General features: G+C 39.6%; 1 protein-coding gene across 1 annotated transcript; it reads left to right on the plus strand.

Annotated features, from left to right (window-relative positions):
- The first annotated feature begins 21,850 nt into the window (after positions 1-21,850).
- grik3 (glutamate ionotropic receptor kainate type subunit 3) lies at positions 21,851-114,068 on the plus strand. The gene is made up of 16 exons (XM_022764229.1): positions 21,851-22,085; positions 72,162-72,335; positions 72,532-72,789; positions 72,918-73,099; positions 76,224-76,277; positions 79,896-80,066; positions 81,865-82,008; positions 85,854-85,961; positions 88,199-88,312; positions 92,194-92,397; positions 98,387-98,610; positions 102,793-102,911; positions 109,143-109,360; positions 112,324-112,549; positions 112,819-113,069; positions 113,816-114,068. The coding sequence occupies exons 1-16, from the start codon at positions 21,971-21,973 to the stop codon at positions 114,008-114,010; spliced, it is 2,757 nt and encodes a 918-aa protein (XP_022619950.1). The 5' UTR covers positions 21,851-21,970; the 3' UTR covers positions 114,011-114,068.
- Positions 114,069-144,179: the final 30,111 nt, after the last annotated feature.

Genomic DNA, 144,179 nt, shown 5'->3' on the forward strand with positions numbered 1-144,179 from the left:
GAATGATCCAGACCTTTGTCCCATAGCTGGAATATATCTCATTGCCCCTTTCAATTGATTGAATTAAATCACAAGAGTAAATCTGTCAGCTTAATAGTGGAAAAATTGGCTTTACAAGGAGGTAAGGAGGAGTCTTTTTAAAAGGAGCTCAGGAACAGACAGCACCACGGGCTGCAGTTGACACAGAATAAACCCTCATGACTTGCTCTATGTGCCATATTTGCAGTTTGACTTCTGAGCACTTTTTTAACTCTGCCTCTGAGCACCCATGAAAAATAGAGTATATAAACCCCTAATTAACCAAAGCTCGGGAGGTCCACTGAACGCATTTTCGCATTTGCAAATTATGTCTCAATATATGAGGGAAAGATGGGCCAAATCCCTTACGCTATCACCAGTATTTTCCAAAATTTCAATAGCTTCTCAGGGGATTTTAATGAACAATACCACAGCTGAACATAGGGTAGTTGGGCAGTGCATGCTCTCCAGTCACTCGGTCAAGATACTCTCAAGGGATGCTTTTCTCTCATTAATATTCAGGGAAACCCACACTGTCACCCACACTGACTAAAAGTATTTAAAACTTTAGATACTAAATTTTGTTTTCATATCTCCCACAAATGACAGTAAATACACCTTGACAATGACTCACAGTGTGTTTTGCTTGTGACTATTTTAATAGGCTGTAGGGCAACTGTTTATTTCCATGAAATAGTGGCAGCTCTGGAATAAAGAGATAACATGTTTGCAAAGAATAACAACAGAATGCACACCAATACAACTGAGATGACACTACCAAATGAGCAGTTACCATAATGCTGTATAGTCTTCTGGGACAAATGAGTCACTCATGCCTGATTTATCAGTCTGTTCATCAAAATACCTCATGTTCCATTTGGCAGTGCAACACTGAAAGCAGCTCTTATTTTGACTATATTGGATGTGAAGTCTACGGGGCCGCCATTGTAAATAAGAATCTGTTCTTAATGGATTGCCTAGTTAAATAAAGGTTAAAGAAAACAAAGGGCTTTTGGGAACTCAGTTCTAAGTTATGTTTAAGCAGAAGCCAAAGGGATTGCTGGGGTATCTACATTAGTTGATCAACAGAAAAAAAACAATCTTAAAAAAGTTTAAGTAATCATTTAAAGTAATTTAACAAGCACAAATGTTAAATAGTCGTCAGTTTCAGCTTTTCAAATAGGAGGACTGGCTACTTTACTCTGTTTCATATGATTATAAATTGAGATTTTTGAGGTATTTGACCATTGCTAGGACAAAAAAGGCTGCTTGAAGTTTTCACCTTGGGATCAATTAGTAGAAAAAAGTCCATCTAATCATCATTAGTTGAAGCCCTAATGTACATACATCTGAAAATGCCATTTCTTTGAGAAATTTGAGATCGGACCTGGAGGTCCTCTCCTCACAGTACAGCTTCTGTGAAAAGCTCAAATTGAAAATGTTCTGTTTGAAGAGATTAGGGGAGGAACAATGGCTCGCGGATGGATATCTCAGTCAGCATATTCCTGCTGGAGGGAGTTCAAATAAGGCCCCGTAACAGGATGAGACTTCTGTCAGCTGTGTGGTCACATTGATGAGAACGGTGTCCCCCAACAACACTCCGTCAAGGGCTTGACAGGCTCTCAAGGTGATTACTGGCTGATTAGCATTACAGTAATCACAAGATGATTCCCTGATACAGAAGTGACTGTTGCGCCACAGTTCATGTCCTTTGGCAGAAGCATTCTTCCCGGCCAGTGAGGGAGATGAGGCTGAGCAGAGTAGAAAAAACCTCTGACCATGTTCAGCACAGGCAGAAACATGAATTCAACTTACATCGAAGCACCGCCATGATGCATTTTGCAGCATGTTTGACAATCTGACATCAGAGCTGAATTACTGATCCTGGCTAATTTACTGTTGCTATCTTTATAAGCAAGGTGCAGATCCTTGAGAGTAATAGTCACCATTGATGTTTCACCTAAGAAGTGTTGCAAACAGGAATTTAGAGCCTACGGCCATGTTGGACGTGCATTGAGCTAAATGCTACTGCCAGCATGCTAACATCCTGATGCTAACGTGCTGATATTTCACATATGACCATATTCACCATCTTAATTTAGCCTGTTAACATGTTAATATCAGCTAAGTAACACTAAAAACAAAGCACACCTGTGACTGTACTTGACTGATCCAAACTACTGGACGAATTTAAATTTTGACCTGATGATGGGACAAGATGAAAAGTTACTGACTTGAATGTCTACAAAAAAATTTCATGACAATTTATTCAGTAGTTGCCAACACATTTCACTAAATGGCAGATGTAAGGTCAGACAAACAGCAAAGCAATTAAGACTTTGGTGCAAAAAAATAACCTCCAGTAGTTGCCACCATCCCTAGAACTACGCAGCTAGTATGGCAAAAACAATTTATTTATGTCTCACCTTAACTTACTCTAACAAACAGGCGACAGCAAACTAAATTTCACAGTACACACAACATCGCAATATATGTAAATCCTGTTGCTGTTCGTTCTATAGAAATGGCAAAATCCCAGTGAGCAGTACTATGAAGACTGCCAGTTTTCCACGCCATAAACGGGGGAATCAAGGGATGATGGTGCAGCGGTAGAATCTTACAGGGGCATTTGCTTTGATTTTTTCCAGAAATCAGATTTAGGAGAAGAGAGGCAGCGGGGTGGATGAGTGGATGCTGGTTGTAATGCACCACTGTATGTGTGCAGCAATCCACAACAGGGAGGGATTGGATCAGGAGGAGAAATTAGAGGAGCTCCTCGCGAAGCTTTTCCACTGCAAAGCCTGGGGTTTGACGGAGCCGTGCAATTTTTATACTTGTCAGAATGTGTACCAGATGCATGACATGTAAATTGAACTGGCAACAAAACAGTGCCAGTGGGCAACGAAGGCAACTGAGGGCTGAAGTTCCCCAAAAATATCTAAAAGTATTCCCAGGGATCAGATTTTGAATGAGCGTACTATTGTGGCTGCTGGAGGAGCTCTATTACTTGCCGCAAAAAACAGTTGGGGAGTTGGAATTCCTGCCTCACTTGTCTAACATTGCCAGTGGCAGTTGAAAAAATCAATGAGTCCAAAATAAGACTGCTGCTCCTCTGAATCCTCTATGATTACTCCCACGTCACCAATAACTACTGCAAACACTGTCCTTAGCCACACTGCTTCAGATAATGTGATATACAGTCCTAAATGACCCATAACTGAACATACACTTGTTTTAGAGACAGGGAGGACTCCACTCTGGCAAAACATTGTTATCTACAATGCATCAGATATCAATTTCTCCTTCATCTCTTTGATAACATGCTGGAACACAAATAGAATAGAAGTACTGTAAATCTAGCCATTGATATCTGCAGAGTGTTCTCTGGCTGACATTTGGCTTTTTAAATCAGCTACCTGGAGCAGAGCAACTATTTGGCTGCAACCTGAGCTGTTTCGGTCACACCACATTGTGCAGGATCGAGGCAGGCGTGGTTTTTCTCATGCATATGCTAGCTGGCATAACCTCCAAGTGGAAAGCTGGGAGGAGAGAGATGGCCTCAGTCCAAACACTGTGGAAGAAAAAATCCACAGCTCCTTCTCATGATCAACACATCAGCTACCTAAGCTTATAAATCCTATTCTCAGATGCAGTCTAATTTATCATATTGTGATAGGTCTTGGAATTTACCTTTTTCTTATCCTCCACTCTCTCTCAACCTGCCTTCACTAACATTTATTTTGTACAGTATCCCTGAATGATTTTCTGCATAGCCACAGAAGACAGCTGAACTCTTATTCAATCCATGTGGTTGAAAACAGTGATAGCAAAAATAGTAAAAGTAATAAAGTGAGAATTTTGCAGGTCACAAAAAGGTGAGATACTCCTATTACTCAAAAACCTGCTTGTCATTTGTAATGGATTTTTTCCTTTATGACCGCTGAGCATGAAGGCAGCATCTAGAAAGAGGCTCTTGCTCTCTGAATCTCAGGTCTACCAAGAAAATCTGATGTTTACATTTATGTTGTAGATAGCTGAGAAAAAAAAAAAATCAAACTCCAATGTAGTTGTACTGAAAATGTCTTAGTGTGACATCACATGGTTCACAGTTTACCAGTTATCCACAACCAAACCACAAAATTGGTCCAGTAATAGAAGGTATATCACTGATAGCAGTGTTTTGAGCAGTGTTACACCAAATGGATTTTAAATGGATTTCCCTATTTTTAAGAAAAACAGACTTGATGAATAGAAAAAGACTGTTCTTGTTTGTTTGACAAATCCTCTCAGAAATCAGCTTTTCTCGTTCTTGTGAAATCTGAATGCTCACCACTACATTTGATTTCAGGAGTTCCTTATGCATTCATGCAGCCCCTTTTTCCAATTTTCAGGATAGGGAGCGCATTAGCGTGATTAGCAGGTGGCCCCAAATGTTGATTAATGTGATTTGATACAGGGAGATAATTCTGCCTGATGCCTAATATTTAGCTGATCCAAAAGACAATGGACATTAATTATCATCGTTACTAATGCTTCTGGCATGAAATGTTCTCATTACCTATTCCCATCTAATTTAACACCAGAAGAGGCAGAGCGAGAAAGAGAGAGAAACAGACTGATATAGCAAGCCAGAGAGAGATAAATGATGAGAAAGATCATAAAGGGTGTAAGAAAATGCTAGATATATAGATAAATACATACATAGATAAAACAGATGTTGCATCAAGCTTTCTGATCTTACATGACAGATATCCGATTTACATTGAGTATAGGGGTGTATTTACAAATCAAATTTCTCTTCAATAATCTTCCATTTCACGCAGAAGAACCAAAGGCTGCCTTCTCATTCCTAGCTGAAAATCACGGATTTTACTGGCTGCATCACAACTGCCGCAAGCTGGATTTATAAGCCGCAGCAAGCAAGTGTAAGCTAATGCTAAAGCTCAAACTATGTACATTGGTTAAAATCTCCCTCTGATTTTTCAATGTTTGCAGTTGATTTTTTCAAATGAGAAACCCGAGTCTTAAATATGCACTTGATGGCTACATACAATAGCCTACCTGATTTAATCCTAGAGTCAAGTGTCCCAGACACAAAACAGCATCCTTACCAGCTGATGATCCACACTGCTATCTAGGGGCAGCATTGTTTAGTGGGTTAAAAAAACAAACTCTTCTATGATTAATATTTTGTTTAACATGGTTTTCCAACATAAAAAAAAAACAAAAAAACTATGGAAACAGGCTGGAAGCAGGTCTACCACAACTTCCTAACTGAGACATTATGGATCAGACTTTGCACCCCGCCCTAAACTGCTGATTGCATTAGCTTGACCGGTGAAAGTGCAGAGATTATCAGGATGGTTAGCGTTAGTGGAAGCACTGGAGGGATTCGGCCAGATGTTTGAGCCTCAGTCAAACCCAGACTCAGATGAGGAGTATGTTGTGGACCAAAATTAGCGACTTGCAGATGCATCAGAATGGTTAGCACAATTAGCATCTTTTATTAATTTACTGTATATTGTTTGTTAGCTTGTTAACTTGTTAGTGGCAGTGGCTGACACAGCGTGCTTGTGCTAACGCAAACTCTCGCTCTCTGTACTGACAAGTTTTTGGGTTTCTTACGCCCTCCCACCCCGTCCTCGCAAGTTGACAGGGTTGGTTCCTTAGATTTGTGACACATGAATCAGTGGCTGTCTGAATCCATTTTTCTTTAGGCTGTCATAGGCACAGTGCAGTTCCAAGGTGGAAATACGCAGCCATTGTGTTGACTGCTTACTTTGCGCATGATATGTCTTGTATCATATAAAAACACCATATGGACATCTTAAAAAAAATGATTTTACAAGAGAAAAAAGATTTAAGGATGAGGAGTAACAGATGAGTTTGGCAAAAGTAACATTCCCACAAGTTTGGCTGAATTTACCTGGAGTGTAAATCCAACCACATAAAAAGCAGGACAGAACCTGGAAACTCTAATACAGTGGCTTGTCTCCAATGCAGTGGATGTTCCAGTCCTGAACAGGTATTTTTCAAATTTAACTGTAACGCCACACACTGTAATAGTTATCAAAGTTAAGGCCATGCCTCTTGCCTTTGGAAATAAAGCTACATTTTTGCACGCTAGTTGGCAGGGCATGCTAACATTTGCAGCTTGAGCGCAGTTTAATCCATTTGTTGCACTTCTACTCTTGTATCTTTATTTGGAAAACGATGAAAAAAGATGTCAATTAACACAACTCGTGCATTTTGCTGGTGCAGAGGGGAGAGCTGAACCTGAGCAACATTTTTCCATTATGATGTGTGTAAATACTGAAACTGAAATAGTTCAAATAACATTCCTCACATTCTTTTCACAGGCCTATTTCTCAGGTAGTCTCATACAGTCTACATTGAGATTCATCAAACTACTAAGAAGAACTTTCTAACACTTGTACCATTTTTTGTCTTTGGAGGTTTCAACTGATTGAGGAAATTTTTCTCAGCCTGTATTACAAGACCTTTTGTTCTGTTGAAGTGAGTTAACTGGTCCTAAGGCAGAGCTTAGAAACTGCCTTTCCTTGAGATGATAGAAGACCTGTGTAATGTCTCCCTATCCAGCATTCAATGGGAAAACAATAAACAGGCCTAGGGGGGAGACGGAGAGATTGATAGGCATGCAGCTCTGATCACTCAACCAACAGAAGCTCACTTTACCGGTCTGTGCTTTATGCACATTTGTGTTTATGAAATTGCGATCGATTGTTTCAATTACATGCGCAGTTGGACCATAGCGCTGTCACAATTGATGTGCTATTCTGAGTCAACCTTTGTAAAAATCATTCAAGTTATAAGTGGTGTAAAAAACTTCTTTTTCAGACAATTACTTTTTCATCATATCCCACTGTAGTTTGAAGCACTGCAGTAATGCAGCCTCTGCATTTGACTATGGTGGCAAATACCAAGCTGTACTAGACAACAAAGCTCTAGTCTTCGAATCGAACCTCATCTATGGACGCAAGCTTTGGGTAGTGACCATGAGGAAAAGATCATGGGTATAAGAAACTGAAATTAGGTTTCTCTGTGGGTGGCTAGGCTCTTTCCCCATGACAGAGTACAGAGTTCAGTGATCTGAAAACATCTTGGAGTCAAACCGCCATGTAGCTAAGGCACCTGGTAAAAAATCTTTGTGGTTGACCCCCTCTTGTAAGGGCTTGAGCAGAATCGGAACTTGCTGGGGAGACTATGTTTTCATACAAAGCAGTTGTTACTTTCTAGTGCCTGAACAAACAAACATTGAACCCTGAAGTTGAACTGAATGAAGTCTGTTAGTGATGTGTTTGAACCGAAAAATCATCCCTAAGAGTAATGGTCATAATGGATGAATCAGCAACATACACTTTATGTCCAATTGCAATATTCCTCATCAGTGTGTCGTTTATGTAGTTGTGGTTGTATAACCATAATCTTTTCCTGACTTCAATCAAGCGTTTTAGTTGTCCATCTTTATTTATACCATAGCTGCCATGTGAGGATATTATATGATGTCATCTTAAATATATTTGCATTAAATGTTGGCACTGAATGTTCTGGTAATAGGGTTGGTGAAAGAAATTACTTAAATCAGTAAAATGTAGTTTTGTAGTTGTAGTTTTTGCATCTATTTGGTACCCACCACCCTGCACCTATCACCTCTTAAAAACAGAGGAAAGTTACTGAGGAAAGGCCATTTTGGCTTCACTGCTCTGTTATTACCACAGGCCTGGCTGGGATAAGCGCCAAAAATAGATGGCTATGGATGATTTTGATCAAGTGTACAATGCATGATAAGTTTAAATTCCCCATGATGAGTGCTTTCTTAAATGCCCTTTTATTGCTCTATGCAGAGTGGTTGATGCAATTTGGGTAAACCACTGCCCTCCCAGCCAAATTAAAGACAAATCACACAGCTTGAAGACTCAAATGTTTAGTGTTGTCTCTTCCCACAGCAATAAAATAAGTTTTTGTGTGATTGCGCTCTTAAATGTAATCATTGCGTCCTGCAAAATGGCCACACAACTTCATACGTCACTGGTGACAGGAAGGCAAAGAGAAATGTATTTACACATAATAAGAGAATATATTTTCTCGTGCAGCTCCGTCAGGTAATCTGCTGTTAATTACTACCACTGCACCTGTGTTTGATTACTGTTTACTGCAGACGATTTCTGGACTCATTGACGTGTCAGCACAGCCCGTCAAATAGGCACATGATAATAGGGTGGCAATTAAATGGTCCTCTCAGGGTTGTAACTAGAATGCAAAGTGAATATGTGTCTAAATTATATGATGCAGTGCTTCTGGAATTTAATATTTATGACCTGCTAGCAGTAGAGCTAGAAAAGGCAATCGCAGCTTGTTGGTCACCATGTCTCTGTCTGTCATGGCAAGGTTTAGGCTTAGGTTTGGCTTGTTTGAAATGAAATTTGCAGTGAATATTCATGGTCCAGAAGATGAATCTTGGTGACCTTGTCATTTTTCTTCTTGTGCAACATCTGACCAAAAATAAATAAAGAGTAAATTACCCCAAAATATCAAGAGTAAACAAGTGGTTCATCCTCAAAACAACTCATCAACTTTGTCATAATCAAAATGTCAGATTGCCTTGACTCTTGCTAAACATGTTGCTGGCAGAATCTTTTTGATTTTGCAAATATACTAATGAAAAATGTTTCAGTTCGTAGTTGTACCAAGATTCTCATGACTCTTTTTGTTACTGCAAAAATGTGACTTAGTTGTTAGTCAAGGTTTACATGTGTCCGATTGAAAAAATTCCACACAATAATCCGCTTCCGTTGTAAAGTTGGAATAAACACAAAAAAACTTTTATTCCACATGTGTCAGAAGCAGATCAAATCCACTAAATTTTCTTTGCTAAAATAAAAAAAAACAAAACAATCCATAGCTAATAGATTCCACCGTTCCACAGCTTAACTGGAGTAAATGTGCTGGGCGCACTCTCTTAAACTTACAGTACCTAATTACCAAAGAAAATTAAAGAATTAATCTATTCTACACATCAAATATAAGCTAAACCCGAATTCAACGTTTACGTCTTCTTGGAATATTATAAGAAAAGTATTGAAGAAACATCACACACTTTTATCATTTTTAGTCTTGTTTCGTGTGACTTACAAAAATCATGTTTTTTCCATTGACTCTCAAGCTGGTGTTGATGATGATTCTTATTTTGTCGTTCGTGTCTTTTGTATGTTCCTGTAGTTGTTTTTAACGTTCATTATTCATTATTTAAGAGCTGCTGAAACCTTTGAAACTGTACCTATAATTGAGCGCATGAGTAAATAAAAAAAAAAAAAAACTCGTTGCCAACTCGCTTGTCCTTTCCCACAGCATACAACTCCCCTCCCTCACCCCAGGTCTTTCAATTTACTGAGGTAGCACTAAGGTGTTGATTGAAATTTCATTGACTGTACACAAATCCCTGGCCTCTAATCCACATAATTCCAGCATATTGTATTGTTATTAACCACTCACTGGCTGGTAAATACAAATCCTTTCACCTTTCCCTTTGCAGTCCATGGATAATTGCTGTATCTTCTCCTCAGAAGCGTTCCCATGGGGAGAACCAAGCAGCACACAAGAAACAGGCGCAGTTGTGCTTGACACCGTAATATGGAGCTACAGCATACTGGAGTTTACTTGGCAGTGGAAGGAAGGGCCCTGCCATCGCTGACAGAGCAGACACAGTGGCTAATTAGACCTTTGCAACCTCCCAGTGGTGAAACACTTAAATGTTTGGTCTTTGAGTTGAAGCCCCAATCTTTAAGGCTACTCCCTAGTGGAGCCAGAGCTTGGTGGTTTATTTAACAAAATGGAGGCTGCTTACTTGAATCTGAGGCGCTTCCACCCTGACAGTCGGATTGTCAAAACACAAGATGGCACAGAAATTGAAAGACTGTAAAATGTATGTTTGAAAGAGTGACAAATCTGAATCAACACACTAACAACAGACTGATATACTCTTCTCAGGTGTCAATAGCAATAAGCCAGTCGCTTTCTTACTGTCATTTCAAAGGATATTGCATACTGTTACCAGGAACAGAGAGGCAAAAGAAATAAGCAGCACTGCGCTTCATTATACTACGCGTGTGCAACAACTTAAATGAAATTTACGTACTTGTCAGGTCACTCCCTCTTATTGACTATGCAAGTAAAGGAGGAGCACTCAGTTGCACTATTTCCCACAGGGCCTTCAAGGGATGTCACCATGAACAATATAGGTTAATTAATTCTCATGAGACTTCAGATTTCTGTGACAACTGAGCACAGTTTAAAAAAAGAAAGAAAAAAAGCTGAGATACTGACTGAGGAGCAGTTCTGCAGCAGTGGGAGCAGTAGTGGAAGATCCACTTTATGCCTCAGTCCTTACGCTAAACTTTGTAGAGATCCTAGAATTATTAGAGAAAAATCTCAGCAGATTTTTTTTGTTTTCTACTCCTGATAATATAACTCTCCACAGTCTGTCTAATGTAAAGTGTATTTTCTTTATTTATCAAATATCCTGGAGGAATTTCAATCAGGCTTTAGAATAAACCACAGCGCTGAAACTGCTCTGACTAAAATAATCAGCTACCTCAGACTAAACTGTGATGAAACTAAGGACCCAGCCCTTAATGATGTAGGACAAAGCTACATTGCTAACACCATTGTTGACCATCTCTCTTCAAGATCTGCTACTGCTGCTGGTTTATTGGAGGTTCCCAGCAATAACGACTGAGCATCAAAGCTATGGAACATATCAGGAATGCCAGCTCACTACATATTTTTAAAAGAAGGCTAAAAATCCATCTCTTGTTTTCAGCCTTTAGCTTTGACTTTACTGATACAGGCCTGAAAATTCTTTTTTGCACTTTGCTTCACGTGCACTATTGCACTCCTTATAAAATAAGGCTATGTATTTTACTTAATTTTATGCATTCTATGTATTATAGTTTTTAACTTCATTTTTATTTTATTATTATTGTTTATTTTGTTTTATATTATTTTACTTTATTTCATTTTACTGTTTTTCCACAGGTTTTATTTTCCATTTTATGCTACATAATTATGACATTCTATTCCTGTTTTCATGTTCATCTTAATCTATTTTCACATGAATCACTCAACACATGTAATTTCTTCATTGTAAAGCACTTTGAGCTGCATTTCTTGTATGACAATATACATACTATACAAATTAAGTTTATTGTTATTATTATTCACTATGATCAAAGAAACTCAAGTCAGAACTTCCATGTGAAATCTGCTGATTTAACTCTCATAAAGTCTTTCCTCTGTACAGAGCATATTACCTTCAATGCAAGTCAGAACTTCCCCTGGCACCCTTGGCACCCCCCAGGTCTTTCTTCCGTACACAGCTTATTTTGCTTATTTATCAGAATGATCCAAGTAAGAACGTCCACTGGAAATTTACTTTTAACTCTCAGTCAGAACCTCCTTTGAAATGAATCGAACTGCTTTAACTGTCATAACATGTTTCTTCTTATCAGAGTCAAAAACATCTGTACATCTGTACTTTTTTTATTTTTGTGCTTCATCAGAGCGTTTAATTGTGACTGGAAAAACAACAAACTGGTTCATTAGCACCACCAGTAGGTCACCAGTGTGTTTGGATGGATATTAATTGTCTCCTGCTCTCAGTATCAGCAAGTTAAGATTCATTCCTCTCTCCACACACTCAGACAAAGATAGAGGAAAGATTCTCCTGTCAGTTATCTTGTGAACCCTCAACTCCTAATGGGGGTCCTGAACCACAGGTTAGGAACCGCTGACTTAGACTGAAGGCAAGCAGACCTACAGGACATGAAACATTAATGAATGCACAATGATTAGTGAATTAATAACTGCATTATCATCATCCCATCATACGTACAGCTATGAGTTCACCTCCAAACTAATATATAAAACAGCGACATTTTCCACATCCACTTCAGCAGATTTACCATAACTCTACAACAAATTCAGAATTGTGTTCCAGCCATCCATTAAACAGAATCAGCATCAAACTATAACCACGCTGTTGTGTGAAAAATGATTTGAAGAGAGCGTTTTTGATGTTTTCCGCTTCATGTGGATAACATCACACGCGGTGATCCACCGGATAGCGCCTGAGCGAGACTGACTCCTGTAACTCAATATATGCAAATGTCAACCAGGCAAGGTTCACTTGTAGTGATTATCCACATACAAGATCTTTGATTAAGCCAGCACGGTGCAGTGTACATTGATTGAAAGAGCACATTTCCAAACGACCCCTGTCTCTCATTACAGTTTCTTTTCCTTAACCCAGTCAACGATTACTTCAGCGAGTGTGGTGGTCATTTTTCCACTGTGCTTTATGTACGCAGTCATAATTAGTCAAGCATTAAATGGGTATTTTACATGTAAACAAGAGCATGCCTTGTAATCATCATCATTTAAATAAATATCTAATAATATGTCTAGATGGTTTTACACACACACACACACACACACACACACACACACACACACACACACACACACACACACACACACACACACACACACATCAAAACCTCAAACTCACTACACCTTCATGGTTTCATCATTATGTTATCTCATCAGATGTATCCCAAAGGTCTCTTTAATCCGCTCTGGAAAATTGGTCTCATGTCACTCAAGATATTAAGAAACTCTGTAGGGAAGAAACTGTACGAATAGGAGAGTTGTTGGTGTAACACTGCACATTGTTGAGCTAGTTCTTTACATGATCCACGCTGGTACGTAACTGTCAAACTACCTAAATAATTGAGCTCCTTTTATCTCCATTTTTAATTGAGCAGACTCTGGTGTCTACATGTTTTATGATGCAAGTTGCATAAAAAAAAACTGATTCAAATGAGGATAAATGCAGACGAGACTGTTTCAAAAATGTTGCTTTCTGCTTGTTTATGTGCAGTAGTAAAAAAATAAAAGTTAAATAAAGATAAAGATTGAAATTTTAAAAGTTGTAGATCTCGATGTGTTGGACAAAACTGGTTGTGAAGCAACCGTGCCTCAACATGTTCCTTGACTCAAGTGTGACAAGAGGGACTTGCCCAACATGAAACTGTGAGTGACATGCTGCTGGTTGGTACGTGCTTCACTTCACACTCATCTGCTCCTACGATGATGGACAGCACACACACACACACACATCCATCTCCACCGGGAGAGATGTTTCAGGCATAGGCCATCCAAGACATAAATGATCCATGGTGCCCGAGGAATATGTTACAGTGGGCTCGTTCATTCGTGTTGTCAGCGCTCTATCTCTGCTTCTCTTTCTTCAAAAAAAAAGGAAAAAAAAAGGAAAAAAAAAAGAGAAAAGGTCTCAGCTCCCCTGCTGCCTTTCAGCTTCTGTAAGCACTCCACTGATTTGCTACACATTATTTTTAAATTCCTTATCATACATAACACAAAGGATAATCCCTGACTCACATCAACAAAATACCATGGTGTGCGTTTATCTCCTAAGGTTAATAAACATGTTTTCATGATTTAGGCAAGCTAGTCCTCGCATAACACTGGAGTGAATGTAATAGTTGGGGACTCCAGTGGAGACATTAATGCAGGAGAGCATGTGCACTTTGTAACATAATTAAAAGTCGTCCAGGGGTAGGGACCGCTGCAGGGTGCAATTACTCATAACTGCCAATGTGATAACATGAAAGTCTGCGGATCACTGTATTGTGCACAAATGCAAACACGCTTCAAATTAGTGACACATTTTCTTTCACAGGTTGTCTGAGTGTGTGTACGCTTGTGTCAGTGCGGGACTTCTTTACACACACATACACACATACACACACACACACACACACAAAAACCCACAGGTTTGCACGGAGTCTTCAAGCTGTCTTCAAGTCTTGTTTACTCAAAAAGAACAATAAAGTTGATATCAAATGCGGGAAAAACCTCCAGGTCCCTCTCGCCTCACAGAGACACACAGATGTTACACGTTGATCCTTGTCTCAAATTATTCGTCAAGCTCATGTCCGTCTAACATGGAAGCTGAATCAATGAATTAGCCACGTGAGGATAATCATATGCAAAAACCACTGATTCTCAGAGCTCGCTTGCCCTGTAAACACCTGCGCTTTCATGATACCCATTTTATGTTGCTGCACATTTTTTAATGGGCCATTGATTTGGCAGACACAAATGAAAACAAGGTGGAAATGCATTCTAAACCATTTATAATGTAGTTTTGAAGCCACTAAGCTTGTCTGGGTTGGATGCTGCATATAATTAATTTCTCATTGTTTGTGTTAGACAGGGTCGTTGAGGTTAATTGAGTCTTACTTCAAAATTCTGGCTGGGAGCCACATGAGCAGTCTTTACTGTATATTCATTTTAATTATTATAAAAGGAGTAGGCAGCCAGCCTTGCCAAGTCTAATGATGGCCAAACGCTGTGTAAACAACAACAAAGGCTGGCCCTGTTCAACTGCCTGCGCAATATTAGCCGACATAGTGTCTAATCGTACTGTGGCTGTCACCACTGCTCCCTTTCCGTCACTGATAGATAGGCTACTCGAGTGAACTGAGAGGAGAGTGAAGATAACCTCCGCAACAAAGCCTCGTGGGTATTGGCTGCTGGAGTATTTGCAAAGCATGTCATGATACTGGCCTCTCACTCTGCCTCACTTTGTAGCACTGAACGCACACTCTGGAGACAGTAAACACACTTTAAGGGGGCTTCACTGTTGGCCTTTTTTCATAGTTCAAAACTAAAAACCCATAATTAGCCATTTTACATAGATTCTTATTAGAGCCAACTTCCGTACCTGATGCTTTCTGTTGAGCTCAGACACAGAGAAAAGCCCACCTCTCAGGAAGAAAACCTGTGATGATGGTTAGGCTGAAGGGATCAGCATCACTGTACACACAGTTTTATTGAGGATAATACACAATAACACCGTGAAGGTTTGATTACATTTTTATCTGGACGTGCGTTACAGTAATACCGCCCTCTTGTTCAGTATGGTCCTACATTATAGGAAAGATATCTGTAGAGCTGAAATGATCAGTCAATTAATTGATTAGTTAATTGACATAAAATGTAATTTTTTTTTATAATTAATTACGAATATTGATGAAAAAACTTCCGTGGGTTGAACTGTGAAGACAATCATATCTTTGGATTTTGGACCGTTGGTAAGACAAACCGAGACGTGTGAAGATGTCGTTTCATACAAATCCACTGATTGATTAATGGAGAAAATATTCAACAAATGGACACATAATGAAAATATTTGCTAGTTCCAGTCTAAAATATGTCCATTTTGTTTTCAAATTATCTGCCTCCGCTATATCACAAAATGTTGATTGTGTTTCCCTTCTATTTTATAATCAAGGACATTCCTGAGCATATGGGTTTGTGGTTCAGTGGCTGTGTTTCTATTTTGTATATTCACCTGAGGTTTCAGCTTCTCTTGTCTTTGGTATGATGCAAACACTTGAAGAATGGTTCGCTGACAAAGGCATATAAACAATCCCAATATTCTGTTCCCAATTCTGTCTGTCTGTCTGGTGTGATAATGTTCAGTTTGTGTTGACGCTGTCATAGAGGCGTTAATGAAATCATATAAGTTGGCTGGTTCGAGGTCATAGTTAGCAGTAGTGTTGTACTGGATTACATTATATTCAGAGGTGTTTCTAATATTCTGCCCTCCTCATGTATGTAAACAGTAAACTCAGTAACAACCATATAACTGAATTTACACATTTCCGACTACGCCATCAAAATCTGATCATTATTAGCTGTGTGAAGGTTGAATCTATGGAAGAGCTGTTGTATTGAATTGGAATAGATTGTAGGCATTAAAGATGGATCTCTCTGTACTATTGAAAATATAATCTGAGAATGTTTAATTTCCGGCCTTGTATTGGATGTATATGGATTGAAATAAAGTTTTGTCATACTCGTACTCTATGTTTTTTTGGCACTTTTGTCAGTTTGACAGCAGAGATAGACATTGTGTACAGCAACAGTTGAACATGACAGTAGTTAATTGAAGCCCAGATAGCTCAGACAAAAAAACAAAACAAAAACAAAACAAAAATGATACATATATATATATATATATATATATATACACAATCATTCTCAGAAACCTATTCAATGCTTATCCAAAACATACCTAATGCTTGACATTACTCAAATACTATGACCTCAGCATGGGACAACAACAACATCCTAATCCTGACTGCATTCTGATGACAGCCTGAGTGTAGGTCAGGACGTGATGCATACGGTGCACACACAGTGTCAAGTATAATCACAGAGAGTTTTTGTGAGAAAATGAATCACTCCTTGATTGCACTCTATAGGTTCTCCAACAGAAGTGTTCAAGTGTGATTTTAATTCCCCAGTTTGCCTCCTTGACCTCAAAGGTGTCCTTGAACATCAAGCACTAGTCACTTGAGAAATTAATGACTTTGGATTTTGTTATAGTGGGTTTTTTTTTTTGCCTGATATAAGCATCTTTGTAACCATGGCCTTAATCATGGTATTTATAGAAGCATTTATTTACTCGAACTCCAAATATAGATGTGTTGATTTAAAGGTCGTGAAACTGTGGTCTCTGGGATTTATTTTTTACACGGGCTTTCAAACTGTTTCACAATTTCAAAGATGGCATTTGGTAGTTATTGGAAGACAGATGATGGGGGTGATAAGGATGATAACACTAATAATTCAATTGATAAATCAGGTTGGTCAGGAATCTATTATTACTCTGTGCCTTTCTCATCTATAACCAGTGGCTGAACCCCGCTAGCAGTCATTTCCCATCTCACAGACTGTCCGGATGACTGATCAGGGTTGTGATTGTCTCCCCTCTCCGCAACACACCACCGCCACATACGTCAGCAGCAGCACATACATCTTGAGCAGTCTCTAACTCCGAGCCAGAGCGGTCTAGAGCCCCAGTAAACGTCGCAATCAGCGCCAGAATTGGGCCAATTCCTCATAACCTTGTCTGCACATGGCACCTTGCCTTGAATCATAAGAGCGAGCGGCTGAAGCAAGTGTTCAATCTGTCAGCAAAGCAGCTACGTTGCCCCAGCACAGCCGAAGAGGGTAAATCGACATTTAATTATCTATGTCTGCCCACAAAAGCTGCATGGGCATTGTAGACCTCATGTAATGGAGTTGCCACAAACCCTGCTCATGGCAGCAATATGTACAAGCAGCAGTTACGAGACACTGCAGCTGGTCTCTTAAGGCTATTCTGTGCTGCGGCTGACAGCGACAGGTACTGTGAACAAAGCTTTTTGAAATGTTTTAATTCTGTGAAGACACAGGGCCGTCGTAAAAAAGAAAGAAATACGTAATTGACATCTCAGGTGCACTTTATTCCGCTCACAATGAAAACCCAGATATGAAATATTTATTCCCAAACATCAAGCTTCTATGCCTTCAAACCTATTTTTGATTTGTCACTATCTTTTCTTCTAGGAGATCAATACAACTCCCTCAGTTTGAACAGTTGACTCTGTGGCCTTTTGATGAAACAATCATCTTTTCTTTTAACAAAGCTAAAGCTGCACCAAAAAAAAAAAAAAAAAAAAAGAATCCCATCACAAAGACCCAAGAAAAGGCATCTAATTTATAACCACATTAGACCTAGAGATGAGTTCCTATTGACTCATTGTTGAGGGGAGATGTTCGATCTTCAGCATTATATTCAGTCTGGTGACAAACTTCTTTGTGTTTTTCTTGAGGAGAAAAGCAGAATCAATGGTGAAAATGTTTCACATGATTCATTTTTGAGGCTCAATCGAAGTGCAGCAATTTGTCCAAATAATTATGAACAATCTTGGGTTGTGCATCTCCTCCAGCCAATCATAGGTGTATAGGCAAGCAGTGAAAGGCGCTGTGTGGAAATTGATTGTCCTCTGCCTCCTCTCTCACAATCTTCAAAGAAAAAAAAAAAACAATAAAAAAAACAAAATGTACTGATCAATCCAGTCAACTAAGTACACCTCTCCTCAATGTCTCAAGCTTTACAATGGAGACTTGATGTTTCTGGAGCCATTAGTTATGACCAACTTGCCAGACGAGGCATTGATCGCTGGCCAGTTGTAAAGGCGACAGCAATCATTTCACAGAGAGAGAAAAAAACAAAACAAAACAAAAAAACTAGGGCTGACTGTGCTGTTGTGTATGGATGTGTGACCTGCTTAAAAAGTGGCAATGTAAATGACTTTTTAATTTACTCAAAGCCGAGACTGGACTGAGTTATTTCACCAGCGATTTTATGTTGTTGTAACAGTCCCCAGTGTCCTTCAGTGCTGCAGATGTTATAAGCCTATAAGGACATCGCTTTTACACTCCTGTATTTCGTTTTTGCTTCATGGGGCCTTGCACAGCCACTTCAAATATCATATAAAGAAAAAAAAAAAAAAGTACAAACCTTTGCAAAAAAAATACTACCATTTTGGATCTCAATGGGAAGTCTACTCAAACATACAGAAGGAAATGTGCGCAGCCTGTATTATTCAGGTTAAGGAGACTGAGCACTGCAATTGTTTTCTAATCTGAGAACTAATGAATATTCTGCTGCTGCTGCTGAAAGACATCAGTTGACATCAGCCGGAGCATCAGTGTGCATGCAGGCTGTGTTTTTGTTTTAAATAAAAACTTGTCTCTTCATTTCAAACAGTGGTGGAAAGCAACACAAGTGCATTTTCTCTTTAGGTATTGTACTGCTTGAGAATTGTCATTTGATGACACTTTTTACTTCTGTTCCACTACAGTTCAGACCTGACAGCTGGAGTTAATACTTTTCATATTAAGATTTTACATGAAAACAGAAAAACCTAAAGAATTACAATGGATCCTTACATTATATATTGAAATCATGTGTTCCTAATCTTTGTGGCTTGTGATTCTGTACATGGGGAGATATTTCAGAAGTCTGAGTTAAGAGACCTCTCTCCTTTAAACTTCTCAGATGGTTTCATTTAAATAACTGTTTGATACCAAAGAAGTCACATTTTTCACAAAAAAAGAAAATATTATAAATATAAAGTCAAATTTGTGTCACAGAACATTGTTTTCTCTTCTTAACCCTCCCATTAATCAGCTCATGACTCTTGTGACCCTTTGGCAGGGCCTGACACATAGGTTGTGAACCACTGGACTAAACTTTATATGAACTTGCTCCACCTCAACCAGCTGCAAGAGTAAAGTACTGCTTACACATTATTGCATCAGTAATAACAAATCAAATAACATATTATACAATCAAATAACAATTTTCTGCACAGTTACTTTTACTGTTGATACTTTAGGTACATTTCGCTGATTATACTTCTCTATCTTTATGTTAGTAGTATTCTGAGTGACTTTACTTGTGTTGGAGTATTTTTAAATTGTTGTATTTGTACATTTACCTGAGTAAAGCTCTGAATACTTATCCAACCACTGATTTCAAGCCTTGTGTACTACACAGGGCACACCAGCACTGCTCTGGTCTGTTCTAATAATCCTCCTGGCTCCGCTCCCTTTGTGCCAACTCTGACAAAGCACATTTCTACTATTTCTTATAATGGCAGGAGACATTATAACATAATGTCTTGTCTTCTTGTCTTCATATCTCCTTACAATGACAGGGAGTGGCAGGGGGACAACACTGACAAAACAACTCAAATCCAGTTTGCTTCAACCGCTATTCGAAAATTAATTGAGATAGTTCATCTTATGCTTCAGATTTCCTCTGTGTGTGACAGCGGGGAGCCCTCCTGCTCCGGGGCCCGACTCCCTCCGGTTATCAGCCCAGGTGATTGAGAGCACAGACCACCATCTCTCTATAGAGGGCACCCACAGACCCGGAATGTCTTGTTTGCTAGAGCTGTGTACATTTTGTATTTGAAAGAGCAGCAAGTCAATGAATCTCGATAATGCGAGAGCCGGGCCACATAACTCACGTTGATAGTCCTTACATTGTGCCAACAGGCGATAAATCTGCTCTGGGAGACATGAATATGCAGTGGCAGTCAGTCTGGCTTGTTCTTGCTTGCATGCCCCCTGATGCACAGTTTACTCCTCTCCCCCATTTCCAAACAGAAAAATAAAACCAATGAGCCGCAGCACTATCTCATCAGCAGCGTTTCTATTAAGCACAAAAAAATGTAGCAGTGCATTTTTCAGAATATGCTTAATAACTGCATATCATTAATGTAAAAAGAAAATGCAATTTGTAGTATGAGGTTATTAGAATTTAAGATCTATAATATGTACTTTTTTAATTCTGATGTCGAAAGTGTTTATGTTTTTCCAGGAAGTACATATCTCTCTATCTTTCTATCTGTGTATCTATCTCTCTCTCTATCTGTCTGTCTGTCTGCATGTTGAAATGCTTCTAGATTTGAAACAGGATTAATTAACCTGAAAGTATTTTTTAAAGAGAGTTACAAATTAATCCTAGAGGCTACAGCTTTCATCTTTCCAAACTTCATTTTAACCTTTTGATGCTGCTAGAAGTTTCAGTTTCAAGCAAAGTGCATAATACACTGAAATCCATACAAAGCATACAGGCAATGCCATATACACCTTCAGCTCTGCCTCCTCCATTGCAGTGGTGAGAGAGACATGAGCAGCACTCCTGTGCCTGTGTGACTGTGTATGTAACCTGCAGCTTGTATTTGACGGCTTTGTAAGGGATGAAAAATGGAGAGCCAGATAGGCACCGAGCAGTTACGGGGGTTTAATGTACTCATTGACACTGACAGCATGTCTCAAATAACAGCGATAAGAAGCCTGCTTTGTCAATGAACCAATCCTCAGCTGACACTTATTTCCCTCATGCAAAGAATCCATCCCATTCACAGTGCTGTATAGGCAGCCGGGGATTTCCTTTTTTTTTTCCTTATGCTTTAATCAAAGGGGGAAAAATATTATTTCCACCCCTGTGCAGTAAATAAGAAAAAAAAATCTGCATCTCCACCATTCCAAAAAAAAAAACAAAAAAAAAAAACACATATGAATCATAAATGTGAAGAAATGTATGGATAACGTGATGCAAGTGGATACGACAACTGGGAAAGTAGAGACCCGGGTCATCACTCGGAACCCTCTCACCTCCGTAAAATACTTCTTGGACATAGTTGACAACTATGCGTAACGACGCGTGCCTCTAGTGGCACCGTGGAAGGAGGGTCGTCAGACACACGCAGATGCAAGGCGCTCTGCACTACCTTCCCGTCCAGCACAAACTAGAGGATTTTTTTTAAATGAACGCTGTGTAACAAAGAGTCTTTTTGAACACGTTTGGACGTTCCTCAATAACCAGCCTCGTGCCATCGCCGTGCGCAACTGGAGAGAGAGAGCGCCTTTTGCACCTGCACAAAGTCTCTCTGTGTTACACGAACTGTTCTCATCACTGGAACGAGGGACTGGAGTGATTAAACTGCAACAAGCATTTTTTGAATGTCTGCAGAGCGGTCAAATTCCTCGGCACTCGTCGTGTAACGCTTTTCTGTGTTTCGGGGCGACAGAATCATTCGAGGCGACCCAAAGTTCCGCAGGCGCAGTTCTCCTCTTCCACAGCGGTGCGGGAGTCTGGCTCGGCTGTTGCCGTGGTACTTGCCAATAGACAGATAGCATCGGCGGTAGGAGGGGATACAGAGACTCCTGCAGGCTAATTGTAGCAGCCTGCGTTCGCAGGTGTATCGCTGATCCATCTGTGAGGGACTGGAGGGCTTCATCCAGACCGAGCCGCTCTCAGACTTGTGAGTACCAGAAAAAAAAAAAAAAAACCCTGGGAGAATGTTGCACCAAGTACAATGACCGCAAATTTGTCGCAGACACCAAAATCCATATATGCTCCGTCGAATTCAGTTTTGATGAGCAATTCTGAGCCGTCTTTGGAATTTTAAAAAGTGGATCCCGCGACTTTACAACCATGCGAAACACTTGGCTGTCTCCCCGGAGTGCGATTTGGGAATACTGGACATCGCTGATTGCATGTCTCTTTTGGATTCACTACTCTTACGGGATGCCTCATGTTATTCGAATAGGTAAGTTCTTCGCATTTGAAATTATAGACACAAACACACACACGTATATATATATATATATATATATATATATATGATACACGCGCACACACACACACACACACGTTTGTATGGTAACCTTCAAATTTGCTCCCTATTCAGCTGATCTCAGTGCGGCTCTTCGGCGGCAGCGGTTAGTTTTTGGAGTAAATGAGCAGTCTCTTTCATTTACCATTCCCCTCTTTTCTTGTAGTGTGTGAATTTTCATTTGACTTAGACTGGATGAGGGGGGGGGGGGAGGAGGGGGGGCAACCAAGAAAGCAACAGGAGAGCAGTGCGTTATAGCAGACGATTGCCTCAAAAACTGAGGATGCCTTCACCACTCAGAGACCACGCAACTGAAATATTGTGGGTTAGTGTGACCTCTATGCACTCTGCTTTGTCTGTTCCATTTTCTGCAGCCAGCATGTTGAGTCACCAGCTAAATTCAGGCTCGCTGCCATGCCTTCTGGAAGTAAGTTTTTAAGGACAGTCTGGTAAATGAAAAGCTACAGTTTCCAGTAAAGAAATACGCCACCAGAAAGTTTCAAACTATTTATTCAGGGGAGATCTGAACGGTTTAAATCTTACCTCATTTAATCTCATCTCATCACTGCAAAGAACACAGTCTAATTCTGAGTTCAGTCCTGTGCCCGTGCCCCCTGATCGCATAGCCTACTGTGGGACACAAAGAAACAGCAGCCAGGCTCGTGCTGGCGTTTGTCTTTCTCCAATCACACACTGAGGAAAACAATGTGAGAATTGTCATTCAGAGGCTGGCGACGCGATGAAAGATTTTTTTTTTTTTTTTTTGCATTGAAAAGAGACAGGAACAGAATAAAGATCAATACAGTTTTTTGTCACAAGGCAAATCGTTTTTGACATTTGGCTGAGTGCCATGCAGGACAATTACTCAAAATGGCATTGGCCCACATTAACATGCCACTTCAACAGCCGGAGTACAGGCAGGGAGTGAGAGCGTCTTAATGGCAGGGAGGGGAGTGTAGGGGGTGAGAGGGTCGGGGGTGGGGTGGGGGGGGTGAGGGGGCTTTTTGTCTTCTAGGTATAAATGATGGGTGAAAGTGGATGAATGTTACAAAATTGCATATTCCATATTTTTGTGCTGAGGTGAATGGCGTCTCATAAACCAGTTGTCTCTGGGGTGACACATCAGCAACATCCCACTCGTGATTTTGCAATTCATAAATCCTGTGGAGCTCAGTGGGTGGTCAATGAAAAGCTACTTTTATTCAAATGAAAGCTATTAGACTTTAACAGGAGTAGGAGACCATCTACATGTTACAGCTGTATAACCTTGAATGAGGCATTTTTCTAAGTTTTACATAAATGATGAAAGAAAAAACCTCCAACTGAAACACACAGCATAAAGTCTGAGACCATAGAGTAATATTTACTGCTGAGCATCATATGCAGCTGTCAGGCAGGCCCAGCATGTCCCTGTGATTGACTGCTGCACTCTGAGGAGCCATGACTTCTCTGACATTGCTGTGTATGGACTTTGGTGATGTCTTAGAAAAACTGCATAAATCCTTAAAGCTCCCTTTCTACTGATCTGAACTGAAATCGTTCGGTCAAAGGAACATTTTTTTTCCTTTTTTTTTTTTTTTGAAACTGTGGCAGCAGCTCAGATGAAGACCTGAAATAGACTTGACAGGCTTTGTTTTTAAAAATGTCAAAGTGCTGAGACAAATTTACCTTGAAATGTGCTACAGTAGCACTATTGCTTTTTATAGAATCTATCATTGCCTGTGGTTCAGCCGCAGGTTGTTTTTGTGTGTGTGTGTGTGTGTGTGTTCCTGAGATTGTATTTTGACAGGCTGAGTAGAGAGACATGCAAGAGACGGCTGCTGAATTTGCCTCGATGCCAAAAGAAAAACAAAATTCAAAAGGCTGGTGTCTTCATATGATCTTTTTGAAGCCAGGTGTTTATGTGTAACGGCCATTTTATTTTGTCCACATAAAAACTAGGGTTATGTGAAAAAAAAAAAAACATAAAATGTAAAATACTATTCTGTATAACTGCATTTACAAAATTTCAATTTCATCTGTTTTAATAGTGGATAAGCCTTAAGGTGTGCACGTGTGTGTGAGTGGTATTGTTATTGCAGACATACTGTAGTTAATATTCACAGTCTGATTTGTTTAGGGATGAGCGCTTTTGTGAATGTGTAGTTGACCCCACCCCCCCCCTTTTTTTTTTTTTTTTTTTTTTTTTTTTGGTACTTAGTGTGCAAGTGTGTGTCTGTGCTCTGTGTCACAGCCACCCTGCTAAAACCAACAGAGGGCTCTCTTATAGTCTGTGCACGGCGGCCAGCACTGGTTACCAACATAAACAAACCAGTGAAAATCGTTGAGGTGGGTGGTGGCATTTGAGCGCGGCGCTCTCTGTCTTCGCTGTGTCTGCTCTTGGTTAGGTGGCCTGTGCGCCATCTGGGTAATGGTGGGCATCCAAGGTAGAGTTGTTGCCATTGATTTTAGTGCTTTTACAGCGCATCGCTCTAAGTTGAGGCCAGATGGTCGCTCCGTCTCATTCTGCAGCTTCTATTTGTTGGAGGGAATAAAAGATTACTCCTGTATTTGTCCTCTCTCACACTGAGCTTCTCTTTGCTCTTGACTCTCCCTCTGCTTGCCTTTCCTTTTTTTTTTTTTTTTTTTTTTTTTTTTTTTTTGTCTTCCTCACATGTTTTCAGCCTCTAATCCTATCTAGGAACCATTTCAGTTCATAATGCAATTTTGTTGCAATAAAGACAAATGTGCTCAAGGATGTGGATGTGATTGTTCTCTCTGAAGATAGCGTGTGTCTGCACATAATCTGTATGTTTGCCAACATGGAAATAAGATGCATTTTAAGGCAGTACGCTGAGGATTTCAGTTGCTTTTTGGGCTTGGTTCTGTATCTCCAGTGAGCATTGCTCTGTCAGTGCGGTTCATTAATTTTCCTACCTTCTCCATCAGATAGGAATTGCCTAATTTGACAAAATGAAAATATATTCATAGTGTACATTTGTATAATATATCTGTTGTTAAAGCACACAGTAATGACTTATTATTATACGTTGTCTCTTTCATCTGTGGATTGATGAAACTAATTCATCATTTGTTGTCTCTGTTTTCTCTCAGCGAGGTTATTCACTGCCTGACAGGGATTTATTGAATAATCAATTACTTTATCTACCTAATACTTAAAGCACTTAATCAGTGCCAGTTAATCAATCTCCCTCATGATTTCATGTTGATTTCATTTCCTTAGCTCCTCACTCTGTCCCTACAACACCTGGCCACATGCATTTTTCATTTAGCTTCCCTAAAATGCTTTGGGCAGCCACGACTCCAGACTTAATTATTGTGTGTGAAACAGCCCGAACACTTAAATGTAAGCTGACAAATGTGCAGCACTTGAAGCTGTATGCACTGTGACCACTCAGAAGCTTCAGTAGAATAAATCGGGTTTGTGGTCACCACTTTTGGTTGAAGTCTCCAAACACAGCCACTTCAGAGGCTTGTCTTCATCCCCGCACGAGCAGCACAGAGAGAGAGAGAGAGAGAGAGAGAGAGAGAGAGGGAGAGAGGAAGGACCGAGAAGTTTTCATGTGATTAACTCCTCTAGCGAGCTATAGAGAGTGCACTCTTCGCTCGCATGCTCCCGGAGATCCTCCTCGCCGGGGTTTGTGCAAATGTCTCATCTGAAATGACTCAGACATATTTCAGGGGAGACCGCGGAAAGCTGTAATGGTACTCTGGAATTCTAGTTTTAACAAAGTCAAACCCAAAGGGGCGCTTGTATTGAGGATTACACACAGGAGGACAGTATGGTTGGCAAAGAGGGGGAAGACGAGGACATTAAGAGAAGAGGGTTTGGTGATGAAAAACAATAAGGAGATGTTGCATCAAAATTTCTATCAAATTAAGATGGCCATCAGTTGCTGAGTGGAAATGAATATTTCATTTTCATCTAAATTTAATCTCTCCCTAGGCAGGGGAGAGGAAGTAGGGAGAAGCCTGCTGGTGGAGGCTTGGTCCCGAGGAGTTGTCGTGGTGAATATGAACAAAGGCTGGTAGAGGTCACAGAAGAATCGGATACAGGGAGAAGCTTCTTTGATGTGTAATTCCATTATCTGTTCGCGAAAGCAGAGATTGAAGGGAGAGGAATACAGTGGTTGTTTTACCAGCGCTAACACACTCCTCTTCATCCACTTGTATAAACATGGGCGGATAAACGCGCTGCAAAAAAGAAATAGCCGAGGCCTATGGTCTGCCTCTCCCACTCTCGGGCATCTCCACACACACACACACACACACACACACGGACACACACTATATAAACCCATGCACTTCATCCACAACATTTTCCAAAACATATGTCTGGTCTCAGTGGGCCTCTTGTACACAATCCAATTCCATTCTCTCTGTCAGCACACTCACAGCTCGTCATTAGCTTCAATCTCGCTGATGAAAAACGGCAGATGTTCGTTTTGTTGAGCAGAGGGCCCGTCTCTGAACGTGCCGTCTTCTGTACTCATCTGTGATCCTCTTTAGACATATTAGAAAGGAACATTCTACCTCCACAAACAAATATGGGCTCCAGACGTGCCATAGTCTGTATTTTCTGAAACGCAGCGCCTCGTTTTTAGTCAGTAACGCCAGCCAACTTGTGTTAAATGTACTCTGTGAGTCCAAGTCAACGTGTATTAAATAAACAGCGTGTTTATGTCTCAGAATAGGTGTAATAAATGCGTAATGCGCTGAAATGGGCTCGTAATGTGTCTGATCACTAACACTAACAAGACTTAACTGCATCAGGGAAGTGCAGGTACTTAGCTCCTTGTTCAGTCACACATAATAATGATCATCCAATAATCCAAGCCACTAGGGGCTAATAGAGCGGATCTACCAACCAGTAAGATAATCCTGTGACACAGCAGGGCCCTATCTAGCCCCAGTTAGCTTAGCCTAGCCGCTGCTCACACACCAGATGGTGTTTTCATATCGTACAACAAAGTGGGTGCTCTGCAGTGAAAGGTCTGCTGCAAGCATATGCCTCCGATGCCTATTGAAATAAATAAATTAATAAGGTGCTTAGTTTCTCATGGCTATAAATTTAATCTTTTTCATTCAAAAAGCGAGGCAATCATTTTGCTTTTATATGAATGTAGGATGTTATTCAGAGATATTTCACAATTATTTGAGGGTGAAAGAAGAGCTTTAAAGGGTCACTTCACTAGAATCACTAAGAAAAAAAACCCCTTAGTGCTATTAAGACATGCAGATCAGTTTGAGATATTAAGATTTCTATTCTCACCCAAATAAAAAGGAGGTGAATGACATTTTGTTTGTGGTGCTCACTCAAAATAATCCTCAAATAATACACTTTAAGTATTTTTTTTTGTGGTAGAAATTAGTTCAGATGAAAACTGGGACCAGAACATTGTTTCTGGAAAGTCACATTACTATTGCATTTTTTTCTAAAATGTCACTTTTTAATGCTGTGAGCACCAAGAACAACAGTCATTTCACCTCTATTGTATTTGAGTGGAAACAGAAATCTCAGATATACTTTATTTGTATGGCGATTCAAAAAGAAGAAACAAAAGAAAAAAGAAGAAACCATGAGACCCTGAACATGAGACTAAAAGAAGCATCTTAAAAATAAATTCCAAAAAGTCACAGGATATCTCTGAACCCTGAGCAGATTACACCACAAATATCTGCAAGGCTCGATACCAGTAGACTTAAGTCATTTGGGTGAACCAACCTGCTAAACATCTTCACACAACTCAATGTAGAAACGTCCATCAGAAACAACAGCCTGATTGATCTGGCCCACAATCTGCCCGGAGTCCCCCCTGCAGGCCCCTCAGGGACTCTATGTCATTATAGCAGGACGTGTGCTTTTTTTTTTTTGGATTTGACAGTGTTTTGAAATTCATGGCATGTCAGTGTTGGCTATTTCCCTACGAATGTTTCTGTACCAATGCAATGAATCAAATTTCATGCTCTAGCCATTTGTCTTTATTATGTGCCCTTGTCCTTTTCATTTGACTCTCCCATCTCAGCCCTCCTCGGGGCTCTGCTGGAAAAGTCGAATAACATCAAAACAGTTTGAGAAGAAAGCTTGATCACGGGGCATTTCACTCTCAGGGTCAAGCTAGCAATATAACACAGTTAATTAGAACCATCTTGTTGGAGGTAATTTAGTGATTATTTTTTTTACGTTTCAGCATGGGGAGCAATTTGTCTTCACTTTTCCTGTGTATGTTGGCAAACCGCACACACGCACCATAGGCGAATAAAGTAATGCAGCAAAAGAGACAGAGGGAGAAGGGGAGGGGAGGGGGGCAGTTACATAGATGAAGCAAGGGGACTCTTATTTAGCTTGTTAATTAGCTTGAACCTTTTGATCCCAATTTTAAAACCCGCCACGTTGCAATGCTGCCGCCTTTTGTGTGTTGTCCCAAGCCTGATAAAACTAAGCTTTATTCCTGTGCCTTTCAAACACCATGGTATTCACCGGAGCAGTATTAGCTTTGCTTTCCCCTCCCCGCGTTACTGTCGTCCTTATCTATTCCCAGACGCTCTGTGTAAACGTGGTCACCTCTGACACCTCGGTTACATACAGTTACGCACATGCATTACAATAACAAGACCTTTTTATTCTCACTGCTTTAAAGCAATCAGGACAGTGGAGATATCAGCTGCAATGCACAGGTTTAAATCCTATTTAACTTGGGCTAAGGACAATGAATAGAGGGTGACACGGTTTCATTCTGCCCTTTTAATCAAGCTCCCTTTGTTATAGGTGCATGGCAAATGTCAGGTCTTGGTTGTGTGATTCCCCTCAAATTGCCGTTCCATGACTGTAGGGAGATGTGTGTGCCCGAGTGTGTGTTTAGGAGTGCAGAGAGAAAGAGAGGAAGTGCGAGTGTGTGCATGACAAGGGGATGTATAAGGAGAGCTGGCATAGAATCCCTGGAGCGTAGGGGTAGAGCAGGAGTTACTAATCAACTGTGAGAGAGTAGGCTAGAGAAGACTCACCCTCTATTTTCCCCCCAGAGAGAAAGAGAAGGAACAGATAAGACAAACCTCTTCAGGCCAAAACCACTACAAATGAATGGTTATCACCAAAAATATCAGGGGGAGGGGGGAAACAGAGATCCTCTCCTCCACAGTCTGCCTGCCTCACACATCCCCTTTGCTTTTCATCCCTGCGAGGACTACTGCCTAAGACTCAGGGGTTACCTCTCTAGCCTCTGTGCTCATTCCTTCACTGATGGATAGCCAGGAGGTTGGAAGCCAATGTCAATTTAGTTAACACAGCCAATACCCAGAAGATTCCACTCAGCACTCGCACTGTGTGCAGGCGAGACAATCTGGGACGGTCTCCCCTGTCTCAGTGAATGTTTTACCGGCTGCCGATCTACTGCCCAGGTTGCCCCCGGAGAGCAGTGTGGTTAACCGCAAAATGTTCCCCCGTGACTCATCTGAAGACAGCTTGTCTGCATGCAACCGGCTTCAGATATGGAACAAGACAGACATTATCGTTGACAGGGAAGGGAAGAGGAGGAGAGATTGTGGGTGGTTTGAGGCTGGCAGCACATTTTCGTAAAGCTGTTAGTGATGCTTGTATGAATTACGGCCTTTAATGTAAAGCCAGAAAAGGTAGTAACTAACTGTCCTGCAGGTTTTCCACAATCTCAGAAGGGGTTTGAGGAGCAGACATGGCTGTCATAGTAACCGAAGCTCATGTAGTCGGCAAACTAGGATGTGATTGGTGGAGATTATAGCATGTGATTAGCCTATCATCTAAGCAGCAGGGTTTTGTTTTTTCACAAATCAATTCCCTGTCACGGAGTTAATGAAAAAATTTGGCTTCTGATTGTTTTGTTCCTAAATTGTGTTTTCAAGTCTCAAGTGTTTCTGTTTCTTCACTTCCAGCCTCAAGTGGTTTTTTTCCTTCTTGTAGTGATCAGTCCTGTGGGTTGCTGTTATTTTTTAGATTGCCACTGCCCGCCTTCAGTTTAAACTTAGTTAAATTGGTTTGACAAAGTCATTATTTTCTTACAATTTGGGAAATTATAATAGCTCACAAGTCTGTAATGTGAGCAGTAATGTCTTTAACCATAAATTAGACCATTTCTGTGTAAAGTGGGTTTATATACTGTGACTAAACACTTTGGGTTTGTGTGATTCCTTAGAAAGGTTTTAGTTTTTATTCCTACATTATTAAGAAATATCCACAGGTGAAAACTTCAGATGGAAAAAAAAAAAAAGAGGAAAAAAATATGCAGCTTCCTCTTTTCTTAACACATCAGCCTCAGAGTCATGTTCATTTGTCCAGAGAAAAAAAAAAGAGAATTAATTTTGTGAAAGCTTGCTAATTTCGGAATGAATGCTCCTTATTGCTTTTCCCCAAGAGTGAACATAATAACATGAAATTCGCCTGCGCTAAAATAGTCTGCAATCAGCAAGTATTATCTGGTTTGATGAAAAGGATCAATTGAAGAGCCATGCACGTCCTTGCCACCTGCCATTCTAGTCAAAAATGCCATAAAAGATTAACATTAGATATCATCATGGGTCTTTAAAAACACATCCATTCCCAATGATTCTGACAGGTAGAATATTTAACATCTGCATTAGTAAACTGTGGTAGGTTGTGGGTATTTGCAAAATATCTGCAAAATAGATGGAATTTTAGGCCACAAGTGGCCTCTATGTCAAAAAGGCGTCAGTGATGGAAAACAAGGAGAAAACGAGCTCTTTGCAGTAATTACAAGTCTGGAGTTATCTATTATGAAAAGTTAGGTATTCAATCTTCTAAATGGCCTGAAGGGTCTATTGGAAATGTCACAAATTGCCAGCAACAGAGGTAAATAAAGACATGCATAACTGTCACAAGGCTGTTACATTTCTTGATTACATTTATACAGCATGCTAACTCCAATCTAATTCAACACCTAAAATGCTGTTCTCTCTCTTCCTCAAGACTTGCCTCAGGGCATTTACACCAAGGAGCTTTTGTTAACGTGACTGGTACCTGCAGAAATTTATAACCATCAGAACATTGACCGCATTTAAAATAATTGACATCAGACTGGCATTGCAGAATTAATGCTCACTTAATGTCCTGCTCAGCCTCCCTCTGCTCTGTTCACGTATGGATCGCCTGTCTGCCAGAGGGGTAATTACTTCAAATGTGGTTAGGACCATACTGTATATGGAGAACACTGGCCACAATACACAAACGAGCAATCTCGTAATGAAGCAATTTACCATTGGGCTGAAATGATCAATCAATTAATCGATCAGTCAGTCAACAGAATGTTTTTCTTTTTCTTTTCTTTTTTTTTTTTTGGAGACATCAAGTGAAAATACTAAACTGTTAATTGTTGTCCTGAATTGAATATCTCTTTGGGTACTGGTAACTATCCATATTACAACTACCATTTTAACATTTTATGCATGAAATAATTTTTCAAATGGAAAAACGTCTAAAGCTGAAATAATTAGCTGATTTATCAGTTAGCTGATAGATAGAAAAATGAATTTGAAACAATTGAGATGGTCATTTTTTACTATTTTGACATTTTACTGTACAGATCAAACATAATTGCCAAATTAATCAGTGATGTTTCAGCCCAAAAGAAATCAACTTGTTAATCAATGATAAAGCTAATTGCTTACTTTGCATCCCTCATTTAAAATAAATGTAGAGAATCAGTTTGATACAGTAGCCAACACAAAGACTTGAAATGTCTCGATAGAGAGTATTATGTCGTAAGACTTCAACATTCTCCGTCGTCAGATGTGCATATGTCCCTCGCACCCAGCATGGTAGAAAATCAGAGATGTAACCACACAAGGAGGACAGATGACTTTAAAAAGGGAGGATTTTTTTTTCTTTTCCTTCTCTATCAGGGTCTTTAGCAGGCCAGGGGACAATCAGCAGGACTTGTGAGCTGGATTTCCAGTCTGTAATGATGGTTGGCTCCAACCCAGGCAGATCACAGACCTCACGTTCTTTGTCAATATTCTGCCTAAGCATCAGAGGACAGTTTGAGATGACAGAATCGGCCTGGAGTGTGTGTGTGGTGTGTGTGGTGTATGTGTGTGTGTGGGCTTTTCTGAGTGGAGCCTATTAGTGCAGGGAGCCTCTCCAGCCACTGTCAAACTTAAAACAGGGGACAGGAGGAGATATTACCTCCAATTACGTGCTGTGGTGCATGTGCGTCAAGTCTGAGCACGATCAAGCTGCTGGCCTGTCAAACTTATTTTCGTTTATTAATTCATTTTTGTCTCACATTATAAGCATCATGGTGATAGGAAAGGAGCCCCCTTTTACCCCTTTACTTGTCTCCTTCTATTCCCCATTTTCCTTTCCTTGAGAATAGAAATGACAATTTATTTGAAGTCGTGTTCTTTCAAGAGGGTAAAAGATAAGCGTTTGTTTAGGTTTCATTTGCTTCCTATTCCAGGATGTGACCCTGCTATTATACACTCATTGTGTTAATCCCTCACCAGGGTAAAATGAGAACTCCTCTCACCTTCCTTGACCTGTACCCCTTCTGTCTCCTCAACGCACCGCATTACAAGACTTACATTTCAATTTGCAAGCCCAATCACCAGGACCTCATGAGCCGCTGGTTTGGAAGCAATTGAGCCTCATTCCGTCTGTTCCCCTCGTGTTTTCAATCCATTCATGATGATTTAAAGATATTAAATATCTTGAACAAACCACTTGCAGAGGCAAAAGTTTTTTTTTCTTTCTTTCTCTACCATCTCTCTTTTTTAACACTTCATTTGATTGCTTCCACTAAGCACCTTTCCCTCAATCCGGTGCTTCCCTGGTCACCCGTGCACCTTGATTTCAGACTCAAAGGTAGGGGGGTGGTGGGAATAACAGCACATGGAAATGGGCAAGTGATTGCCTTCCTCCCCGCGTGGTGATGGAGGGCTTGAGTGATCGTGCCCCTCAAGCCCTTCCTTGGTGGTTGATTAGCTGTGGAGCCCTGGAGCTCCGCAGTGACACACTGGCTCATCAGCCCCCGCTCAGCCTGCCAGGGACCCCCTTGATTGCACATTGCTTCATAATTGTCCCCCCATTCTGCTTTAGTGTCCAGTGTGCTGCCATCTCATCTTCGTGTCAGAGAAAGTGCAATGTTACGCTTGACTTTTGCAGTTGCTTTTCAAAAAAATGCACACTTGAAATGTTTCCACATGAAAGGGATGTATCGAAAAAATTTCATCCATCCAGGAGCTTCCAGTTATTTACAGGTGACAACATGATAATACGTTCTGAGACATTCAATGCACGGCATCTACAGTAACTATCCTGAAAATGTGCCATCTCTCTGAGACCCCAAATGATCTCTCAGCAACAATCTGCAATGAATGGAAAACGAAAAAGGTTGATCATAGGTGCTAGTCAAAGGAACGCCGTGCTATAATAATGCATATTGAATTGTACGGATGCAAGGTTGAAGTGAAATGACAGCTGCAGAAACACAGGACTGCGTTTATGTCAAAGAGTGCTTCTTCTGTCTCCATCTCTGTCTGCCAGCACCAGCAGCTGCAAATGGGCACGGTGTAATGTCTTTTTTAGTAAGGCAATTGGAAAAGAATTGCCATTGTGGCATTTATAATCATGGGGTTGGTATCCATGATTGAAAGTTAAAGCAGTCAGAACGGAGCACTCTGAGGGCTCTGGCTCGGGTTATTGATTCATATAGCTTTATGTGGGTGACCTGCCCAAGGTGTGGAACTCATCAAATCATGGAGTGTATTAATTATTTTAATGTCCTGGCATCAGCCTCCAGTGACACTTGAATTTCTTAAAAGTTGAGACTTGTGCCCATGACTGTCAGACACTGGCTGACATTAGTTGGAAGCTAGTCAAGGTTTATTTGTCAGACACACACACATTTCAGGCTATGCTAAAAAGACTAGTGTGAGTAATCAGAATATGAAAAGATGAAATATAAAAGGCAGTGTAGACATGATGGAATAATCAGTCGAGCTCAACCGTCTACTCGGCTTTGCTGACATTCAGCAAGAGGCGGATGCACCACAGTGACGAGTCGCCCGCCTTTTTCGAGGTAGGCCTTCGCATCAGTGTTAGTGATCCGGCCTATTACTACTGTGCCACCAACAAACGATTTTCTGTTCCTTACACACACACACACACACACACACACACACACACACACACACACACACACACACACACACACACACACACACACACACACACAGAGTCATTCTTGTGCAGGGAAAACAGAAAGAGGCTATAAACAACCTCGGCGGGCAGCTGTGCTAAGGATGAGGGTGTTGGAGGTGTGGCAGTTAGGAAGTCCAGGTTTTTTGTTACTTGTTACTGTTGCTTATCAGCCTTTTTCATATGTTATACCGTGTTTTTAGTGTCTTCTGATGCAAGAGCCAGGACTACTCATCTGTGTCTTGGCTCATTACATGTATAAGATGCAAGGTACTGCTTATGCTTTCCATCCATCCGTCTTTGGGCCTGTGATGAGATGCCCAGCAGGTAAAGTCCATACATAACTGTAAGGCTTTTCCACTCACAACATAGCTGAGATGACCTTCAGACTCTCAGCCCAGCAGCTGCTTTCTGCTCAGCCAAGGCACATGAAACAATGTCTCTCTGCCGTTTTGGCTCCTAGGAGCGCGCACACACACACACACACACACACACACACACACACAAAAAGCACCTACGGAGTAAGACTTCAAATGTAAAAGACGACCTCTGTGTTTTGTAGAATGACTTGCCAGCTGTCTGTGATGTGTGCAATTGCATTTAACTGCATGCCAGCTTTTATCTTATTTTCTACCAAAGAAGTGGTGACTGCAGCCACAGGCTTATTCATGTCCAGACTTTTTACTCACCAAATAGTCTTTTTCCTGTTGTCAAGCTTTGGATAAAATCACTCACCAGTGTTTGTTGGTGCATTTTCCTTCTTTTAGTTTTTACTCTTATTTCCCTCATGCCAAGGGAAATAAGAGCAAGAACCAAAAAGAAAGAAATAGCCAGTGTCTTACTTCTTCCTTTCCTGCTCCTCTGGCTTTGTGTAATCGTCTCTCTACATTGCTACATTGGCTTTACTCAACCATTACAGTTAGTGATTTCACCTGCTCAATGTTTACAAGAGTTTGTGCATAAAACACAACTTCTTCCTTGCTTTTGTTTCGATAAAGATTATAGTGTCACAGCTCGTGATGAAAAAGGACTCAAGTGTCAACTCTTGCACAAGCATATTCAGCACAAGCATTTAGGTAAGAAGTAGAGGGCTCTAGCAGATGAGAGGCTTGTCATAATATTAGACATCTGTTCCGTTAAGAAATTAGTCAAGGTGTTCACAGTGTGTCAAAGGGGAGGCCTCTGGGAAAATACTGGGTTTGCCAAGGGTCCCTAAAGTGTCCCTGAGTGCTGTAACCAGGGTAGAAATGACATGTTGGTTTATACCACCTCTCCTTCGGTGTCTGTGTTTATCTGTCTGAGTATCTGAGTGTGCAGCAGAAAAATAATGAAGTTACAGCAAGTTGCATTTTCACACAAACTGACTGTGGAACGTGAATATTTTTCTATTTCCTGTGTATTAGTCAAATGATTCAGGTCACGGCGATGATGCGCAGGGATCAATTTAACAGCTTTTTGTTTGATTTTTTTCATACCTGCCTCTTTGTGAGAGACATCTAAACATTGTGTGTGACATTTAATTGGCAGGGGAAGCATCAGAGCACACCTTTGTGAGCTCTGGGCTCCTGATGATTCTGATCAAAATCTTCTGACAAATGAAACTTTTTTTTTTTTTTTTTTTTTTCACTCTTGCTGCACAAACTCAGTATCGCTTATATGGCATCTGTTTTTGATTATTAGCAAGTCAGAATGACTCAGCTCACACAGAGACAGGAAGTCTCGCTTTTTATCATGTGCTGCGATGGAAGAGCTGCGTTCTTATCACATAGTCAGCATCCCCTCTGATTTGTGTTGGTGAGCAAATCTAAGTTTGGGTATTGAGAATTGGTTTCCATTTTATTTATTTATTTTTTTTTTAACGAGATTAATTAACAAACGTGCTTTTAGAGTATGAGTATGGCAGTAGATGGTGCTGGTGACATGGTGACTACTTGCAGGCCCTGCAGTAGCTACTGTTGTTGGTTGTGGCTCGTGTCAATCATGGCAAAGGACATGAAGAGGACAGATCTATTGAGAGTGGCTTGTCATTCATCAGAGAGGAGTATTATGAAATCTGATGCTGTCAATCCTAATATGATAGCTTCCACTGTTTTAGACTGTTGGGTTCTCTCCATCCCCTCAAAGGTCAGCAATGTCAAGATGATTTGCAGTTTATCAGTGGATTCTATTTAAAAGAATCCATAATAATAATCAATATTCTGGTTATAAATGCTGGTGTAACTGACCTTAAGATCTTTTGTTTCTCTTGGTAACATTGCAGAGGTTTTATGTTTATGTAAGCGCCTGTTGCCTGCACCTCAACAAATCATCTCACTGTGGGTGCCGCTGCTAATACCATTCCTCCTATGCAGAGGTATTTTATATGCGATGAAGAGCAAGCAGTCACTAACACTGACAAGAAGTATTGTGTTTGCATTAACATACGCTTAACTGCATCAGACCTCATTACAGCTCTGTGCAGAGCAGATGCAAAAACACTGAGACTGCCTCCTCCAAACTGTTGCCTGATTGCTTACGGTATCAGGAGGCATTTGGTTGAGATATGACATGGGGATCTCAAAATATCACAGAGTTATTTGTGTCAAATGGTCTTTGTCAAAAATAAATGGGGTTTTCTGCTTTCAGCATGTTTTTGGTGTCTTTTACGGCTCAAATACAATTCCAGAGCAATCAGGAATCAATATAAACCGGAACTGATAAACATGAGTAATAGGTGTCATTTGGTAACATGTCGGATGTTTGATGTTTTTGCCTAAATTGAGTCATAATTTCTAAAATCTAAATGATTGTCAGCCATTGCGCTTGAAACATGAATGCATGTACCTTGAAATACACAGTATTTTCACTGTGACAAAAAAAAATATATACATATATATATATATATATATGGGAGGATTTGCACCTACTGATGGAATAGGCCAAAACATGACTCCTGAGTCCATTGTCCACCCTTAGAGTATTCCTCCTGTATGGGCTGAATAATATGTAATGCCTTGCAAAGCTGCACACCTTCCCGGTTAATGTGTCATTGCTGGAGCCAGTTACACTCACCTCAGTTCAAAGTAAGGCATGTCATTTTGTTGACAAGCTGGGTAGCTGGGTGCCTGTGAGCATGCTTGTGCCTGGGAAGACATGTTATTCTGTATTTTCTCTCAGAGAAATCAGCATTGTGGCAGAGAGTCTGACAGGGCTGTGTGCTCAGATCTCTTAACTGGAACATCCAGATGTGGCTGAAAATCAAAGGCCAAGTAATGATAGAAAACAAACATGCTTATGCTCACTGATATCACAGAAGTAGGGCAGTGTAGGAGAGGCTGAAATGACTTCCTAGATCCTTAGCAATACAATGCCATTAGAGTCTTAGTTTCTGAGATGTATTCTGTAGTCCAACCAAAAGGTAGCCTGTACCGTTTTCTTGTCAAATAAAAAAAACAAAACAATGTTATATTTATGTTTACTGCAAAGCAAAATTTGCAACCAGCATCATCTGCATCCATGTTTACATCGGCTACCAGTTTTGCATTTGGTCTTTACTGTTAATATTCGAAATTCTATCTAAAGGAAGAGACAACGAATAGGCCCCCATTTCATTTCATAGACATTCATTTATGATCACGTTTGGTGTAGAGCTGCGATGATTAGTCACTTAATCAATCAGTCAACTGACAGAAATAATAAATAATTTAATTGGCAACTATTTGAATAAGTTCAGTCATTTTTTTGGGCAAAAGTGCCAAAAATGTACCAATCCCAGCCACTTGAATGTGAGGATTCTCTTTATCATATGTGACAGTGAACTCAATCTTTGGCTTTTGGGCTCTTAGACAAAATGGGACATTTGACGTCACATTTATTTTCACACTTTTCTGACATTTCATTGACAAAACGATTACAAGAGAAATCGAGAAAATATTGGGCAGGTTAATCGATAATGAAAATAATCATTATTTTCGGAATTCAAATGATTGTAGATTCCCAGCTGAGGTAATATTTTCTAAAAATGATAGTTAACATTGATATACCAGCCTCAAGTTATAGGGTTTTTTTTTCTTACATGTTTGTCTTCTTCATGTTTTATGGCTTAAATGCACTTCATGTTTGAATCCTTGCCCCCTGAGGCCGGCAGGAACGTGTATTGTATCACTGGCACCACTAGAGGTCAAACACATAGGAGTCGATCGGCTGTCTCAGCGACTTTGTACTTAAACTTGTTTTTGAGCACAGGTGCGTTTTTAAGAATGTTTGCCATGTTATTTCAAACATAAAGAGAGTGAGATGTTTGTCACAAAATCTCTGTAGAAAGCATGTCTTGGTTCAGCGCCTTGCTCAAGGACACCTTTAGAGTGGTTTATGCGCGTAAGATAAAAACTCCATCAGGCTACATCAGTGACCTCCTGGTTGTAAACCCCCATGGCTGACCTCATCTCTGGGCGCTAAGCCACGTGAATGTTGAACAGCAAAGCAGTGCCCGACGGTGATTGTGTGCATTATGGCCTTAAAGCTTGGAAAAGGTCAGTATCGATGCACGTATTGTCTTAACTAGTGTTTCCCAGACCGAACATTTTAATTTCACAAACTCTCTGGAGCAACAAGGAAGGTGGGAATCAGTAGGAGTTGCTGTTGGCATGTGGACATTGTGGTTTAACCTGTCCAGTAGCTTGACATACTGCACACTGAATGTGTGTGCTCACTTCAGGTCAGGAAAACCATTTGTTGCCATTTGTTCTGTGCGCTGAATTCGGTTCAGGAGCGTCAGCGCAGTGGATACTGTGTCGTGATGCAACCTTTTTTTTTCCTGAAGCCGAGTCCTACTTTCTGACCCCTGCAGCCTCCCCCTCAGTTCAAACCCCTCCTGGTGTTTTGTCATTCCGCTCTCATCCAGCAGAGTGTAAACATTATCACTTGAATATATTTATTATCAAAGTGTAATTACGCTCGCAGTTTCATCCTGAATGTCTCCAGCTGACATACAATTGTTAGAAATGACCTTCAATTAAATTTCTGCCAGAGTCATGTCAATGTATGTCTGAGTGTAATCAGTGGAAAGTTTGTTCAAATATAAGAAGCGGAGTGATTCTGCTCTTCACTCTACTTTCTCCTTAATTAACAAAGGGGTAGGCATTACATCCCCTCTCACATCACCTCATGGTTGTCATGCTCTTTGACAGTGTTTAATTGAAAAAGGGTGTCTGTAAATTTCTTACTAAGTTCATGATCAGCACTGATCATAGAGTGTGTTGATGTGAAGTGAAACGTGTCCAAAAAATGACACTTTAAACACACTTTACACACAGTATCAGCATGACCATTACCCATCTCTCTCTCTCTGTCTCTTTCGCTCTCTCTCTGCTCCATTCATCTTTCTCTCTCGCCTTCTTATGAACACACACACACACACACACACACACACACACACGCTCAGATAAGACATTTGTGTTTTCCAGGCTATATTCTATCAGATCAGGAGAGGACGAATATGAGACAAGTCATCCATTATAAGAACTTGATTGGTTCTGTAGTGGCAAATATCACAGCCTCATTTAATACCATCACCAGACACACACACACATATACACACACACACACGGAAACACAAACACATACACCTCAGCGCTGCCCCGCCCAGCCTCTTTCATAATTTTCTTGTCAAGCATAGCAGACAGCGTAATGTAAGAGGGCAAGCACAGAGTAAACAGTGGACAGATTTTAGATGTATCACTGTAATGGGGTAATTACCCGTCAGAGGGAGACTGCACAGGACTGCTTACCAACACTCTGGCTCAACAGAATCAAAAGGAATCTTCAAATAAGTTTTTAAATTTTAATTACCAGCGTCTTCTGTCTGCTTAGTTTTTTTAAAGCAGAAGTCAGTCCAATTTTTTTTCACCCATGATGCTGTTTCCTCATCTAGCCCCAAAGCACTGAATAAGCATGGTTTGTAATGCACAGATAGGTACGTGAATATTTGAAGGCTTCAGATGATAGCGGAGCTGAGAGGATTAGTCGATTTATCAGTTTGTTGAATGAAAGAGAGTTAAATCGGAAACAATTTTGATACTGCATTATAATTATTATTATTATAATTTTTCACTTTTTAAGCAAAAAATTTTACCATTTCATTTGCTGCTTTCTGTGTTTACCCTTTTAAACTGAATATCTTTGGATTTGAAGTTTTAGGGCACCTGAAGACGCCACCTGGAGCTTTTCCACTATCCTCTGACAGTTCAGAGATCAATAATAATTACTAGATAATAATCAATAATTAAAAAAAAAAAAAACCTTGTAGTGATCACTTCTGTAAGCGGATGATTGTTATAACCATTTTCGTTCTTTTTTCTTTATTTCTCATGCGGATTACCAGCTAATTGACATTTGTATATTTATTACATGAATATAAAGTAATGCCACGGACGGCTTCACTATTTACTCATTTGAAGATAAAATAATATAAACATGGATGTGGGCCTCTTCTGCTCCAAGCCTAGTCTGAATGGTCATTACAATCCTCTCACGTAACACGCCTGCTGCTGTGAGAGAGCGGCAACGATAATTACGCACTGTAAAAGTCCCAAAACGCGAGCAGAGCAGGAACAGGAGGGCAGAATAACTCACTGAGCCATGGTGGTGAAGATGTCACATGGTGCGCAGCACAGACGCATACACAGACGCATACAGACACACACGCACACGCACACACACACACACACACACACACACACACACAGTGAACTTGTGTTGGGAGAGCAGGCAGGGACGGTCATTGCACACTGTGGCAGTCCAAAAACTTCACACAAGCTAGTTAGAAGACTCAGCATATGACTGGCTCCAGTAATAGGCTACAGCAAATTCTTTTTCCATATGTCCACATAAATGCTAAGAGCCAAAATGAACACTGTAAGTGGGCTGCTTCATTAGTATAAGCAAATTAATTAAACATCCATATCACCCATGTAAGCGATTTCCACTGTAATTGTTTGTTGCAACCCTGGCTGACGATATAAAGATAAGAAATAAATGATCAATGGTTGATCAAACAGCTGCTCTTTCTCTTCTTTTCTCCTGCAGCTTGACATTTTATTTCAAAACTTTGATATTGTCACTGGAGATAGTGTTTGTTTTAGCCGAGGTGGCCCCATCTCCATTATAAAACACTGCGGGAAACCGTGCAGTTGTGTCTTTCTCACGCCACTTTGATGCGACTTTGGTCCGTGTTGCAGAACTTACTTATCTTTCTTTTGCTTGATCACTTGAATTGCTGTGTGCTAACAGCGTGTTATGGCTGCTTTTGGGAATTATTTATTACGTCTATTGATAGATGATATCTATCAATAGATAATATAAAGAGGATATAAATCTGTCAGATGAATGAGCAGGAGCTGCTTTATGAAATTACTGTATGGTTTTTGCATCAGTGTGCTTTCTTTCTTAAATACTTAGATTTTTGGTATTTAATTCACTGGATCAGACAAAGGTGTCTGTTTATTTCTCAATGGAGGAATGATTGATTTTCAAGAAAGTGTATTATATCACTATATATTTTGTTAATGATAGTACATTTTGATTATGACCGTCATTGCTGTATACAGTAGCACTGTTCGGCAGAGCCACAGGCCCACTGAGGCCAAGAAGCAGGTAGTAAAACAGTTGTCAGGATTTTGGTCAAAACTGATCAGTATGATGGAAAAGTCAGGTCTGAGATGAAAATGATGAGGTTAATACCCATGTGGTAGATTTTTATAACACTTTGTCTTTTCATTGGAAAGCATGCACTGAGAAGCTCAGAATCACTCTGGTGTTCACACTTTGTGGCGGCTGCTGTACTGAAAAAAAAAAAAAGAAAATAAAAAAGAATTATTAGATTTAATAGTATGTAGGGGAGAAAAAAGCAATGAATAAATAAGAGGTTATACAGTGGTGCAATTCAAATCAGCCTTGGATTCAATTTGTCGATGGAATGGTAATAGGAAGGCCAGAGAGAGGAGGCAGAAAATGGTATGTGATTTCCTCCACTCGCTTGCATCACACCATGCTAATTTGTGTTTCATGCTCTGGAAGTGCAAGCCAAAACTGCAATTTTTCTCCCCCTCAGCCCTGGTACACGATTAGAATTTATTTGTTTTGTAAGTACTTTAATTATTTATTTATTGATTTGGTTATTTTGGTAGCATTAACCTCAAACGCTGATTTTGGTAAATATTGCGAGAGCTGAACAGCTGTTTAGTAGTCTTTCACGGGAACTACTTTCAGCCCCGAGTGGCGGGTCGCGTTTCATTTTCATGATGTCTGCATAGCCTTGTGCCTCTCTTCAAAGACCACGAAAAAAGTGGTGTGAATAAGAAAAGCACAGTGTAAATGGCCCTCCTAATGACTCTCAGCAGGACTACTCCTTGTATCTTTTATGAGGCAGGAAGAAAGGCGCGCATCATTATACAGTGCCCATCTGAAATCCACCAGCAGCATGATGCTCAACAAAAAGAATCCCCTCCTGGCAAATCGGGCGTAATGGGACACATTAGCGTATCGTTAGCCTGTTAGCGTGCCTCGAGGTCAGACACTGGCTGCCAAATTCCTGCTGCTGTAGGAAAAGAGGAGCTGGCTCTAGATTTCTGTTCATTCATTTGTGAACAGAGAAAACACTAGCGCAGACATCTCTCTACCAGTTTTTGAATATTTCGTCAGGATTTACTAAGGATAATGATTAATTATTACTTTCGCATCTATTATATCAAAAACAGACAATTCACTAAGTCACTGATATTCAGAAACGTCCCTCAAAGTAAGTTCTGATTCCTCAGAGTAGCAGCTAAAATGAAGACAATGGCAAATGTTAATTAAGTCTCCTGTATGCATTAGGAGCAAATGTATTACTAGGGCTCTCATTTAAAATACACTGAACACCATATTAGTATTCAATATGAAGAAAATCAGTTTAAGGCTTTGGCAATAATGTTAGGTCATGAAAAAATGTGCTGGAGCAAAATCTCTGATTTAATGAATTTTTTTTTTTTTTCCGCTGCATCTGTTCCTTGCCCCTACTGGGGACATGTCACAGGTGTCCTTTTTTTTCTTTTTCTTTTTTTAAATGTCACTTGTCAGCAAAAGTTTATTGCTGCGCATGAGAGGTCCATTGCATCAATCAAAGCAAATTTTATTTTAAAATTCACGCAGAGAGTTGGTAATGGAGAGTTCAGTATACATCCTGGGGAAATTTGCCTTCAAGTGTTTAAATATATTATCATAGTATAAGATACACGAGTGTGAAGTGTGGAAATTAAATTGTAAGACTGTCATAAATTTGTGAAGCAGCACAAAGGACTTGCGTCACTGATGCAGATTGCAGGACAGCTGGGCAGAGACTCACAGGGAGATGGATGGAAACCACAGCAACAGATGATGTACATGACGGCGGAGAAAGAGAAAGATAGATGGCTGTGGTCAGGGAGTGGTTAAAAAGGAGAGAGAGAGAGAAAAAAAGTGATGAGGGCTGTGACCGAATCAGTCACTCATCTGTCACTCATCTGTCACTCACTCTGCAGCACCCCGTTGATGGGACCGAACCCCAAAAATATCATTTAATTTGACTCACCTTCAAATTGATACGCTCCATCAGAGGCATCGTACACTGCATTATGGGAAAGTGATCTTTGAATAGTATAAACAAATGACCTGCTAGGTCCTGCAGCTATCTGCTATCATGCAGTATAAAGTGGGAGATGCTTCAATTTCCAAGGAATGATAAGTGACGTTTCAATGCATCACTGTCCAATATAGTCAGCGGTGAAAGGTGGGAAAGAGGGGAATTGTAAGGCTAACTAGGGCAGGGGCTAGTCAGCAAATAAAGTCATCTGTGAGAGATGACTATCAATTAAAGGCACTTAAGGTGCTAATGATCAGCAAAGGGTTCCTAATGAGGATATGTGAAGGTGGGATCACATCTCTGGAAGTCAAGTGCAGTGTTAAGATTCCAGCAGTACGTTAAAAGCCATGAATGCACACAGGCCCACTCATCACACTATCAAGGTCATTAGATGCTGCAATTGACTTAGCTAGCACTGTTTCAGGGAGAAACAAAGTTGCCTCGCTTTAAAGCGGCGATGGAAAACCGTGTGCCGTGGTACAGCAGGTGATTACACTAATTAGTTCCTTCTGTCAGCTAGGAGGCATGCTAATCAGTGATATCACCCTGTGTGGTGTTAGGTTGAAATGGAAAGCAGAAAACACTTGGCCATTCCCTGTCACACGGTTGCTTATCCCTGCATTATATGGAGAATTGGAGATAGTCCCAGCCTCTGCTCAATTAGCTGCTTCAGGATCTACTAATAAAAGGTTCAAATATACCCATCTACAAAACAAGAATAGATACTACAAGAAAAGTAAATGTATTCGTCTAGAACATCTGTATTAAAGACTGTGTAAGACAAAGACTGTGCTGAAGTTACCAATTTTATATCATGATTTGACTATATATATATATATATTTTTTATAGGGGATGTAGATTTCTGCTGTGCAACATATTTTTTGTTTGAAAAAAGCCTTCAAAACTACATATTCCATCTTAACGTGACAGCGGTCACTCACAGGGCAGAGCTGAGAATGGTTTGCTTCCTTTAGCTCATTGTTTTCAGCAGCAGCAGGCAGCCATTTTCTTAACCATGTTGACAAAACTAAAGCAACTAGCTGCTGAAAAGAGCAGAATATCGAGCTAGCTAAAGAGCCAGAAAAATAACCAGAAGCATGACTACAAATGCTGTAGTCTATGTCTGCTGATATGATTGTTTCCTAACACGTTGGCCATAAAAGTCCCATGTCATCTTAAAAAACTGAGGACTTCTAGTGTTATCAAAAAGACACTGTGGTAGACAGCAATGCATGCCACTATCTACCCAGTTCAATACTTACTAATTTTATTAATAGTGTATCTGGGGTTGGATTAACCCTAAAAAATACCTTTTTATGAAATACCTTCTTTTCTTTTTTTTTTACAATAATAATGACATATAATGAAACATACATGAACGCATTTATTTCAATGAGAAACCTGCCTTTGATATGATATGATAGATGATATGTTCAAGTTGTAAGCACATCAGTAAAGGAGCAGTGTAGGCACGGCGTGGATTAAGCCTGCTCTATCTTGGCTTTAGGAAGAGAACATTGTCTGGGCAGGAAAGAGCATGATAGCACTGACACTGCACACTCGCTCACCACCTCCAGGTATTTGATTATCTCCGTAGCAACCTGCTCACTGATGACCCCCATTACCTACCAGCCTCACAGGTCAGGCACGTATTGCGTCAAATAAAATGTACTTCCTGACAATCTCACACACAAGGCTGCAGAAAACATGGAGAGGCTGGGAGAGGGTCCTTGAAAACAATGAAACCATCTGTGCATCAGTGGGTTCATTCAAACATAAGCTATGCTGTCACATATGGTATTATCCCTCCCAGATGTCTGTGTGGAGCAAAGTGGTAATACTGAAATATTTATTTGTGCTTAGGGGTATTAGAAGCTATTGACACCTGAAATGCAAAAAACCTAATTTGACTTTGCACTCCACTCTCGGTTTATCTACCACCAAAGTCAGTAATGAAAAGTTCTTACTCCTTTATTTTGTCAGTTATGCAAAGGGATATTACCACGAGTTCTAGCTTTAAAGGATGTGGGTTTATGAATACAAAAGGTGTGATCCTCTGAGGACCTGATTGCTACGCTAAGCCTGCATAACCTCCCCAAATAATATGGTCCATCTTTACAGACACCAGTACCGAACCAAAACACAGTGGTGCATTCAGGTGTCCCTGCTCAAGTCATTATTGGAAGTTTATCTTTAACACATAGTGGACAGCTGGCAAATAGCGTGCATGTTAATGGTAAATATATCAATATGATTTCTTTTTTTTTTTTCCTATGATGCCTGACTAATGCCTTGCAGTGGCTTTTCAATGGTCTAGTTCAGGTTGTGGATCTACCAGTGACTCAAGACATCTGGAGGTGAAAAACATTGTAATTATAACGTGGTCGTGATATTTTCTGACTTTGTGACTGACTCATAATGAATTATCAAATACTGACAACCACAAAAGATATACAGTACTGGTTATGCCCTCCAAATTTAGACAAAATATAGCTGCAATTTTGGAAAATCCAGTCTCTGACTTGGACCATATCTTATGGTTTATAACAATACTGAATAGTGCCAGACCTATAACGGATTTATTCAGCATCTTTTTGTTTTTGTTTTTTTGTTAACAATATCATACATTTGATTTTTAAAGACTTGTGACCAGGATATGTACATATGTCAGTGCCGTCTGGCTGACAAACTATGGTGGTGTCACTGTTTCTAATTTACATAGATTAACATATCTGTGGTATATCTGTATTCTGATTTCATGTTATTTATTGATCAACATACAGTATGTGCTCATAAGATATATCTGTAATAAGTTGATACTGGCCGATTTATCTGCCCGGCTGTGTTATTGGTTGGAGTCTAGTGCAGATGATTGTCTCTTCTTCTAAGGAATTTTTAACAGAGTACAAACAAGACATTTTCTCATCTCTCAAGGTTGACACTACAAGCTGTTTCCACTTGAGTGTGTTACACAATTGGCCAGAACAGAAATGCTCAGGATGAACACTTTTGTCTAAATACAGAGGAGGAGAAGTACTCATTGAAACAACACGGGACTCATGAGGTGGAACTCAGTGAAATCTGGGTCACACTGGATATTTGGGGATCTGGAGCAACAACATGCCGCCCTGTGAAGGTGGTGTCTGTGATCGAAATGTCCGTGTGAGAAAGAAAAAAAAAAAAAAAGCTCCTTTTCATTACTTTTTCATCTGATGTTTCCACAGGTGTGAGTGAGGCTTTGCCATGTGCGGGACAACTAGGGCACAATGGCAGATCAAATGTCAGCAGAACTACTGCATGTAGCTCCCTCTGTTGGTCTTAAGGGTATCGGTTGTAAATTCATAAGAAACCTTGACTACATACTGGCATCATTTCAGGCAGTTCATTTTCAAGACCAGTACTTGTGTTAATGAGACCAAGCCACCCCCACCCCCCCTGAGCAAAATAGAAAGTGTGATTTTGTGGATGCCAAAAACTGCAATTTCTCAACTATGAATATCATTTTAATAGCGGTATTTTTCACCCTGTTTCCCTTGGCAAAGCAGAAGCGTGACTGAGTATGTCTGTGTCATTTGGCCATGTGGGTGTTTTGGAATAGAGTGCAAGCTTTCACATATCTTTCAGGTTATTTTTTCATTCACTCAACTGTGTTAAGGAAATGGTGAAAACATATGCCGTACATCATTTATTATGTTTTCCTCATAATGAAAATATTTTGAAAATGGCCCTGCACGCTTCACAAAGGATGACGTTTCTCCTGAACTGTAAAATTAAGTTTTTCTCACCTGCCATTCACATAAATGGTAAATAAATAAGACTTTGCTGTACAGTTCAGTTCATTTTGCATCATTGCTACTTCCCCACTCATCATTCTTTTCACAAAAGATTAAACAGCACTGTACATCATGCTATTCCATGCTTGATGATACGGTCACACCCACTTAAACTTGGGTAATGTCTTAAATGCACTGATTGATGACGCAACAAATGCTGTACTATATCTATTCTCTGAAGTCTGATGATTATCAATGACAATACTCTTAAAGTTGAACAGGAACTTCCTCTTATTAAGACCATTTATTCATTTTTCAAAGGAGGATAAAACATTTTTTTGGACATATTTATGGAAACGGCCGCTAAGCTTGGAGCTTCGCGGTGTACATTTCCCATGACAACACTCAACCTGCACAGTGCACAGGCGTTTTTTTCTCAGCAAAATACCCATTGTGCTGTTAAGTTTGGCAAGTGGGAGCTAGCAAGCCAATAGACGTAACTGTTCGCTAATTAAATTTGTATTTCACACCTGCTGAGTCATCGGCAGCTCCAGCACACTCACTGCTGTTTGTCTCACATTATTGAAAGCAGGGGATTTATTTAGCGTGAGCTGCGTCTCTTTTTATCGGGCCCAGTGTCGGTATCGCAACAAGTGATCCTGCAACCTCAGCACATAATCTTGTGATTCTTATAGTGACAAAGAGTAAAGTACAGGCTCATAGAATAATGTACAGAGTGCTGAAATCACAAACGGGACTGAGGAACAGCTGGTCAACTTCCTCTTTGATAAAATTACCACTACCAATAGTACTTAAACTTAGCTGCCGTCTTTATAACTCCAAGTTTGACCAAATGAAAACACATCAGATATATGTATAAACTGATTTCTAAGCAGAAAATAATTTTCATTTTAGCTCAGCTCTAGCAATACTCGGTTCTTTTCTATATGTAGACCGGTATAGTCGACAGTATAGTGGCCTACAGAGACTTCAAATGGCCAACGGGGCTCCTGAGGTACCACGCAGTGTTCAACAAACTAAGCTGGCGTCATGGCCCCTAGATCGAGCTCTCAAGAGAAGTCCCTAGCACCCTCCCACACCTGCCAGGGACAGGCCTTCCTGCGGTTGCCTCTCCTCTTCCTCCTCCCACTGGCAGCAGGGCAGGCAGTAATTAATTTCCACATTTTAACTGGGAGGCAAAATGCTAGCGTCCTGGGACTGAGGCGCGTGCCACCAGCCTACATTCTGGATTCAAGGGATTAGGATAATTAGCCCCCGGAAGAGTGGGCAGACAGATGGAGAGAAGAGATGATAGCACCTCATGGCCGGGGAGGCTGATCCCTCCTGTTCTTTCCTTTAGCTTATGGAAGAAAAGAAGCTGTAAACAATAGTTTTCTAGCTGAGAAACAGTTTAAAAAAAAAAAAAAAAAAAAAGACCACAAACAGATTGCTGAATACTTTTGCCTCAGGATAATCCATCTGATACTTTTTTTTTTTTTTTTTAAACTGCACATTGTTTTGGAAACATTTCAAACTGGATTCCTCTGCTGTGGAAAACTTACCACGTTCACTTGTTGCAGGAATACAGGGCAGAGTGTGTATGATGTTTGTGACAGTGTGCGTGTGTGTCTGTTTATAGGCACAAAAGTAAGCAAGCCCTGTTATTTCTCAAAATGGGCGCCTGCTAATGTGTGTTGATGGTTGGGCAGGGCGTTTTGACAGCAGCTCTGCTCTGTGCTCTGCTCAGCCTCCAGGATCCCTCAGTCACTTAATGAAAAAGAGAGTGGACTTGTTGCAAGTCACTGATGCAGAAAACAGATTAACTCAGCTGGGCTGTACTTGCCCAATATCATGTACAACAAAAGCATCACCTCAAGTGGTGGGCATGAGGGGAGAAAGTACAAGAGGGATCGAGGACGAGGAGAGAATTTGATGCTACGAATGTATACTATATATATATATATATATATATATACACACACACAGTATAGTGTAGGATACATTGAGGCTGGGTGATACAGTTGAAATGAAATGAAAATCACAATACTGAAGCATTTGTCATATAACTGTATATGACAATATGGAATATGCATTTAAAATGTCACATGAAATAATCAAATGGCAATTAACTGTGTTCCAATGTCATGAATTACATTAGAACAGGAATAGCACTCAGTGAGGTGCATACCTCCACCAAAGCACATGTCTGTCTAGCTCTTATAATAGAAAAATAAAAGGAAAAAGGAAGTAGTCTGATTTGTTCTATCAAGATTCATACATTATTTCCTGAGAAATGTATGAATAAAAATGTCGGAAAATGCCCTATCTCACAATGGTGAGGAAAGTGATAAAAAACATTTCTGGCTCCGCACCAAATTTAATGTGTTTTTCCCCTGACCCATGTCCCCATCCTTCCACCAAGTTTGGTGCAAATTGGTTCAGTACTTGTTGTGTAATGCAGCTGACAAATAAACAAACAAACACACAGACATGGGTGAAAACATAACCTCATTGGCAGAGCTAACAAACACTTCACTGTGTGTAAAAGAAGAAGCAAACACATTTTTGCTGGTTATGAATCAATTTTGCTCAGAATCATTCATTTGAACAATACTGTTTAGTAAAAACAATATATGTGTTCATATGTTTACAATAGTACAATACTAACAACGTATGTGATCAACAGAGGCTTAGGTTTGAAAAGGGTCAGGGTCAATGTGGGGATTTGCACTATTTCTCTTTGCTATGTTTTTGTAAATTTAATTTTCTATTGGTTTTGGACTCTTTGTCGTATACAGCACTCAACTTGGGAATCTTGTGATGGGTATTTTATAGATAATAATAATTATAATAATAAAAGATTAATAAAATTTTTTAAAAAACAATGGAAACAATTGTTAGTTGCCATATACCACAGCACCCACAGTATGTTTGTAATGCCAGTCCTTGGATGGCTGTTTATACAAATACATGCAGCTCAGGAAAATAAGACAATAAAATACAATTAAAAATCCAATCAAAGTCAATCTAATCCAGCTCAACCATGACTATGCATCTGATTTGTATTTAAAATTTGTTTCAGCCTGAGTCTAAATTGATCCCATGATCCTTTTTGACTTGCGCGTGGTGTAAGCAGGTCTGCGTATTAACTCCCCGACAACAAAGACATTTGTCCAAATGAGTTTTTTTTTTTACTTAAGGGCACCTTACAATTCCTTAAGATGAACCTTGAGCTACTGGGCCACAAACCACAAGATGTTCCATTATGTCACTGCATCACCCTATGAGCCTGGCTTCCATCAGTAAATGCATTTATTGATGGAAGTTTAAACCTGCATTAACTGATTTTTCATCCACTTGGAGACGCAACACAAAACTGACGCATTCGCCATATGAAGTTGTAAATTTGTTTGCACACATTTGATATGGAGCAAAATTAGCATTCATTAGGACTCATGTTTCTGGCCTTGTTATGGATGTAATATCTCTATGTTCATTAAAACTTTCTCTGTGTGGGGTTTGGTGTTGGCTAGATACTGTGCGGTGTATTTGCCAGAGCTGTAAACAGCTTCTGTGGTTGAAAATGGAGTTGATTCGAGCAATGAGACTGAACTAACACAGAGGAGTTGTGGGCTTTAAAACCAAAACAATGAGCTGAAAGATGATACAATTCTTATTAATATTGATCAGTGCAGCTTTAATATTAATATTATTTAACCAATTAATCAAACTTACAGTATAAAATATTACAGTACTACAGAATTATCGCCCTTTCCCCTTCATGTACATGGTATAAGAATACCATGTACAGCCTTTGGCTTCAAATTCCCCTTTAGCAGACTGTAGCAGCATCACTGGCAATACTAATGTTACATGCCTTCCAACATGTATATGCCTTAATGATTTCCAGCAGTGGCTGACAGCTTCGGCCATATCTCACGTGTTTCTGTGCCTTTCCCTCCCTCTCCTCACGAGAAGCATGGGGGAAATATAAGTGACAGTTAGCTCCGGAGACTCCAGCGCAGTGGTGCACTATGTCTGAGGCTGGCATCTGACAGACCGCAATAGGGGGGGGGCCTGCAATTGTGAATAGGCCTGTCTAGAGTGGGGGGAGTGGGGGCGGCAGTGAAGGAGGGGAGCCAGCGGTACAGTGGAGGCTTTTGACAGGTAGACAGCAGGTGTGAGTAAAGAGGATATACTTGTTCCTGTGCACAGTGGGCTGTATCACACTGAGTGTTTTTCATATCATCTGATATTTTTTTTTTTTTTTTTTTTTCTAGTCAGTGGGCTCTTTGTAAAACTGTGGCATTCAGATGTGTGGATTGTGGTCGGTCCTCACTCAATTCTGTTTCATTTAAGGTAATAAATCCATCAGTTCTCCCTTTTCCGGTGGTGCACTTTGTAGATTTAAAGTTGCACTTTTAAAATGTCAGAGTACGGGTTTGTTGTTCAACAGTAATTGTAATGACCTGGTGTAATAACTCTCTCAAGCAGTGAATGAAAAACTGCCTTTTGGGTCACTTCATAGAAGCGCTACTGCCTCCATTCTTTAGACTTGCATAATTAGAGTTCACTCTGGAGTTAACAGGCGCACAGGAATTAATTCCTGTGCAACTTTACTCTTAATCAAGATGACCTTCAGTTTGAACTACTACTTCAGTGTAAAATAGCACTTTAATTTTAGACCTGAGAACGTGATATTGTTTATTTTGAGATACACATACGTTGGTAATGTGTTCATTCGTCTCCAGTGAGGTTATGTCTCAAAATAAATTGCTCTTTGATTCGTACAATAATACTGACAACGCAATGAATATCCGTACTCTGAAAGTGTGAAGTAAATGCTAACCTGGGCATTTTCCTGTCTTCATTTATTTTTTTATTTTTATTTTTTGCATGAACGATCTCAAAGGCTCATAAGATCTGCTGTTAGTGTCAGATTTCATACAATAAATTCACAGCAGATATTAAGGCTAAATGTGGGTCTCCGGGAGAGAGAGGTGGTTGCTGAGCAAACTTGATTGCTTTGTATCTCTTAAAGTTTGAAGGTAAAAGTGTTCTCACTGTGTACACTAGATTAAAGTCAAACAACCTCATAGAAAAACATGGTAACATTAGATTCTATCGGGACATATGGCATAAACGTGATAATTTAATACCCTGTGTAACATACCAATTGTAAATCTCTGAAGCACATGCATCATTTCCATATGCTCCAGTCTAAACTTAGCTATTTTCATCTTCTGGGAACTGCATACAGGCTGGTTCTTTGTCTTCACAACAGCACCTGACAGAAACAAGATAAAGCCTGTAGATTTTGCACAGTAGACCATAGCTTGAAATAAAAGTAATTATGTCCAAATTACCTGGTAAGCAATCATTTAATTCTCCTTGTCACATTGAATAAGGATTAATTTGCAGGCAAATATTACACAATGAATTATTGAATAACTCATCTCCCAAGCCAAATTAATCTTGAGGATTGATGATGTGGATGTAACCTGTGATCGGAGCAACATATTTCATGAGTCATTGGTGGAGCGCTTCGCATTCGCAAGGGCATTACCAAGTGATGACTTGATTTCGACTGACTGTCCCCATTTGAATCCAGGTTATATAAACAAATGGGGGACGTCGGTAGACCGAATTATGATTGCACAGTCACTCAGCGTCTTAATTAAGGCTGTTAAGGGATTATGACAGTGACTGAAACATTACGCATCACATGTAATGACTCATGAAGCATTCCTTCCCGATACCTCCAGACACGCAAAATGATTTAGCGCAGTGTCCTTTAAGAGTCGACAGTGAGGCTCCCTTGACGCTTGGGATCTGGTCTCAGTGATGCACAACAGCTATGCAGCTGTACAACTTGATTTTCTACAGTCTGCCCTAAGAAAACTGTAACAGGATATTATGGACAAGGTAGAGCAGTTCATATTTAAGTTTCTTCAAACATCTCAGCGCTGCAGGCCTTCTCTGCTTTGAATGACAAAAAACGTCCTTGACTCCATCCACTCACTCGTGTTACAGAATCTCTGCTTTCACGTTCCGAGTGCAGCTGTTGGAGTGAGTGTTACTAAACTAGCACTGCGTGAAAGTCCTTAAGGAAGCGAGTGTATCACGGTTGTTTCTCTGTGTGTTACTCTCCCTCTCTCGCCACACCGCCGGCTCGCTTAAGGCTGGGCGTTATGCTTGCTTTGGTCTCTTGATCCCACAAGCACCCTTGAGATTGGCCAGGCGGATTTAGTAGTTATATGGCTTTTCTTATACTGTGTTAGATTGGCAGAAGGAAACAATGGCAGTTTTCAGTCCCTCTCTGTTTGACGCCACGAGGCAGGGTTGCAGGAAGTTTCAAGGGTGTCCGCGATAGATACCCAACAATACAGCAGCATTCACCGACCTCCCACAGTGCAACCCTTTCTGCTAGACGTTCTGTTTATATATTACTACTGTGGCAGAAATCTTTTGAGGAGAAATGTAATTGTGCCCGGATTATGTTCCCTCACAAGGTTATTTTAGTATAAAAAGTGATAAACCTATTTCAGCTGCACAAAGCCAAGATTGACACCATAGACCAGGGTTTGAACTCGAGTCCCGCAGGTGGTTATACTGTAGGTTCAGGCAACAAAAGAACTTTGAATAAAGGTACCCTGAGCGAGCGTCCGACCACAAAGGCAGTGAAGAAGAAGATGGCAAGCTAGTAAACATGGACGTAAACAGTGTACAATTTAAAACATGACAAAAATCAGTATTGTGAACCTTATTATGGAGAAGGAAATGCTTCATTTACACAATGTGTTACCACAGAGTAGTTGATGTACCTTTTTAATTTCTACAAATGTATGATGTATTGTAAAAGTGGATCTTTTTGTTGAAAAAACAAATGATATATGTTGCCAGTGGTGTTTTCAGTATCAACATTTTATGACTAACATTAATCAGGAAGAAAATTCATTTAGGCTACATTATGTTTCTTACAAAATGTATTTACTGTTGCATATCAGTGTATTATTAACTCATAGGAGACAGGGATGAACAATAGAGGTGTACTGTGGAGTTTCCTATGGAATCTGGTCTCTGTGTTCTCCAGTTTGTATGCACATGCATGTGTCTCGTACATTTGTGTGTGTTCTGTAACCTCATCGTGCTACTTGGGAGCATTGGTATTTCTTATTCTATCTAATCTGTCTAATCATTAAAAATGTCTTGGTTTAGCTCTCATTCGTATTCATCAAAATGCATTTTGTATGAACTGGACAAGCTGCAGCCTCCGCAGTTGAATAATGGAACAAAAACACACTTGGTTTGATATGTTACAGCAGCTATAGAAAAGTAGAATGTGAGATGGGAAATACGGTATTAAAAGCATGACCTCGATTTGACACCAAGCCACCAGCGTTGTGGTGGCCAGACAGAAATCGCAGCGTGTGCAGTTATTTTTGAAACCTTTTATTAGTAAAAGCCTCATAAGGAAAGCTGTTAGCCAGGTGGTTTCAGCGGGTAATGAACTTGTCAGCTCTGAGGTTTCGGAGTTTGTTGGCTTTGTCGTTATTTGTTATTATTCAATTCAGCACCTTGGTTGCTCTTCTCCCCCGAATGATTTCTCAAGTCTCTGCTCGGCTGCTGGTTTTGCACCAGGAACACATTTTAGCTTCTCCCATCGGACCCAAGGTATCGAATTGCCTCTCATTCAAAATAAATAATCTGCTCCCATAATGCTCCTACTGTGTATTCCCACAAATGCTAAGCAGCCAAAATGCTGTTGTAGCAACGGGATTTTCTGTTCTTTTTCAACAGCCCATCAATAGCATTAGGCCTGCCAGATAAAAGCACTGAGACTTGACTGCACAAGAAGGTGAGGTTAGTATGAGGTATGGATTTGCCTCGGTCCTTTTTCACTTCATTTGAGATTTCTTGCCTTTTTCATTTGGCAGAGGAAAATGCCATCGGCTCAGGCGGCATACATTACTCAGCAGTGGGTGGGTTGAAGTTTTTATAATACCTTGTGTGGCCTTTGTGATACTTTGAAGCCAATTCTATGGGCAAAAAAAGAGTAGAGCTGCTGATTATATAATAACTGCCTGATCATTTAATAGCACTGCACTTTCGCTACACAGTGTCACACCAAGTGTGTAACACAACAACTTATGTAACACATTTGTGACATTAACCAGCCAATATTGGTTAATTGTTGCTGGTAATAATATATATCTAAGAATCAATTACATTAAAATGTTAAATTGTATTTACAAATATCAACAGAATGCATTTAGGCTGAATAGAATAGAATTAGAGCTGAATAGAAGTTAATTAACTTCAGGACAAATGCAAAATACCCAGCTTTTCCACTGTATTTTATGATACTGTCAACTGAATATCTTTGGTCCTGGACTGTTGGTCAGACAAAACAAGGCATTTTATAGACCACACAATCAATAAGAAAAATAACTGGCAATAACCGATGTAATTAAAACTGAATAGCAACAAAACCTCCAATGAATAGAGTGAAAATCTGTAGTTCACACACGGAAAACAGGAGCAACATTGTCATTAGCAGTGACGGACAACCCTTAGTGAGCATTTAAATAAGGTCGACAACTTAATAATCGCAGGCTTTATTGCAAAATAACAATCATAATATGGAGGCAGGTTTATTAAAAGTTGCCATACTTGTTTTCCAAAATGTATGAGAGGATGTTTACAGCTGACATGGTGCCTCTTATTTAATACTCACCTATAACTGATTGCTTAACCTGACCTTGCTCAGTTGGAGTGACAGCAATTTAAATTTTTCAACGAATATGCAAATGCTCCATGAACAATAACAATATCATAATTCATTTCATGGTAACCATATTCTCACAGTGAATATATTCCACATACAGCCTGTGCTACGGTTTCCAGTTTGAAAGTTGTCTGAAGTCTGAGCGGAAATCATTATCCTACTTCAGACAAGTGAGTATTTCCACTGTGTTTTTCAGCTGAATGATCAGACATGATGCACAGCCTGTTCTATAGGCAATCCACAAGGTGCACGCATGTTATGTGTTCTTTCAACAACAAAGTGTCGGCTGATTGTCAGTACTCCACACAGATCTGCTTTAGCGGGATGCCATGTCCATGTCAGGGATCAAAGCAAACAGTGAAGACAATTTATGCTGTGCAGCGTGTGTGACCATCGCTCAGAGGGCGAGGGTGGAGGAAGTGATGTGAGAAAACAAGTTGTTGCAGTGGTCGGGGGATGTTGGCAGGAAGACGGTGCTGTTGTTAGGATGTTTCTCCGGCTCCTTCAAGTCATGTTCAAATCAGAATTGTTCACATCATGTATTGTCGGTGTGATTTGCAAAGGTTTGTTTGATGAGGATGGACCCGAATAGAAAAAATGGGTACACTTTACAGATTGTCCAACACAAAGAAAGATTTGATAAGACAGCGTGACTTTGAAATTTGCTCTTGTGGAGATCCTCTAATAATGTCACATACAAGGATGATGTGTGTCACAAAAAAACCTTGCAAGTAAGGCTCTTGAATTACTGTTTAGGGAAAATGAATTTTCCTCAATAATAGGCAACTTCATTGACCTTTAGGACAAAAATTTGATAAGTGATGCCATATTAAAATGATATGAATTATGTACTGCAAGAGGGTGTATGAAGTGGAGATAAATCCATGGGATGCTAGAAGACTATAAACAATATAGAGCAGAATCTCAGTTTCAAGGACAAATAATAATCTGATATTTTTGGTGAATTTAATAGAGAAAACAAATAAAAAATCTTAAGCATTTTCTACAGTATTGCCTCAGGACTTTATCAGCGTGTGTGTGTAATGAAACACATACTTAATGGGTTTGTTTAAAATGGCCTAATGGTGTTCTTGGTCTGTGTCCAAAGATACTCAGAAAGGCAATGCAGGAATAATTTCGACATTTAACTTTGGGCCGTATATTTTTGTCAAGGGCACTGATCTCATTAGAATTATTCCCTTATGCCACTGACTGACGTTCCTTTTTGTGCTTTGGCTTTGTGACTCACACGTGTTTCTTTGATTTCGATTTCACCGCAACCGGTGGTGCGAGGGAACTTGGCACTATGAACAAAGATCAGTGATGAGACTCGTTGCACCTGTCAGAGTTGACCAGATCAGGTAATGAGGAAAGTCCCCCAGGATGTTAACGAAGCCATTAAGCGCTCATGTGTGAAACTGCTAGAAAGCCGGCGTGTTAAATCGTAGCAGCCAAATTAAAATTCACTGCACATGGCACTGAAATGTAAATATCCTGCCTTTGCAAGGATGAGCTGGCCTCCTTCTCCGTGCTCTAATCGGCTTTGAAAAGACGGTGCAAAGTGCTTAGGAATAATGCTTGTGCTATGTGATAAAACAGGCAGCTTTTATTATAAACCTACAATAGTCAAGCCATGTTTGAAAAAGAACTAAAATATAAGCTCTGCGCATTCTGTTCTCCACACTGAGAATAAATCGCTCTCATTCAGGGCACAATGTGCATGCAACAGTTTTCTCACACAATGTCTCTTGTCATATCATTTTTGTTTTGTTTTACTGACGTGTCTGGGAGGTGTAGATTGATACGTTTATTCAACAAGAAGGTTTTGAAATGGAGATCATAAAAAGAAAAATCTGTCTGATTCAAATATAGACCTATTTTGCCTTTACTGTTCCATGAAACCACATGACCAGCCATGGAGTGTTTACAAAAGAGGTTTCATGTAGGCTGTCAGTCAAATCAAATGCAGACAAACATGTTGATTTACATAGTCATGAGGGAATGTGCTTTGAAGTATTAAGTCAGTTTTTTTTCATTATTTTCAGTATTGGCTTTTAATATCGTGAATTTTACATAAATATGTTAAAATGAGAAAAGTCTACCTGTAGTAACTTCAATTTAGATTCTATAAATGTCCATTTTCGTTTCGAAGGTATCAGTTAATGTCCCTCAGTCGACTAGTCCTTCACATTCATTGCTCTGTGCTCTCTGCTAATCCTCACGAGTACGTGGCCCTCTATACACACACACACACCTCGTGAGGAATAATCTCCCTCCTCATACCGTCGGCAAAGTTGGAGAACGTGGATAGAAATGAGCGCCCGGGGCTTCAATTCAGATGTGTGGAGATTGGTCTTGTTCCAGAGGATGTGAACGTTCTCGCAGACACCGTGAAGTTAATTTCCAATTGAGCGCTGCCTGTCCCAGAAACTAGCCAGAGGTGTCCCGAATGGTCTGACCTGCACCTCCCCCTCATTTGTCTACATTAACTTTGCATGTGTGGTCCGTCCAATAATAAGTGGGGCAGATTTATATTTAGCCTCATACTGCAATGACTTTGAAAAACAGGGAAACTCTTGTCTTCAGACCTCTTTCAACCTCTCAGCTCGAGGGCCTTACTCCTCTCTATAACGTGTATTTGAGCTTTTAAGTTTGATATTAATCAAGTTTATTACAAATGTCTTTGTCATTAATCGGGTTACAATCAAGCTGCATGTTTTCTTTTTTTCTGTCATGAAATTAAAAATGCAATAAAGCCTGTTTGAGATATTTACTGCCTTTAACAAAAGTAATGCAAGAGATCATAAAAAAGATACTTATGCCTCTGGCAAAAGACACTCATTTCTATGAGTGGGAGACAGTAATAGCACTGTCAAAGAGTTTTATACGTAGCTGGACTCAAACTCTTGTTCTAATTATGTTTAGCATTAAAGCAACTAAGTGCTTGTCAAAACTGCACAGTAATAAGGTGGCCTAAATTAAACAATGCCTCTCCATTTTAATATGGACTTCGAAGCAGCTTGAAGCAATAAACACAGGCCTTGATATTAATTGCACCTTTCGTTGCACAATCGATGTCAATTACACTGCGTGATTTTGTGACCCAGAGTATTTGTCCAGCCTTCCGTTTTTAGAGACCATACATCCAACTGTGGCGCTTTTAACCCTCAGGTTGAGTCAATTGGTCGGCAGCAGGTTTCTGATAGTGAAATTAAAAGGTTCCTCTAAAGTACTACTGATGAAAACGAAGCCCTCAAGCTCCCCGAAGTGACTGGACACAAAGAATATCACCATAAAACTCTACGGTGAAGCCTTGAGGTGGAAGGCTATTAACACTCAGCTTCACTGACACTCATCACTTTATATTGATTCGCAATAAAATGAAAGTTGACAGACATAAAAGTAAAAGTTGTGCTTCACATATTTTATTTGTGTATTTATTTATTTTGTCCCAATATGAATAAGCACTGACTTTCACCACCGGCTTTTCTTGTATCACCGGACTGGAACAGCCTACTAAGAAAAAAGAAGACATTGAACTTGCTGAAGGCTTTATAAGCATTGTGGCAATAAAAAGTAAGAATGTTTTGGTTGGGACAGAGTGTTACAAACACCCCTGCATTGAGAGATGAAAAAAAGGGGTGAGGAGGGGATGGGGGTTGTGGTTCCGCAAGTACTAGTGAAGGCGACGAGATACGACCCATCGTTACTTTGAGGGATTATCTCATACCGAAACACAGAACACGGCTTGCGCTTTGCTATGTGTCGTCACACTGTGCTGTGGAAAAAGAGGACAACTGTTCGCTGGGCAACAGTTCGCGCCAACACAGTGGTTTCACTGAAACAAAAGGAAGGTGCTGTGTTTTCCCACACAGTGCTGTTGTGTGTATGAACACGGCCTTACTCTGCCGCAGTAGCAGCAGCTGAGACGCTCAGAGAAGCCATTCTGTTTTGCTTGCCTGGCAGACAGAGGCCACTTGCCTGAACACTTGCGTAGATCTCTGCTTTAAAGTGCTCAGACTGGGGGAAACCAGGACAGAGCTGTGTGTTTATGGGTGACAACCTGTATTTTCATACACATCTTAAACAAACCATACTCAGCTGTCCTTGGCTGCACACTGTCTACGTGACTGCACTTTGTTAAGACTTGAATGTATGCAGGTTAGGGACTGAAAGCATCATATAACACTTTTCTTTAGGACTATAGTGGGAAGCCTCCAGTCATTTGTTTGTATTGAAACCGAGTTACCTGCAGAAATAGCTTACTTATGCTTGTTTCCTACTGCAATTAGTGTTATCAAATATAATCTGTCGCTTTTATTTCATGCTGTTATATCGTTTGATCACTGTTGTTGTGCACGACTGGCATTTTTACTTTCATAGCTGATGGGAAAACACACAATGTGACATCAGTTCAGTTGTAAAAAGAAGTGCAGGGGTACTTGAAAGTTTCACATTCAGTGTTGAATTGTTATTAAAAAAGTGAAGTGTGGGGCGTCGCGTAGCGCAGTGGGTTACGCAGGCGCCCAATATATAGAGGCCACAGCCCTCGCTGCAGCTGGCCCCCGGTTCGACTCCCGCCCCGGACGGCCCTTTCCTGCGTGTCATTCCCCCTCTCTCTGCCTCCCCATTTCCTGTCTCTCTACTGTCCTGTCCATTAAAGGCACAAAAAAGCCCCCCCAAAAAAAAAAAAAAAAAAAAAAAGTGAAGTGTGACAAGCTGTTCAAGTCTTTTTCACACTTGCATGAATACACCTGACATTATCGGTACGTCAAAGACAGCGGGAGAGGGTATACATGGCCAACGGCTATGAGGCTTCACAGCTGGTGTGTGTGAGACAGTATCAAAATCATGTTGCAGTGAGGTTAAAGACATCATTTTAATCAGTTAATTAGCGTAATAAGATTTTAATTTAAGAAAGTAATTGAGTACATATATATATATTTATGCTGTAAAAAGGCCAAGAAATATATAATAACCAGACTATGGGTAGCATTGTGCTTCCCTTTGACAAAACAAAACAGACACAGCAGAGTGTGTACTGTATTTTTAAACCAGAGAAAAGGGGGCAGCCATAGCCGGCTGGTGAGTAAGCTTGTTTGGGGTCATGGTCAGATTGCTTATTGACAAATGTTGCCAAGGATACAATATTTAACTGTATCCTGTAGTTATTTTTTATTTAAGTCCGCTTCCTAAACGAAATACACACAGGTGCACCTTCCTAAGCTGTTGTCTACGCACAGTGCGGCGCTTTTTTTTCCTGCTGCTGGCCACCTTCGTGTCCCACTGTGACAAAGCGCCAAGGCTGCAGGTCTGCATATTTTCTGCCACCATACGTGGACAAAGGAAGGTGGCAGCGGGCGAGGAGATAGATGGGGTAGGGATGGTGATGGACACAGGTAGCTTGGCACAGCTCAGAGCCCCCACTCGCCTGGCGTTAGTTACCATTGTCTCGCTCCCCCGTTTTTCCTGGCACAGCCTCTGATTGAACTGGCGGTGAGGTGAGGATTTGGCATGGGGTGGGTTTTACCTCCGCGATAACAATAGGCCACAGACAGGGGAGGTGGCTGCTTGTATCGTGCATTGTGGAACGGGATTGTCTAATGCAGGTTCACTGTGCATTGTGCGGTGTTTCTGGAGGAGGGATTTGTGGCTTGTAAAAGGGCATCTGAGTCCCACTGCTCCGTTTGGCTAATCAATTCGGTGTCCTCACTGGGCTGTCCAACAATTGTCCTCATACAGAATGAGGCCGTTTCTCTTGACTAAAGGATCTAATTGACACAGCCAAGTTTTTATAGCATACAGGGAGAAAGATACACCCATTACTTCTAATTTAGGAAACAAAAAAGGGTATTTTCATTGAAAACACACCCCGACACCTCTAATCATGACCAGGGTGCCCTGTACGGTGCAGAGCACAGGCTCCCGCCCTGACAGATTATCCGGTGTGAATGTTTGGGAATGATAATGAGATCAAAACACCTCACTAAGCTGGGAAGAGAGGGTGGAGACTGGAGAGGGAGTGGGAGAAAGGGAAAGCGAGCAAGAGCGAGCAGGGGGGAAGAGGGTGAGCGATAGCTGCGATAAATTGCAGACGCAGAACCACTTGAGCATAAAATTAGATTTTACAAATGTGTTGTTACCTGACAGTCCTCTGACAGAGGAGATATCACAACATTATAGGGCTGCATGAGTGCTACTAATCGTATCAAATAAATAAGAATGCCTCTCAGCTGTGATGGAGCGCGATGGAGATTCAATGTGGACAGTGGGTTGGGAGAAATAACATAATTAAAACAGCCTTTCTCATTATGCACTCAAACATTAGAAGCCCAAATTCAATTTATATGATAATATATTATGCTGTATGAAAGCTGTGCACATTACGACACATTTGTCTAAAGACTGTGACACTTAAAACATTGTCACTGACTGCTGATGTCACATTTTGATGAAAAGCTTTTTGAATTGAAGAATAATTGTTTTGGGTGATATTTCCATCCTTGATGTGCATTTCATTTGTTATTCACTGTCACACAACTGGACACTCCGGCTGCTATCAATTACCAATATGAGATTGTTTAACAATAACAATCATTTAGCTTTGGATTCTTTCATAGAGAGAAACTAGAGACGTGTGGATCACACCAGTCAACATGTTGACGTTCAGACCCATGAGTAGTTATTACATTATTACTCAGTGCTCATGGGTTGAACCACACCCATCTCCGTATTCTGCCTTCATTTAGATCTCAACTACACACCTGTAAAGTTTTGTTACTGTATCTTGAATGAGTGTGACACTACGGTGGTGACAATATCTGTCCACAGACGTAAACACCTGCCAAGTGCTCACAAACACCTCTGTGGTAGTTCCCGCTACAGCAGAGGTCTCCAGGACCACATTTTGCCATGATGACACACACTCACACACACACACACACACACACACACACACACACACACACACACACGAGGTGAAAACAATACCAGCTCTCTTATCACGGCTGGTAAGCAGTTAGATGATAGAAATCAGTTCTAGAAATAAAAAGAAAACACACATTTACTAACATACTTACATAAGAAGAAAGAATACAATAACAAACAGTCATTGTACAGGATGGACTGCTGAGAAAGTGAGCATATAAGGAGACAGTTTTTACTATGTTACTGGTGGTTACAATAGTAAGGTAAATACATCATTAAGACATGAATGAAGACTAAATGAATCAGTCTGAATGACGAATGGAGGCTCTAAGTCAGTTTAGCAGAGACTGTGTGTGAGACAAGTCACTGAGGCAAGCTTTATCTATAGTATTCTGCAAGAAGGAAATGGCGTGCGTGTGTGTGTGTGAACCTGCTGCAAATGTGCACTCTGAGTAAATATATAGAGCGTTATATTCCCCACAGCGATAAATCTACGTGGGAAATATTTCACCTGATGTTTATTGCTTGATATTTCAAATAGATAATGATGGTGATATCTGTTACAGTGCAGTGGCCTAAACACTAGTAATGCCATTAATAATCTGTTGTTAGACAGCTTTATTTCTATTGTGTAACAGTTGGCTGCATTTGCATTTGTAAGTTTAGTTTTTCACAGATGAGTCATGTCAACTTTCTCAAATCTATACCAGATGCCACTTTTGCACACTGGGGGAGGACTAAAGCCCACTTGATACAATTGCATATATTTGCCATATATTAAGCTAAAACAGACTGTTGAGTCATTCAACTGGCAGTTATAGTAAAGTGGTTGTAATAATATTTGTATGTTTTTGCCATTATCAAGCTGTGCTGTCAACTTTTAACAAGCAAAGCTTAAGTTGAGACAACTGTTAAACGTGTTTGTACTCAAATCTTCATAATACAGTGAGCGGGACACAACAGGATCTGATGTAGAATAAATCACATAGGTGATGTAATTTTAAGTGTGTGGCTCTGAAAAAAGAAGTTAAGAGTGCTCGTAGACGCTGAAACTGCTGTTGGTGATCAATTCCATGTCAAGGTTATGAATAAGAACCTTAAACCATAAGCCATCTCCTTACTGCCATCATGGTTCAAGTTGTTAGTATGATGGGTTATTTATCAGTGCTAATTTGATAGGCTAATATTCCTATTTTGGTTTGATCAGACAATTTAACTAAATTAAATGAGACTTTTTTCAAATAATTAATCACTATGTTATTATCAGGTTACACATTTATTAAATCCAAATGCAAAAATAGATAAGAATAAATAGTCAGTTTAGGTTGTTTAACAGCTTGATGAATAATGGCAATTGATGTTTAGATACATTATTATTTAATTTAGTATCCAAAACATGGACCAGTATTGTTGGAATTGGTACCATGTTCCCACTACATAGTGACACTTGAATGTGTCAGTATTAAAGCTTAATTTCTATGCTAGAAAACAAATTCCTATGTAATAAAACATGTCATGTAAACATGTTACCCTTATTATGTTTAAACATAATTGTGTTTAAAAGAGATTAAATGGGCATTAATGTAAGTTTAGTATAATGTAACTATATTGAAGAATGAAGAGTGCGCATTAGCTGCATTAAACTTAACCTCGAGGCCTTATTCTTCTAGTTATGTTAATTTACATGTATTATCAGTGTAGACAGAAACTTACAACAGCAGATGCCACCCATACTGTAACATGGCCCATTTAATCCTTTAAGCTATACCATTCTGTAGCTTATGTGCTGTATGTAATGTAATCATCCACATTACCAAAACACAATAAGTATGCTTTGTAAAATAATTTTGTCCAGCCTCATCACTTTACAAGAATACACTGTGTGGTGCTAATGTCTGTTTAATCATATGTCTGTGAACATAATTATAGCCCTGGTAAGAATAATGCTGAAAACATTATAAGTAGTTATAAGTGAGATCTTTTAGGCATTTAAATTTGCCAAAAAAACAACATATTGTATGTTTATCTGTTAGTATGATATGTTTTCATTGTTTTATCTGGCATTATTAAAATTCATTTATCAGACAGTCAATAATCACGTGTGGCATTTTTCAGGTAACGTGCAGAGACATTAGCATGTCAGCACATAGCTGTCATTTATCACAGATTTACTTTAAACACATTACAATATATTACACTACATAACCTGAGTAGTAGCAACATGATTCTATATTGGTTTGAGTTTTATTTGTTTATCGTATATGTTATAAGAGTCTTATTTCTCAATGCCTCCTTCATGTTTATTTGCCTACTATATCCAGATTTAGATTACCAGAGTAATTAATTATTCCTGATATGTGTTTACAGAGGGATTGGAGCATTAGGAGAAATACATGGGAATATCACGAACAGGTTGACTGATCCACTGCAGGGTTAACACATAGAGAAACACATTCGCACTAACACCTACAGGCAATTTAGAGTCTTAGATTCACCTGACCTGCATGTGTTCGGACTGCGGGGAGGAAACCAGAGCAGTGGGGTGAAACCCAAGTGTACATGGGGAGAGGGACCACGGCTAAAGATCAAACCTAGAACCTTCTTGCTGTGAGGTGACTTTGCTACCTAATGAGCCAACATGCGGCCAGACACCATTAATTAACCAGCACCCTTAATTTCCTGCCATGATGCTTATCATTGATTAAATGTAGCAGATTCCTAGTCTGCTTTACGTGATAGAAAATGCACCATTGGCTAACTTAACCGCTGGTCTCAGTACTGTAAAACTGCTGCAGTCCCGAAGTGTTGTGTTGTTACCCATAATTATGAAGGAACATATTCTTCCCGAAATTGGCTGCATTTCCGAATGTTCATGGTGGTTTGCGTGTGTGCTTTGTGCTGGTCATTGTTTGCTGCCATCATTGTGAAACTGAGTGCTGTTGCACGTCCAGGGAGACAGGAAGCTTTTCACAGGGAGATTGGGAATCCCACCAGTGAAAAGAAAGTACAAAAGAGCAACACTCAGAAATGCAGTGGGCGAGCACACATGTATCCGAGAGCATAATGAGCTAGTTTCATTGTTTAGGATTCGGTACTGGTTTGGCTGGCAGCAAGGAGTTTGATTTAACAAGCTCAAGGTATAATACAATGGAGGGCAATAAAAATAAAATAGTTACGTACCTATCTGTCTATACATAGGGATTATTGTTGTACTTATAAACAAGTTGTTAATTTGAACTAAAACGGGCCCCAATTGAATCAGTGAATCAGTGATCTTGCTAAAACCCCACAAAATATTTGGGTTCCCCAGGTTTGGAAGGACAAGTGAGGTAATGTAATCATGTTCAGTGTTGTTGTGAAGCTGTTTGGAAGTGCATGTAAGGTCAGATTTCTTGCTTGGCAGAAAATAACAAAAAAGGTCAGTGATCTTGCCTCTCCTCCACACAAATTCCATGTTGCACAAGGGCTAGGGTATCATAGTTTGTACCTCAGTAGTAAAAAAAAAAAAAAAAAAAAAAAAAAAAAAAAAATCAAAAATGACCTTGCTTTGCTTTTAAATCATTGGCACTGCATTTATTTTGAACACATATAGTTGGAAATAATAAAAAGAGAAAGAAAACAAAACAGAGAGTCAGGTGTTTGAACTAGGAAGTGATATTTCCTCAGCTGAAAGTCTAAATTCTCCGATTCCTTGAAAGAATGGATGCTAATCTTTGAGTTTGGCTTTTGCGTGATTACTGTTAGGATAGGGATAAACACATTCTCATAAACGTCCATGTTTACATTGCATTACTTCTCCTCCTTCTCTTGGATGTAAGCCCAAACAACTGGATGACAATCATAGACGGAAGAAACAACATATCAGATTGGTCCTTGAATGACTCCTTCTTACCATACAACAGCTTTTAGGTCAGGTTTGTCACTTCCTGTATTCAGTTCAGATGATGAAATAATCCAGACAATGAAAGAAAAATGCAATGTGTTTCTTAACTCGTCATAAAGTAGAAGAACAGAAACATCAAATTTATCAGAACCTGAACAATGTATATCTTCAACATAAAGTGGTAAAAGTCATTGAACTAAAAGACAAAAATAGCAAAAACAACCCCTGGCATCATTCTATTTTAATGTTGCTTTGTTTTGGCAGATTGTCATCCTGTCACTCAGATCACAGACTTTGAAGTCTCGAGTCTGTAAATGCAGTAGATGTTAAAAATATGTATTTTCTGCGGTATCCAGATGATTCCACTCCAACCAACTAAGCTGGCTCGCAGGCAGTCTGCCACTACATAACAGCAGAGAGTGGGTTTATGCTCGTGCGTTTGCCCACGTTGTTTGCGGGGACAGAACATGTGGGGCTTTCATGCTACGACATGAATTCTTTTTTTTTTTTTTTTTGCAAGGGCATGTTCAGCTGAAATGTGAAACTTGACTTGGCACAGCATGTATCTGTTCGTTCCTCTAGGCCCTGCAGACCCCTCCGCACCCACAGCTTCTGTTTAAGAATTAAATTCCGCTTGATTTTCATTCACACCACAGATTACCGGTGGCTTTCATTTGCATGCAGGCCAAATATTTTATTGATGTATAATTAAATAGCTGAAATAATAACATTTTGTGCACTTGTAATCAGCACTATGGTCACATTTGTTAGTTGAACTGTTTTTAAATCTTTCTGGAGGTTTGCTTTTGTTCCAACATCGGTGATATATGCTGTACACTGTATTCTATGAGCTATTATCTGGTGGTGGCCAGGTTGCTTTGTTCAGCTAGACTTGCAAATCTTGGAAGCCTAACACAGATGTTATAAAAAAAAAAAAAAAACATTATAACAGTGCTGGGCATGTTTTGTCAGTTACACAACTCTGCCTCAAGCTTGTTGTTTTAGTTAACATTACTGGAGGGGTAAAACCAGTAGAGATTTATAATTTGGATGAAGTGACACTGACTAACAAGTGGAGTAACTAAGGGTAGTCGGACAGTTTTATTTGCAGTAAAGTGCAGAATTCTGCACAATAACAGATTTTTACTCTATACAGTATCAGTGCTAGTCGTCACTCCTCTTTCTGTTACCATGTCTCTAAGCTTGGAGGGTCTAGTTTAATGTATTCTTTGCAGTTTAAGAGAAGTCCTCTCTTCACATACATCCGTCTGTGGTCCTCAAAGGACAAATTATGGAAACAGCTGCAATTAGTGGCTGATTTTTATATTGTGTTAGGACCTCGGAGACTAATTAAAGGCCTCTGTGTATTTGTCTCCATAGACATGCTAATCTGAAGCCTTTTGACAGAGATTCACAAGATCAAGTCTGAAATTCATGCATCTCAATCTGCACGCGCACCCACTGCAATAGCGGACATTGAGTGGAGTTGTTTAAATGGGAACATGTTCCATAATATTCTGTTGTCTAGATCATTAGAGTAAATTCTTCACAATGTTACAAATAACTGTTTATCCCTTATATGATGGAGTTGTGGGAGCTCTTGTACATTAAGCCTTGTTTTGGTGCTAATGACAGAATTCTAAAAAGGGCAAAGGAAATTATCTGCAGGATTTTCCTTCCAAGGAGCAGGTTTCCCCATGTTTATTAAATTTGTTAAAGTGCTTCTGAGCAATGCACATTTTATCCTCTTAACAGTCAAATTACTATATACTCCAGCAATTACTTAATGTACTCTAATGAGATTTCCCCATGAAATGGAAGGATTCATTTATTTTAATGTGACGCATTCCACCGGGCGGTTTATGCATCACGTCCCCTCGCAATCCGGGAAGGCTTTGAGTCATAAATAGTAAGATGAGCTTTGCTTCCAGACTTGCCACTCTGCCCACAGCAACAGAGGTATATGATTCTGCGATCCACACACTGGGGGGCTGCTTAGGGACGTCAGTGGGTCGCAGGTGCTATTTCCAAACTCAGCTCACTACAACCAGGTATTCTCGAGGATTAGTGAAATAATACCAGGCTGGCAGACTGTTTGTGGGCTAGGCAATGGGAGTGCAGACTCCAATGCACAAATAACACACCAAAACACTAAAATGAAATAAAATAAAACAAATTGCTTTGTGTTCTTTAATCCCATGAGGCCACATTGAATTAAAGCCTTTGTAATTGATTTTTTCTGTACCTTTTAACAGTGTTAGAGGTAAATTTCGAGAAAGAAGTACTTTAATCCTCCCAATGAAGGTAACAAATATCAATATTCCAGGGAAATGTACTTAAAGCTCATATCCTACAACAAAATAAAGCAACTAACCATTTAACCATTAGTCAATTAATCAATTAGTCGATCAACAAAAAATCATCAACAGTTCTGATCAATGAATTGTCAACTATCAGACAATAAATGCCAAATATCGTCAATATCGTCCAGCTTTTCTGCTGCTTTTTTTCCCTCTTAGTTATGTCATTGTAAATTGGATATCTTAAGGTTTTGGACTCTTGGTGGGACTAAGCGGATGACATCACCTTGGACAATGCAAAACTGATCAATAGATATATAGATGATGAAAACAACTGTTCGCTGCAGTCTGAAGAGCAGGTGATTTATGAAAACGTGTTCAGTGTAAAGACAGGGATGGCTGGAACTTGACCAATAAATGTACTTAATCAAACCAACCAGGCAAATAGTTTTAATACAGAAAAATTTGAAAATACATTATAGAATATATAAATAATGGCTTTAAATGATAAGTCACTTTCAAACGCTCTGAAAAACAAACCAATAATAACCGTAAAGTGGAGTCTGTTTAGAGATTGGATAGAGATTTGAAATGTTTATGAATGTCTAAAGGAGAGATCTGACTCAAAATCAATTTTAACATGCATTTACAAGCAGCAAAAGTCACTTTACACTTACTTCTACTATGGTGATTTAGTGTGTCAGAGATGTGTGATCTCGGCGCAGAAAAAGCAGGTTTTAAAAGGATGTCTCTGCAGCTCAAATGATGGCCATAAAAGTTACACTTCAGTACAGACATTTGTAACTTTTGATGACAGTGAACAGAGTTTTTTTGGAAGTGACAGAAGATGGCAGAGACGTTTTGCTTTGTTATTGAAATGGATAAAATGATGAGAGTGGAGGTGGAGGAGCCATAAGTTGATGTTCCCACAGGCGTCTTTTTAAGAGGCTGTCTAAACTGTCTTCTTAAAGGCTGCAGCCGAGCCACAGAGGAACTTTGTAGTCTTACACTTGACAGTGCTTGTAATGTTTGTTACTTTACCAATTACACACAAATTGCGAAACTATTTTAATGTGAGATGCTGAGGACATGACAGTGAAATATTTCCGAAAGAAAATGCTTTGACTTTCAGATATTATGTTAGAATGAAACAAAAATATATATTTTTATTTTGTTTGTTAATTGTTTGACTGCTTGAACCTAGCACTCTGCAATCTACATAATTAACACAAATCACATTTTAAATAGTTCAGTGTGAGTTTCTTTTTTTTCACATTTAATCACATTTAATGAGCCTCTCCATCAATTCAGTATCACACTATGAATTTGGTGAGAGGGATTCCAGGAGTTAGAAAGAAAAAAAAATCTAATTCAAAGCAACAAAGGCCGAGATATCTTGACTTTTTTTCCCCCTAGTATGGAATAAGCTCCAAAAATATGGATCCTACATTTAGCGTAATGCAACAAATAGCATATTCTTATTTGTTTTGCATCCTGAATGATAAATACCTACATCTTTCAAACTCTATGCCTTCTATTTCTAAGTCAGGCTTTCTCTTAGAAAATTTTTAGAGTCGAAGGCCAGGCTGAGATAACCCTGATGACATCACTATGACATCATCAGGGTTGTCTTCTCAGGCTTTTGAAAGCCCCCCTTCAGAGCTCCAGCTTATATAGCTGTTCAGATTTAGCAGTTCTCTTCATGAAAAATTAACTGCTCTATATGTATAAAATCAGTCATTTACATGACCTAAACTCAGATAAACTAGTTTTTGACTGTTAAAACTTTATCATATTTGTCCTGTGGGTCATCACATCATGAAAAAAAAAATATTCTTCTTGCAAACTACTGAAAAATAAGTGTGTTTTCGTACACTGCAGGATGTAGTGCAGGACTGATGGCTGATACATGCCGCCATCTCAAGTAGATTCTCTACTTTGATGTGAACATAGACATGTTTTCAGCAGTAGTCTACTCCATCTAAGAAACAAAAATCCTTTCCTTTGAATTTCATGTAAAAGCAAAGTGCCCAGGTCCAGATATCTGCTTCACCAATGTGGTATTCTGTTGATATAAAAGCACATCTTAATGGAGAGACAAGAGCATAACCTGTTAAGCTGGCCTGATGGAACAGACAGACACACAGGTGCTGTTCCTTTCACTGTCAGTTATTGTTGCGCGCGCACGCAGACATACACATGCAGACACACACACACACACACACACACACACACACACACACACACTTAAATCCATTATAGCTTTAGACTTCAAAGCTGATAGTTTGTTTTTCCACATTCCCTGAAAATGGAGAGGGTTGCTCCATGTTTGCTGAGCAAATTTAATACCTTGTACATAATGTGCATTGCTCCCCCTCACATCTAGCGCAAATGCCTCTCAATATTTCTCTCCATTTAGTCCCACCTGGAATTGTGTCTGTGTTTCTCCATTTGCTTGTGATTATGTTTGAGACCGACTGTCATGGGCTTTACGTGTCCTTCTCTTTTCTTTTCCAGGTGGGATTTTTGAGCAAACAGATGGACCTGTTTCACTCGTAAGCGCGGAGGAGCTTGCCTTTAAATTTGCTGTCAATAACATTAACAGAAACAGGACTTTGTTGCCAAACACAACATTAACATATGACATACAGAGGATCAATATCTACGACAGCTTTGAAGCATCGAGAAAAGGTGAGTGACTTGTTTGGTGTTCATTCAAGGATTGTGATCACATTGTGGAGGAAGACAAGAATCTGGTCGGTCAAAAAAACATCTGCACGATTGCTTTGGCTCGCAAACGAAGCCCTATATTTAAGTTCTTGTGAATTCTTATTTAATATAATGTGACAGAACATAACTTGCTTTCTTCTCAATCGTTCCTCTCTAGCTTGTGACCAGCTGTCTTTAGGTGTGGTTGCAATATTTGGGCCCTCACACAGCTCCTCATCGAACGCTGTGCAGTCCATCTGCAATGCACTGGAAGTGCCGCACATCCAGGTGCGGTGGAAACATCACCCGATGGACAACAGGGACACCTTTTACGCAAATTTATACCCGGATTACTCATCGCTAAGCTATGCTATCCTGGACCTGGTGCAGTTTCTCAAATGGAAGACAGCCACTGTTGTATATGACGACAGCACAGGTGAGGAGACTACAATGCTAAAACAATCCACACGTGCAAAGTTTCACTAAAAACAAACTGTCTACCTCATTGTCACTGCATTTTCCTGTGTGGTCAATCAATTCATTTGTGCCGTCTCTTTTCTTCAGGCCTCATAAGGCTACAGGAGCTGATAATGGCCCCGTCTAGGTACAACATCAGACTAAAGATCCGCCAACTTCCTCTTGACACGCAGGACACGAGACCCCTTCTCAAAGAAATGAAGAGGAGTCGGGAGTTCCGCATCATCTTCGACTGCAGTCACCACATGGCTGCACAGATTCTCAAACAGGTCAGCGCGAAGGCCTTCACGGTTTCATCGACCCTCTTATTGTCAGAACTTGGTGTCGCGGGACAAATGAAAGCACGTGGGGTCCTCTTCCACACAGCTGTCTCTCTGGCACCAGTTGATTCTTATTCTGTTGTGAATGAAAACGTAGAGGCTTTCACTTACAAAGATGTTGGCAGTGGCTAAGTGGGAGGAGGGCAACAGCAGAAGGTGCGCCAGTAGTGATTAAGTAGCAGTGAAATTGTGTTGTCAGGGAGTGTGGAGGACGTCCACTTGTGCCACCTGCCTGTTTCAGAGTGTTTTAAACATGTAGATATCAAACCCAAAATTGGCCGGTGTAAATTTTGCAATTTTGAGTGAATAATAACCATAAGCAAAGAGGCAAGTAATGATATGACAGTGAGCTGTGATCACTAGTGATATCCAGCTGCTCATTTTCACATCTGTTGCAACGGACCACCAAACTACATTAATGTATATATTAATAATATAATACCTAACTCTTACAATTAATCATAGGCCTTCACCAATTGCTTTCCTCTATCGTGTTCTCCCTATTTGCTTAATCGGTTTTTACTTCTATACAAAGACTTTTTACGGATGAATTGTTGCCCAATTTGATTTAATTAATATCCATCCCACAAACAGGAATAAGATCCAACATGTTTCATTATCAGCACTGTTTTGATATAAACAAACATCAGTCAACAAATAGCTGTCAGCATGACGCTGAGACGAGTGGAGACTGTGTAGGTGATCTGATGCTCTATAGATGTCAGTAACAGGCTGACATCCCCTCCATTTAGTTGCTGTCAGCTTCAATTAACATGTTTACCAAACGCATCATCTCCTCCCAAGTTATTTAAATAACTCACTCCTCCCAAGTTATTGAGATCTAAGTTGACATTTATTCGCTCATGGCCAGTCTGCACATGTCGCTCCAAGAAATCAGTGTCCACTTGAGAGAAGAGGCGAGAAAAGGTTTTGAGGCAAACATGCTCCAGACAGTTCTCTTCCATGAACAAACTGTCAGGCCACTGTGGTACAAACCAAAGCTCTTCTATTTAAATTTGCTCATGAGAAAGCTCATGTTGCTCAATACTGTAGTGTAATGAGATAATAAAAGGTAGTAACTGAAAGGCTGTGTTGTTGTGGCACACATTGTGCTTATATAAATCTGTGTGCAGATTTAATTTACAAACTGCAGCTTTAAATAAGACAGGACAATATTATCTGTTTATCATCGTCATTTGATAAAGATTAGGCCTAACAATTATTTTATTTGTCTTTATTTATTTTGTGTGTGGTGCTGCACCTGTACCAACCGGTAGCAGAGACAAATCATTGTATCGTGGTCGGTTTTTATGAGTTTGTGTCTTATACCAATCTGTAGCCACTGCATTAAACAAAACATTATTTAACAGCTGTATCAGCTGTATACACCTAACCCATACTAAACCATACTACTGTATGGATGTGATATGATTGCTGTCATTGTTGTATAGCATGGCTCAGGTTAAACCGTAAACATGGGCAAATACCTGAATGCCATAGGACCTTTATTGTCTAATTTGACTGTCAATCATTAAAAAAGAAAAATAAATCAAATTAAAATGAAATTAAAGCCTTAAATACTATTCATGTTGACTTTTTTACTGGTGGAACTTTCCAGAGTCAAGTATTGCCAAATTGGTGGTGTTTTGTAAATGGCTAACACAATTTTCCAGAAAACAATTCTCCTTCACTGCTTTAAATCTCACTGTGATACTATACTAGCGTCGGTATCGGACCAACTCTAATTCAGAAAACCAGCAAATATTTACATTTGAGAAACTGGAACCAGAGAATTTGGGGCATTTTACTTAAAAAAAATTTGGAACAAATATCACCTGCGGTTTGATACGCACCAGCGACAACACTGATCGGCTACTGAGCTACAGTATGTTGCAGATTGCTCAACGACAGCTTTACAAAACGGTTGCACATACCCAAGATAATAAGAGGCAACCAGATGCACTGATTTCACATGCAATGTCTTTGGACTGGTGCAGGTGCATGCATATGAGGGAGAATCTGCCAACTGTATTTTAAAAGGGTTCAAACATCACATCTGAAGTACTGTATTAGGCTCATGGGATATTTCATTTGTCATGCCATGATGCTCAACGATATGTGTAGGGCCCTGTCTTTGTTCTGACAAGCTCACCTGCACTGAACGTACCTCTGTCAGGTTATATTCCCTCTCCGACTGGATGGGAGACTACAGAAAGCATGTCCATGGTTTCTTTACAAAAAAATAATACTCCTTTTGCTCATGATATGTTTTCAGTCTTAATTTTAAAATGTGACCCTGCTGCTGGTGAGAACAGGGACATAGCGAGATTAACTAAAATAAGAGTTTGATGAAGAATAGAAGCGTTGATAGAATTGCATTGCATCACTCTGTAAATTCATCCTGCAGCAGTGGAAGAATCATTTTAATTAATGAAATCTCCTGCCGACAATACAAACATGACATAAAGTTTCAATGTCATGTATTTGGCTTCTTGTCTATTCGGAAGATGGAGAAGTGAATTTGCTTCCACATAAGGATTGCATCTTATTTACATAACCTTGGCTTTTTGTTTTTTGTGGTTTTTTTTCCCCACAACAGATGGGACAATTAAATGGGAAGCACAGCCACCATGGGAATGTGGTGCCTTTGAATGTAGATTGAGTGAAACAAGTGGCAGTGATGGAGTGTTCGGATATGAGACAAAGATTACCGAGCTCTTTTGATTGAAGGCTCTCCTCTCTGCTGGGATAACGTCACATGCCCCCGAGCCATTGCAAACCATTTAAATGCATAGAAAAGCATCAAGTACTGTTGCTATTCTGTAAATTTTCTGGACCACATATGGCGCAGAAATCAGCGATAGCAGAGACTTGCCCACAAAATGAAGCGCATGTTAATCAATATGCTCATTAAAACCTGGATATTTTTTTCTTTGCTGATCAAAGTCATTTTGTGCATCTCTTTAGTATTGTTGGTTCTGAATGTGCTGTTGATGATATAATACCCTGACGTGTCAAATGACCATTCATTCACGCCTCCCTATCCCCATGCCCTGTCTCCGTATCCTTCCAGGCCCAGACCATGGGGATGATGACAGAGTATTACCACTATATCTTCACCACTCTGGTAATGTACCGTGCTTGTTAATGCAAATAGAGTCTCATTTGTTCTCATCTCCCCACCGCTTGAGTTTTTGATGAATAGTGGCTAATTGCCAATGGGCTTTGGATCCAGTCCATTATATCAATTTTGTTTGACAAGCTGGAGGCATAATGGAGTCTTCAGTGTGCTGTAGTAAACACTCTGCTTTATAGTAAAGTCAACAAAAGTCTTTGAGGTGGCAGCATAACAAAGAAAAAAACAAAAAAAAACAGCTTGAGATTCAAAACTGAATGAGACTTCCAAGTTTACAAAATATTAAAATTGGTCCTTTGTGAGCTTTTACGCGATATATAATAAAATGCCATAAATTTTTTAAGTGAGCATTATCACAATGTAAACAAAATGCAGCAACATTAAACCTGAATTTTAACCTGATATTTTTCCTCAGTTCATTGACAGGGCTTTTAATCAACAGACTATATCTACAGCTAAATTGAAGGTATTGATTTCAGACTCTATGAAAGGTTTGTTTACATCGATAAAAATATGAGTACAGCAGGCCTGTATTCTCAGTAATGACATCAATAATGAATTGAGAAACACTAGGTACTTTTCATCTATATGTCAGTCTATTAAATTATAAAGTATATATATATTATTGTTTTCACTATTGTTGTTGTTGTTGTCTTTAGTCTGGTGATATTCCATATTTTTACTATAGTTGGCAAATCCTATGAAAAGACAAAAAATATAATTGATATATAAATTGATCTCACTAACTAACAAGTAGTTTCTGTGTAGACAATAGCCTGTAATTGTCAAAAACACTGCAGCAAAAACTATTGAAAACACAAATATGAGCCACACCTTTGAGCTGGGTGACGTGTTCCTTCATTATGAAAAAACGAGGACACGCCAGTTCATTTTGAGTTGATCCCACATACACTGTATTGTTACAGGAAAAGCTCACTAGAGCAGCTAATATGGATTAATCCACTGCTGGACAATAGTCCCCAACAAACACACTATTTACTCCTGTTTGAGAAACACTTGCGAGAAACTACTGTGCCCAGCATCTTTAGTAAATCATTAAGCCTTCTCTGAAAGTGAAACTCTGTACAGTAGGTGGCCGGTAGGTGCAGTAGGTGCACACTCCTGCTATAAATCCTACCTAAATGAAAGATGTAATGTTTATGTTCATTTTGGAAGATGTAGTTTGTGCTGTTATTGAATTGTACAGTGACAGCAGGTTACATAACCTACCTACCTGTTTCATGCAGTACAGTTCAACAGTTCCATAAACTACATCCTCCAAAACTCTCAAGTTAAATCACCAAAAACTGAAAATTATAACCTTCATGAAGGCAGGACTGTTGTATTAGACTGCATTAGTTTGAGCTGGGGGTTCCTAATGGACTGACAGTTGAATGCATGTCTTCAGTAGGAACAAACGTATTCACACACATTTGCCATGCTTTAAGATTAAACAATTTCCCAGCGTCAGACATATTAACATGTCCTGAGTGTGTTTTGTGTGTGTGTAGCGTAACCTGGGTATGTGACAGTTTCATTCCCATCTTGAGCATTTTAAGTTCTCACTCTGCTAAAATGATCTTGTCAGACTAATGCAAGCAGACCCAGCAGGGAGGCGGTGCCGCTCTTTACTGTGACGCCGGCTATCTGGTGACAAAAACAGACTGAATGGGAATGAATACCAGCATGTTCTGTGCTGTTCCTTTCACTCTCAGTTATTGTCTCTGTTTCTGCCTCCCTCGTGTGCGTGCCCGCACACACACACACACACGCCGTCTCTCTGGACTCGGCCGGTCTGTTGTGATAATGTGATATGACATAGGGGTCCAGGCATGATGTGTGTCATCTTTCACGCTTGACAGCATGGCAATGACATTGTTCTGCCATGCGTCATGTTTGTGTGGCATGTCTATTGCTTTAATAGGGAAATCCAAGACTCCTTTTCTTTATTGCTGGTGCACTAGTTTATTTGTTAAGTGTAACAGTTTCCACACAAATGGAACAGAGAAATATTTACTTGAGGATTTACTTTTAAACTTCAATTTGATTCGATTTTCTGCAACAACAATATTTTTCTCATGAAGGCAGGATATCTTTATAGAATCAGAGTGTGGTATCTCTCTAAAGCTGCAATACACTGACATATTGATAGACAGACCATTAGGAAGATTATACCTGGCGGCTTGATTTGATCCAAAATGATGAATACTTGCATGGTTTATATGGCAATACAATTTCCTCTCGATGGAATCCACTGATGTCTGTGTTTTATCTTCTGAGGTGAGGGAAACGCCGACTTATTAGAGCATGAAAAGGCAACAACAGAGTGGTATAGGGTAATAACTTCCTTGTCCTTTGAAATGAGTCTGTCATAGCTCCTGTCTTGACATAGCTATCTCTGAGAACCTAATGCTGAGAACTTTGTTATGTCTGCCACCTCCAGAGCGCTTCTGTAGGTACTTGGAGATATACGGCGTGTAAAGATTTCTGTGTAATGCTGTTGTAGGATTACATTGCTTTTGTGTTACAGATGTGTGTACAAGGCAGTGCTGCAAAAAAGTGAACTTATAATTGGAACAACTTGCTTTCCTGACATTCCAAAAAATGCCCTGAAATGAGATGAGGATGTCATAAAAGATGAATTGTATTTTACAAACAATTCTGCCCCAGTTAGTTTGTATTCTTAGCTTCAAAGCTAAGAAACTTGTAACCTGATCTACTTTCTGAGTGTTTCTGAATGTCATATAGAACAATAGTGATTGACTTTGATCTGTTCATAAAAGAGAGTACTGTACCACATTCTAGTGGGAAAGAAAAAAAAGAAATATTTCAGTGACTGGCGGCGACCGTTCTTTAGTAAGTGTCTTACACGCTCTCGTTCCCCCAGCACTAACCCCACAGGGTGCTAATGAAATATCTATGTTCATCCAAATGTCTTTTCCAAGCCCCCTGGCCCATTCCGACACGACATGTGTCAACATGTGACTTCACACTTCAGCTACAATGGCTGCCCCAGAAATTACAGCGGCTCAAATTGAATTGCTTTTTGCTTAGAAGTCGCCAAGGGAACGCAAGTGTTGAATTATTAATATGATCCAACAGAATGGGTGTTTTTTTTCCCCTTGTTCTTAAATGTTTCTTAGCTACAAACAATAATTAGAAACTTCCCAAATAAGAAATTTGAACCTATAGAGATTTTGTATGATTGAACATGATTAAGAAAGACAAAATATATAACACAAGCTTGTAGTTTGTTCAGTATAATTCATTATTATGTAGGTACAAAAACAATAACAATTTGTCAATGCTAAAAGGATTTGCCAGCAGAAAAGTGACTCCACCAGCAGAGCCTTTTTAGATTTAATTTATTACACACACACCGCTTCAGACACCACAGTTAAATCTCCTGATTTGACATTGAAAACTGTATTTCTCCTTCCTTTCACTCCATTTGGTCTTAATATAGCATCTCTTTAATCAGCTGCTGCGTCATTCTCTTTTTATGTGAGGAGAAAGCATACAGGATAAATACTTAAAACAAAGATCCTCAGTGCTGGCAGACTAAATAACAATCCATCCCTCATTACTGCTGTGTCTCAAAAAAAAAAGGACTTGATGGCCATTGACCTGGAGCCATATCGCTTCTGCGGTGTCAACATGACCGGCTTTCGTATCCTCAACGTGGATAATCCCCAGGTTGCAACCATCGTAGAGAAATGGTCGATGGAAAGGCAGATACCGCCTAAACCGGATTCTGGCCTGCTGGAGGGCATCATGACGGTATGTTTTATTTCTTCTGTGTTGTTCCAGTTACAGTCAGCTGTCAAAATGTTAACACAAAGACCCCGCATCTGTCCATCAGTCTTATCTGTGGCTTTTGCCCATGGAAAGAAATGGTTTTAACAAACTATCTTGCCTCAGAAATTATCAGTGTACATGGCAACCACTATATTAGGTACATCGTCTGATTTACCCAAACAGCTCTCTCTTTGAGGCTGCAGCTCATGTATGAATAAAAGATAAATACTTTATTATGCATGTAAACAGATTTGAGTGATTTTGCTACAGTTCGATTTAATGTTAAATGGGAAAGGTGCATATTTTAAGTGATTTTAAAAAAGGTATGACCATTGGTACCACACTGAGTGGTTCCAGCATCTTATAAACATCCAATCTGCCATTCAATTTATGTCAATATATGCTATTTATCCAGTGGCTCTTCTCGGGGAAAAAAATGTCTTTCTGATTTGAGAGGTTAATAGACAAAAATCAGCCAAGCTTACAAAGAGGTATGCAGGGTTTGTAAATGACAACTCATTAAGGCACTTAAGAATAGAAGGGGCCTCAGAGAGGACAACTTTTCTATAGCTTCGAACCCATGGAGTGCAATTTTCACTGCAATTATCTACAGCTGCAGTGAGCCAAGATCTCTGAACCTGAACAACGGAACAGGAAGAAACTGCCGCCTGGTCAGAAATTGTGGTTCTGTTCTGGCATGCTGAAGGCAGGGTCAGATATTGGCAAGAACAGGACATGTCCAGTCCAGTCCATGGAGTGATCATTTATGCTTTCAACAGTACAGACAGGGGTGATGTAATGGTGTGGAGAACATTCATTAAGCCCTTTCACACCAATTATCCTTTGAATGTGCCGGTCTGTCTAAACATTGTTTCTGACCAGGGGCATCCCTTTACAGCCATTCTTTTTTCAAATGGGTAGTTTATTGTGGATAATGCACCATTGTCTCAGTATGTTTCCATGAAAATGAAAGCAAATTTGGCTTACTCCAGTGTGCCAGAAACTGATCCCATTTGTCTCACACTGGCATACATTAACTGCTGATAGAAGATGTAGGTCGTTTATATGTTACTAAATGTTGACCAAATTTATCTAGCAGGTTTAATCTTTTTCATATATCCACTAATGAGCAAATCCAAATCATGTGCAGTTGCCAATGATTTGATTTTACAAATGTGTAATCCCATTCATCATCTGATGTAAATTAATAATGAAGCAAATGTGTTAAAAGTAATTCTGTTTTGACTTTTCCTTGTTCACATTTGTGTATTTGTGCCATCACCGAAATCTACCCAAAACAGAAACTCACACGAGTCCAAATGACTCATGTCCAAAGGTCAGTAAAGTAAACTGGACATGAGCAGGGCTACATTTTGAATGATCAGTGAGAAGCACAGAAGATGCTGACTTACAAAATTAAAAGTCTTTAATTGTGTATGTAAACTCTTAAATTTATTTACCTGAAAGATTTAACAACTGGCCTTGAAAGAGTGTGAAACCTTCATGTACTTGAATAAAGGATTAATAGTTACTATATTCATTATATAATTGATTTTAAAAATGTAATGTCGGCACAAAACATTCCTCCAAAAGCTGAGGAAATCACAATAAATAATAAAGTTATGAGTGTCAAAGGGATGCTATTAGGAAGAATTTTTTTTCTTTTCATTTTGGATCTTTGGATCTTCCCATATCAGTGTGAACATTAGATTGATGAAGACCCAACTGTTTACGTATTTCCACAGCCATCAGCTGAAATAATGTTCACCCCTTATTCCAGACAGATGCAGCTCTGACCTATGATGCAGTCCACATTGTATCCGTCTCATACCAGCACGCTCCGCAGATGACGGTAAACTCGCTGCAGTGCCACCGCCATAAACCCTGGAGATTTGGAGGGCGCTTCATGAGTTTCATCAAAGAGGTGATGGGACACCTGTGGCCTGTTGCTATTTGATTTAAGTGTTATTTATTTTACTGATTGAGTGGTGAGCATGACAATGGGAGTGGAGTGAGGACAGTGTAGTCATTTGGGACTTAGATATTTACCCAGCAAATCAATAATATCCACATACAAAGAAAACCAAGCCTTGATAGACACATCAAAGCAGTGTTGTTGTCAGCCTTATAAATTCCCTGTATTCATAACCTATTTTCCAGAAAGCATGTACTGTAACCCTTTGAAAGCACAACTTGTGTAATCGTTTCTTATTTCATCTAACATGAGAGTCTGACAGTGCCTCAGAATACACAAACAAGTCTGTGCAAAATGGCAGATGAAGGTTGTGCAGAGATGATACTTTTTGTATCTTGATTTGTTCAAACAACTAAATCATTTGTATTTGTCTTGGGTGTGGTTTAGAATTGGCAGGAATTCCATTTGTTTTTTTTCCCCTCTTATAATCACGCGGATTACTGTATTTCACAGAGGCTTTGCCCTCTAACCAGGATACCTCATCTGTGGGAACTGCCCAATAAATTTGCATATACCCACAGAGCAGTGGGAATGATAGAAACAGGAGGCTGTGCATATAAAAGGACAGAGAGGGAGAGCACGGTACCCATCCCATCCACAGCATGACAGCATCCCTCTCCATCAAGATACCGCCATGTGTCTGTGTGGTAAAACTGCTCAGGCCCCAGGGCCAGAGTCAGAGCAGGCTGCCATCATGCCTAGGCTGGCCAGCATCAAATGTCACAAATGTGGATGTGACCGTGAATGGTTGTCCGTCTCTATGTGTCAAGCCTTGTGATTGACTGGTGGCCTGTCCCGGGTGTAGCACACCTCTCGCCGAATGTCAGCTCGGATAGGCTCCAGCGCCAACGCAACGCTACCTAATAGAAGGGTGGATACTCTTGTCATCACCTGGCTGGCACTTTGCCTCCAATTGAAGAGGGAACGGAGCAGTGGTTACGCAGTCTCTCTCACATACTATTGGTCCACTGGCCTTTGCCTTCAATCCAGGTGTAGAGAAAGGGAAGAGTGGACAGGTGTTTGTGGCCCATCCACTTAACTTTAGAGAATGCAAGGTGACCCTAAACTTATGGTACAATATTAGCTGGCACTCCCCTTCCAGTGTTGGGTACCAGGATACAGGGAGTTAAGTCTGGGATAACTGCTGTCCTTGCTTGCAGCCTAGTTCGGTGGTAAGCAGGGGGCAGAATCAGGGCTCACAAGGAGAAAAAGAATAACCTTTTTATCCCCTAATGCATCACTTTGGAAAGAAAGCGTGATTAAGCGGGAAGTTCGACTCGGCTCCTCCGGGTTGTTTCTTCACCAGCAGGCAATGTCCTTGAGAGAGCAAAGCTTAACCTTTCATAATGGCACTAGACTTTCTCTTCAACGATATTCAAAGACAGTGTTTGAAATTGCCATCGCCCAAATCCTCAGGTCAATTTAGTGAATAGAAAGTGATCTACCATTTTTGTGTTGGCATGCAAATGTAGGTGGAGTGGGATGGATGTTTCCAACTTGTTTCAGGTTTCCCCTCATTCTCCCTGCTCATGTGATCAAGACATGTGAGGATTAAAGTGCTGGCGCTTGTGTTTTCAGAGCAGTGCACTAAGACCAACGAGGTGTTGAGTTTGCCCACAATCATCTGCAGTTTTATTAAGTGTGTGTCTTCTGACCTTCTGCTAAAGAAGTCTCACTTGGGCAATCCGGTGCGACACGCTGACCTGACTTTTGTCAGCATCACATAATGGAGTGTAGTTATCATATATTTCCTCTTACCCTATAGTGGCCAGTGATATATGGAGGAGTTTGTGCGTAGTAGAAGAATTATCATTGTAACCCTGTCTATATGATATAGCATTGAGCAATACTGCTGTTTCTGACGACTTAGTAAATAAGGAAGAGGATCAGTGCTGACCTGAAGGGGGTGGTGGGGGGCAGCGTCTTTAGGGATGAGGTATTCTGGATCCGATTATCAGTTTGTGGTTCAGTAAAAACAAGGAGTCCAGCCAACAGTATAGACCCCTTGAATGTTAGAGTACTCTGTGTAAATGGAATCAGAGTTACAATATGTAACCATGCATTTATAATGACAAATCAACAATGAACGATTTGGAAGAAAATGTCATTTTTGTCCTTGCACTCATGAAACGACTGTTTTCTAACCATTCCCACAACCCCCGGAATTTACTGTGTAATGTACTGTGTGCTCTGAAATCTGATGCCCCATATTATATTGTTACTCAGCTCCACATCCCCGACTGGCACAAGATCCATGAAATACTATTGTTCGTGTCCGAGTTGCAGGAACAATATCTGCTTCTCTGCCAAATGCGCAAACACAATTACGCTTAGGCTTACGCCATTACAATGCACAACAAACAATGTCCGTGTGAGCGTGTGTGTGGTCAGTTGAAACAATGAGCATTGTTGGCCATTCTAAGAATATGTGCCATTAGGAGTTATGTTAGCGACTTGCAGTGATCATGACAAAAGCAACTCAAGTATTATTACAGGGTTGTTTTTATTCAAACTGTAGCGTTTGGTTATAAAGACACTTACTCAGACCTGATTTATGCTTGCTACAAGACAAGAGTCAGACATATTCTGAAGGTCGAATTGGCCCTTTGCATGTGATGTGGCTGAGGCATTTATGTCACTCTTTGAATTAAAGCTGTTTGAACACGTCACCCATCTCAGTGGTGTTAAGACTAGACGAAATGAGGTATGAGGTGGAAAAGGAGAGTGACACAAATTTCTCCTTGAAGCTTCGATCTTCTCGCAGCAAGTTCTGACAAGGTACAGGGACGACGGAGTGAGCTATTGCCCGTAGGGTTGGATTTTAAATGTCAGAAAACTGCTGCTGCTTGACACACAGTGATTGATTAGTCTGTTGTTCCAAGACCCATTAAAAAATCAAGTGTCGACATCACAGAATGTGACTGAATGAAAAAGACATTAATGGAAAATGAAAAATCTGTTTTCGCATAGATATAGATAAAACACATAGATTTGACTAAAATAAAATAAATCTTAGCATAGTATTCTATAAAAGAGGATTCCCCATAGATGGCTGGGCATGCAGTGCACATGCCAAGACTGAAATAAAACAGACACTAACAACGACAAAAGAAGAAATAGTTGATAGATAGCTACTTCTTTTAGAAAAGTGTGAGAGGACTGTCATGTTTGCTTATGCACACATCTGTGGAGGTGTCGGGTATCAGGGAATAGTAATAGGGGGCAGTTATGTGTTTTTCCCCCTCATGGGGAATCAAGCAAAAGGAGATGGTTGTTAATTAACTCTATAGTCTGGAGGGAAAACGCTTTGGAGGCGTTGAGATGTAAAATGTAATTAAAAAAAAAGAGAAGAAAATGCCGCTCGTACAGTTTACGTTTGTACTTTTGGTCTGTGGGCACTCGTGCATGTGTGGGTGTGAATTTTCTGTCCGTGAAGGATAGAGGGTGTTGTGGTGTGTTTTGGTGACATCACTCGTACATTTCTCTGTGATTATTTCCTCGTTATTCTCACATATTGTAATTTGCACCAAATATTTTGTTCCAAACATAAACAAACAGAGCAACTGCTGTGACAAAAAGGTTCACAATATAATGCAATATGCTACAACAATTGTGAAATATACTCTTCAAAAAGATAGGCTAGTATGTATTGCAGGATAATTGTACTGATTAGATGAGGTTGTACAGGTGTTTAGATTTTTAGGTGCAGGATTCTGCATCACGACAATAAGGTTGATAATGTGGGATTTGTTTTATGAATATGGGTATAAATATGTAGATATATTATCTTTCAGTCCCACTGGGATGGATTGACGGGGAGACTTTCATTCAACAAGACAACTGGTCTACGTACAGACTTCGACCTGGACATCATCAGTCTAAAGGAGGATGGACTTGAAAAGGTAACTTTTGTACTATCTTTTCTTTCAATGCATCCTTTGCTGAGACGGAATTAAAAAATAAAAAAAATCAACAGCAATGCGTATCACTGCATGCAGTGCATTAAAAAGTAGAACTTCTGAGATGATTATAGCATGAAAAGAAGTTAATGGATTATTGATTTCAGAAATATGTTTCAGATTTTCCTCTTGGTGTGCAAGAGATAATGCAAATTTGACAGTATCATTTACCTCCTAACAAGGAAGCAAATTGGCTGTTTCAACATAAGCATAAGTTAGTGGATCATAAAGCAAATTGGATTAGGGTACACATTAGGGTGTTAATTGCAGCCTCTCTTAATGATAATTTGAGGTGATGCCCAAAATGCTGTTTGGTGGTAATGAGCTGTATAAACATGTTTTACAAAAAAAGGGAAAAAATGAACTAAATGGTTGGTAATGTAGAACTTATTTTATTATACTGGAAGGCAAAGTACCCTCTGGACTATAACAGCTTTTCTCTACTAGAGGGCTTTCATACATTATGAATACATCAAATAGGGATAAGTCCCATTATGACTTCCTCAAGTACTCCCTAAAGGCTCAAGACCATATAATAGCTGGGGCTTTTCAGCATGTAACCCTTCTGTTCCAGAATGGAGCTTGTAACACTGCTGCTTTGAAATGATTCTTCTTCTGCCTTTTACTGGCATCTTGTCCTGCGCGTGGTCAATTAAGCTGAAGCACAGTCATCTTGCAAAAAAATATTTGATGGCATATTAGCATCATCTCATTGTGTCTCTGACAAATCCTGCGCTCGAGCATGCTCGCATTGATCCTGCAGATCCTTTTTTTTTTTTTTTTTTTTTTTTTTTTTTTTTTTTTTTTTTTGTATATCCGTGGAATCGGCTTTAACTGTATGAGCCTGTTAAGATGTGGACTTTTCTCAACTAATCCACTGTAATTGAATATTAGCCCAAGTTTGAGCTTTTGCTGGAATTATGAACAGGTTCTCAGAGTGCCACTTTCACTCAGCGTCGGCATGCTCAGGAGGGTGAAATAAATGTAATGCTCTCCATGTGGTTGCGTGAGTAAGTAACTTTTGAATCAAGTCTTTTGCTAATCATGTTTAATGAATTGAGCTAATTGTAATTGGGTACAATTAGAAAGAATTTTGCAAAGCAGAGTGCATTCACAGATATTTTTAAATCTCTCTCCTGGAGTTCTTTTTGGTTGTGTGGCAAGCTGTAACTAATGTGCTTTTCAAATTAGAGCATACGCCTCTCTCTGGATCAGGCAGGGAGGACGTTAACAGACGTTTTTCATCCTTTTTCTTTTTTTTTTGTTGGGCGTTGTACGTCTTTAGATGGATCCACCTCAAGCACAAAGCCCTCGTGAATATTAAAAGCTGTGTCTGTAGTAATAGAGAGAGCAGGAAAGATGGAAGGAGGGCTTGGTAGAGGGGCTTGCTTGCAAACAGAGATTGTTACAGATGGCCACAGGACTATTTGTGCTAATGATATGTTCCAGAGTGTGTCCCTACAATATGCAGAGCTTTGTTGCCTGAGGGCCTCTCACATGTATAACTCCTTTTATTTGTTCAAATCTCTTAGCCTATCTTACTGAGACTGCAGAGCAAAATTACTTTCACAATGTAATCCGACCGGCAACCCTACGCTGGTGCCATCATTCAAATTAACTGCAACCTTCTCGCGATATTTGTTATTTTATAATAGCGTCTCTGTTTGTTTTAGCGTCATTGTTTAGCCTTATTTCTTTTTAATACACATTTACACATATCTGAGACAACACCAATACAGCATCACATCAGACAGCATATTTCTATTTATATACTTTAATGTAATATTAATAGTCTAACATAATCTGTTATCTTTATTTTACAAATTTCTTGTGTCTATTTTCATAATTGTTGGTATTGTTTCTGTATTTGTCAGTATCTTATAACCTACTGGCAATCTACAGTTTTACTAAGTCTTGTTTTATTATATAGTTCATCAAATGAGTCCAGTTTCTTTGATTTGCCCATCGTGCTTGATTTCTCTCAAGACATACACCTAACTACGCTGTGCTTTCCAAAACACCTTGTTCTGCTGATATAAAGGTGACTCATCTGATGCCGCCAGAGGTGTGTTCAGCCTGGCACTAATCTGGTAGACTGGTTGGCAGGGGAGTCTGCTGGGGTCACAACAGCCAACCAACAGACACAGAACACTTAGCTACACACTTTTCATCTTCCACAGGTGGGGAAGTGGAGTGCGTCGGGAGGTCTTAACATCACAGAAGTGCCGAAGCGAAAAGGGATGAACATCACCGATTCCCTGGCCAACCGCTCCCTCGTCATCACCACCATCCTGGTAGGTCACCTGTGTAGCCTGGAGTAAAAGATGTCCTAAAAGTTGCCCTATTAATAATACCCTGAAATTCCAGCTTTAGAATAAGGTCTTATGTTTATATCTTTCTAGCATCAGCCATGTTTTACTCTAAATTTACTGCAACATTAAAAAGAGATGTGTTCAGTTTTCTTTGTGACTGACACGTAATATATTTGCTAGATCTAAACACAGCACAGAAATCATAGATTACGCATCAGATCTTGTGCCCTAATTGACTGTTTGCAAAACCCTCCACCATACAGCCCTTATGCAATGACTAGGCACAGAAAACCTGTCAAACATTTGATTCCCCACACGTTGAAGGTATATGCATAGGGTTGTAGTAAAAGTGATATAGAAAAAATATTTTGAGGTTTTCCAAAACCAAAAACACAATAGGAAGAATGGATCGAACAGTGTGTTTATCTGCTCCAATACAAGCTGCAGATGTTAGCATGCTTGGTTAGCAAGCTTCCTTATATTTAAGGTCGTCATAATATTCGAAGTCTGTTGTCCCTGTTAAGATGCATTTGCCCTTACCTTAACCTGAAGCTAACCTTACCCTAACCAGTCATCTTTGCCTCCTCTCAAGCCTTGGAATCTAATTTCTTCTGTAAGCTAACCCAGCATTACTTCTGGGGCCAAGGAGCCTCGATTTGAGGAAGTTTAAACCCAAGCATATCCACAATGTATAACCAAAAACAGCTTTTCATTGCAATCCTACACTCTTTAATTTGATTTCTTTTACATGAATCATCATGGTGTAACATACAGTATGGAACAATCAATTCAATATTTAACCAGCCTTTTACAGGGATCCTGATTGGCCTGAAGAATTAATCGGAATATTAGCATAATCACAATATGGATAAGTGCAATAACCAAAGGGAGCTACAATGTTTTGATAAAAAGTAAAATGTGTCTTAACATGCCATTATAGAGGGAACATTGTGGTGTTTTAGAGATGCCCCGGCCTACAAATCATAGTCTGCACATGTAAGGGAACATGCTTCTTTGGTACAGACCCCAGCAAAAATCACATCATCATAATTTAGAATTTTTTTTTTTTTTTTTTTTCCAGTGAAAATAAAATGCAAAAATTCCCACTAAAATCATGACTCATCACATTCGCAATACATGCCAAAATATGCTATTTTTTTTTTTGCACATCTCTCAGCCCTAGTTCCTGATTTAAAATGAGTCAGCTGGACACATTAAAAAGTCAGAGATGGGGACAGCAGTTTAAATAACTCACGTTAGATTAATTGGCTACCTAGCAACAGCTCCAGGTTTCTTTTCAGCTTGAAATGGCCTCCCTTTGTTTTAAAAACCAACCAAGAATTTCAAGTGGTAAACCTCCCATTGCTATCATTACAACTGCATATGTGCAGGAACAGAAAGCTTGACAGGCTTAGCAGCAGTGTCTAAGTTAGTGAATGTTTAATTATCAGTGACCCATGTGAGATTTTAAAGTTTGCTACATCATGACCATGTTCAGTGAAAAGACCTAGAGCAAAATAAAAAAATGTAAAAAAGAACTAGGTAGTGATATACAATGAACTATTGCTGAGAATGGAATTAATTACATGTTCAGATGTTCAGGACGAACTGGGTGACCCCTCCCCCAGCTTCACATCCCATTCATTTGTACATCCCCAGTTGTATGTACTTAAAACCGTCACTGGATGTTGGGCTCTTTGTGGAGCTATCAGGGAGGTGCTGACACAGATGTCCCCCTCGATGCACCTTTTCAGGACAGATATACAGGCTATAACAATAAACACTATCATTATGCCTATGTTGGATCACAGAGCTGTAATTATGACAAGTGAGGTCAAGGCAGGACATAATTAATGCCTATCAGGTGCGATCCATGTTAATTCTGTCTCAAAGAGAAGAAATGGAAGAAGGATTTAAGTGGTGTATTGTTGAACTACTGTACAAGGAAGTGGCAGAGTTTTCTGATTTAATGTTGAAATTAGAGCTGTGTTAAGACATGTTCCTCACCGAGCAGTTCAAGTGTTTCAAGTTAATTTTAAGTTTTCCAAAATTTCAAAAAGGCATTTGAATATTTCTGACATGCTCCTGGATTTGCTATTTCGCTGGGAATCATTAGTTTAAGATCATAAAGCTGCCTACTTGCTGAAGAGTGTATTTCAGCTTTAATATCAATCTCTCCTCTTAGCGTAATGACATTGCATCAAACTGATTCCAGTGATGCATGAACAAGACGTCTGACAGCTTTATAGTGATAACTTTGTCGAAGAGATTAAGGCACTTAATGTGTTTTCCCGCTTACATTAATTGTTTGCACTCCATTGCCTGTAATGTCTCTGCACAGGCCGACCTCCCTCCTCTTTCTGTTATGCACGCCCATGCTGCGACTGTGAGGGTAGAACTGGTATAAACACTTTGATTTGACTTCAAACCTTGGGGAATAACAAGAATTGGAGGGCTAGAAACAGATGGTAATGACTTTTTCCCTTAACATGCAAACTTTTTGATCAAGTTAATTGGACAACTTGAGCAAAGTTTGTGGCTAAGCAGTTACTCTCTAAATGCATTGTCATCAAGTATTCATAACTTATTATTTATTTAAGAGGCCATCCTAATTGTAATGTCCAAATGGTTTCATATTTTAATGGCAAACAATTAAAGATGTTTATCATTTCCTGTATGTTTTTTTTCATAGGCATTTTTATTTTTCTAAAATTTATGGAATAAATTATGCCCTGCTTCATGTTAGGTTTGGTTTACAGTGCTGTTTACATGCAACTAGCCTCAACAAAAACAAGCACAACAACTGTGTCCCCATGCCACCAGCACGTGATGCTGTATTTCTGTTGCTCCCACCTCCATCCTCACCACCTCCACTTCCCCCTAAGAAGAACAATTTCCTCGGGGAATAAAGAGTGCAGTGACTGCCTATTTTCTCCTCTTTTCTCCTCTTTGACTGTACTGTTTAAAAAAAAAAAGGAAAAAGAAGAAGAAGAAGAAAAAAAAAAAAAAAAAAAAAAAAAAAAGCACAGGGTCACCTTCACTAGAGAATCAATTACTCTGCTTCTGAGCTCAGTTTGTAAATTATACATCTGGCTATTTGAGGCAATAAATTGTATTATAGCCATTGCATAAATGGACCAACATGTTTTGAAGTGCACAGCGGGATATGCAAGTCTATCTGGCAGGGAAATGGTAACAGGCACTAAATAAAGGAAATCATTTATGAGCTATTCGGTGTTAGTCATTGTCACTGCAGGCATCAGCTCAGTTGCTCTCCCTTGGAGGTTGGTGACAATTGATGAAGGCAACGTTGTGGGCATGTTCCATTTCACTGCTGCATTCTGTTCCTAATCAAGCTTTTATACAGCTCAAATTATGAGCAAGCCAGACAGGATATTACAGGCCAGTAAAGAGTGTCAGCCACCTGACCATAAAATGAACCGACCTGTGCACCAGCTATATAGGTCAACACACAGCAGTGTGGGGGAGTGTGGCAGGTTTAGTTAGCTCAACACTGCAAGCACATTGATAGTATAAACATTCCTTCTGTGTGCATTACCATCACTATAGAAAACGCCGGTTGCAGCTTTGCAATTTAAAAGACATTTACTTACATTAGAGTCTTAAAGTAGCTCAGGTCTCCTGTTGCTTATACATCAGTGTAAGAAAAACCTCAGCATTCTTTCATATTTTAACACTCCCTGTAGCCGCACACTGAACCAGAATCTGCTGTCACTGCCAGTTAAACGCAACAGCGGCTCATCAGCTCAGATCACTTTGCTTCAATTAGGTGCATGTGCTGAAACAAATTGAAAAAGCTGACCTCACCATTGCTTTTCATTTGATCTTTTGGGTCTGTGCAGGAGGAGCCATATGTCATGCTTAAGAAGTCTGACAAGGCGCTGGTTGGGAACGACCGTTTCGAAGGATTTTGCATCGACTTGTTAAAAGAGCTCTCCAACATCCTGGGCTTCACCTATGAGATCCGTCTGGTGCCTGATGGGAAATACGGCTCTCAAGATGACAAGGGCCAGTGGAACGGCATGATCAGGGAACTTATAGAACATGTAAGTTGGACTTCATATTGTCTCCTTCACATTTTTTTCCTTATAGGAATAGTTCGACATTAGAGGAAATGTGCTAATCTGCTTTTTTTCAGAGAGTTAGATTGATGCCAGTCACTGTGGCTGGAACAAGCAGCCTGCTAGCTTAGCCTAGCAGTTGCCAGGCAACTAGAGAAAAAGTTACAGGCCAGGTATAGTCTGGTAAATAACTCAAAAAAAATCAAATTTCGTTTTTACACTTGACTTTTAGAGATGTGGGTAGGTGGATTTTGTTACTTTTGGACTGAGCAAGGCTAGTTGTTTCCCCTTGTTTAGTCTTAATGCTAAGCTAAGTAGCAGCTAACTGCCTCAAGCTACATATTTACCATACAGGCATGGGAGTGGTGTCAATCTTCTCAGGATTCTCTCGACAAGCAAATAAACGCATCTCCAAAAAACCTCAGAATATTCCTTTATTATAAACCACATCACTACAATTATGCAGCTCCATGTTTTACATCATCACATGAACCTACAAAAGCAATGCCACTGAAGTGAATAGCTGGCTATGTCCTTCATGTGGACAGTGATATAGTTATGATTGAGTACAAGTCAGGAGCAGCCTGCAAAGCTGTCACTCACATTTATGGCACAATTATGTCAAGGTTGCCTAAATGTTACAATTGGGTTGATGCCATTCAGTCCGACAAACCACTTCCTACAGATGGATGAACCACAGATCCGGGATGAGCATGCAAACACTGCATATATTGTCAGGATGCAGAGGAACACACCGCCAATCATCTCACACAGGCATAGTGGGGAACCACAGCTGTCTGTATCAAATTCAAAGATTCATCGGCCATGAAACAGCCCTACCTCGAAGTGATGGTGGCAATTCTCTGCTGGCATTTCATAAGTGCCCCTGTCAGTGCTCTCTCTTTGTCCTCAGCCCCATCAGGTCAGCGCTGTACTCAGCTGAAAACTTGTAATAGCTTAAGTGGCATTTAGTGCAGGGAATCGTATGGCAGGAGTCAATGGCTTGGTGCTGAAAGGGTTGGGAAAGGTGGGCTCCCACTGCAGCACTTTATTTCTCCATCCAAGCTTTTTGCTAGATCCACGTTGATAACAATAACCTTGAGGGGAACAAATGGATTACTAAAGGCAGAGAATGCTGGCACGAAATGGAGATGCATGACTCAATCATTAAACAGCACATACACTCTTTGTGTTAGTCTGGTCCTTGATTTAAAGGGAGACGGTGCAGGTGGCTGCAGAGAGTCTGTTCATTAGCTTAAAGCCAAATAGAAAAAAAAAAAAAAAAAATTGTGTGACATAAGGTTCACATGTGTTATGTGAAGATTTAGCATTTGGTGATTGAGACCTCTGGACTCAGATTTGATATGAGCGTAAGCTGTTGAGAACAGAGTGTTTACACATCAATGTGTAGCTCTATTTGCTTTTGGTTTATAGCTTTAGAAAGTGAGAAATTATAAAGAAGCAGACAAATACAGTTAACTGATTCCATTGATTTTTTTGTTTTATAACATACCAATATATTTTATCCTTTTTAGGTCTATTGCCTTTGTAAATAGCAGCAGAAGAGAAGATTACAATCTAGACTGCTAGTTATTGCTTTTACTGCTCCTTATCGCATGACCAAGGATGCACGACGTCGTCTTTGTGGATTTTTAGTCGGTTCTATTTTGTGGTCTGGTGCTCTCCTTACCCTTGTCGGTATGGATAAGCTGATCGTGATTCAGCAGACCTGAAACATAAACTTTAAGGCGAGCTGAGGAGATCTGACCCTGGAATGATATGAGAGGCCAGTGAGGCTACAGATTCCATGAGAGTAAACTACAAAACTACTGCAGTTGTATTTCTTTTCAACTTTAACAGGAACTGTGCTCTTCAGTTAGTCACTATTTTCTTATATATGTATTCCATGTTGTTATCTGTTCAATTTGTATTCATGACTACTTTCTATTAACCTCTTAAAAAGCCATTGCTCCCTCTCTGTAATATAGATAAATAAGATGTATAACAGTTTACCAGGGATCAGTGCGTTTACTTAAAGAAGGGTCATGATGTTAGATAAGGTCTGAGGTACTGGAGAAACAGGGAAAACAGTTGGTTTAAGCTGATAAAATGGTGCTGAAACACAAGACTCATGCATTCTTAGCTCACATAGTCTGCCCTCATAAATCATAGTTGCCTTGCAGAATTACACAAAACTGTTTGACTGACATCTTTTTAAGAGAACAAGGCTTGGGTTTATTAAAACCCGTCGTAAACCTTCATTCACTTCTGTAATTCATCAAGCTTTGTCACACAAAGAGGGAGATGTGACAGATATAGAGAAAAGCTCAGTATGTATGTGTGTGTGTGTGTGTGTGCCTTTTTATGTTTTGGTATGAATGGGATACTATTATGCGATTTACTCCCCATGTAACTGAGGCGTCTGAATGACAAACTGCAACGTTGCCAAGTGCAACGATTTAGCATTGTGTAACATACAGCCCTCTATTTTCCTCTGTGTAGTCAAAGCTCACTGCGGTGCCAAAGGGCATTGTTTGGAAGGTGCTAAATGATGCAACAGGCCTTGTTAAACTTGATTTAGTCACAATAAATGATCACTTTAATCATGCTGTGATGCAAATGTTAATAGCGAGTTTAGCACATCATTTGTTTCTGTCATGGCAATTAATCTTTACCTCGACAGATAAGTTATAGCCAGCCCACATCCTCCTTGTCTACACAGATAGATAGTCGAATAGATTTAGGTCAGGATGAGAAGCCACAGTACAGCACTTTATTTGTAGTGATGTAAAACTGGGCTTGGGCCGATATTCAATAATATCGAATACCATGATATTTCCTGCCATATGTGATAGTTTTCATCATATATTCTTTTGTAATTTTTAAGTCTGCCCTGCCGCCGAGTGCGACCGTAGTTTCACTGCTTTGTTTACTGTACACTCTGCCTTGGTATGAGAATAATAAAACTTTGAACAGCTGTGTAGTGGCATATATACCTGAAGCATTAAATACAATATTATAATTATATATTATTAAAAAAAACTACAGAAAAATGAAATACAACAACATAATTTCATAATATGTGGGCTGGACTGTATTGATTTTTGGATATTGCCCAAGCCTAGGTAAAACATACATTGTGTTTTAATTTTTATCTGAGGATATTTTGGTAATTGAAGGCAGCATGTGACTGCAAGTGGATGGACAAGTGTGATTCAGATTGTTATCACAGAAGCACGATGAGCTGGTGGTGAGAGCGGCTGACCCAGAGCTGGAGGAGCACAAGTTCAACAGTCACAACAGCAAACATGTTTGTCCCACCTGCCAAAGCACCCTTGAATAAATCAGTTCCCGGCAACCACACTCTCTGCAGCCTGCTGCTTATGCAAAGCAACAATCCCTTGATTACATTGGGTATGCTTCATCATTAGCCCTTTCTATATTTTGACATGAGATCGTTCAGGCATATATATACTATTGTGTGTTGTCTGAACATAAATGTCATGCTGTGCATTCATTTTTCCACCATGGCATTTGTAAATGCATGTACAACTACCCAATCAGACCTTTTAACATTCCTTCAGCATCCCAATAGCAAAAAATTGCTGTCTGTTATCTGAAGTAACCATTGCGTAGTTCAGCAAAGTGTGTTTCTGCAATTACAACACATTTCACAGAAGCACCTCTATCTGTTCTAAAAGAAAAATGAGCAACACAACGAAGCAATATGTAAGTGCTGTATAATTCTAGTATCAGACTGGTGACCGCATCCACTTAGATGCATAAAGAATGTACAAGCAGGGTGTGTAAATGTTTGTTGAGTCCAGAAAGCCTTATTTGTCAGCAGTATGATAATGATAATAATAATAATAATGATATCCTCCACTGGCTTTAATGTTTTTTATTAAAATAACTAAGAAACAGCTGAAAATACTGATACTGTTAAGTTTGTTCAGTGTACAGTCAGTGGGTTGAAAATGTGTGGATCATGTTAGTTGCAACTTCATGAACCCTCCAGGCTGTCGTCAGGTGAGGAGGTCCGGAGGGAGGGAGAACACCACTAAGCCCACCATCTGCAAACCCAGATAACGCCAAGCCATGTGGCACGCAGCAGGGCACTATCAGGTTATCTTGCTTGTGCCCACTTTGTGTGTCTAGGCAGTAAGCAGAACAAGGACATGCAGCATGTATATTAGCCCACCGTGGGGATGTCTGGAATCGCATGCTGGTTGATCTTCCGGCTGAGTGGCAGGTTGGTTCAAAGCTGCAGTTGGCAGCAGAGAACAGAGGGAGCAGTATGTGATGTACAAATTTGAATAGTTTAAGAGAGACAGCAGATGCACAGCAGGACGCACCGGTTTTCCCATCTTTCCATCTCTTCAGAGGCCACCGTGCATTTAGCGACCACGGTGCTGACCGCAGGAGCACATAATCCACAGTGGCACGAGTAAAGTGGAAATGTTTTTTTTCTGACCTTTGTTTACTGCTGTGTGGAACTTATCATGTAAATCTGTGGGAAGAGCTGTCTAAGCCACAGGGAAAGGTAAACTCGTGTTAAGAACAGCCTTAGGCCCTAGAAAGTAAGTAAAGAAAAAAAGATGTTTTAAGATGTTAAAACAAACAAAAAGACAGAATACATCCGTTCGCAAGAGGAGCGGAGGACATGACTGCTTTTTATCTCATTATGATTGTATGTGTTTCTGGATTCGACTGCTGTAAGGTTAGGTCTCACAGTTTTGCATGAAATACCCAAACAAACATGCAGTCTCATATAATTTGGTAAAAATGCAGGCTGAAGTCCTGTTCCTCTCCCTGCACTCAGTATGTAGGAAGTAAAAGAAAGCCTCCCTTTGTGCGCTGTCTTGTTTCTTGGAAGAAGGAGGAATCCGAGCGTGAACCAAGCAGCTGGTTTCATTAACCTCCTGTCCAGACATGGTGCAGGGGAGTTGTGCGGGCTGCCGATATAAATGGAAACATTCTGAATATGCAGTCATACGCATATAATAGGTGACTGAAACTTATCTGTCATGCTTGGCCATGTCCATTGTATAATGCTATATGGTGTCGTTATGTCATTCTAGTGACACTAGAAAATGGCTTTATAGATGGAGCTGCATGTGATACATTGGAACGATGTCTAACCTTATTCCAAAAGGCATCATTGAAGAGACAGAATCATGTTTCACATTTACTATTTATATTCTATTTTTATTATCAATTTTAAAAGGAATGTGACATATATAATTATATATCTTCCTACTGCATATTTCACAGTATCAATGAAATATAGAATGAATAAGACTCCAGAGACAGTCTTGTGAGACTGTACTTAAGCACAGCATCATTTTGAGCTAAATGCTAATCCAAGTAAAGTTATGGTAATCCATCTAATAGTTGTGCAGATATTTTACTCAAACCTATAAATATCATGGTGGTACTAGAGGAAATCTGGGGATCACCAATGTCATCAGGATTCATCTTTTGGGCACCATGAATGTTTGTACTAGGGCAAAAAAAAAAAAAGAAAGAAATGTTATATTGTATATTGCGTATAAATATATATTGCGATTGCGATATGAGTCACAATTTCTGTTGGAATGGTAATTTTTGCATTTCATTTTCACTGGAAAAAAATATATAAAAATGATGATGTCATGTACCAGAAAAGCACGTTCCATTATTTCTGGAAAATATGATTTGTAGGTCAGGGCTTCTCTGTAACACAACAATTCCTCATTTATTACATATTTAACCTATATCAAAAAAAAATTCCATTCAATGTGCCATTCAATGGCAATGCATTCTAATGTTGTTGAAATATTTAGGTCTGGACCAAAGTGGTTACTGACTGACCAACAGACATTTACACCTCTACACCTGCGCTGTTAACTTGGCTATAACAGTCATTGATAATATGAAAACAGAAATCAGAGAAAATGACTATTCCCTGAATGTTTTGTTTTTTCCTCCACAGAGAGCAGACCTGGCAGTGGCTCCTCTCACCATTACCTACATGCGTGAAAAGTTCATTGACTTCTCCAAGCCCTTCATGAGCATGGGCATCAGCATCCTGTATCGCAAACCTAATGCCACCAACAACGGCTTCTTCTCCTTCCTGAACCCAATGACTCCCGACATCTGGGTCTACATCCTCCTGGCCTACTTAGGTGTTAGCTGTGTCCTTTTTGTTATTGCCAGGTAAGTGCACAAGTTAGATTCAAATTGTCCTATCAGTCCTTCACACTTTTCTCCATGGGGTGTTTCAATAGACATAGTAATTTACTCTGTTATCACTGCAGACTGAAATTTGAGTACCCCAGCCAGTTTCTCGTACTTTGTTAGCTGCTGGGTAGTGATCAAGGCAGTTATGTCTGCATGGGCCGTCTACAGCCCAGCAGTGGGAGGTGGAATACAAAAAAAACTCCAGTTGAGTTGCATAGTTAAATTTGTGTCCTGTGCAATGTCTCGAAATGGCTCTGCAGCATGATGAACCTTTAAAAGATCATTTAAAAAGAAGAAATACTTGCTCAAGCAAAAAGAGGAAACCTTATCTAATCAGAATATTCAGTAGTACAAAAAGAATAAAATATACACACCTCGTGAAATTTCAAAAGATGAGTCTATTTATAGTTGAAGTCATGGAGTTATTATAGATGTAGATTATCTGTTTGATTGAATGAAAAGCACCTCACTTGTAATTTCTTTTGGTCATGAATGTGATGAATATCCTGTTAGTATCATTGTTAGTATTTCCTGCTGCTTCTCATGCAAAGTGGTGCTTGAGGAAGTTCTAGAAAAGCGGGCGTTGAAAGGAGTTCTGGGGGCTTGAGAGCAAACAGCTGCACTCCTCTATCCTCATTTGTTGTTGTGAGACCAAACAAATTCTGGAGTGGCTTCACATAAGCACAAAATCATCTTAAATTGTTGCATCAGTTTTTTTGGAGGCCAGCCTAGGTAGCTGAAAAGCTGCAGCACAAAATCTGCATCATGTGAGCACAAAAACAAACAGCAGTGAACAATGAGAGGGCTACTTCAGCACAAGTAGGTCATTTCAAATGCTGGACAGAGGTGTCAAGGCATTGCCTACAATATCAGGCAATAAATACTTTGGCTTGTTCTTTCAAAAGTCTATGATTATGTTGCAAGGCACCTTTTATTTATTTTTGGTCAAAGGCACATACTGTATTATTACACAGCTGTAGACAAATAAAATGTACTATGATGCTTATATATGCCTTTGAAAAACACTGCTGCCTTTTCTTTGGTTGTAGCCACCTGTGCCGTACAACTAAGGATGATTTAAGAGGATTTAAGGACAGAATATATTTTGCCTCATTCAATTCATTATTCAAAATTTGGAGAAATACATCTAATAAAATTGAAAGATAACAATAATCTGCTGAATACAGATTAATAGAACAGGATATGCATTTACATTCTGCTAGGTGTATAATGAAGGAAGTCTCTGACTGTGTATACTTATCATTTCACATGTCTGTCCATGCCCATAGACAGTAGGGACACAACAAGTAGGTCTTTTTTCCATAGGTTTTGTCAGGGGTGAGAATTATGGCTTCACCCATGTATTGAATGAGCTGATAAATATGTTTTATTGTAATGATGTAGAGAGTTTAAAAGGGTAATACTGATAATAGTCTGGACTTTTCCCACAGTCAAAAATCCCACGAAAAATACCAATCTGTGCCATAGAGCTCCATTGTTGTCCAAAAACACATGAATGAGCCACACTGCTCTTGACATGTGACATGTTCTTACATTACAATGCACTGCAGTTTATCATTTAGTAACAACAACTGCATTCTTGTTGATAACATTTGCTTAAAGCTACACTGTGCAGTTGATGTAGGAAAATCTTTAGCCTTTTTAAATAACTGATACCTGTTTTGAAAGATTTCCATCTTCACTAGGAACCAAGGGGATTAGCACTGCAAAGCCACAGACAGGCCGGGGGAAGTTGAAAATGATTGAGAGGCGGATTAAAGTCCTGTTGAGTTTTGTCTTTTTGTTCATTGATTATAAAAAAAAAACACTCAATATTTCCAGCCTTAATATTTGAAACTGAAAGAATTGTGCTGTTCAGATAAATTAAGATTGTATAACTTTTAATTTTGAAAGAATAAAAGGAGAATATGGGTTAAATGTTCAATACTATGAATCAGTTTGTGGCAACTGTTTGTGTTTCTATAATGCATATGTTGTCAAATTTATTTGTAGCTCACGACATGACCGAGACTTTCTGTAAACTAGAAAAATTGCAGTGTTATTAGGGTTTGAAAATAAATTTAATTTAATGACTGGCAGCACTGAAACATTAGTGCAAAGTGCATTTTGCATGATTGGACTGGAGTGTGCAAATTCAATATAATGCTTGTAAATGCAAACATGGCGCTTTTGCTTTATGTAATGTCTGAATGCCAAGCGGTCTCCAGATCACCTCCTCTGTGTAGGCTGTACTCTTGGCTGACAGTTAATAGTGTTGTTTAGCTGACAGTTTTGTATAGGGTTGTACAGCACACAGTCTGAATCTTATGGCTCTGCTTGCCAGCACAACCTTTTTAGAAATTAGCAGAGAACCAGCTGTATTGAATCAGCACTGTGACATCTTTTGTGTAGAGACTGCACTCAAAATAGTGAAAAGAAGACATTCCTCTTTATTCATTTCTGCCATGTTTATGTCCAGGTCATGTGCGGTTTGAATGTGTGTAAAGTAATCATACTATCCGTGCCTCTTAACTATCACACTGCTATGTTATCTGACAATGACTTTCAATTTAACATTAAAGTAAAACAAAAAGGAGACTGGGGGAGGGGGATTAATTGAAATGGCAGGGAGCACATTTGTACAGCAGCTGCCCAAGGCCTCTCTGATAGGAATCTTAGGAGAAACACTCCGAGATGGAAACACTAGTGGGTGCATCTGACATTTTAATGCACAAGGAACAGCACTTAGACAGACCAACATTAGTCAAAAACACCCTCTTACTGTTCATTAGTTCAAATGTCTAATTGCTTAACTAAGATGAGAATTAGTAAAATGATGGCTGGAAAAGACTCCATTATGAAGCTGATTCATGATTAACCACCAGTCCTGTTGAATGTCTGATTAAAATAGACTACATTACCAAATATTTCTTCAGCATATACCGTAATTAGACTCAAGTGTATCTATCTCTTGAACAATATAAATTTCAGTCCATTAAATCTTTCTATATTTTCCTCACTATAGCCCATCAGAACTGAGAATACGTACTCAAGGATTCACGATAGTGGGTTCCAGCGTTGTGGACCATTTTACTTATCTGCTTTTTGAAGAAAAAGGGTTTTTCTTCTGTCATTAGCACTTTCGACTAAATCTCTCATCAAAGTAACAGATATGCCACATTTCAAGGAGATAGTATCTGGAGACTAAGGGATATAATTCTACTATGCAGAACGCTCAGAACAAAGAGCCAGAAAAAGATTTTTCACGTTATATGAATACATTTTAAAAGATGGAAAGTAGTGACATTTAGCGTGTTTTATCTCAGCATCTGCCTCTGAAAATGACTTGTGCAATAATAAAGGTGTGAGTGAATTTTCGGCAGGTGTCAAACTAAATGGCAGAGACATGGAAAAATGCTTGCTTTAAGGTTTCATGTGACTTTAAGAGGAGTCCTCACATTCTCAAACGTGACATTTTATACCCGGTGAAAAATATTTTTGTGGATCGTTGGTCACCTTTAACTACAAAGTATATTAGAAATAGTTGAGGGGATTTCTAAAGGTAAGACCTAAAAAGAGCTCCACTGGATTTAAAAATGTTTTGATTTGACATTTCATAGAAGATATTTTTTACATTTATAAAACCAGCAAAAAAATTCTGCTTATAAAGAACTGGAAATTTATGGATGGGCTCAGTTCTCAGCTCATTGTTTTTGGCTTTAGTTCCCACAGCTTTAATGTTTATTGCTATAACGTTGCTCTGTGTCTGCTGTATCTGTAAATAAGCAACTGTCTGCTAACATGTTCACCATATCTACTTGAGAGTATAAGGTAATAATAAGTCAAGGTTGTGTTTATAGCTTGTTCTACAGTGGCAAGTGGCCCCGAAAAAAAATCAATCAGTGCTGCTTTAAGTACTGCTTTGTAGAGCTGTTGTCCTAATGCAGTCATCAATAGTTTTGTCACTCTAAACCAAAGGTGAAAGTCTAAAATAGCTGTAACTCTCAGAATAGCTCTCAAGTTAATGTGATTCAGTTTTTGAGATTCTTCTTAAGGAAGGAACGGCGCTCCGAAAGGGGTAAAGACAAGATCATTCTTGCATTTTCTCAGATCTCATAAGTTTAAAAACAGCTTTCAGACTTCCCGTTTCATTCCCAGGTTCAGTCCATACGAATGGTACGACGCCCATCCTTGTAACCCTGGATCAGATGTGGTGGAGAACAACTTCACCCTCCTCAACAGCTTCTGGTTTGGAGTCGGTTCCCTAATGCAACAAGGTATGGTGGCGCACACATCCCCTTCCTTGTCAAAAACAATACCGTCATGCCAACCCTCTTTTCCTGTGCACTGCTAGCTTCCACTTTCCGCCTCTTTAACTGACAAGCTCCATGATTTCCATTCTGTGACTGTTTTATAAGACATTTACCTGTCAAGAACAACTGCGGAGCTCAGTCTTACATGACAAAGGAAGGCTGTTGTCACCTGCCTGCTGTTCAAAAAGGGAAGAGTAGGTGCCAGACACTTGTCAGAGATTGGCAGGTAAGGATGGAAAACACTGCTGCATTTATTTGCCCATAACGCAGTCGCTGGCCCTGCTCAAGAGCTTTCTGAGTGTTGGGATGAAAAGGGTAACTCGAGGTACATGTCTGACAAATGCCAGCTGTCAGCCATGCTACAACTGGCTGGTGTGATGTTTTCAATGCTGTATGAACTGCACCTACTATAGAGAAGCCATATGTCTCACTGAAAATAGCCCAAAAAGTAGCCTTCCAATTATGTCACTTCCATGCTGTTTGATATGTTTGATTTATTATATATATGTATACATTAATCGCATCAGAATAAAAGCAGCACTTTCTTCTTTCAGCAGAAGAACCCTACTTGTATTACTTCCCACTGCAAATTTAATTCTACCTTTTGAATGAAAAACCACAGGGATACAAATAGGTTTTCACTTGCTAGGTGTCCCTTAAAGGGATAGGTAAGCAAATGAAGGCCCAGAAATAACCTAATGAAGTCAACTGTGGAGGAAAAAGACCCAAGTAATAAAATGTTTAACCTCAATGTAACAAGACAAATCAAGGAGGCTCAGTGAGACTCAGGAGTGGATCTGTGCCCGTAAGGATAGCAAACACATTCAGCAATTCATTAAGCACAGAAGCTCGGCAGCACTCTTGTGAAACTGCATAGCAGCTCTGCCAATTTGCCAGTGCAGGCAGAGGGCTACGAGTGTAGCAGCAGCATGCCGGGAGGGAGGGAGAGGAGAGAGAGAATCAGCACGAAATGAGCTAGTTAGTAGCCTATATTATTAAACTAAACAGGGGAGAATTCTCTATTATGATTTGTACTGTGGCTCTGTGTTGTCTGTCAGTGCTGGAGCTGCTGTATCTCCAGTAGTTCAGTGAGGCAGCTGCTGCAAATCAGCTCTTATTCATAGTTCCCTGAATAAAAAAAAAAAAAATAACAAAATCACACTGGGATATCAAAGTTAATGAGGCTCATGTGTCTTCTCTTGCAGATTTATCTGTGTTATGAAAAATCAACATATGATGCATATTTTTTTCATGTAGCATAACTCTTTCTGTATGATTTTTAAATTTTAAACATTGTTATTGGACATTGAACAACCGATTCTTGCTTTCTGTGTCACCCATTTGTCCTACAGTACCTTGCAACACACGCTGCACGGTGGTATCTGCAGCGAGGTATATTTTGTCTGTGTCACATAAACAGACATCCCTTGCTTGTCTGCCAAGCACAGTGACAGCAGCTGAGACGGAAGCCATTTCCTTGACATGTTTAAAATGCAAATGGATGTGTTTGAGGGGATCCAAAAAAAATCTGCCAGCTTGTCTGTGGGAGGGAGGTGTCATAGACAACACAAAGAACACAAAATATGAGGAGGTGCAAAAGCAAACACTTTGTGTACTTCAAATGCATTCCTGGGGGTCTCAGTAGGCTTAGGCTCACAACAAACATATGTCTGATCATTTCCCATAAATTGGTTTCCCCATATAAAATAATTTTTGTTTGATTTATGAGTTGATTTATTCCCAATCCTCTCATTCTCCCTAATATTATTCCTCTCATTTTCTATCCATAATTTTAAGCCTAAAATATCTTATTCTGTATTTGGGTCTTCATATAATATCTAATTTGTGGTGGCATCTTGTCTGTGGTTAAAAAAAACTGGAGTTGTGACTTTGCCCTTTCTTGAGATTCAGATCAAGATTTACTTGCAATGGAATGAAAATTTCCATTCACAAGTGTCACTACTTAAACGCAATTAATAAATAGTAAAAGCCCCCAGCTCTGAAGGGGAGCGTTGTTCTGCGATGACTCCATAGAGAGGATGCTAAGTGCAGGTAATCGTCCTCACGGGAAAGCCCGGTCCTCTCATGTTAAGGTGAGGCATTGCTAATGGGGAGAAACACTCCAGAAAACCAGGGCATCATGTTTAGCACGATATACTACAGGATGCACAGAGAACAGTTTTTCTTCTCCCCAGACTAACAATTGAAAAAGCATCATTACATGCAAAACAGTCTGTTCATTTATTCAGAGGAAAATTTCCGTGTCAGAGTGACTTCTTTATGATCTCCTCTTAAGACATGTGGTGTGCTATGGAGTTATTAGCGGCTACAGACATAGTGTCGCCACTACGTTAACTACACATGCCATAGTATTCACAGATGTTATGACTATAGTCACACTCAAGAAATGAACAGACAGCTTCCCCGAACGCTGCTCAATTAAAAATATTTATACATTACAGAAAACTGTTCAAACATCAAATGGGAACAGAACGACTCAAAACTCCGTATTCACCTTGATATAAGACTACATGAGAATATAAATCTAAAAGCAGTTAAAATGCAACAGCACAGAGCTCAACTGAAAGAATCTTCTTTTATCTATGAGCTATCTTCCAACAAAAGAGATTATACAAGTACAAATACATAGCTTTATATTTATATTTAGGGGATACCAGCAGTAGAGGAGGGCTGTTTTAATTTAAATAAATAGAATACAACATGTTGAAGTGAAGTGAGCAAATCTCAAAATTAATTTTTACTCCTGTAAAACTGACAAATGTTTGATGACAATGTGGTCATTAATTACTGATGTTTATAAAACGTTGGAGAGTGAAATACTTTCCCGAGTTAACATTCATTTTCTACTATATGGCCTTAAGCTAAAGGAAGCTCCTTCGACTTAACTGACTTTATAAAATGGTAAAATAAGGCTCTTTTCTAATTAGAACTCATCAGTGATATCAATGTAATATTACAAAATTTCCTCTCCTGCATACAAACTAACTCAGGTGAGGTTTTTCCATACTGTTACACTGCAAGCATAACCTAAAGTTATCATGACTTATATTCAGAAATTCATATATATTTTTGTTCCTGTATAAACTGACAAAATAATGGATATTAAGACACAATGAATGTTCCTTACCGTTTCATTCTTGTAAAATGTTAGAAAATAAGTGTGTTGAGCTAATGTTTACTATGCTGCATTAGCTTATGTAGCTAATATTAACTACCTCATAGCTTTTTTTCCTCTCCAACAAATATGATGTTGTGTGCTATGTAATCCCTTAATTCCCTTAATCTTTCAGGAATTGTGTTTATTCATCCACTTTCTTTCTGAGAGTAAGATAATTAAATTAACCACTCTAATATCTGTCAGATAATGCTAAATATAGAGCTGAAGCTAGCTTAAAAACTAGCCTGACTCTGTTTTTTCCTCTTTCTCCTTTTGCAGGTCTTTTTTTCTTCTTCTTGTTCAGTGACACACCATAACCCACCATAGGGCTTTGTTATTTTTCATTCCAAATTCCTGAACGTGGTCACAAATGAACAAATTCTATTAGCCGAGACAAACCCCACAAGGATATTTGCACTTGTTTTGAAAACGAATGTATAATCATACGGAATTATTTACAGCATTCATGTGAATGAGCAGTGCAGCAGTCTGTGAGATAGATGTGATGTTTGGGTTACTGAAACAGCATCAATATCATCTTCACTGAAAGAATATTTATATTTCCTTGGTTTACAAGACACGAGACCTTCTTCAAGGAAATGTATGGCATATTGACACCGTTTTATTTCCCTGGCACCGTATGACTGATATGCTTTTTGTATTTATTAGTGTTCTGATGCAGCGCCATATACTGCTCCCTGCTGACAACAGCGCTTTATAGTGTGGAATTCAATTGAGTTACCCATTGCTTCACTTCATTTTTAGTGCAACCACAGAATGCATCTGGATCTTCCCTCTCTGGAGTCATAGTGAATTAAGGGATGCTACTGTCTTCCCTTGTTTGTAACCATGTACTCCATGTCAAACCACAAAGGACAAATACAATCAAATTTGGTAGAAGAGGTTAAAGAGCTGACCACTCTGCCCCCCTTCTGTGAGCTTGTTACTCTTCTGAATTGCCCTCATAAATCTTCTCACTAAAGTAACAGAGTGCACAAAGCACAAGGGTATTTTAAAGGTTGTCAGAGATGAGATATAAAGTAACTTTAACACCAGTCAGTGAGCCATTGTAAACATAGTATTACTCAGCAGAGGACCACTCAAAGTCAAGGCTGATGCATTGTCACTCTGGCTTGGCACTCTATCTTGATTTTTCTTTTTCCATTTATTTATACAGGCTGTGTTGATTTGTTTGCAACATACACAATTGTGTACATCTAGCAAATCTGGTGAGATGATACGGTAGAAACATGGGAGGATAACTGTGTGAATTAAAGTTGTTTCAGCTACGTGTGACATGTCAAAAATAGAACTCAAAACTCTGAGCAAATTCAACAAATTACATCGCAGTGTCTATGAGTCAGTGTAATGAGTTCCATTAACAGAGACGCTGCAATGTAATTTGTTGATTTTGCCCACTTATATTTGATCTGACATATCACATCCTACAGTAATGCTGTTTTTATAACTGTGTACTTGTATGGCAACCAGTTCAGTAAAACTAATTTCAGAAAAAAGATTCAGTAATGGAGGAGGATCAACTGCTATTAATCCTCAATAGATAAACCTAAATTGCTAACTTAATGCCGACAGTCCTTTATCAACAGAAAGCTGTTAAGTGTAATTACAGTCCTGAGCAGTTGCTTAATTGAAGAGTACAACTCGGCTGTGAGAGAGGACGTTGAAAAAGTATGGGAATGCTACAGTATCTTCCATGTTAAAGTGATAATGATAAATGCAGTAGGGCTGCTCGATTATGGCAAAAATCGTGATTCGTCATGATTACTTAGTTAGTTTATTGTTCTCAAGGGGAAATTCATTTTCACAGATCTGTACAGAGAACGCAACTGTAAACTTAACACATAAAAAAAAAATATATATATCGATATTATTTTGATCAATATACTCATTGACTTTAGAAAAAAATAAAAAATAAATAAACGATTTCAAAACAAAAAGCGTTGTGCCTATGTAGTTCTTCTGGTTATACACAATATAAGCTAAAGCTAACTGAGCGTGGGATACACCCACCCTCCACCGACCTGAAACTGAATTTCTAAACGACAGTTCAGATGACGCTCCGTCCCTTTGAGATTAAATCTAAGAACACATCCAGAACAGTCAACTGGATAACGATTACTTTTCATCATATGTTCGTATACAGTCATTTAGTTAACTCTGTGTATGTGCTCCAGCCTGTAGCATACAAAACACACCTGGACCAATGACAGATGAGCTATGACTCCGTATGTGTGATGTTTTCTCCGCCAGACACTAAGAGCAGGGTCTCAGTTTGTGTGTGTGTGTGTGTGTGTGTGTGTGTGTGTGTGTGTTTGTGTGTGCTGCACGGTGCTTCCGCATGTGTGACAGCACTGTCCCGCCCCTCACACACAGGTCAGAAAGAGATGAAGATGATCTTCTGCGCAGGGAACAGCGAAAATGCATCATTGACAAATGTCTTAATCAGAAACTGAGTTTCTGAATGTGCAAGAGAACCTTTTTATTCACTCAGGAAAGGTTCTTGATGCATATTGTATTTTCAATTACGAGACAACCACAATCATTTTCTTAACCAAACAAAGTTGTTTTTGAGCCTAAACCTAAACAAATCATGACCGTAACACTTAACTCCACAACAACAATGAAAGTGCAAAAATCCTGTTGTCATTTGAGTATGTCAAAAATCATAGTCATCCGCTGTAAAACTGTAAAACTTTACATGAACTGGGAAAGGCTTTCACACCTAATTTAGAACCGTGGGCAAAACACAGTTTAGCAGGTCTGATCTGCCCATTCTGAATTCTTAGCTTAGAGTTTGGCTAACCTGCCAAACTGGCTTCATTTTCTGTTTCCTCGCCGAGTGCACCTTGATCAACACCAATGGCACTGCCAGAAACATTTGGAGGCTAATTAACAAAAATGCAAGTGATCATGTTTCTGCATTTGTTGAATTCAGTAACAGTGTTGGCAGGTAAGTTGTATCTGCTTAATACTCTCTCACTTTGCGTTGCCTACAGGCTCAGAACTGATGCCCAAAGCCCTGTCGACCAGGATCATCGGTGGGATCTGGTGGTTCTTCACGCTCATCATTATATCATCCTATACAGCCAATTTAGCAGCTTTTCTCACTGTGGAGAGAATGGACTCGCCTGTGGACTCAGCTGATGACATCGCCAAGCAGACAAAGATTGAGTATGGTGTGGTCAAAGACGGCGCAACCATGTCCTTCTTCAAGGTACAGTCCAAACAATAGTAGTCACCAGTCATGATTCAGCCAAGATTTTTATCTATTCTCAGGTTTCATATTTAATATAACCTCATTACTGAAGATATTACACAGAAATAAAACAATGTGTCAACCATAATATTGCTAGTGAAATTGATATCATTTTTTTTTTTTTTTACAATGTGAAAACAGTCTTACTGTATCTGGCTCATGCGGATTATACATACAGAAATAATAATGCTGTAAAATTTGTGTTCAGAAATGTGGAAGGTGTTGAATCTGAAACTATATAGTAGGCCCATGTTTCCAAAGAAAAAAAAAATCAATACCATTCCACAAAAGAGATTTTATATATATATTTCCAGTTAGATCTTAATTCCCACAGCAAAAGCAAATTCTTCAGCTTCTCCACTTCTCCACACTGTTTGATGTGTTCCTCCATAATGATTTTTTTATTCCAAAGTTTCAGCGCTTGCCTACAGGGTCTTTGACTTTATTTTATTATTTTGGGTTTTGCTTTAGATGCTGCTGCTGCTGCTGCTGCTGCTGCTGGTGCAGAATAACACATGTAACAGAGTTACAGTTTCTCCGAGTAGGAAAATGAAAACACTGCACATTTTTATTGAAGATAGTCCATAAGTTTATGACATTCAATAGGGAAAAAAATGGATTCTTCCAGGGCATCTGTCTGCCCTAGTTTTTATGCCAACAAAATTTATAGTTGAGCTCATAAATACTGTATGCTTCATTGTTGAGTTTGCTGAATGGTGTATAAACTAGATCCCCCAGCTTTGATTATGTAACTGGGCTCAGGGTTTTTGCTGATATCATGTGCATTTAAAACAATAGTGGTGTCTTGGAATTGTGTTTATTTAAAAAAAAAAAAAAAAAAAAAAAAAAAAAAGGATTTAGTTACTAATTGCAATACAATAAGATTGCTTATTTATTGCATTGCATCCCATGAATATTAAATGCGGTGTAATGATAAATAGTGCGCCTGGATCCAACTCGACTCGTTGACCCATGGAAAAGAAATCAACCTTCAGTTCCTTTGATCAGCGATGTAAAAGGAAGTTATTTTAGATCGTTCTGTGTACTTCTATAAATTGTAGTTGTGATTGTCGCGTCGTAAATAGAAGGAGACACAGGTGTCTAATTACCTCATCAGAGCTGCAAGGCTCAAGTGCCCTCTGCCCCCCCTGCTCTTACAAAAAGGCCTAATGATGTCGACTCAATGAGGCAGAGAAGCATGATAAATACTGAGGAGACCGGGGAGTAGATAAAGGCTTTTCAGATGTATGTAGCCGGATGGATTTGGCCCTAAACTTGTGTTACGGTGACATACTAAATGGTCCACCGCTCCCTCCCCTGACACATGGAAGCCCATTTCAGAAATTTAATGCCTGCAGATTCACCTAGAATTCATAGAACCGTAGTTACATGCAGTATGTAACTTTCATTTTATTGCTTATACTGGCCGGTAACAGCTCAATCGGGCGACCTACAGTGGGAAAAGGAAGATAACTTAGAATAGGACCAAGATCAAAACATAGTATAAATGGATTAAGTTGCTCTTTCAGTCAAAGACCACTATATTGTAGCTGTCTCCAGACATATGCAACTCTACATATGCATTGTGAGCCCAAAAGACTCATACAGTATAATGCAAACTTCTACTAGATGCATGAATTTTCACCAGCAAGCAAATGTATTAGGGATGCCTGGCGAGATAGGCCTGCTGTTCGAGTCAGCATGTCAGCGGTGTAATGAAACGGTTGAAACAAACACGTTGCATTAGAAACATAATCAGAGGTTTGTAGCCACTGCTGGCCATGAGGTTGTCGTGTCACCTCAGAGCCCTCTTATGAGGAGCTGTTGTTTTGTTAAATTGCATATTATATCAAGAGCACCCAAGGGCACATGTAAGCAAGTCAACTGCCTCCAAAGTTTTCACCTACTGCTGGAAGGTTGAAAGAAATTGCTGGATGTGGTTGCATGCCATTTTGCACTCTTAGCAGAGAGAAGGGATCTATAGGGAACCATTCTTTACTGTGAGACCTTTTGGAATCACATATCACTGTGAAGTCACTTTATGACTTCAGCTACTTCTGAGGTTGTAGCCCCATTTGTTTAAATTTGCTTTTGTTTAATTTGTTCGGTTGGTTTTGGTCTTATGTTTATATTTGTTTTTTGTTTTTTTTTTATTATTATTCTTTTATCATGAAGCACTTTGTGATGTCTGCTCTATGTGAATCTTGCCAACACTTGCAGTACATCCTAATTGGTGCTTTTAGGTTTTAATATCAGACTATCATATCACAGTTTTAGGTAACCAACACTGCGCTTCCACTAGAGTTACATATAATAGAGGGCTTCTTATAATAGCATCTTTCACAATTTGAAATGGCTTATAGTCTTTAGACAGTAATTATCTAGGATTAGACATGGCATAAATGTGACCCCCTATAAAATTGCATGAAATACCACATAGCCTGATGCAAGACTAATGGAGAGGCATTCTATTATTGCAGCTTCAGTAGCACTTATGAGAATAGATGTGCACAAAGCTTCAATTTACTCTCCTTTAATCCTGTGACGATGGAGATCTGTAGGAGTAATCACACAAATCTATTTGGTCACTGCCTATAGAATCTGAACACATTCGTGAATGCTGTCAATTGGTCCAAATGTGTCATCTTTGACAATTTGTAATCAGGCTTTAAAAAGAATCCCCATGGGTGCAAAGTTATTCAGCCATTCATCTGCGTGACGAGCGAGATTTGATGGTTAGCGGTACTCCCAGGTTCAGCACTTTGGGTTGTAAAGTTTGAAGGTTGTTTTGTTCATGCCCAAACCTTTCTCAATGGTAAAAGCATTGTATATATTTCAACTACTTTTTTCCTCACATGCAGCAAGGGAGATTGTTCAAATGAGGTTCAAAGGTACATTTTTTTTCTTTCCATCTCTTACAGAAATCTAAGGTTTCTACTTTTGAGAAGATGTGGGCCTTTATGAGCAGCAAGCCAAGCACATCACTGGTGAAGTCTATCGAAGACGGGATTCAGAGGGTGCTGAAGTCAGACTATGCCCTCATTATGGAGTCCACCACTATCGATTACATCACTAGGAGGAACTGTAATCTGACGCAGGTGGGAGGGCTCATCGACAGCAAAGGCTATGGCATCGGCACTCCCCTCGGTAAGACCTGCAAACGACCTGCGAATACATTTGAGAACATCTGAAGTAATAAAAAAAAGAAAGAAAAAAAGAAAAATCAAGCCGTCTTTATAAGTTATGTGTTGCCTTTTGAAGGATGAGTGTGAAGGATTGCTTTTTAGACGCAGCAGGACAAGATGTTTTTTCAGCTACTAGTCAGACTGAATGCCACAACGTGTTTATGAACCTTATTATCACAGAACCCAGCTGGTGTTTCTTCCAAAGTAAAACAGGCCTTATGTTGCTTCCAGGCTCCCCGTACAGGGACAAAATCACCATAGCAATCCTAAGCATCTTGGAGGATGGGCGCCTACACATGTTGAAGGAGAAGTGGTGGAGTGGGAGCAGCTGCTTGGATGAAGAGCGTCGGGAGACAGGCCCCATGGGTATCCAGAACCTGGGTGGTATATTCATTGTGCTGGCATCTGGCCTAGTGCTGTCTGTTTTTGTGGCGATTGCTGAATTCATCTACAAGCTTAGGAAGACTGCAGAGCGCGAACAGGTATGTGTCCCCATAAATCACATACAGAATGCAAATACTATCTTAATGCGATCTTTAATCTGTGGTTTGGATGGATGGAAAATTAATCTCAAATTAATTTAATTACACTCCGCTTGGATTTCAGTTTACTTCACCCTTGATTTTAGCAAAGAAGTTCCTAACCGTGCCCATTTTGTTATGATACTTACCACATAGCCTCTAAACCAAAGCTGTGCTCTATTCATGGCTTTTAGTTCAAACATGTTATAAAAGGATTTGCATGCCTTTAGCTAATCCCTAGGAGTACTTGGCCATAACACTACAACATTTACTTATTTTAAAAGGCATAATTGCAAATTGGAGCATAGAGAATTAATCCATTATTAGTCATTGGAGATGTCGGAATAGCATGAACTCTTTACTGCTGTAAATCACTAATTTGACTCATGCTAAGTGAGTAGTTGCATGCATGCTCATGCACCATACTTGTTACACACTCTTTCTGACACAGCAGCAATAATGAACTGTGTGCAGGCTACATGTGGTGGTGCTGCGATTTGACATTGCTGACAGCCACGGAGCGCACGTGCACACACAGACACTGGCATTAACACAACGTGAATGTAATGTTCTAAATGCATTTTGCTCTCTTTAGACTGTCGACACTCTCTGCTGTCAGAACAATTTAAAGCTAAGGCATTTACCCCCCGTCCCTTTCCCCTCTTCTCCTTCTTGCTCCCCTCCCCGCATCCTCCCTTTTCGCCCAGAGGTCTTTGTGCAGTGCCATGGTGGACGAGATCAGACTGTCGTTCACCTGCGAGAGGCGGGTGAAACACAAGCCTCAGCCTCCAGTCATGGTGAAGACGGATGCAGTGATCAACATGCACGCCTACAACGACCGACGACTCCCAGGAAAGGACAACATGAGCTGCAGCACTGGGATGACTCCTGTCTTCCCATGACAATGTGTTCCCCCCAGGCCAAGAACCTCATGAGCAACGTGTCAGGGGCAGTGCCAGAGACTAGAGACAATGGCATAGATGGGATCACCAGATACACCATTAACCACAGTGACATAGGGACACTAACAAAACATGGGCAACTCAAAATGGCAGCATCAGCCACACAGGTATGACAACATTCACCACTGTAATCCTAACCACAAGAGGGAAAAGAAATATTGGGGGGAGGTTCTGGGAAAACGGTACACCCAAATAATCAGTTTGAAGTCTGATGTTTACGTGCGCAACACAAAAACACAAGAAAATACACACCATTCGAGGAATCCTCAATCAGTGAAAAGACTGAGAATTTTATTGGACTGAAGTAGGACGAAAGGCTTTGATGAGAATGGCAATAAATGACAGATATACAAGAGGACGAGGAAGAGCAGTTTTCATTGGAAATCAGTTTTGCCACACATGAAAATTATGATACCAAGTTCTTACCTTTATCCTGTTGATTTACACAAACTCCTGAATGGCCTTTGACAGCAGAAAATAATGTTACCTCAAACATGTTGTCTAGGCTTAATGGTTACCTTTGAGTCATGAGCTGCAGGATATGAGAGCGGATCTTTGGAAAGCACGGTTCACAGGGGCATCTACAATAACCTGTAAGAATACTCTGTTACTGGTGGAAACCATTAGAGAGCCACAACTGTTCAGCAGTAAATTCAAGTTTGACGAAGTTATGATGTGTAATTAACTATACGGTGGCACACAAGCAAATAATCATTGATGCAAAACAAAGCTGCAACGGGGAGACATCCATATTAAAAACAAGAGATTCTGCCATGGACTACTGGATCACAGTGTTTGTGGGATTAGATTTATTTGACTAGAAGTACATTTTATTTCAAAAATGACTTTGTATATGATATAATTCTAATCATTTAAATTGCCAAAGACATGATCATTCAACAGAACGATATACAGACCAGGGTGAGCCAGTCATTTCATGTTCAGTGCAAAGTAAATTGGAGTTGTTTAAATGTGACTACAAAGGGATCTTACCAACCATGCAGGGTAATATGTAGCAGGATAATCGTAGTTTGCACAGTCACAGTACTGTGTTAGTTGGTGTTGCAAAACACCGCCCCTCAAAATATTACTATCAACACGGTAATGTAAAAAAAAAAAAAATCAATGCTAAAAACATATAGTAAAGAAGGCTAACAGATGAACTTCCTGATCCAGTGCCTACATTAAAAACATTAATTTGGTCCTCTGTAATTTCAAAAAGCATAATTACTGAAATGTTGAATAATCACATGAAGTCTTTTCAAACATTGCATCAATTAAATGGTAGCAGGGTATACAACGGAATGGATGGCATTAGATTGGGTATTCGTGTTTATATATTGGCTCAATAAAAGAAAAAAAAACAAGTAAAAAGCACGGAGGCACAAAGGTAAGACTGTGACCTTAAAACTAAAATGCATTTTTTCAGTGCATTTAATTGTGACATATTTATCAAACTGTGTGCTGTTCTTTGCGCTTGTGTGGCTACAGCACCACTGAATGTCCCGAGTACTTCTGAACACATTTTTCAACAATTACTTAATTTTTCACTTGATCTAGAGGCTTTTGGCAGGAAACCGGTTGTTTTTGCATTATGAGTTTTTATGAAAACTGGCCAAGGAGTTGGTTTTAAATAAGAAAACATGTTCAAAGTTATCTCAGACCTTTTTTCTTTTTTCACTACCTGATGTGAACAGAGTAATTCCATACTTGTAGTTTGTGAACGTGCTGAAAGAATGTGGTGAGTAGATGGTGAATAGACAGAAGACAGATGATGATTTTGTGTGTTCCTGTTAATGCCTATCAAGTAAGTGTACATCTTCAACAAGTGTCATGCTGTATGAAGATTCGAGGAGTCTGTGAGCTGCTGTCACCTGGGAGCTGAACAAACAGCAAACCTCTGTGAGGTTTACGTTGTCGATAAGTCGAGACAAAAAAAAAAAAAAAAAATCTTAACTATCTATGATTCAAGGAAACTCCAATCTGTAAAACTTAGCATTGGTTTGGTAGAGATTCACTGTATAATCGTTTATCGATTCCCTTCTGCAAAGTAGAGTATGTAGATAAGATCAGCAGGAGAAAATGTATTTTGCTAAATTTATACTGTTATAAATGAATTCTGTTCACAGTCAAATATGTTATAGATGATATTTATTTCATTAGAGAGGTCACTTTAACCTACTTCCTCACTTTACCCCAGTACCACAGCCCCAAAACTCTGTTTATTTATTTAATGAAAACGCATTATATTATGGTGTATTGGATTACTGTCATCCAGATGGGAAAAATGTATGTAAATCCTCTTTTATGATGGCTAATATATTTCTACAAGGTGAACATGAAATGGAAATGTTAAACTTCCCTGAGAATTTAGGGGACACTCCCTTAGAGTAGGGTTTTATCTTATGTAACTGGACCTTTACTCCTCTTGAAAATCCAATTAGGACCTGGTCTAAAGTATGGCCGCAGCTGATACGTGGTTATACTGTATTACTGTTACCCTCATGTGTACTGTAGCTTTTCATGCAGGTGATTCTAAGACTCAAGTTTGCTTGTATTTCACTTCTGTAATATGTGAAAAGAATTGAAAACGTCATAATCAAAATTAGTTGGAATTACAACAGGGTTTCTGATTTGGTTGATTCAGTCAGTTTGGTTACTGAATATATATATCTTTTTATAAATTAATGTGAATAATAATGTCATTTTACACAAAATTGTATGAAATGTGAGAGAAAAGTAATGCAAAATGTAAGCTACATAACCTGTGTTCCATTAGCAGTGTGTGAGTTTTGATTTTCCAGCAGTCATGACGGTATGCCTTTTATGGACACCTTTCTTTTCAGTTGCACAGCTTCTATCATTTGGCAGAAAACCTCTCAAACAATACGATAAATATGTTGGTGCCAACCAGGGTTTTCTTTGTGGACATGCAGAATTTCTATGAATATAGTTTTTGTAAGGTTTTGTAAAAAAAAAAGGAAAAAAAAAGATTTTCTTTTCCTAGTAACTGTATGTGTTAATAGAACATTAGAATAACCGGCATCTCAGTAAAACATGGGGATTCAATTCAACAAAATGTTATAGAAAAGCTACTGAATTATTTTCTTTTTAACACACTGTGAATAATTCAATTGTACAGTTTGCTGTATGGGTTATATGAAGTTTTAAATAAAAAATACAAACTATTCATATCTCCTCTTGAGCCATGGGTTGATTAGTGTTGTGTCGCCATGCTACACCTGCTTAATGAAGTGAGGTTAAGTATTACCATTTAAACAGTTTACATTAAGTTAATTATTAGCACTGGCTGAATCGTAAAACCCATCTTTTATGCTGATTTCCAAATGACCAGTAACATTACTACATCAGTATGTGCCATGATTATTAACAGATTGTCTATCGGCTATTGTACCAGATGTCAAATACGAGAACATCGTAATGCATCGTACATGTTAACTTAAAAGAATACTTAATCAGCAATATTATTAGATTCACTGGATATTCTATATTTCCAAATTACTATCTCTCCCCAAAACAACTTGCAGAGTTTTTCACCTATTCGTGTCTAGGAAAATATCCCACCAGTTTACAGAGAGACAGACAGTTCTGGGTCAAACAAGTCTTTCTGATCCTAAACATGGATGCCCACAGTTTGAAGATTCTAGTATTACAGTTCAGTACGTCCAGGTGAACTTTTGTGACTGAAATCAACTACAAGGACACATGGTAAACAACATAAACCCAGACTTGGCAAAAAGCTTTCTATAACAATAACGATTAATATCCACAGTGTATTTTGTCACAGTTATTATTCAGGTGAAACAAAGCAAAACAGACAATGATATACTGTTAGATAGATCGGAAAGTAGCTGCCTATATCGGCAGCAAGATACAGGTCAGTAACTGGAAAATGCACATAGGAGATCTGTGCGTTGAAAAGCACAAAAAGAGGAACCTTTGAAGATCTCTCAAAAGGGTTTCAAGTTAGAGCAAATGATTGAGTACCATTAAATCATACCCAGGGAATGGATTTTTTTTTTCTTTTTTCTTTTTTTTTTTTTATCCATCATCACATTACTAAAAAAAGAAACGAGAAAAAGTACATTTTGCTGGGTGAGAGTTTTTATACTGGTTCTTTCTTTGAAATCCATAAATACAAAGCAGTATAGGCTGTGCTCACGTGCAACAGTTGCTGCATGGTGAAGCTGCTCAGGTCTCTCATGTAAAACACAGAGCACTGCAAATCTAGAGAGTGGGTAGGAATAAACACGAGCTTCAAAACGGTGTTCATGCATGAACGCGTATGCGTCGTGACGTGAGGTAGCCAATCGACTGCGACAGGGAGAGATTAACCTTGCTGCCGTCGCGATGGCAGATGCGTGTGTTAAAAAAGCAAGGGAAACCCCAGGCCATGGCGTTGAGGAGCAACGGGTGCATAATGAGCGATGGGCAGGGGCCTTGCGCCTAATGGGAAGATTTATTATCTCTCACTATCAATTAATCCCTTCGGACAGACCGGGGCCAGCAGGAGCGCATCAGGAGTATGTAAAAGAGAGAGAGAGAGGCAGACAGAGGAAGGATGGGAGCCAGCCAGATGAGGAGAGAAAGATGTGAAAGGACATGAGAGGTGGAAGGGAACAGGGGCAGTGGGGAGAAATGAAAAAAGATGGGGTGAGAATAGGAAAAAGCCAAAGACTGCAAGGGAATGATTTGACGGTACTACCTACAACAATTTGAGAACTATGCAGAGAGTGATGGGAGAACAATGGCCTAATGACAAAGTGAAGAAAGAGGAACAGTTGGTAATATGACATGAGAAATGGAAGACAGTGCAGGAATTAGATGAGATAGAAATAAAATGAAGAACAAATAACGAGTGAAACTACAGTAGAAAAAGAGAACTCAAGAGATCTATGCGAAAACTCAGCGAACATAAAACAGAATTTGGAAGACTGATACAACACCACCAGCTACTTTGTTCACGTTTTTAAAGATTAGCTATATGTTCGAGCTGAAAACACTGAAATGGACCGGCGGGGCAAAAACATAGATAACAATCTCTAGAAGTAGGTCACTGAATATAGACTTTTAAGAAATTAGGCTTTCTGAAAATAAACTACAGTTGCTAAATGGATTTTAATGAAAAGAATTATGAATGATTCTATTCAAAGGCAGTTGTATGTGGTGGTGGTCAATTATGTTAGAGTGGCTTTTAAGAAAAGGGAAATTTTTCTTTTTTTCATGATTGAAAGTCTATGTTTGATTTAGTGTTAATGGGCGGCAGCCTAATGTAGAACCATAAACTATTTATCCAGAGTGGTTTTATGTAGTGTTCCTCATGTTGTGAATAGCTGAGGCAATGAATGACATTAGGATTTTGCAGCGGAATTACAGATTCATTCTCGTGTCCTCAGATTTATTCTTACATATTTCACTGTACTGTATCGTATGTACTATAAATAAGGTGCTGCATGGGCAAAGTACAACCTAAAGCTGACCTCAAGCGTCTGTGCCATTATGGAGGCTGCCTCGGTCTGTTGCTCATGCACGCTCATGGTGGATTTCTCACTCTGATGGCACATATCCAGACCAGTGCTCTCTTTGATGACCTTGACAGGGCCGTCGGTGGGTGATGTTCTGCTTGACACTCCAGGGTGATGTGCTGGAGCCCGATGGCTGTGCATCATCGACCCATTTGGGGGTGAATGAATGCCCGACCTGTGCCATGCCCATCTCTGTGGACCCACTGGGTGAGAGGCCCATCTTAGCTGAAGCTGCACCAGAGGATTGGCTTGATAGGAGGGCCAGTGTGCACTGAACCTTATTATAGGCAATGTCATCATCCCAGAAAACTGAATTCCCTCCAGGAAGCGCAGGATATGTAGCTGTAAAGGATGCAGCTAAATAAAAATTGTTCTGGAGGAATGAAGGTAGATATCACCTTCAAATAAAAGAACAGAGGGTATTAAAAACTGGGGCATGCCAAGTGAACTTATGAAATAAAACCCTGTTTTTGATACTGTGTGTAGTCTGCGTTGTCAGCAACAGCCAATTTATTTACATTCTGTAATTAACTCTCTATATATAGTCATTTTGAATGTTAGTGGTGTAGTCCACCAATCCTGCACTGTATTCAAATATTGGTTACTCTTCTAATGCTGCATCAGAGCTAATGCAAACCAACCTTTTCTTACTGCTTCAAATTAAAAGCATTTAACTGGCAAAAATAGGGCCCATGGGGTGGCTTTTATTGTGAAGCAATCACAGGAAACACAATGTATTTGTCATTGAACTTAGTGCTAGTTAGACTGTGACCTGAAATGTAGGGATGGGACGATCGTCCATCGCCAATGACGGATAGTCACCCACCAAACAAAATAGCCGTTATTGTTCGTTGTCAAAGCATTGCGAGTTCACAATTTACATCAGAAAACATCAAACGCGAGTGCTGTTCTTGAACACAATCCGATAAATTCGTTCTGCGAATCAGCATGTAGTGTTCAGATCAGAGGATGCAACAGGGCGGCCACTCGGTTCATTTCGATTTAAATTTCGGCTCAAAGTCATAAAATCTGTAAAGATGGATACTTTTGAGCAGCTGAAGACAGAACAAAGGATTTGACTTTATAGCGTCATTTGTGAGCTTTTTTTTAAGTACTGAAAATGGCTAAATGTGTGTGATCATGTTCTGGATAATTCTTTATTGAATTTCATTTAAATTGCAGTCTGTTAAGAACACACCTCCCTCATTGTCATCGTTCATCGTCATCTTTCACTGTAGACATCGTCATATGCCCGACCCTACTAAAAAGTATCTACAAAGTAAGACAACCATTTTCTCTGCTTTTTCGTAAGCATATCATTGTTCATTTTCACCAGGGATCAGTCATATAGAGCTGTGTGATGAAGAGCTGCGGGCGACAAGCTGCACATGTCCAACTCCTCAGCAAGGTAACATTTATGTTTAAATTACAGCTCATGGACTCGTGCCATTCACACACAATCAAAATTAACTTAGCCCACATGCCAGAAGAGAAAACCAGAAACTCATCACATGTATATAAGTGATCCAAGTCAAACGTCGAAACTATATTGACACTGATACATTTTCACTTTCATATGTGGGCAATGTGCCAGAGCTGGATTACAAGACTAATAGAGGGTCGATAGCACTGTCCATCCCAATAACATTAAAAAGGATGAACAGTTAATGAGTGTGTAATTACAGCACACCGTACTGCTCTAATGAAGTGGTACCACAGTGGGAATACTCATGCATATTCTCCCTTCCATAATGAGCTTGGCATTACATGTATCGTGTTTGTACAGGGAGACACCATATGGCAGAATGTAGGAATGAGAGAAAACCATTGTTTATTCCAGACGCCATCTCTTTCATTGCAAATCACTGACACCACCAGTATCAGGGTTTTATCTTCCCACCATCATGTTGAATTATCCATTTGACTTAAGGTGAAATAGCCTGATAGAGACATTGCCCATGAAATGCCTTAGTGACTTGCTCTTTCTGTTCTCTGTCTTTGACCCTGATAATGACTAGAATAGAGGCTTTTCATGAATATAAATATAAAACTGGATGAAAGGCAATTTTCTCCAGTGCACATAAAATAACACTCTTGAACATTTAATGCAGAGTAGTGTTTGTCAAGAAGGGACTGTGCTTTTGCAGTTTAATATCACGTTGTGCACTCAGTGGCCACTCTATTAGGTTCACCTTCAGTTCATTTACGTAAATCACTCACTCCTCTAGGGAGTGAGTCACATGTAAATGAAGACTGCGCATACTGTAAAGCTCACACACGTGCTGCACATAATGCAATACCTACATGCTGTTGACTTTGAAAAAGGAATGATTGTTTATTGCCAGTATCTTAAGCCTCAGCAAGAATTACGCAGCAGACAAAACACATGCAGTCAACTGCAGCACTGAGGGCAAGGGTTCATAAGGTGTCAGAAAATTATAAGACTCAGTCAAGCTGACAAGATGGGCGACAAGTACACTAGGAATATCACGGTGCAACAGCAATGCACAGAGGGCATTTCATTAATACACAGCTCAATGAACCTTAACATTGCTAGGTTAAACAGAAAAGTAGTTTTAGCTATAATGGTACAGTATGATGGAGCAATGCCCCATGTTGATATATGCAATATACAATATGACTCCCTCTGATTGTTGTAGTGGCAGTGGTGTTGGTGGTGGTGCTGTACTGATAGTGGATTGTTTTAATTCCACCATTACATATCAATAGTTTATCATTTTAATGGCATACTTTTCCTAAATATTGTTGCTTATTATGTGTATCTCTAACTTGCTTTTGCAAATGGATATTTCAAGTGGTATGCAGAAACTATATTAAAAATCCCAATCACAGCTAATGCCAGGCAAACATGGAAGATGGTTACAATCGCATATGCAAGACATAAAATCTACATTTACACTTAAGAGTATTGATATTTATGTGGCATTGTAAATAAAGGCATTACATAATTGCTTCATTTTTTTGTAGTGGAAGGCATGAAATTTAATAAAAGCAATTACACAAAGAATAGTTATACAACAACAGCATTTTTCACCAAGTTAAAAAGCAGACAGGGATTCCAACAGCCTTCATAACCCACAACATTCATTTTCAGTTTTGCTGAAATGTCAACAATAAGTAACTGGGATTTTTTTTTAAAGGGTGCAGATTTGAGGTGATTTTCACCCAGATTATAGGTCCCCCACACATCCAGAGATTGCTGTGTTTTCAGCTGCAACAGGACTAACCATCAGCCCATTGTTTGGGCTGATGGTTAGTCCTGTTGCAGACCAGCAGGGTACCTTTGAGATGAGTTGGTTGAAACAGTAGCACCATGAATGTACTTAAGAAAATGCTAGATATTATCCTGTCAACAAAGACAGAGATTCCCTTGGAAGCCTCTTGCCTCTTGATGAGTACATGCATTGAATAATTCAGTCTGTTCTAGATGAAACAGGAACAGCTTTGAATCATTGTCAATGCAAAGCAATTGCTACTAAACTTCACCTAACAGTGTAACACTTGTTGCTTGAAGGAGGTATTCCAGTCAGAAATGCAGCAGCTATTACTTTTTTTTTTTCTCTCCATATTTACATCGGTAGGATTAACTGTGGCTGCTGCTATTGCATTCCTTTCCTGTAAATGGTATAGATTAACATGTGAACTAGTCTACCAATGGCTGGTCAGCTCTCTCTTCTGGTGAATCTGCAGTCTGCTAAATACAAGTATGTTTACAATTGAGACTTACGAGTTACAAGCCAGTGTATTGAGTTGTTTTACATATACAACTTAACAGTTAGATGAACCTAAGTTGCCTTGGCTCCGATTACCTAATAAAATTGCCACACTGTATTGTTTTTGTTTTTTTTTTATGTTTGGATCTGCTGTGTAAAGCAGGTCTTTCTCATCATCAAACAGGAACTCCAAACCTCTTTGCTTGTTTCTACCTGAGGAGATACTGTCAGTGTTTTATCCCAAGGTTGCCTGCAGCCTACAGCAAGGCTGTTTGATGTTGGCCCAGGACCAGATTCCATTCAGTTCCAGAGGGGCATGAAGTTCACCAGCAGATAATTTGCTATTCTCTATCAGACTCCATCCCTACATTTCCATCCTTCATCTTGGGAGGTTGCCAATGCATGCAGCAATATTCTTTCATGTAAACCTCACTAAAATTTGCTTACAACATGCAAAGAGTGCTTATGAAAAAAACATCAAGACAGTACAGAGGCAATATTTACCATTCATGGTTTGAATTATCCCTGACCATTACGGATGACTGGGTTTGTTCTGGCTTCTCTGCACAGGCTTTTCACTTATGGGCTAAAAGTACATTTCAAAAATTGGCTCCCAGCAGCCATCCTACCTTGGCATATTCATTATAATGACTTTATTATGGAGACTTTCTTTTACTACAAGAGGGTGAGGCCAATTTTGCTTTACTAGTGCAGAGAGGAAGTAATTATTCCACAAGCTACATTCAAGTGTGTCTTTTGCAAAAGCTCTCTTTGCCTCCTTGGTAAAACATTATAAATCCCTCGTGATGGAGGCCAGACAGACTCTCTTCTTTCTCATGTCTCTCTTCTATAAGAGGACATTATAAGGCTTGTCCACAGGGAAGGTCCTAGAGGGTGTCTGACTAGCTGAGGGAAACTTTATGGGCTGTGAAGGCCAATTTGAGCAGTGTGCAGATGGAGTCCAAAACCGCCTTGTCACCTTCCTCCCTCTGTCGCTCATCCCATGGAAACGTTGAAGGAAAACGGACGATCACCAAGCCAAAACAAAACTCCTGTTCAAAACTATGTGACAATTTGAGAGGTGGTGGCATGGATTTGTGTACCGTAAACAGCTCATTAATATTAAAATAAGGAAGTGACAGTTGGAGGGAACTTGGCATACACCTCTCTTGGCATCTTGCATGGGATTTCAAGTGATGGCTGGGTGCTTTGTTTAATCCAATATGTGGTGGTTAAAGAACAGCTGTTTTGGACCTCTACGATGAAACCACTGAAACCTAATATCTACTGTGAATTTTACAGCTAATTTTGCATCTGTTTTATTTTTGTTTTATATCTCACATTGTATTACAACTCTTTCTCCAGTTATTTAGACAAATCAAGTTCTTTTTTAATGGTATGTTGTCTTAAAACTATCTGAATGATAATGAAACAATTTGTTCACTGTTAATTGGCTGTCTTTTAAATGCTATTCTGATGCACATCCATTCAGTGTTGATTTTAAGTCTTTCAGATCTGGCCTCTGTATAGGATCTTGGCAGGGTTTCCCTTGTTTCAGACAGTTAACTAACATCGCCTTATGCCACACAATAAATATGCAGCTCAAAATGAAGCCACACACTGTAGCTGTAAAGTGCGTGATTAAAACGTGTGTTGTACTTTCAGTATTTATGGCGGACGACTTCCGTTGTGCTAGACTGGTTTTAATATCCACACAAAGCTACAAAGATGTTCATGTGAAGCCACTGAAAATAACAATTTATGTCCCCCCACTGTTCTTTATTTTTCCAGCTCCTTATTGCCTGTGTTTATGAGTAAGGCCAAATGTAAAGTCATATTTAATTACAGAGCATTATAGCTCAATGAGGCTTTGTTAATGCAAGCTAGTGTCTCAGATATAAAAGATAAAGAGGCAGCACCTGTAACCGAGCATAGATGGGACAGTGTATTACCTTTTTTTGTCAACATGGAATAACTGAGTAATTCAATTTATGAGTCTATTCACACCACTGAATTTGGAGATATAATGTGTTATCTATAACTCTGGGTACAATTAGATGAAACAGTCATTTTTGTGGGTATTGCTGATTTGCTAATCGAAGGCGATCTGAATTAATGTGTGTCAGGAGCTGGACCTAGAAAGCTGCTTACTGGAATTTGTCCAAGCACTCAAGTCATACTCTGTAATAAAGAGTCTCCAGTTTTGAGTGAGGACTTGGGACCCCCACACTGCATTCCAGTTCTTTTTCCTGTTCACTTCTCAGACTAAAAGACCGTTAGGAAACGCCGTTTGGCATGAAACGAGTGGCACGGGCTTCGTTGGCAGTTTGTGCCATTGCATATGGGAAGTCCTTCAAAGTCAGCCATCGTGCCGCAGGCAGCATTCTAATGAGGTCATCAATAACCTGCAACAGCTGCTCAGAGAGAGAGACCTCATCTGTTGGCTCGAGCCACCAGTGACTCTGCTGTAACTGAACAAACAGCTCCAAAATAATGAGAGGTATTCTATGGAACATGCAGCCATGCTCGACTATCAACCATTAATGGGTGGAAAGAAAGCAGATTTAAAATGTGAAAGGAGTGACAGTGAATGAGAAAGCTATGAGTAAATCCCTCAGGGACTGTCACTTAGTCCACTGTGATACTTTTGCTAGAATGAACCGCACAAAACAAAGACATGGTAAACATGTCATCCTTTACAAAGGGTGCATCTACTTTGGGCCAATCAGAAACAAGTAAACAAACTGTAGTGCCACCCACAGGCATCTGAATTTCAAAAAATAAAAGCACAAAAGATTAGAGACTCTTCATTGTTTTCAACAACAGAGCCACACACATATTCACAAACTCAGCCACCGGATTCTGCCATTCTGCTGAAAATACATTTAGGAGATCTCAGGTATTGTGCATTATGTTGAAAAAAAATAAATGTGCTAAGTGGAATTTTGAAAATGTGGTTCGCAGAATCTGAAATAACATTACTGATGGATGGACGCAGATAGACCAGAAGAGAAACGAATGAGGGCCAGTCCACAACCTTTGCCATTGTTCATCAGTCTACCAGCCTAAGAGCAGTTTGGTTTCTGGTGTCTCGTTGCGAGCTTAGAAAGACAATCGTGACGTTGTGGTTTTGATATTGGCAGCAAAATGTGGATGAATGGCTTCTCCAGTCTTCAATTTCCTACCCTGAAACATGTCAGTGTCAAGCTTTAGCCTGTATTGGTTTTCTGCAGTATTGGTTTTCATCATCATTGCATGGTTGACCCCTCCTTCTATCTTCTCTCTCCGTCTCTCTGTTGGAGACACCATGAGCTCATCTATTTGTGTGACATTTGCAGCATGGCACCAGTAACCTAAGGACTCTCTTTATGCCTCTGTAGCTGTCAGAGGAAAAACAGCAATCTCTCCCTCTCTTTCTCTCTTCCTCTGTTATGGATTTAGCCCACAGTTCATTGTTGCTTGGATGAAGCAACACTAAGACTCAAAACAGGTGCAACTCTGCTTGACAGTAACAAAATATCTGCCAGCCTACTTAGAGAAGCCTTTCTGGGGAATACTGTTCAAGTTTTATGAATGTCTAGGTTGCACTTACAGTGAGACAACACCCAGTGCAATTCATACACTTGCCAGGAGTACATGTGCTTAGAGGCTGTAGGATTTTTAGATTTGCAGGTCTGGACATATTTACTTACAAGCAGAGGGAGAAAGGCCTGTGAGACATTTTCTGTTTGTATTTTAATCTTTAAAAGGTTTTGACAAGTAAACATTTGGAGGCGTACATTATCATCACAGATAGGACACTCATGGTTGATTTTTCTAGTTTACTGGGTTCAATGAATTGTTCGTAAAAAGTATATGTAATTCTGCCCATTCCTCCAAGTCAAAGTAGACTTGAAATTGTGCAATATCAAACTGTCTAGTCCTATGAGGTCAAATGGATGTAAAGTAGCTGTGTGATAAATAAACAGTGTAAAATGAACTTAGCTGTGTAATCCTAATGGTAATGGCGCTCTTTAAGGTGCTTAGAGATGTACTTTACTTTCTCCAGAGATGCATTTTCAAGTCAAATGTGGACCACACCTGCCACTGGCATTATGTCTTACGTGTCCCAGATTAGTTGTGTGGTACCATATACTGTATTTGCACCTTGCAACTCTGCAACTTCTTTGATAAGAAGTTTCATCTATACACAAGCAGGTCTCTGCTCCTATCTACTATCCATTATAGAGCTGTCAGTGCACCATGGCAGGGAGTGCAGTGCTTTTAAACTAAAAGAGAGGAGATATTCGATTTGCCATGACTAATGTTAGTTCCTATCACACCCACTGATAACTCCCACCAAGTTTCTAACAGTGCCACAGGTGTTCCACGCACCTCTGGCAACGAAAACACCAAATATAGACTACTGGCTGAATCATCAGTTTACAGGAATAGCACTGTAGGAGTTTCATCTTGGGTAACAAAACAGAGAGCAGTTGTAGTAATTAACTGGAGCGCTTACAGTAGTAATTGTTTCAGTAACATTACAGAGATATGAGACTCAATGTTTCCCCTATATGCAGCTAACAGCGGCGTTACTGAAAAATTACCACCACTGCTGATTTTTTTTCTGAGGGTAAGGAGAGGAATGGAAAGGAGAGGAGGAGAATGATCCATCTTATCTCCTTTAAAACTAACATTATTTTGCACTACAGACGCTTCATATCCAGGTCGATTCACTAACCTGTGAGTAATGCATATAAACGAGAAACAAACACCAGGTAGACATCAACAATGGAGCAAGCAACGCTGATCGCAGATTCAGGATTATCATTCGCCCAAAAGGAAAACAGTCCCGTAACTTCATGTGAGCATTGCACAGTTAAGGTTACAGAAAATGCACTCAATTGAGTGCAATATGCAAAGAAACACATATCTGTGAAATGAACAACATTTGGAAGATCCATCATGACACAAAGATAGTATGTGCTCCACATGCACCAATTGTTTTCTTCTTCCTGGAGGCGGGCTTTGCTATGCGAGAGGGCCACTATGACGTGCAAAAGCTGTCAATCTCCACGCAACTGACAGGTTTTCTCACAGAGAGATTAATGCTACATATTAAAGCTGTCAATCAATCAATTAATGTCACATATTCAAGTGAGTGTGCTTCACCTCTGCTGCTACAACTCCATCCTCTGGGAAACACTGAAATTACTCTCTGTAGTAAGTATTATTGATTCACTTTGCATTTACCATACAGCGAATGCAAACCAACTCTAGTTCGCATTAGTTTGAAATGCACACTACAGACGTTACTACACATGGGTTTAGTTGCCCGTTTTAATCCTGTTACTTTTAAGATCAGACTCGAGGAACAAGATTCATCCTTGAATGATGAGTGGGCCTTGCTCTCACGTTGGGCAATATGAATAAAATTTCTGATAAGCCCCTTTTTTCTCTGTAGTTGTGCCAAGAATGTCTCATATGCAGGGGGAAGTAGGGAGGTGGCGGAAGGATTAAGAAGAGGTTATATCTGAGGCTCTCTTGCAGTCGTTCACACTAAGGGTGGCGGTACAGGTTCAGCAGATGCTGCTGGAGCATGGCCACGCAGTAGAAATGGAGGACCTGGCTAATTATAAGAAAAGCAGCAGCTGACAGCAGCCTCGCCACAATGCTAATATAAAACCAAAGAGTTAATGAATGAAACTGGATTTTAAAATAAATGCATGCAGTCTTCTCTTAAAGCACATTCATTCAACACATATATCTGCTATTGTGCTGTTAAACAATGTCCATTTCTTTTGAGCATTTAGACACTCCTCACCTCCATTCTCTCACTTCTATTGTAATGGTTTTCTTGTATTAATGTACCTCGTCTGTCAATTAATCATCGTGATTATACATTTATTTACCTAATGGAATCTACTTAGCCCTGCCAGTCCTCTTCAAAATGATGTATTGCCTTATTGATGGACTGATTTCTGTAAACTGCTTGTGTTCCCTTAATTGTCCTTATTGATTCATTTTCACTATCTTGTCATAAATGTCTCCTTTATTTAGCCTGGGCATTCATATGTGCACGTGTGTTAACAGTCATAGGCCCTTTCAGCAAGGCTTGGATTACTGATTACCTTATCATAAGGTGAAGCAGGATCGCTGTTTTGCTGATGAAATCTGATAAGTACATTTGGTAGCAGTATAATGCAGGGAGCACTGCAGTATTTTAAGAATACACCTGGCTGCAGCAGTGAGAGGACACTGTATACGTGGATGAGACATGGGACGCATTTGAGTAGGTAAGAGCTAGTGTAACATGCAGTCTGACCTCTCCTTGTCCTCTCTGTAACTTCAGCAATAGTTAACATCATAATGCTGCTATTTATGGCACCTGTTAAATAAGGCAATATCTCAGGATCGATTTTGCTGCCGCTTGCTCTCCCCTTTGGCACTCTCTTCCAACACACGCTGGATTTGATAACTCAAGCTCTATTGATTTTTCTATAAGCAAAAATAGTCTGCACAGAGGCATAAACAAAAAATATTGGTTGTGTCCACATGTTTTTTGTTTTTTTTAAAAGATCAATATTTAAATGTTTTTGTGTCATTTGTGTTGGACATAGTGTAGTATGTACACTGTATTTACATATGTATACTGTATATTCATATATGCATTGAAACCATATTTACAACTGATGCATTATTTCTCCTTTGTCCATAAAAGGACAAAAAGAAAATTAAAAGTCAATCACACTTGATAAAATTTTACTATAAAGGTCATGTCAGTTTCTGGGAATATACATAGAGCACAACTGAACATGTGTAAGCCATGACACTTGGAAGGGTGTCAGTTTTCCAACTGTAAGATTGTCTTGTATGCCACATATCATGTTGATTCGGGCATGAAGGGAAAATGTATGTTTGGGGGGGTGAAGCTGATTGTGAATCATGAGATGATATACAGGGAGATAGCTGCCCAGACACAAATGGAAATACATAGTATGCAACAAATGCAGAAAAGGTAATGGTAAGGTTGTGTTTGGAAAGGTCTTGGGAGATGGAAAAAAAAAAAAAAAAATAGTGAGGGAGGAAATGGAAAGAGAGAGACCATAACATTCAAATGGCAGATTGGGATCTAGCTTCCTGAGTTGGGGAGAAAGTGACAGAGACTAATGGATTTCTGTGCCTGGTGTGATTAAGGGGCTGTACTAAACCTGAGATAATGTGCTGATATCTGCTGGGAGCTGCTTGACGCAGGCTGATCATAATCTGTGGACCCATGACAGTCGAGAAGCTGCTCACCTCTCTGCAGCACTCAGCTGGCCCTACATGTCCGGTCTGGATATGTCTGAAGAAAGAGACCCATCCTCTCCATCATCTCCCACTATTGAAATAATACATGAAGATTTGGCTAAATGGTTTTATGGCTTTAGCATGATGGATCGCAGTTCACCATTATATGTCATGTGATGTACAGTGCAAGTGTAGAAACTGTTCTATTTTTGTGACGCTATTTAAGCATCAAAAACTTGAAATACCACTTGTTAAGAACTGGCAAAGCAAAACTTAAAATTTCATGGCATAAACGCGGGCTGTGGTGCATTAAACCTTGCTGATGTTCTTATGCATGGTCCTTGGGCCTTACTGTGCCGTTGCGCATTTTAATTTTAATCTTAATCAATGTTCCGTGCTCTAATGAGAACACTGGTTTTTACACGCTTGTTGACCTGCCAGATCAGGATGTACTAAATGTGATCAGAGTCTTATTAGCCTTGGGAAGGTAAGCACTAGCCTCTAACTCCATAACAACTCCAACCAATGCTGCAAGCCCTCGCCATGTCGGAAATACCACAACAAATATCTTTTTTTTTTTTAATATAAAAGGAATGACGCTCTTTGATATCAATTTAAAAAAGGCCACACAAATCACGAGTGGGACTTCAATGCAGCACCTGCGGAAATATGACTCATCAATTCATTCCATACTGTCATTACTACTTAGCTGGTCCTGTGGGACTCCTTTACTGCAGAATAACAAGTCTCTGCATCACAACAACCATATGTCCAGAGTCTCCCCTAGGAAGACGCCTCCGGCTACCCACATCCCGTTTCCTTCTTGTCAGTTTCAGGCAGCAGACGCCTGACAGCTATATGTCCCACTGCCAAGATGGATCAGGATGAGGCACGTTGCTTCCTAATCTGAATAAAAATCCACAATAACAGTGTGAAGTCACCGCTGATAAATAATGTGTGTGATCTTGTGAAAACTTCCGACTTAACGAACTATGCCGCCTGACTTAAAGTATAATAAAATCTGATTTTATTTAAATCAGAATTACATCAAATGACGTCCCAAGCCATGTTTTTTTTACGGTACTTAAACTCAGCTGTGCTACTGTAACGTTACATCTACAACTTCTGTTTTACAGTTGTGTCACTGACGATAAATGCTAAAAGCTACTGTGCCGAACTTTCACCATATCAGATCTTCAGTTGATCAAATGTTGATATTGAGGAAGTGTGTGATATTTTGATTCAGTTTCTAGCTAATCATCTCGTCTGCCCCAGAGAAACACTTGATTGGCTTGATCTGGATGCAAACTGCAGAATGATACAACCTACAGTTGATGGATAAGAGTGGGGAAACCCCAGCACAGCTGCACTACCTCTCTGAGAATCTGTACGAGCAACTGAAAGTATTCAAACAGAAATAAGCTTCTTCACACTATGCACTGTGCAGTCTCAGACATTTTAAGTGCAAGCTTTTAATATAACCCCCTCTCCATGAACTGACACTAACAATATGATTTGGAATTAATTGCATAAATGAGTAGGATAGCTCATTTGTTTATTTTTCCCCTCTTGTTCATTATTGAATTAAATGACACAATCCAATTAGTAGTGTGCATTACCCTTTCTTGCAGTTTGATTAAGCAAGTAAAATATTAAGGCTGATGCTCAGCCAAATTATGTTGCATTACAAATCCTCCAAATCACAGGGCTTTTCATTCATGTACAAAGATTTCCTACAGAAACTCTGAGCTATAGGCTGAGAACAAGCAAGCCTTCATCTGTCAGTAGTTTTGGATCAAAGCTATAAAGTCTGGCCTGTCCACAGATGTCTGGTTTAATATGCATGCCATTAAATGTAAATAAAACTCTGGCATGCGTCTGTTTATACTTCATTTTCCCATGTAATTATGTACAGAATTTGATAAACAAAAAAAGATTTCTCTTCACTGGTTGCTGTCTAACAATGTTATGATTAGGCAGAATATTTCCATTGTCATCACAGTTATTCTTGTAATGTCTTTTCCCTCCTGTTGGATCGCCAGGAAAACAAATATTTGAATAGAAATGACCTCAATTTCGAGGGAACATTTCATTTGGCTGGAGCGCGTGTTATACATCTTGAGGAATGGCAACATGTCAGGCCTGCCAAGCTGATTCCCTGAGTAGCTAAAAATGACAGCGCTTACAGCCAGCACCGTCCTCACCGTACATGTGTGCCGAGTGTTTTGGATGTCACTACAAATATTTTACAAATCGGGCACAGAGGATGTTTTGTTTTCCTCTCACTCTGATTATATTCATTCCTTTTCCTTCCTCCCATGGAGAGCTGTGACACAGGCAGACCGTGTTTTCATTGTCAATCAAACGATCACCTGACAAGGTCTCCAGAAAACACCTTTTCGCTGTGTCCTGGCATATTACTGTGACGGTCTGTCTGCTGGAGAACAACAGCTGTTGGAATAGTTGAAGGTTATCACTTTTTATTTTCTCAACAACGTGGTAGGTGTCATTTATAAAGACACTGACACATTGCAGCTGGCTCTACGGAGGAACTGCTTCAACATGAGGAGAATTAAAATACTTTTTTTTTTTTTCTTTTTTTTTTGCTATCTACTGGGGTGGATAAACTGCCAGAAAATATAACACATGACCCCAATTTGTCCAGTGCTTATGACAGATTTCTCTCCTTGCAGGTCAGAATGATTGTGAGGAGGTTTACTTTCTCTTTTAACCAATCTTTAGCAAGGGTTGAGACATTAACTTGGCAGAGTGTGTGGTCTGTAATCTGGGTGAATGGCTGTGTCATACATCAAAACACTTGGCAAAAGTCCCTGGGTTCAAAACTGTTTGGAAAAACCAATAAACAGCGAGTGAGACGCCTGCTTACTGCTTACAGTGCTCCTGACAAAAAGAATGAATCTGTCCAGGCCAGTGAAAGAAGTTCTTGATTTTAGTTACAGTAGTACTCTGCAATCCTGAGTGATTGATTCCAGGACTTAACATTACCATATGTTAGACAAACATATCTATTTGTCTAGCAGTGCAGTGTACTCGACCACTCTCCACAGACAACTTGATCAATTGTTGTACAAGCTTTCCACTCAACAAAAAATTGGAAGCAAATATAAGCAAAGATCAAAATTGCCGAGCCCAACCAGCGCTTTGTCAAAGGGACATCAGTGGAGAAATTGAGCACTCATGAAACAATGGAAAAGACGGGGAGAGCATCTATTTGCAATAATAAAGTGCAAATACAAGCAGCCGGCCCTTAATAGAACTCCTCACTGTATCGCTCATTGCCGGGCCCACCCCCCCACAAGGCTTAGCAAGATTGAATACACCATATGTTAATCTGGAGCTTTTCCCCTCGTAAGTGGCACTGACAGCATGGTTTTGGCACTACCCTTGTCCTTCCCATAATGCATCAATCCAAAAGCTCATTTAGGCAGTCACTTCCCAGTCACCACACAAAAAAAAGAGGACTGGAGCTTTTATTTGGTTCTTAGATCACTGCAATCCATTCCCCTTTTGTACTGTATATCTTACATAGTTTATCTGCTCAGAGGTGTTCCTTTGTTGTGCTGTGTACAAACTACCTCCCACAGAAGCTTAAATCAAGAGATTTTACTTAACTGATCAACACAGGTATGAAGGTTGACACATAGCTCATGTCCAACCCTATCTCCTGGAAATTATGTTTATGTTTTTTGATTTCTCAATTATGTACCCTGGCAACATTTTTCTACTGATGGAATCGCTACATTTATGTACCATGCCAAATTCACAGGGCGGTGAGATCTATGCAGCAAAAGCACTTTAAGGTTTGGTTAAGAGTATAAGTGTTGATAAAGTAAAAACATTGTGTTTCATGCTTCAAGTTGTTATTTAACTAAGACCTTGAATCTTTCCCCAGCCTTTACTAAGTCATTTGAGTGCCACAATATGACCATAACATACCTGATCTTGCTTTAGTTGCTATGAGTGGATATTGTATTTCAAGGAAGGAAAACTTTGTAGGAAAAATAAATCAAATACCTTTTGCTGATACAGTCAGTATCAACATTTTGTAACATGGTAAAATACATCCCTTATTATATTGACAGAAAGTAAACATATTTGCTGTGGCAAATGTGTAAAAATATAATTTCTAGGAGAGATGGTTGTAATGTCACTGGTGCTACAACTTGTGCATTGTACTACACTACAATGTGCTAATCTTGCAAGTCTCGCCCCTGCTACACTCTGTGTGCGTGAACTCAGCTCTGATTATTATTTTGTGATATCCGTATCTCATCTAACCTTGTAATGATATTCCCTTGTCCTGCCTCAGCAGCCCTCCCCCTCCCTCCCAGTTACCCTGCTGCTGCCATGCGGCCATTTTTAGCCCCATAATTTCCTTGGCAGTAAGCTCCTGATGAGGTTGGTCAGGGATGAAGACTTCTATTAACTCAAATGTTGTACATGAAGGGAATTGCAGACCCATAAAGCAAGGTCTTGTCAGTCTCCCAGGTGAGCTCTAGCATGAAGAGCATAGCCTCCCTCTCCTCCCACTGGCAGATTTGCCTTAAAAGTTTCAGCGCCCGAGGGGCAAGGTAAAAACTTTGGGAAAGCTGCTTTATTTTCCCCTCCACTTCTCCAGCATTCATGCTGTACCTACTGTTTAGTGAAACTGACTCCCTCAAAAGAAAACATGTTCCACTTAGCTATAAAACATAGGAGTACAACACTGACATTATTTAATTTGAAATTATGGCCATATAAATCATGAAGATATTTTTTTGTGTAGTCAGGAATTTACTCAAATAATAATTCTGTTTCTTTATATCTGACCCCAGGTTAACACAGTTCATGTCAGCTGAAACAGTGAGTTTGTGTTACCCTGTCAGAGAGTTGTTGTTACCATGGTCACAGCTTGCCTGTTTCCCCTGATTACACATGATTGTAAATGGCCATTAAAAGGTAGGCATGTCATCAGTAGTTCTGAGCATCCTAACAAGTCGTACTTAAGCTACCTATTGTTGGACCAGAACACGATAATAGGGCTCCAGTTGGTTATCCAACTTCTATTTTAGCTGTTTTTATTAAAAGCAGACCTTGTTTACTTTAAATCTTGAAACCGAAGACTTTTGGATATGTGCCAACATAAAATCCTGATGAAAATTTGTTTTAATTGATCCTCCCCATTTCAATAAACCTGGGTATTTTCAGTGAAAATCTGTTAAAAACAACAGTCTGTGAACAGTTGTAGCAGGCAAAGAAGCAAATGAGTTTGACTGAGTCAGTCAAGACGTTTTTGGTGAATAAAAATCTTTCAATCCTGTTCCTGAGTGTTTGTTGGATATTGCCCTCATATTGCTTGTGTTCTCATTTCCTGAAATGATCTGGGATGTGGAGGACGGTGCTAAAACTTGTCTGTCTAAATGTCAGCAAGAAAACCTCATTTTTTTTTATCTATTATCTGTTTGTTTTTTTTTTTCTTTCTGCCCTATCTGCTAACAGTGTCATTTAATATAATTCAACAAACTTTCCAGTTGTGTTATTTGACACTGAAAAATGTTTTTACAGCTTTTCTACATTAAAAGTACACATTTCCTGAAAGCTTAAGCTGTGACATGAACTGCCAGTAACTTAGTTCTGGATGTATCTGTTAAAACAAGAACTCAAGGACAGGAATTAAAGGCACACAGCATACCTCTAGTTTTTGTTCATTTTTTTTTTTCCTCTTTTTAAATGGACATATGTTTTCCTGGATGCAGCTGCAACAGTGTCACTGATGGTCACATACAAGCGTATTTGCAGTGGCAGGAAATTATCTCCATAGCTGCAATCAGAGACGCTGTGTTCTCAGACTACCGCATACAGATTAATGTGTTGGAGGGGGAAAAAAAGTATGATGTAATAAATTAAAAAGGAACCACTCCTGCCTGAAGGGTTGGTTTGGGATTAAAATTCTTCCTTTCATACCTGGGGTAAGAAATATTTTACACTATTACACACAGTTTCTACAGCTAACAATAATATTTACGATATTTTAACATAACTGTCTTAATATGAGTCAACAGCTGAAGTATGCTCTCTAAACTGAAAGTGTTGACACAAATTGCTAGACATCAATTCATTTTGATATTTAGGGTTGAGATATCAGGATTGAGTGGGAGAGTATTACAACAGTAGCTTCAATGCAGATTTTTTCCATTCACTCTTCTTGGGAAGACATGTATTTTGTTATAACCAATATGTAAACCATTAATCAAAGGTTTTTTTTTCATATTCTCTTGACTGTTCCTCTGCAGCATTATCGCTTCCGGCTTGTTTCAACCTGAACATGAGCAGCATGGATATTCATGGAAATTCCACCCACACAAACTACTGAAGGAACTCTTATTATTTAGTTGATAACCTCCTCTGTTATGTCAACAGTATAACATTCCCAGTGAGGTGGGTTGTAGTGTAAACAGGAGTGATTAAAGCCTGTTATCTGTCCTGCCTTTTGACACTTGTATATCTGAGGCTGTGTTAAGAAGACACATTCTGTCGGGCAATAAATCTTAGTTGTTTCCCAAGGTCTAACCATGTTTGCATTTAGAGCGCTGGCTTCAGTTTTGTGGAGAGTAATATCTCTAAGTCAAATCAGTGTAGTCGAATGTGTCAGTATCCTTTCTGTCAAAACAGGTGCTCATTTAAAACCGGATATTCAGCAGCAACTTATTAAATATCAGTGAATCCTGAAAATATTCACAGTAAGTGTTTGCTGCCAACTACTTTTAGACATGCTCAAGTTTCCGGTAGTTCAACTTTATTGGAGTTATGAATGGGCAAAACTAATCAGAGGTTCCATGTTTACGTTCAGTGTGAGCAGAGCAGTGGTATATTTCGGTCAACTAGTAGTAGGAATTAACGCGACATATAAGATGAATTAAACTAGTTAACGCTGCATGGGTAGCAATAGGTTAAGTCGGTGCAGTGTTGCTGTTGCTTTCGTAACACCACACGTCGTCAGCTAGCTGCTACACTGGCAGCAGTGTCAGACATCAGATGAACTGACGGGGGCAAATTTGAAGCTAATGGTTATCGTTTGAATTGAACAGAATTAGAAATTGTTTTTGTTAATGACATTCAGTTATTTTTATATTGAACTGTCAGGTATCAAGACACTGACAAATACATGTTGAGGATGGGTTAATGTTTGAGCTCTGCTATGGCTCTGTCATGACGCACCATTTTATTATCTGCACAAAACTCTTAAAACTGAGTCACTTGTAACATTTTAAAGTCCCTGTTATAGAAATCTTAAATATATATCATTAATTTTAATTCTGAGACATTCATATATAATAAGTACTGCTTTAGGCAGGTTATATGAGAAAATGAATAATGAACAAAAGTAAACATTTTGCGAGTCGAGCTCTCAAAGCTTGTGTGTATGTGTGCCTATGTGCATGTCAAAGACAAAAATGGACAGAGCGACTGCACACATGTAAAACTCACATCTAGCACACTGCGTACCCAGTATTGACAGGGTAGTGTTGTCCCAAATCTAGCATTGCCGTCACACACTCACCGACATGTCAATGTCAACATGTGACCGTGATTGTCGCCTGCCAAAATACCCACAGACTGTTTTGCTCACTTGACTTGAAAATTAACGCTTTACTTTCTTGTGTGTACCCCCATGTTTCATGAGGTATGGAAGTCTGAAAATACATTGTCCCTCCCCTTCGGCTACGTAGCCAAGATGGCGACCGTTGAGGGTAAAAAGTGTGAGACATAGCATAAGCCTAAACCCTTGGCTGTAAAACAGGAAACTGAAGAGAAAGGTAGACACTTCTGTCAATGATAGAGAATTATTTAATACATTTAGAGTCATACCGCATAAAAGTGAACTACATGTAGAAATATTCCACCACACCGCACAATGGGTTCTACCGACGAAGGTGTCTGCCTGCACTTTAATGAGAGACAGTGTAATGGGGTGTTTAATCTGGCCTCAGAGCTGGGATGAATATTATGATTAAGAATATGACAGTGCCACTTCCACACCTTGAGAAAGTGATGATTCTACACGTGTTGGTTGTCGCCTTGCGTTAAACGGTTGTTTCATCACTGTCAGAGACAGATGCCGCGATCCCCCTCCTGCCACACGGAGCTGCTGCGAAGGGGCCTCGTCATAACAGAGTAACATGACAAGAGCAGAAAGCATTCACCGGTGTGTTCTGTGAAGAATATCAATCCAGCTACGTGTGTTTATACAGGAGATATTGTATCATCCTCAACAACAAGTGTCCCCCTGATATCTGACTAAATTTGGTGTCACAAAAATGCCTCAGACAAGAAAGGAGCCCATTTACTACCGGATCCCCAGTCGGAAATGTAACACTTGCTGTAATTCATCACCTGTTTCAAGGGAGGTGCACTGCTGCCGGCCATTAGGACCACTGAGGGTTTAAACACAGCCCGGCAATGAGTTGTAGTCATAAACTACTAGAGTGTAATCGTGTGGATCTGTATGAGCGGGTTGTGCACTCGGTGATGGAGTACCCAGACTTCACTGAACCTCTGAGCTGGCCAGCGTTGGATCATTTGGACTCCATGCTGTTGAAGTGCAATATAAATATAGATTGTTCTGCTCTCACTGGGGCAAAATCCATAACCATGACCTGGGAGGCTCTGATCCTGGGCTAACATATGACCAAGGCCAGTTTTGTTTGCTGAAGGTAAACAGGGCAATCTATAAAGGAACGTAACCTCTATGGATTAAACAAGTAGGCTTGTGCTTTTGAGGAGATTCAGTGGAGGGAGGCAAGTCTGTGGATAGGCAAGCAGCACAGCAGAATGAGGTTGGCTGATATTGGTTTGACTTCTGTCCTGGTAAGTTGGTGTATGAGTGAACACTGTATTTCACTTGTAGTTAGTTACTAGGGACTTTTGGGCCTACAGATGAATAGTGGAAATTTCCCAGAGTGTTTATTACAAAAAGTGTTACACGAAGAAAAGGCCAGAGATGGGCACTTATGAAGAGTTTAGTCTTTAAAAACCCAAGATTACAATTTTGTGATAATCCAATATTATCATAATATATATATATATATATATATATATACACATATATATATATATCATAATAATGTTTTTGTAACTTTGCTTGTCTTAGTCATTTGTTTGCTTTTTTTGGTTTGTTTTAAATGTAAAGTTTTATCTGATCAGTTTCATTATTGAATTTTTTTTGTTTTTATACATTTTCCATAGTGTCAACATTGTGAATAGATTGTTTGGCTGTCGAGATTCAGCGAAGGGGGTTGTAAACACCCGGACCAGGGGGGTTAGCTGAGTTGTAAGTGTAAACAAGACCCTTTTGTTCAGGAAACTGAACTCCCACTGAAAGCTGACATGATGATGGAGGGAGTCCGGATGGGACCTTGTCAGCCGGCCACACCGCCATCCACAAGAGCAGCACCACAGCGGATGAGGGTGCCACCACTCTGTCCGTTAACATAGAAAAAATGAGGGGGAGGTAAGCTGAGGACTGTAAAACAGGGTCAGTGGGGACTCCCTGTGTCTAGTCCCACATCAAGAGATGAGAGAAGACACATAAGCCTGGCTTTTAGAGAGAACACATTCACAGAGCAAGCAGTGAATGGAGCTCTCTCAATTTGCCAAAGTAGCTTGGGTGATTAACATTTGAACTGTGGCACATCAAGAGCCCCCTGTGGATGAATGGTCATTCTATCAGCCTCATTAAGGGAAACCTATTCAAGGATGCCAAGCACAAATTGCCCAGGCCTAACTGTCAAGCATGGGTAGAGAATGACAATGGCAACCCAAAGTAAACACTCGCGTCTCATAGATCGCTCAAATCCTCCAGTAAACAACATTCAGAGCCAAGATAAGCAATGAGCTTTTTAAACTGACGGAGTGTGTCACAATCATAACCTGTGTAGCACCATGATAAATCGCTTCAACATGGTCGCCTCCTCAGAGTAAATAACATCATGGGATGGGCAGCTTGCTAGCCAATCAACCAGCTACTGAGACATGAACACAGACACACACACTTTTACTTTTTGATTTACTCATAATTACTTGAACATAAACATGCAATCATAATTTGTTACTACTTTTACTTGTGCTCAGACATGTGGTTTTTCACAGACATCAATGATTACCAGTGTAAAACTCCATGGAATAACTGACCGTGCATTAACTACATGGTTCCAACTAATGACACAAAAAGCAGCAAGTGTCGACCACCACATTTGTATTGTCACAGCAGTGCCTTTCCAGTACTTTATCCCATTCCCCTGGCTTTCCTGCCTTCTCCGGACCCCTCATCAACAATTTATGGACTTTACTCACACAAACAAACAGAAGACAAGAAAAACTCTGCACAGGAGAAGTCAGTATAACAAAAGCAACAATTCCCCAAACTAAAACATATCCTAGTTATAAAAGACAGAAATAAGAAAGATCTCATGTACAAAAAAAAAAACCCAATGATTTTCCTATGAAGACCACATGTGCAAATTTGCACTGTGATAATGTAATTTTTATTTTCATTTTCATTAGAATATGTATTTATTATGTGAAGTAATAAGTTTGCTCAGTAAAAGTTATGATCCAATATCCTCTCATGAAGAACGTAAACCTTTTCTATCTATTATTATCAAAGAATCCCCACTTCTGCTTTATTGTTGTATATTATACATACACAGTAAAGATGCTATAATGCTAAACGGCTATGAGAGCACACATCTACTATCATTCTGCCTGCGTCCTTGTGTAGCTGTTTGCTGAAACTCTGATTATTACTTGTAAATCAAAAGGAGTGAACAGTGTATAGTATTACTGGATTGAACTTTTTTTTTTTTTCTATCCTTGAAAAGATAATGTGCTAACATAAATTAATTCATAGGGGTATTCAGTTTTACAAAAGAATACCACTACCAGACACAGTTTTTCTCTCCCTTTAGCAGTAAATTGCTGCTATTAGAGATACAGAACCATCTTTCCTCCAAGTCCTAAGTGGGACCACAGTCACTTTGGCACAGAAAATGTTCACCGTTAGTGATTGCTCTCCCACATTTGTTTTTTCCCCCCCTTCTTTTCTCTCTTCAGTTAAAAATCAGCATGATCTTGTTTGATAGACGTGTTTACCCAAGCTCTGGATGGAATTCATTAGCCATAATTAAGCGTTTACTTGATCAGGAGGGGAAAAAAAAGGATTATGTGAAGTCAGATTAAAGGGAGCTGAGTGAAACCAACGAAGAGATTATCAAGCGCTGCCAGGCAAGCAGGCTGCCTTTGGAGTTGGGCCCTCTCTGATCGCTATCTCGTTAGTGCATTATTCGTCAAGCGCAAGCTAATGCCTAAAACAAGCTTGGCTTTATCCAGATTCTTCCACAGGAGCATAACTCTGGAGATGTCTTATTGACCGATGGTGGAGTGCATTTACTGAGCCGGAGAGGAGGTTAAAAAGATGCCAAAGTATCCACCATATCAAAGAGAGAATCAAGCTTTTATTTTAAAATGTTTTATACCCATTAATAGAATAATAATGAATTCTAAAGCAGCATTAAATGTTTCTTTGGTAACTTGGCCCCAGCTCATCAAGCTGTTAACTCATAACATAACACAGATATATTATCAACCTAAATAGTTAGATATGGCAAATGGGCACAGAGCAACATCAGCATTCATATGGAGTTGTGTTTCCAGCTACCTGGTGAATCAAAGTCTTACAGTCCCCCTCATCGCCTCATCAGCTCTTCTTTTATTTTTGTTTTGGTCTCCTCCAACTCATGCAGCAAATATCTGGCTCTTAAGCTGCTAAATGCTCTGCTGTGTTCACCAGGTATTCATGAACTTTGAAAAAAAACTTGCTATATGCTTACGCTACTTTCCCAGCACCAAAAAGCAGACGGAGAGAACTTTTTTGCTGAAAACATCTGTCTGCGGCAGCTGAAAGCAAGGCTGATCAGAGCAGTGAGAGTGAATCAAAGCATTTGCAGGGCAAGATAGCAAAGAAACAAGATGAAAGACACCAAAAAAGCTAAGTAGAGCTGAGGGGAACTGCAGCTTTGGGTGATAATTCTTTGTGGGTTTGTCATTACGAGCAACTTAAATATTACAAGTAGTAATTCCATCCATTGTTGATGTAAAAATATTGATTATTGCAGCTTTAAAGTCTAGAAAACATGGTTGGATTTAAAAACTGACAAAAGAAATAAAATATTAACAAAAAATCTATTGAATCTATCTATTGAGCCATTAGTGCTTATAATGGCTCAGTAAATACAATAAACACAGCACAATCAGAACCCTACAGTCTGTTCAGCTGCAGGTTTGCTATACCTCTTGGAAGACAAATATACCTGCTGTTTTCAGAAATCCATTAAAAAACTGCCTGCAAACACATGCTGCTGCAAAACCTGCAGACGGGTGGAGATTGTGGCTGTTGCAAATACATCAGTGAGGTTTTTTTTTTTTTTTTTTTTTTTTTTTGGGGGGGGGGGGGGGGGGGGGGGGGCTGTGTGTCACAGTTCCCCCTTTCACACTTGAACCATCTCTGTACCTGCATTGAGCAAATAGACACTAGTATTTATAAAAATTCCATTCAGCTTTTTTATATTGTGTTTTTATTTTATGATTTGAGTGAACTGGCCCTTTAAGAATTATTATAATGTCTCTTGTATTAAAGGCTTCTGTTTTTTTTTTTTCTCTTTCTTGCCTAATGGATAACACGTAGTTGTCAGCAGATGAGTAATTCCTTTCACATCGCCTTTACACATCTCGTCCTTCCAATTATTTTCTCGCCACTGATCTTAGTCTGAGGAATTTATATAAAAGATCAGTAATAGAAAAGGACACCGACATCCCTCCCCACACACGAGTCTATGTGCAGTGATTAATGTTAAAGCCTGATTTAGGCCTAACATTACTGACCGGTTGATTTGAGGGCTGCAAAGTACAGCCTGTCAGAGCACTGCTGAAACGCTGAGAGGAACCTGTAATGAGGCCTCTGAGAGATGCCAAGTGGTTGGAAACCGAAGCATACCTGCTGCTGGCTGAGACACACGGCAGCATGGAGAGCCAGTTTTGAAGATTACTCGCTTTTCAAAAGGGGGGAAGAAAAAAAAATGATGGATCCAAAGTTAACTGGATGCTAGATGTTTAACTTTGATTCAAGCTTTTTTTTTTTCTTAAACACAGTTTTTTTCTGTTGGATCACGAAATATTATTTTGCAAGGGCTTAACTTTATAATTAATTCATGTGTGCTTGTCTTTTGTACCATTTAATAATGCTAGGCTATGTTTTTAAACTGAATAGCACAAATTAGACTAAATAAGAGTAAATTACAATCTTTGAGAAATCTTTGAAAAAATAGTGGTTAGCTTGAGCCTGTTGTTGGGGGTTGATGGTGCCTAAAAAGGACATCGCGCTACATCATCATAAATCTACAGGCCTGTCAGCCGACATCAGCCTCCTAGTCAAAATGTTGCAGTCTTGACAGCACTACAGTATGTCCCGCTTTATGTGTATGTTTGAAATTGGGCCTGTAA

This window comes from Seriola dumerili, unplaced genomic scaffold (assembly GCF_002260705.1).
Source record: "Seriola dumerili isolate Sdu_G_001 unplaced genomic scaffold, Sdu_1.0 BDQW01000533.1, whole genome shotgun sequence".
In the NCBI taxonomy this organism is placed as follows: Eukaryota; Metazoa; Chordata; class Actinopteri; order Carangiformes; family Carangidae; genus Seriola; species Seriola dumerili.

Excerpts from the sequence above, each read along its gene's own strand:
- grik3 (XM_022764229.1), top strand. The coding sequence starts at position 21,971 with ATGCGAAACACTTGGCTGTCTCCCCGGAGTGCGATTTGGGAATACTGG. Across the intron at positions 76,278-79,895 it reads ACTATATCTTCACCACTCTG|GACTTGATGGCCATTGACCT; the intron begins GTAATGTACCGT and ends CAAAAAAAAAAG. Across the intron at positions 82,009-85,853 it reads TCATGAGTTTCATCAAAGAG|TCCCACTGGGATGGATTGAC; the intron begins GTGATGGGACAC and ends ATTATCTTTCAG.